The 108,434-nt window shown below is 45.0% G+C and overlaps 6 protein-coding genes, 1 long non-coding RNA gene and 1 pseudogene across 21 annotated transcripts; 5 read left to right on the top strand and 3 right to left on the bottom strand.

Annotated features, from left to right (window-relative positions):
• The first annotated feature begins 442 nt into the window (after nt 1–442).
• On the top strand, nt 443–39,630 carry Sema4b (semaphorin 4B). 2 transcript variants are annotated; one of them, XM_078051156.1, is made up of 15 exons: nt 443–458; nt 13,998–14,249; nt 27,364–27,527; nt 27,671–27,733; nt 29,409–29,507; nt 30,224–30,335; nt 30,636–30,749; nt 30,864–31,015; nt 33,430–33,611; nt 33,751–33,901; nt 35,221–35,431; nt 35,530–35,645; nt 35,920–36,086; nt 37,541–37,626; nt 37,892–39,630. In XM_078051156.1, exons 2-15 carry the CDS (start codon nt 14,135–14,137, stop codon nt 38,632–38,634), a joined length of 2,475 nt encoding a protein of 824 aa, XP_077907282.1. In that variant the 5' UTR covers nt 443–458; nt 13,998–14,134; the 3' UTR covers nt 38,635–39,630. The 2 variants fall into 2 exon arrangements, with proteins under 2 accessions (XP_077907282.1, XP_013211791.1); XM_013356337.4 differs by lacking the exon at nt 443–458 and adding an exon at nt 1,118–1,290.
• A 955-nt stretch (nt 39,631–40,585) lies between these two features.
• Nucleotides 40,586–44,267, bottom strand: Cib1 (calcium and integrin binding 1). Of its 2 annotated transcripts, none has more exons than XM_078051169.1 (7): nt 44,029–44,267; nt 43,864–43,898; nt 42,704–42,812; nt 41,561–41,711; nt 41,306–41,361; nt 41,129–41,217; nt 40,586–40,833 (listed from the first exon to the last, which is right to left on the bottom strand). In XM_078051169.1, exons 1-7 carry the CDS (start codon nt 44,077–44,079, stop codon nt 40,812–40,814), a joined length of 513 nt encoding a protein of 170 aa, XP_077907295.1. In that variant the 5' UTR covers nt 44,080–44,267; the 3' UTR covers nt 40,586–40,811. The 2 variants fall into 2 exon arrangements, with proteins under 2 accessions (XP_077907295.1, XP_005320205.1); XM_005320148.5 differs by having other exon boundaries at nt 41,306–41,424; nt 44,029–44,241.
• A 105-nt stretch (nt 44,268–44,372) lies between these two features.
• Nucleotides 44,373–60,970, top strand: Gdpgp1 (GDP-D-glucose phosphorylase 1). Of its 5 annotated transcripts, XR_005729739.2 has the most exons (5): nt 44,373–44,769; nt 45,651–45,731; nt 49,191–50,372; nt 57,003–57,043; nt 58,102–58,197. XR_005729739.2 is itself a non-coding variant. In XM_040275821.2 (4 exons), exon 3 carries the CDS (start codon nt 49,210–49,212, stop codon nt 50,359–50,361), a length of 1,152 nt encoding a protein of 383 aa, XP_040131755.1. In that variant the 5' UTR covers nt 44,373–44,769; nt 45,651–45,731; nt 49,191–49,209; the 3' UTR covers nt 50,362–50,372; nt 60,858–60,970. The 5 variants fall into 5 exon arrangements, 3 of the variants coding, with proteins under 3 accessions (XP_040131755.1, XP_040131753.1, XP_040131754.1); XR_013439415.1 differs by lacking the exon at nt 45,651–45,731; XM_040275821.2 differs by lacking the exons at nt 57,003–57,043; nt 58,102–58,197 and adding an exon at nt 60,858–60,970.
• Nucleotides 55,699–70,887, top strand: Ttll13 (tubulin tyrosine ligase like 13). Its single transcript, XM_078051171.1, has 14 exons — nt 55,699–56,451; nt 57,003–57,043; nt 58,102–58,220; nt 60,858–60,988; nt 61,253–61,409; nt 61,985–62,128; nt 62,467–62,552; nt 62,865–63,096; nt 63,596–63,780; nt 68,055–68,240; nt 68,528–68,708; nt 69,002–69,181; nt 69,754–70,072; nt 70,446–70,887. The coding sequence occupies exons 1-14, from the start codon at nt 56,192–56,194 to the stop codon at nt 70,673–70,675; spliced, it is 2,451 nt and encodes an 816-aa protein (XP_077907297.1). The 5' UTR covers nt 55,699–56,191; the 3' UTR covers nt 70,676–70,887.
• Nucleotides 70,888–71,326: 439 nt separating this feature from the next.
• Nucleotides 71,327–77,548, top strand: Ngrn (neugrin, neurite outgrowth associated). Of its 2 annotated transcripts, none has more exons than XM_005320149.4 (3): nt 71,327–71,560; nt 71,971–72,081; nt 76,540–77,548. In XM_005320149.4, exons 1-3 carry the CDS (start codon nt 71,397–71,399, stop codon nt 77,144–77,146), a joined length of 882 nt encoding a protein of 293 aa, XP_005320206.1. In that variant the 5' UTR covers nt 71,327–71,396; the 3' UTR covers nt 77,147–77,548. The 2 variants fall into 2 exon arrangements, 1 of the variants encoding a protein (XP_005320206.1); XR_013439416.1 differs by adding an exon at nt 75,519–75,712 and having other exon boundaries at nt 71,423–72,081; nt 76,540–76,693.
• Nucleotides 77,549–80,637: 3,089 nt separating this feature from the next.
• On the bottom strand, nt 80,638–83,916 carry LOC144378003 (uncharacterized). 2 transcript variants are annotated; one of them, XR_013439418.1, is made up of 3 exons: nt 83,780–83,915; nt 81,207–81,362; nt 80,638–81,125 (listed from the first exon to the last, which is right to left on the bottom strand). It is a non-coding gene; the product is annotated as an uncharacterized LOC144378003 (long non-coding RNA). The 2 variants fall into 2 exon arrangements; XR_013439417.1 differs by having other exon boundaries at nt 80,638–81,362; nt 83,780–83,916.
• A 259-nt stretch (nt 83,917–84,175) lies between these two features.
• On the top strand, nt 84,176–107,863 carry Vps33b (VPS33B late endosome and lysosome associated). 7 transcript variants are annotated; one of them, XM_005320152.5, is made up of 23 exons: nt 84,176–84,316; nt 89,465–89,545; nt 89,922–89,983; nt 91,240–91,289; nt 91,487–91,554; nt 97,952–97,997; nt 99,683–99,777; nt 100,070–100,174; nt 100,671–100,767; nt 101,125–101,202; nt 101,389–101,462; nt 102,031–102,117; nt 102,294–102,384; nt 102,613–102,687; nt 102,927–102,991; nt 103,115–103,169; nt 104,448–104,494; nt 105,064–105,196; nt 105,788–105,861; nt 106,340–106,441; nt 106,899–106,974; nt 107,081–107,197; nt 107,501–107,863. In XM_005320152.5, the coding sequence occupies exons 1-23, from the start codon at nt 84,221–84,223 to the stop codon at nt 107,578–107,580; spliced, it is 1,854 nt and encodes a 617-aa protein (XP_005320209.2). In that variant the 5' UTR covers nt 84,176–84,220; the 3' UTR covers nt 107,581–107,863. The 7 variants fall into 7 exon arrangements, with proteins under 7 accessions (XP_005320209.2, XP_077907286.1, XP_077907290.1 ...); XM_078051160.1 differs by lacking the exon at nt 101,125–101,202; XM_078051164.1 differs by lacking the exons at nt 91,240–91,289; nt 91,487–91,554 and having other exon boundaries at nt 97,952–98,013.
• LOC101970135 (non-histone chromosomal protein HMG-17 pseudogene) lies at nt 86,228–86,642 on the bottom strand (annotated as a pseudogene).
• Nucleotides 107,864–108,434: the final 571 nt, after the last annotated feature.

The raw sequence follows: 108,434 nt of genomic DNA, 5'->3' as shown, positions 1-108,434 counted from the left end.
AAACCCAGGGCCTCGGGCACGCTAAATAAGTGCTCTATCACTAAGTTATACTATCAACCAAAAAGTTTTTAAAAATATAATACTGGTGAGATGAAATTATGGGCAACAATATTTTTCATTATTATTCAATCTTCCTGTGGTAAATATGTGCTACCTTTTGTAGGCAGGTAATAAAATAACCACTTTGTTCCTTTTCTAATGGAGTCTAGCAGCTCTGCCTGAAAAGAGGGCATAGGGACAGTGTGCTCTTAGGCCTACTTTGGCCCAGGAAGAGGCTGGCACTTGGCCTCTTGTTTTCTCCAGCCTCTTGACCAGCCAGCTCTGGCCAGCTCAGCCATTTACACGCCCAGAACCGGTTGTTTCAGGAACCGCCCAGAAATCAGCTGTTGCTTTCCTGGAAGATAGGAGAACCAGGACATGAAGGTCTAAAGAGGGACCGGCAAGGTCACTTGATAAATGTGAGATATTTATAACCATATCTCTCCCCTCCTGCAGATCTCTTCCTTTACTCTCTCAGGGCGGTCTCCCATTGGACGCTAAGGAAGGCATTTATCATGGGTGGAGATCTGGGTGGATTCACAGAGGGTGGCTTGCTCCCCTCTCTCATTGCCTCCTACTATAAACAATACTACCATTATAGCGAATTGACCACGTGTCAGGTGTTTCTCCACCACTGCATTTCACACCACAACCCTGTGAGGTCCCTACTGGTCTGATGCCCACTTTATAGGTGAAGAACTCAAGGATCAGAGAGGTTAAGGAACTCGCCTAAGCTAACAGTAGTGAATTCCAACCCGGGCCAAGCCAGGGCTCCAGCTAGTGAGACCGCCCCGCTTAGGGACAGGACCAGCGAGCCTTCCAAGGTCAAGAAGGACGCAGCCCCGTGGACCCCGCGGCCTATTTGGGCATGCAGCCACGGTTGGGGACAAGACCCGACGCGGGGTGGGAAGACAGCCTGGAGTCCCGAGTAAATGCCCGGGGTCGGCCGGAGTAGTGGCCGGGCCGGGGCGGGTGGGGAGAGGGACCGCGCGGCTGCGGAGCCCAGAAGCCAGAAGTGCTGCTGGGGACCTTCCCGTAAACGCTGGCAGGGCGGGGCGGGGCGGGGCGGGGCGGAGCTTGGCCTCGGCCCAGCATTTCCGGGGACACCGCGCTGGACAGAGGGCGTTCGCTGGACCCTCCGGGCCCCCAGGGACTGCGTCGGGCAGTCCTGGCAGCGGGAGGGAGCCTGCAGAACCTCGGGCCGCGCTGTGGCTCAGAGGTGGCTACGCCGGGGGTGGTGACTCACTCCAGGTAGGCGCGCGTGGCGGGGGGGGTCGCCAGGCGGCATGGGACCTGCGGCCCCAGGGTAACAGACGAGGCCCAGGCAGCTGGACCTCGGTCCCCCACTCTCCGAACTACCACCTCCCGCCAAGCCCCTCTCCCAAGAGGGCGCCACCTGCACGCTCTGATGGGCACCCGCGCCCGCCACTGGGGGAGCCTGTTGCCATGGCAGCGCAGGAGGCTGGCCCACGTTCCCATGGCCACCGGGGGCCTCCGCTTCGAATCCTTTAACTGCGTCTTAAAACACTCTGCTTATGCCACCCCTTACTCCCAAACCGGGAATTCTGACCCGGGAGGGAAGAGTAGTCACTTGGAATTTGAAAAGGCTTGGGCCCTTCCTCATGGTGGTCTTTTTATACCCTCCAAATTAGGCCCTTTGTTACGGCTTTTTTTCTTCTCTACAGCAACCAGGTGGATTTAGGGGATAGGAGGGGAGGAACATGAGGGTCTTGGGAAAGAGATCCTGTTGTGGCCTCTCCAGAGCCATTATGATTTAGCACAAAAGTGCAGGAACCTAGGGTCATCTTGGGAAGGTCATCAAACTTCTGCTTATATTTCGTCACAGGGGTTGTAGCTCAGTGGTAAAGCGCTTGCCCCCCATGTGTGAGGGAGGCTCTGGGTTTGATTCTCAGCACTGCATATACGTAAAGAATCAAATAAAGCCCATCAACAATTAAAAATGCATATAAAAGTTTTCAAAAATCACAGGATTCTTGTGAGGGTTGAATGCCATAAGAGCATAGAAGCATATAATTAAAAAAAAATATTTCCCCATAGATGCTTTACAACTGGAAGAGATTTAGAAATCACTTAGTCCTGTGCTGCCTCATTTTCATGGGGGAAACTTGACTCGCAGATTCAATTACTTCCTAAATGATACAGTGAGTTGGTGGGAAGGCCAGAGTTTTAACTCAGTTGCCTGAGTCCCAGGCTGTGGCTGTTTTCCTTTGTGAATATTCTTTCCTCAGAGAAATAAGGTATATCACCCGCTATTGGCTGAAGATAATTTAAAGATGGAGATGGGAATGGGCATGGTGGCTCATGCCTGTAATCCCAGTGACTGGGGAGGCAAGGCAGGAGAATCTCAAATATGAGACCAGCTTCAGCAATTTAGTGAGACCCTAAGCACTTTAGGGAGGCCTATCTCAAAAAGAAATTTTTTTTTTTTTAAAGGGCTGGGGGAGGGACTGGGGTTGTGGCTCAGAGGTAGAGCGCTTCCCTAGCATGTGTGAGGCACTGGGTTCAAATCTTAGCACCACATATAAATAAATAAATCACCCCTGGATTCAATTCCCGGTATCAAAAAAAAAAAAAAAAAAAGAGAGAGAGAGAATGGGACTGGCAGTGTGGCTCCGTGGTACAACATGTGTTTAGCATGCTTTGAGGCCCTAGGCTCTATCCCCAGCTTCAAATAAATAAAATTAAAGACGGAGACATTGACAATAGGTAAACTAAAGATGGGAAATTGAGGCTTTTGCTTTAGGGAGAACTGAAAGATTCTCTCTCCCTGGCACATGGGTCTTATATGCCCAGAACTTTTACTTTAATGCTGTTATCTAATAGGAGCGAGAGAATTCAGCTACTCTCCAACATACTATCTCTTCTAAAGCCAACAAAGCTGAGACTAGAGATATATGAGTAAGAAAACCCTTTGCCCTAAAGCCAGGAAATGAGGCTCTAGCCCTTCCTGCATGGTGTGGTACCTTTTCCTTTGAACAGGATAGAGGAAGGTGGGAAAGAAAATCCAGGAGGAGCACTTGAATTAATCGTTTGGAAATGATTTGAGACAGGCAGCTAGAGCAGAAAACTCATTTATTCATTTAGTAAATATTTACTGTGTGCCTGCTATTTACAAGTTCTGCCCTGGGGCTGGAGATTTAAAAACCCGAGTTAGGCAGGTCTGGTTCTTGCACCAAGCAGCTTGTAGAAGAGAAGGGAAGAGAGGGATGGGATGTGCAAATGAGTGTTTTACTACAGCATAATGAGTGCCTTAATGGAAATCTGAGCTGAGTGCAGAGGGAACCCAGAGAAGCAACTCCGGAAATCGGCAAAAACAACAGGATTCTAGCCTCTACTGCCTGGGAGCACTGCTGGAGCTCTGCCAGGTTGGCCCTGGCCACTACCTTTTGGGAACAAAGAAATGAGTAATGGACATGTCTAAAGAAATGTGGGTGAGGATGGGTTTTCCCTGGAAAGAAGAGCTTAAAGGATCCTGATGAACTGTAAATGTAAGGCAGATACCATTTCCTTCACATTATCAACAATGCTTAGAAGGCAGCAAGTGCCCCAGAAACATTTGTGGGAAGAAGGAGTGAAGAAAGGAAGGATGGAGAAGGAAGGAAAAGAGGAAGAGATGAGAGAGAGAGGAATTGGAAGGCAGGAAGGACAACAGCCCATATTATCTGAAGAGGAGATGGCTTTAGAAACCTGGTTGAGATTCTGACTATAGGTAGAGTGCCCATGTGGGCCCTGGAGTAGAAGATCTGGGTCTGGTCCTAGACCTGACTTAGCACTTGTGTGACTTGAGCAAGTTCCCGAGCCTCTCTGTGCTCCAGTTTCTTGTCTGTGTAGTGGGAGTAAACTGTAACTTATGTCTCCCTCTGTTGTGAGGATTAAATAAATGATTAAATGTAAAAAGGTCAGCACAGTGTTAAATGTCAACTTTGATTTAGGTGAAAAGAGTTTGCCAAATATTTCACATCACAGTTATATAACTGTTCCAAAGTAAGGTATGATTTCTTTTTACCTGAAGAAGGCTAATTTTTTGTTTGTTTGTTTGGTACTGGGGATTGAACAGAAGAGTGCTCTGCCACTAAGTTACATCCCTAGACTTTGTATGTTTTATTTTGAGACAGAGCCTCATTAAGTTGCTGAGGGCTTTCTAAGTTTCTGAGACTGGACTTCAACTTGTGATCCTCCTGCCTCAGCCTCCAGAGTTTTGAGGATTATAGGCATATGTCAGAGTGCCTGGCTTGATCAAGGCTAATTTTGAAAGTTCCCTGTATCTGCAGATGAATGTAACTTAAAGAAATAGTTCCTCATTTTTTGGGGAGGGGAGTTTTTTTTTTTTAAATATTTATTTTTTTAGGTGTAGATGGACACAACACAATGCCTTTATTTTTATGTGGTGCTTGAGGATCGAACCCGGGTCCCGCCTGTGCTAGGCAAGCGCTCTACCACTGAGCCACAATGCGGGAGTTTTTTATTTTGTTTTGTTTTGTTAGTTACTGGGGATTAAACGTAGGGGTACTGTAACACTGAGCTACATCCTTAGTCCTTCCTATTTTTTATTTTGAGATAGGTCTTATTAAATTGTCAGGCTGGCCTCTGACTTTTGATCCTCTTGCTTCAGCCTCCTAAATCACTGGAATTACAGGCATGAGCCACCTAACTTATGTGTCCCTCTGTTGTGAGGGAGTTGACAAGGATCCTTTTGAAATCAGATGAAAGCTCTGATCCCCTTTCTCCAGAAATAGCATGTCATTCTTGGGGTTCACAATTTCCTGACGCCTACCCTGGGGTTAAGGGGCTCCCTGCTCTGCTCCACATCCCACAGGCTGCAGTGAAAAGGCCTAAGGCAGCATTCATTGAAGAGGCTCTAGGAGGTGCAAACAGGGTCTGCTCTTTCAAGGGGGTATGGAAACCACAAGATAGGAGATTTGGAACTAATCCCATGTCTGGGTGGGTCTGGCTCCTTAGAGCTCCCTCCCCTGTTGGGACCAGGCTAGGGCCACTCGGAACCTCAAGTGCTGCAGAGTTCCTGGTGTGGCAACCTCTAGCCTGATGCTCACTTTACATTTATAAATGGTGCTGTTAGCAAGTCCCAGGGAGTCATGGGCCTGGGTAGTTAGTGTATAAGCTCCCTCAGAAAAGTCTTTGTTGCCCTTTCTGCGAGTGTTGTCTCCTAATGCCATTGCTTTAGGGTGGCAAGTGGGCATACCACTATGGGTTGGGTATTTCTTAGAACCTTCATTCTGGCAAAGCAGGGTGGAAGTACCATCCTTGCAGCCACAGAAAAAATAGCAACCTATATGTCCATTCCCACCACCCTTGTAGGCATACCAACCTGCCTACCCTCTGGATTCAGCATCACAGTCAAGAGAAAGGCTCTATCTGGGAGCAAGAGTGGCAGCCACCAGGTAATCTAAAGTGATCGAGACCTACCAGGTGGCCTAAAATGCCCATCCTCTCTGGGACAAAAGAGGCTAAGTGGAGAACCTTGGGCCTGGGAAGGAAGTTTTATTCTCTTGGGTAATGGCAGGGCCCTGGCCTTCATAGAGCCTGGGGCTCAGAGTGGATTTACGTAGGAAAGAACTCAGTGGCAAATGGAGAGATAAGTTTCTTACTTCTTAAGATCTTGGGAACTGAGTCTTATAATAAGCTGAACTGGAACCCGAGACTCTTTCTCCCCCAGGCCTGAATCCTTCTTGCCCCATCCTTACCTGGCCTAGAACACTTACCTTCTACCTGTGAGAGGCTGCAGTGGTTTGAGAGCAGGGCAGAGTTGCTGGGCAGTCACTGTGCACCTTCAGGGTTATAGGTGCTAAGTAACTGTCAGGCCAATTACCCTATGCTCTCTAGTCCCCCCAGTGAGCAGGCCTAAAGGCACAATATCTCCTGAGCTAGTGTTGGGGGTGCAAAGGAGTGACAGTGGCAACTTCATGTTCTACCCTGCCTGCGCAGGGACAGGTTGAGCCCTGCAGGTTGCACAATACCCCTGTAGGGCGGGGAGAGGGGGGGATCCCCTCCCAGGGAGTGGCCAAATCAGGCCCCAACAGGCCCAGTGGGGGTGGTGCTGGGTGGAAGGCTGCTCACCATAGCGGGCACACCCAGGTTTGGGCTGGGTAGGCTGGTTTCTTCTCCCTGTGAGAGTTGCAACCTCAGCACTGGATTTGTAGAAGGCAGCCTAACCAAGAAAAGAGCCTAGAAGGGGTGGGGTGATCCTTAGCATGGGCATCTAACATGGTTAAAAGTTGTTGAGGCTTTGGACAACTTTTAGATGGAGTGATACCATAGCCTGGAACATGGAGCATTCACTACATTCCAGTGTTGCCAATTGCTTTATAGGTATTATCTCTTCATTTCTTTTAACTGCTCTAAAGTACTGTTAGTATTCCCATTGCAGATGAGAAAATGGAGGTCCAGAGGGATGCATGGCTTTCTTTCCCATTTTTTTTTTAAACAAGTACTTTACCATTGAGCTACACCCCCAATCTAAACGACTTTCTTAAAGCCCACAAAAATAACAGGTAATGTTGATTTCTTCTGATAGAAGAACCTATGTGCTCAGTCACTGGATTCTTGCACTTACAGGATCAAGAAAAAAACAAAGGACCAGTGGACAGGAACCTGGTTTGGGGAATAGAGATGAGGCCATTTATTTACATTCATTGCCAGACCTTGGTTGAAAGCTGCCTGAGATTTGAAGGTAGTATTAGTACTAACCCTGGGTGGATGCCCTCTTCTGCAGAGGGCACTGCCCCAAGGAAGCACCCAGCCCCCAGGACCTGGCAGCTATTGGCTGATTTAAAAGCACACACAGGATGTGCCAGCTGGTGTCACTTGCTCATCAAAATGTATCCATGCTGCAGCTGAGCTACTTACCGAGCCCTAGAGAAGAGACAGAAGCAGCGTGCCCAGCCAGGGCAGGGTGGGGAGCTGCAGCTGCAGTTTGGTATAAGAGAAGGACTTGGGGCTACGAGGGGATAGTGGCAGGGGGCCAGGACCTGAGGAGCTGGGCCACAGCCAGTTTGTGTCTGCAAGGCCTTGCTTGGGCAGGCTGCCAGTCAGCACCAAGAGCAGGGAGGAGTCTGGAGACTACCCTAGGAGGGAAAGTGGGACCTCTGGGTTCAAGCTCCACTGGACTTGGCAGGAGGCCCCTCCCCCAAGGGCAGCAAACAAAGCAATGACTCCCGAGTAGAATTGTGGGAGCCAGGGAGCCAGGCTCCCTGGGTGGGAATCAGAGCTGGCAGGCTTGGCTAGGGGCTGCCTGGCAGGGGTCATTCATGGGCAAGGATGTCTTGTTTGCACCTGAGCAGAAGTGGTACCTCAGGTGATTAATCAGTATTGATGGGTTTAGGAGACTGAATGTGGCCTGCTGAAGGTTCTATGGCTAATGCTTGCCTGGTGCCTATTCCCAGCCTTCCTGGAGAGAAGGAACAGGAGAGAGGCAGCAGATAGATGTGTTCATTTGATTCACATTTCTTCTTCTTCTTCTTCTTCTTTTTTTTTTTTCTTTCTTTTTTTTTTTTTACAGGGATTGAACCCAGGGGTGCTTAATCACTGAGCCACATCCTCAGATCTTTTTTATTTAGAGACAGGATCTTGCTGAGGGACTCAGCCTCTCTAGCCACTGGGATTATAGGCGTGTGCCTCCACACCTGGTTTACAGTTTTCTTCTTGTTTTTTTAATTTTCTCTTTCTCAGTAGCCTTTCTTATTTCTCATCATTCTCTTTCCTTCTTCTGTAGTTCCTCTCTTTTTTTAAAATTTTACCACCTTATCCCCTTTTTGTTCCCTCTCTCTCTCTCTCTCTCTCTCTCTCTTTTTGGTCCTAGAGATTGAATTTAGAGGTGTTCTTCCACTGAGCTACATTTCTAGCCGCCCCCCCACCCCATTTAACTTTGAGATAAGGTCTCACTAAGTTGCTGCAGCTACCCTAAAACTTTCCATCCTCCTGCCCCTCCTGCCCCAGCCTCCCAAGTAGCTAGGATTACAGGTGTGGCCACCATGCCCAGCCAGTCTCTCTTTTTTTCCCTATGATAATAGATAGAAAGTATAAGTTTACATACAGTAAAATGCATGGATCTTAAGTATACAGCTTGACATTTTAACATTTGTACACACTTGGAAAACCAATACCAGATCTAGATATAGAATGTTTCTATCATCCCTCAAGTTTCCTCCTCTCCTTCCTACAAGTCATGTACTCACTAGTCTGACATCTCTCACCGCAGAGAAGTTTTGTCTCAACTTTGTTATAATGTCTTCCAATGCACATTTTACCTCTTATTCTTTATTTTGTGTGTGTGCTACTGGGATTTGAACCCAGACACTTAACCATTGAGCCACATCCCCAGCCCTGTTTTATATTTTATCTAGAGACAGGGTCTCCACTGAGTTGCTTAGGAACTTGCTAAGTTGCTGAGGCTGGCTTTGAACTCGAAATCCTTATGCCTCAGCCTCCCAAGCCTCCTCAGTCTCCCAAGGGATTACAGGCATGCATGCGTGTGCCACCGAGCTTCCCCACATTACCTCTCATTCTTGTGCCTTTGTCCTTATGTGTGCATAAGACAGACCCTCAGAGAAGGCAGGAGGGTCAGAATGGAAGGATGAGTTAGGACCAGTGAGCACGGGTGGAGATGGAGATGGAGGGCCACACTTTATGATGACTTCATCCTGCTGGCTCCGGGCACAGAGGAAGTGTTGCTTTTCTCTCTGCCCCCCCCCCCCCCCCGCCCCACCACCACTCTGTACTCCCTTTCCAAGCTGCCCCCTGAGCTCTTTATAAACACTGACAATTCTAGCCAAGAAAGACTTGCCTCCATCCAAGAGAAGCAGAGGGGAAGAAGAGACATGTCATTGGCTTGGGAACCACTCTTCAGCCCATAGGAAGTCTGTTCAAAGGAGATTTTTCTCTGTCGGTTGTCCTTCTGTTTCTTCCAGTCTGGGGAGAACACATTAGCACACTCACAGAAGACGGTGGAGCCCATGAGGACTGAGGTTGCCAGGCTGGGGATGCGGGTTAGAGGGCTCTTCTCCAGGCCAACATTGGGCCCCTCCTATTGTCAGCCCTGTGGAGCTCGTACTGGAGTGCCATGAGAGGCAATGGGGGTTTAGAAGACTGAAGACCTGTCACTGCCCTCAAGGGGCTTGCTGCCCAGTTGGCACAAGACATACTTTTGAAGCATTTGAGCAGCCGTGAGCAGGATATAATTAACCACCAAGTGAGGCTGCAGCAGCCCCTGCCTCCTCTCCCCAGAGATGAGTATAGCCTTGTGTTGCCAAGACACGGGCAGACCAATCTTTCTGCCACCTTAGGAACTATCTGATGTTGAGATTCAGGTTCTCAACAAAGACTAATTGAGCAGGTGGCCACAGATCAAGTGCTGCTCTAAGTAAGGGCAATAAGCAGAAAACAAGAGAAGGAAATGCTGTAACCATTATCTTCATTTCGACAAAATTTCTTGAGGTTTTTCCCATAATAGTCTTGAGGATAATATGGAGAAATGTGGGCTGAATAGTGGAGTTAGGAGGGCACAGAGATAATTGCTCAACCTATTAGGGCTATTGGTCTATTTTACTATTGAGGGGATCCTATGACATGCCACGGGGCTCTGTTTTCGGTTGTCTTACTTATTTTTCCCAAATGAAGAGCTAAAGGATCGGTACAAAAATATCCATAACTTTACCTTTATTGACAAACTGTTTTTTTTTTTTTGAAAGTTTTTTTTTTTTAAAGAGAGAGGGAGAGAGAGAGAGAATTTTAATATTTTATTTTTTAGTTATCGGCGGACACAAATCTTTGTTTGTATGTGGGCCGCACGCATGCCAGGTGAGCGTGCTACTGCTGAGCCACATCCCCAGCCCGACAAATTGTTAAAGTTTTACCGTAGTCATGTTCTTACTCTTTCTTACACACACACACACACACACACACACACACACACACACACACAATTTTTTTTTTGCTGAGTATTTGAAAATAAGTTGTAGTATCATGACACCTCTAAAAACCTCAATAGGCATTTCCAAAAAACAAGGACTTTATCATACATAAGAAATACCATTATCATACCTAAGAAAATGAGCAATATTGAGCATGCCTGTAATCCCAGCTGAAGTAGAACTATTGTAAGTTCAGGGTAACTTAGTAAGACCCTATCTCAAAAAAATTGGGTTCAGTCCCCATACAAAAACAAAAAAACCTAGAAAATAAACAATAAAGTCAATAAATACCAGCTGGGCATGGTATTTATTACACACCTGTAATCCCAGTGATTTTGGAGCCTAAGGCAGGAGGATCACAAATTTGAAGTCAGCCTCAGTAACTTAGATCCTGTCTGAAAAAGGAAAATAAAAGGGCTGGGGATGTAGCTTAGTGGTAAAGCATTCCTAGGTTCAATCTCCAATACCAAAAAAATTTTTTTAAAACCCAGTAAATATCATCTTACACAGTCTATATTAAAATTTTCCCAATTGCTCCATGGCATTTTTTCTCTCCAAGATTCAATCAAGGTTCATTTATTACCTTTGGTCATTATGCCTTTTTAGTCTCTGAACCTAAAATGGTCCCATCTTTTTTGCCTGTTACTAGATTGACCTTTTGGAAGAATTCAGGCTAGTTGTTTTATAGAATGTTCCCACATACTGGATATGTCTGATTGCATCCTTGTTATTAGATCTGGATTAAACACTTTCGGCAAGAATGCCACAAGATTGTTGTATACTTCTTTTTTTAAAAAAAATATTTTTTAGTTGTAGATGGACACAATATCTTTATTTCTTTTTATGTGGTGCTGAGGATCAAACCCAGTGCCCCATACGTGCAAGGCAGGCACTCTACTACTGAGCTACAGCCCCAGCCCTGTTGTATACTTCTTATTGCATCAATTTCAGGAGGTAAATTATGTCACACAGTTCTATAACCAGTGATGATACTTTTGGCCTTTTGGTTAAGATGGTAGCTACCAGATCTCTCTCTCAAAGATAATTCTTCCCTTTGGTAATTAGTAAAGTCATTTGTGGGACAGACTTTAAGACCTTGCTAATCATACTTTCCTAATAATTTGCCATCCAATTGTTTCACATTCATTGATGATTCTTGTTTGAGTCTACATTTTTAGTCAGCATTTTTCTGTAAAGAAAATCTTCCTTTACAGAAGATTTTCTTTACAGAAATTAATGGATTATATTTTAATTTCATGCATTAGAAGCCATTATGCTATTTGATGCAAAAAGTGGTCATCAAGCTGGCTCCTAAGTCCCTTCCCGCCCTGCAAAATTTGCTCAGTAACAGAATAAGGCACCTCCTAGGTCTCCTTTTGACATGACCCCATAAGTCTTTGATTACTCTTTGCTTTCTGGGCCAACAAACTGTCCTGTGTTTACTTCGTACTTTTCCTTTCATTTTCCAAGGAGTCTTTATTCCTTTTATAGGAAACTGGTTTATAGAAACCAAGATCTGGGTGTTAGGTCTGCTCATCCATTATCTTTATCAATGACTTGTATAAAGGCATAGGAATACTTAGCTAAATTTACAGATTACTCAAAAGTGGGAGGGGAATATTGCAGCAATATTCAAAATGACTTCAGGAGGATGAAACCTGGGCCAGAATCAATAGATTTACAAGAGATACAAAGTCCTGTGTTGAACTGAAAAAGCTAATTGCCTAATTTCAGATTTGGGGGAGGTCTTTACTGGATCAAAGCGTATAAAAACCTAGTTCTATAGCTGGCCATGGTAGCGCATGCCTGTAATCCCAGCGGCTTGGGAGGCTGAGGCAGGAGGATCACAATTTAAAGCCAGTCTCAGCAATTTAGTGAGTCCCTAAGCAACTTGACAAGACCCTGTCTCAAAAAAAAAAAAAAAAAAAAAAAAAGAAAAAAGAAAGAAAGAAAAGAAAAAATAAATGGTGTCTGTGTGGGAGTAGTGGGGACATGGCTCAGTGGGTAAGCACCCTGTGTTTAATCCCTCGTACCAAAAAAAAAAAAGTTCTATTGTTAGTTAAAATGAGCCTGTAGTATTTTGTGACTCTTAGGTTACACTCATTCATTCATTCAACCAATATTTATTGGGGCCTGCCACCATATATCAGTACTGTTCTAAATGCTTAGGACAGGTTAACAAACCAACCAAACACAATTCTTGCCCTTTGATTTTCACCATTGAGCAGAGGAGAGGGGTGACTTGATTTTCTTTGATACTGGGGATAGAACCCAGGGGCACTTTACCATTGAGCTCTATCCCCAGATCTTTTTATTTTTATTTTGAGATAAGGTCTCACTAAAATTGTTGAGGCTGGACTGCCTAAGGATCCAGGGATTATAGGTATGGGCCACTGTGCCCAGCCTGATTTTCATTTTTCTTTCTTTTTTGATCATAGTCTTTTTATTTTTTTATTTTAGAGACAGGGTCTTGCTGAGTTGTTTAGGGCTTCACTAAGTTGCTGAAGCTGGCTTTGAACTTGGGACCCTCCTGCCTCGGACTCCCCAGTCACTAGGACTACAGGCAAATGACACCACCAGCCCCTGTGGAATTCTGTATCCAATGCTAGGAGCCCCTTTAAAAGGGATGCCTAGCTTGCACCATGTGCACACAAGGATGTCAGGATGGTGGAGGTGCAGATATCATGTAACAAGAATAAATTTGGCTTGAAGAGAGGAGACCTGGGCCACTTGGAGTGCTGTGCTCACCCTCTGCCTGCTGTGGGAGAGGATATGGCAGCAGGGAGGCAGGGCAAAAGGATGTGACTCTGAGGACACTGATTTTGGCTGCGGGGTGAAAAAGAGTTGTCTTGCAATTGCAGCAAATTCCTGGAGACTTGGTTCCCAGGGCACGGAACTGAATAGCAGAGGCTTTCAAATTCCTTTGTTATTGTAGTTAAATAAGGACTTACATTTTACTGTAATCCTGTGCACACTTAGGAAAAACTGAAACAGGTTTCCCAAAACATCCATTCTGTGATCAATGAACTCTGCTTTTTCTAGGTTGGTTTTTCACCAAATTGATTTCAGAATTCAATAAGGGGTTCAGGCTACTACTGAAAACCCCTGGTCTCAGCATTGCTGAACTCCACCCATAGGGATGTTGGGAGAATTGTGGAATACCACTCCAGCATTAGTGGGTCCTTTCCTCTGCCAGGTCAAGTGCATATTGTGAAGAAGATCTCATTTTCTTGGCAGTGTAGTGCATTAAATTCTCTTAGCCCACTTAAGCTAATTTTGCCCCGCCTCCCGGGCTTAGGGTGGACAGAATTCTAAGCATGGTCAAACCCCCCGCAGGGTACCTAGACTAAGTGCTGAGCATGTAGTGAACGGCCAGCTAAGACCTGCAGTGGATTGACTCGTGCGGAAATTAGATTCGCAAGCAACCAGCCCCCCTGTCTGCATGAGCTCTGCGGAGTTCATTTGTTCACAGACAAGTGGGTGCCAGGAAGGGGGGATAGGGGGAGCCGCACATAAAGGAAAGAGACCGAGGCCTGACCTTCCCAAGGCGCACAATTCTCAATTTGAGGTCTCGGAGGAGCCAGAAGGGGGCCCTACCCCGCGCTGGTGGGCGGGTCTGAGAGGTAGGGCGGGGATCTGGGGGTCTTCTGTGGTTCGTGGTCCAGGGCTCCAGCTGCGTCGGTGGCTACTTGATTTCGCGGCTTGGCCGCTCCTAGCGAGCCCAGAGGGGGTGCACTAAGCCTGCGCCCCTTATGCTTCCAGCACCCAGGAAAAAGGAAGAGGGAAGGGGAGGGTTGGACAGGAGCGGAGCCCAGAGAGGCAGGACTAACCGCCCAACTTCCTCCTTGCCCTCCTCTCCCTCCCTCCCTTCGAGCGACACTCGCTGGGGAGCTTGGTCTGAACCCACTGGCAGGACGTGCGCCCGGCGGGAGGATCGCGGTGCCGGGGGCTCCTGGCCAGCGTTGCGGCTACCCACGTGACTCGTTCCCCGTCCGCGTCCCCTACCCCCAGGTCTGCAAGGGGAGGCCGGAGGAGTGACTCGGGGGCCGGACTGCGGGGCGGGGCTGCTGCCTGCGATTCCAGTTAGCAACCTGAGCCCGAGCTCGAGGACGCCGTCTCTCGCCGCGGTCCGAAGTCGAAGCGCCGCGATGGGCCGGGCAAGCTGGCCAGCCACCCCGCTGCTGCCGCTGCTGCTCCTCTCTCTGCTCCTGTTGCCGCCGCCTCCGACGCGAGCTCTCAGCCCCAGGATCAGCCTGCCGCTGGGTGAGTGCTGCTGCGACCCGCGGGGTGCAAGGAGGGGAGGGCTGCTTGGAGAGGTGCCTTGTGCAGAAGTGACCGTGACAAAGGAGGGAGGAGGGGGCCTATGGGAGGTTTGGGATCCGTTAGGATACCTCTTTCGAAAGTGCTGAGGGGAGGGAGGGAAAGGAGAGGGGAGCTGTGGGGCCGAGGGCCTCTTTCTTCCGTTTTCTTTCTGGGCATGGAGGGGGTTTCACTCACTGTCGCCGCCGCTCATCCCCTAAGAGGATACATTTTCCGTTGTGTCTGGGGGCCTCCGGGTGCTGACCACCTGGCCTACACTCGGTGGCCACCCTGTCCATCTCCTTGTCTTTGATGCTGGCCAGAACCGGCAGCGGTGCCGCCCCTGGTGCCGCCCCCGAGCACGGCTCTGGGTGGAGGGAGTCTGGTGCTTGCTGTACTGTAAACACTGGGGTTCTGGTATTCCTAGCAAGTTACTGCAACTCCAGGAGAGGTGGCTGGCTGGCGAGCGCCTGATCTTTCTTCCCTGCCCCTCTGTCCTTGACTGGAGGGAACCCCCATCTCCACCGCCCCACGTCCTGAGAGCTAGCCCTCTTTAGAGTGACCTGGAATGCCATCCTTTTGGGCCACCTTCCTCTGGTCGCCTCCCTTTCCAGTTTCTGCTCTTGCCTCTTTACTCCCAGCTCCTCTTGGCCATTCAGGCTTTGGAATCAGAGGGACCTGAGTCCCCAGCCCAGTAAGTACCTTCTGCTCCCCAGTTTCCTTATTTGGGAAGAGGACTCAGTCCTAGGTATCTTGTAGAGCTATCTTGGGGATTTGATAAAACTAGGTGCAGTATATGGGCATAGGCTTATAGGTGCTCAACAAATGTTTCTCCAAGCCCTTTAACTGGTTGTCACCTTGTATAAATTAGAATAAAGCAAATTAGAGGTTACAGACTGAAACAGTCCAGGCTTCCTCTCCTCACAGCATCCCCACCCCTAAAAACATCCTATTTACAAAAGGAAAGAGCAGAATCAGCACTTAAATTAAGGCAGGGCTCCAGTGACCTGAGTAGCCCTATGTTAACATCTATCTGAAGCATTGCAGACGGCCTGGGTTCAGATCCTACCTCAGCCACTTAGTATTTAGTATCCCTGTGACCTGGAGCAAGCTAATTCTGTGGACCTTGGTTTCCTTATTTATAAAATGGGGATAATAATTGCACCTAACTCAAGTTTCTCAGTATTAAATCATCACATGTTTGAAAAGTCCTTAAGGCAGGGCTCAATAGGTGTTAGCTATCATTCTTGATATACATTGACCTTGGACCACTCTTACACATCCTGCACAGAGCTAGGGCAGTTTTTCCTGAGGAGGGGATGGTGCTGGGGGTGACTGCAGCCCCTTGGATGCTCCAGCTTGTGAAGTGAGGATGAACAGGTGTGTTTAGCCTCAGGCTGACTGCCTTGCTATTTCTGCCGTGACCTTGACTTATTTTTGGCCTTCAGACCCTCTTAGTTTGGGAAGTGAGGTGAAGTGGAGACAGATCCTCTGATGGACTTCACTTATACCTTGGGGAAACTGGACTGGCTCACAGGGCCATGATAGATGCAATAAGTGTCCCACTCAGAAAATGCAGTAAGTGTTGTGTCCAACTCAGAAAAGGGTGACTGGAAAGCAGAATTGGGGAACTGTGAAGGGGGAAAATAAGAGGACCTGCTTCCTGAAAACAGCTGAACTCTTAGTTATTAACTGCACAGTCCTAGCACCTGGCTCATTTCCACAGTTAGGCTCTAGTGGGGACTTTTGTCACACACCAAACCCCCTGTACAGGTCACACCAGTTTATTTGTCAGGACTGTCACAGATTGTACAAGGGTGTCTAGGTGAGAGATTCAGAGGGCCTGAAATACAGTCCATAGTATTCATCAGACTGGAAGTCCTAAAGAAAAGACCCCTTCCACTGTGCTCTTGGGGCCAGGTCTTCCCAGATGGAACCCCTTTTCCAGTCCTACCAAATCCCTAGAATAGTTCAGCAATACCCCCACCTACTGAACTATGGAACACATATCCACACTTGATTGAGCTACCACACCTGGCATACTTCCCCTCCCTGAGCTTCTGCCTGGCCCTTGATACCTGTCTCTACCTCCTATCTATACACAGATCCTTTGCCTGTCTGGGAGTTCCAAAGGGGAATGCTCAATAGTAACTGAACAGGCTCATCCTCAGTGTGGCTTGAGGCAGTTTCCTCCCTCATCCCTGGGGGCTCGTTAGATGTTCCTGGCAGCCTGCCCATCTTGGGCAGGCTTATGGTGACCAAGGGATGCTTGGCCCAGGGCCTTTGGGTCCTTCCTTCACATGCCTCTCAGGAAGAGAAGCATGGGACCGGAGACCACACCCCCTCTTCCTGCCACCTACCTTCCCCTACTGAATTCTCACCTAAACCTCCCAAGGGCCAGGATGCCTAAGACAGTGGGCTATGTCCACAGCTTAAAACAAATCCATTGAAATGGATGGAGCATCTAGTTGCTCTGCATCTGGGGTCCCTCATGGAAAACCCCCACCATCAGTGTTGATGAATAGCACATTCTTGGGGCCTTTAGGTGGTGAGGGCATTTGTGGCCTTACCCAGTATCCAGCAGGAAAAGGACGACTAGGGGTAGGCAATGGGGACTCCAGAGTTATCTGGAAGTCTCTGTGAAAGGAATATATGAGAGAAGAGTATGGAACTTGAGTTCTTTTGCACTGAAAACTGAAAAGTTCTAGGACCAGAGCATTGTCAGTGGCAGGAGTGATATTGACTATAGGGTCCAGTGCCTCCCAGCCTGGCCATGTGAGAAGAAATAAAACAAATCTGTTCCCTGTTTCACCAAAATCTTATGTAATTCCCTTATTTAGGCAATTTAAGGGAGTTATAATGTCCCCCTGCCCAAGAAGTGCATTTCTGGAAAGCTTGGACACAGTGTGTCTGAACTAGATTGAAAATAAATCTATAGGCCTGCAAACTTCAGTCAAGAAAACCCCACTGAGCAGAGAGCAGGGACCTTGGCATGAATCAGATGCTAATCCTCTGATCCTGGGTCAGGCACCCAGGGTGAAGACTGCCTTGAGAGGTCCCCTGTGCTGCTTGCTTGTTTAGTCTTATCCCACCCTCCTTGTTGCGGCCTCAGCTCGGAATGAGTCTTTGTCTTCAGCTCTGTCCCATCCGCTGGCCTTTTCATGGTTCTTCAGGGCCAAATGGACAGGGCTGTAACTGAATGCTAAGAACCTAGTTGGGAAAACTAGCTGTCCTCCCTCACTAACTACATATCCCAGAGCAAGCTTCCGGCCTTCTCCAAGCCTGCTCTCATGTTGGAAAGACTGGAATAATAATAGCAGGACCTGTCGCCCAGACTCCTGAGAGGATTACATTAAATAATGCAAGTAAAGTGTTTGGCATGATGCCTGGCACGTGCTGCGAGTGTCCCCAGTAAAAGATAGTAGCTTCTGCTCTGCTGTGCTAGAAAGTCCCTCCAGCCTCACTGTGTGAGTCTTTTTGCACCAACATGGTGGACATCGTGTGAGTGCTGGCTGTATACAGCCCTCTGTAGAGGATAGGGAAGATCAGAGTTGGAGAGGGACAGGGAGGGAGAAGATGTCCAGTCCCAAGCAGATGAGATTCTTGGGGCAAAGGGGAACTTTGATTTTTTTTTTTTTTTTTTTGAGGGGAAAGTACTGGAAATTAAACCCAGGGGTACTTCACCACTGAGCTATATCGCCAGTCCTTTTTAGTTTTTATTTTGAGACAAGTTCTCACCAAGTTACTCTGGGCCTCACTAAGTTGCTGAGGTTTTTAGGTGATATAGTTGGTGTTCTAGCATTTGGAGCTTAGAAGAAGGTAGAAGGTGAGGTAATGGGGATAGAGCTATTGTGAGCACCAGGCTTTCATGGTCTGGACTTATAGGTAAGATTGCTCAGGATCACAGGGGGAAGGATTTTGTCCAGGTCATAGAGTTCTGCCTCCGAAGCCTGTGATCTGACCTATTCTCCATTGGGACCCCTGAGCTCTGCACTCATGGGTCCATCTCGAAGCCCATCTTCTATATTAGAGGGCTCTAGCGGGGTGGGGCCTTCAGTGAGGGACTTTCAGTGGGGATGTAAATGGGAGACAGAAGCTCTCATTCCACCCTACTCTTCAAGAGGGTCCAAATTAACCAACTTCCCTCCCCATTTTTGGCCTCTTGTTGTACATCCTTCAGAAGAGGCCCTTCCTCTGGAACAGGAAGGAAAACTGCCGTTGTGGAGTGCCCACTGTGCCAGGTGTGTTGTCTTATCTTGTGCAAAAGAGAAAGTCAAGCTTAAAGACTCCAACTCATGTTGTCAGGGTTGTGCAGCTAGAAAGATAAGGGTCCAAGACTGGACCACAGTCCTCTGACTCAGGAACCACATTTCCTCATGAGAACAACTGCTTCTTGCTTCACCTGTGAGTTGGACAAAAGCAGCAAAATGACCCCAGCTCACCTTTTGGGTAATTGATAAGTTATGTGATTCCATCTGTAAAGAAATCTATTGAGGCCACTCTTGGATAGGACAAGGAAGCCAGCTGAAGCACCTGAGGACATAGCCCCGTTTGGAAATGTGGCAGAGCCCAGCTGACCTGACCAGGATTGCAGAGCACAGGAGACAGGGGACAGATGTCTTAGAGGTTTGCAAATTCTGGGGTAGTAAGCAAGAGCCAACCTGAAGATATATTTGGTTTGGCCCCCAGGTAATGGTAAAATTTTAACTAGTGGCTGATATTCAAAACTAAGGAAATTTTATATAAAAATCCTCATTTCTGACTTTTTAGATGACCTGGCAAGGCTGCACCCCCTTTCCATTTGGCAGTAAGCATCCAGGACAGTGGAGCTGCCACTGCTTCAGAGGGCACTCCTGCCTCCGGGTGGCTGCACCCCTCTTCCTTCCCTGCTGGAGTGAGCAAGCATCAGAGGTGGAGGTGACCAGCGTGCTGCATGTTGCCCAGGGAAAGCATGTTACCCATATGACACATGAGAGAGGCGTAGAGCAAGGTTGGGAGGAAGGAAGGCAGTCAGAGGAGCAGCAGAAGTCCTGATTGCTGGTGACCCCTGGTCTTTGCAGAGCCTGGTGTGCCACATGGGCCGGGTTGTTGCCTTTCGTTGCAATCCCTTAAGGCCTCTCAAGAGTCAGGTGATTTGTTCAGGGTTGTAAAACTGGTCAGTGATGAAGTCAGGATTCACATGCGGCTCTTGTGACCTCCTACTCAGTGCCCCTTCTTTTGGTACTGGGGATTGAACTGGGGCACTCAACCACTGAGCCACATCCCCAGCCCTATTTGTATTTTATTTAGACAGGGTCTCACTGAGTTGCATAGCACCTTACTACTGCTGAGGCTGGCTTTGAACTCGTGATCTGCCTGCCTCAGCCTCCCAAGCCAGTGGGAGTATAGGCGTGCACCACTGTACCCGGCACTCAGTGCCCTTTCTGGTCCTTGTGGCTTGTGTCCTGTCTCCCTCAGCCCTTTAGCTTCTATCTGTGGACCCTGGGATTGCAGGGCTGAGTATGCAGTGCTCCAAGAAGGGGACAGGGTGGAAGAAATTGCTTCTCAAACACACTCTTGTGAGTCTTGTGAAGTTCAGGACCTCCATGCTGCCTTTGAATCTAGGACCCTCCCAGGGCCAGAGCACCCCAAATTGGATGACTCTGTCACTCATTTATCCAGTCAACAAACATTTATGGTAAAACTCCGTAGTACTCACATAACCACATACAAATACAGAATACAAACATGACCAAAATGTGGTACTGTTGGCTTGATGGAAAAGACAGGTACAGAAAAGTACAGAAAGCTTATCATAATCATTAGACAAGGTCACCACTGCACTGTGAGAAGTGTGGACAGAAAATGATGGGCACACAAAGAAGGGCCTCAGCCCAGCTGGAGATTCAGGAAGGTCTCCTGGAGGAGGTAAAACCAAGCTGGGTCTCAAAGGATGAATGTAAGTCAAAGGAATGAAGGACCTTTTAGGCAGAGGGGACCACCTGAGCAGAGATAAGAGATGAGAAATGGGCCCTTGAGTTGCAGTTCTGTGTCACTTAATTGAAACGGGAGGGAGGTGGTGGGTTAAAGCTTGGATGATGGGGCACCACTGGAGGTTTTAATCAGGAAAGAAGTTCCCAGAGAACCTTCTTGTTGCAGCATAGGGAGGCTCTTGGGAGGCTGCTGTAGTGGCCCATGTGAGCAGATGGTGACTGGCCCTGGGCTGGGCAGTGGACATAGTGAGAGGAATGGATCTGGAAAATACTAAGGAGGATAAATTAGCAGGACTTGATGATAGATTAGATGTGTGTGGGTAAGGGAGAAGAAGGAGCACAGGGCAGTGGGGCCATACAGAGACACCAGATTCCAAGCCCATAGGTGGTAGTGGTGGTGCCCATTGAGGGTTTCCTTGTGTGAACAGATTTGGGGGTCATTAGCATCCACATTATTGAAGTGATGGGTATGCATGTGTGACTCAGGGGCTTTCCCAGAGTGAGAAGAGCAGGGTCAAGAGCAAATCCCAGAGAACAAGAACATTTGCGATTAGAGCCTTGAGAGGCTCTGGGGTAGATTAGTAACACATACTCCAAAGCCAGGCAGCCCAGGTTCAAATCCCAGCCCCACCACTTTTCTACTTGGTGATTCTCATCTGAAGAATGGAGATGACAAATCCTACCTGACAACCACCTTGGGAGGATTATGGCCCTTAATCTACATAAGGTGCTAGAATATGACATCTTTTTGAGGGATGGAGGCCCAGAAGGAGTGGAGAGAGATTGGAAATAATCTTTGAGACTGTTGGAGCATACACACCTGGCATACCTGCAGGACAGGTGGATAGTAGTCCACAGGCAATCCCTGGGCCCTTGGAGTGCTGACCCACTGAATGTGGAGCTGCTTGAGGTCTAATTCCCTCTTGGAGTAAGTGGAAGGTGAGGAATGGAGACAGCATGGGCTGCTGTCTTCTTTGGAGTTTGCCTAAGGGATGGGGAGAGTTATAAACTTAAGAATGGACTTAAAGGGCTGGGGATGTGGCTCAAGCGGTAGCGCGCTTGCCTGGCAAGCGTGCGGCCCAGGTTCGATCCTCAGCACCACATACCAACAAAGATGTTGTGTCCGCCAAGAACTAAAAAAAAAAATATATATATATATATATATATATTTAAAAAAAAAAAGAATGGACTTAAAGAAAAAAAACTGCTTTCTGAAAGTTCAAGTCTCTAAGGAGATTGGGGCTGGGATTGATGTTGACTATGCCGAGGGCCCCAGTATCCTCAGAAAAAATAGAAGCAGTTGAGGAGGAAGGTGAACTCTAAGGCAGAGCCCTCAGCACATGGGGGTGTTGAAATGGCCTGCCCCTGAGCAGAAGGCAGAGAAGCTGACCATGGTCCCAGGTGGGCCCTGGACCCGTAGATGGAGGTCAGGGCCCTAAATTGGAGGTGGCAGCTTGAGTAATTGTGTACAGGCTCCACAGCCTGGGGATTCTGACAGAAGCTCTTGGACAATTCACTGAGGGTCATGGCAAAGGGCGGCAGGCTGTCAAGAGTGTGCCCACTCTAGAACACAAATCTTTTGACTATTTTAGCCCGGGGGTGGGGGGGGAGCTTCTGCTACAGTTCTCCTGTAATCCCCCCCTACACACACACACACACACACACACACACACACACACACACACAATGGGAATGACCCTCTGATCGTGGACTGTGCTCTGGCGTGGTGACATCAGAGGTTGGTCTGCTGTTCCACACTCATGTAGCCTGGGGAAGAGGTGGCTGCTGGCTGCTCCCTGCCCCACACTGGGTGGTGTGCAGGAAGTACATCCAGGTCAACCTGCCATACCCTAGTTTATACTGACTGTAGTCCAGTCAGCCTGCCTGTCTCAGGGGTGGTGCCCCTACTGTTACATGTAGGCTCAAGGTTCTGGTGACTTGGCATGATGCCCCTGGGACACATCCTCTCAGGGCTGTCCAGGGACTTGTCCTGGCTCATTCCCCTCTCTCTGGGGCCAGAGGAGCCACTGGTTGCCTCCCCCACTGGAGGTGTTTTCTGGCCTCATCCTGCTGGGGCCTGTGGAGGACAGGATGTTAGGGCTAGGTCAGCATCTTGCTGCGATGCCAGGAGCCATGGAGGAGAGAAAGGTGGGGTGGAGCTCTGAGTCATGGCACTGCTACAACTCACTGGCAGGCCAGGGGTGGGGACTGCCCAGGGTGGGGATGGTACTGAGCTCTTTTCCCGTCTTAACTCAGAGAGCACCAAGCTTCCGGCTGAGTCACAGGGAAGGGGAGAGACTCTAGAAGGGGCTGGGGTCTGAGTTGTTCCCACATCACTTCCTGCTGAAAACCCACACCTCCAGGGTGGGGAGTGAGCCCACAGGTGACCCTGATGTGCCTAACGCAGCGCTCCCTCTTTAGGAAGGTTGGTGCTGGGGCAGCTCCGGGCCAGTCTCCATCCTGCCTTCTGGGAGGATATTCTGCCTAGCTTGCACTGGTCTTGGAGAAGCCATGGTTTTGGCCAGCCCAGGGCAGAAGGTGGGCTTTCATCCTGCCTGGGAAAACTAGCCACAGCCTCAGACAGGCCCAGCTTTCTTTATAGTGGACAGCCTACTGGGTAGATGGATTTGGAGGATGTCTAAGCAGCACATGCAGCCCAGTAGACAAGGTGAGACGTGTTCATTAGCACTGGAGCCACAACAGAGAACAACATAAAAGTAAAACTGACCCAAGATTTACCAACCCTTGCAGGAAGCAAGATGCAGAAACACCTGTCCAGTCACCTCTGCACAAAGAGCACCCAGGAGTGAGCACACAAGCATGGGCAGGCCCTGTGGTTAGGTGCACATAGACACAGACAGAGGCAGAGCACCACACAGGCATCTACAGTCACATCTACACTGGAGGTGACCCCAGGCACCTGTGAGCTTAGGCATTAACACCACTCACACAGGCACAGTCCAGCTCAGTATACAACACATACCTGCAACCCATACACATTTCTATTTTTGAGCTGTTTTGGCCATGAGACCCTTGAGTGACCAAATTCAGGCCTAGTTAGAATCATCTAGACTAAGTGCTTTAACCACACAGGTGAGGGAGGCCCCACTCCTCCAGTGGCCCTGCCCCTCTGGCCACTCTCGCCTGGCTGGATTTTCCTGCAGGGCTTTTGAATTTTGTTTTTGAGCCACTTGAGAATTGATCGTGTGCCAGACACCATGCCAGCACAGAGTAACGTGTGCAAAGTTGTTTTGAGTAAAGCTCTCAGTAAATGTGGGTTATTATGTATATTATTATTTACCTACATAATCTCATTTCTTCTCCTAACAACCCTATGAGGCAGAGTGCTATGATTGTCCCCATTTTACAGATAAGGAAAGTGAGGCTGTAAGAAGTTAAATGGCTTGTCCTGGTGGCACACAGCTAGTGAGTGCCAGAGGCTGGGTGTGAATCCAGGTCTCTGACTCCAGTTTGTACTCTCAATCTCTGGCTTGTTGAGATGTCCAGTGGGGAAGCCAGATCCACCAACCAGTCCTGGCCAAGCCCACAGTGTCAGGGGCCAAGGTCATCCATAAACTATGGGTTTAATTCTGAGGCTCAGGCAGAGGGATGTGGGCAAGCTTGGAAAGCAGTCCCCAGTGGAGATGTTTGGAGCCAAGGGACCCTTACCTACCTCAAGGTACATTCCACTTTCTGTCCCTTTGCATTTTGAAAAGTGTACTCCCAAGATGACTGGAGGGATGTGGGGGTTCTGGAGCAACTGGATTGTTTGGAGGACAAGGGACCCACTGATGACCAGGCTTCCCCTCCAGCCTGGCTGTGCTCTATCTGCAAGACCCTGGGCAGCTTGCCATCCTCCTCCCAGGCCTGAAAGGGGTTGAGCTGCCACCTGGGACTTCAGCTTATCTCCAACTCTTGGCATTTCTGTGTTTGGACATGTTCCAAGGGTGGCCTCCTGCTCAGAATTACAGGATCCACCCAGTTGGAAATGCCCCTCCAGTGCAGGCAGATAAGCATTGGCAAATTGGAGGCCGTCCTTGCTTTCAGAAAGTATTGTGGAGAGATGTGAAAGATGTAGCTATTTGCCTTAATCTCACTGATTCTTCACGAGAATCTTGTGAATTTCTTTTTTCATTATCCCTATAATTTGAATGAAGAAACTATAACTTTGTGAGTTGACGTCTACCCTGCCATACAGAAGGGCCCACTTGATGCTTCTCAGAATCACCCATGGTCTGGTAAAATGGCCCATTTTCAGGCCCTATCCTAGATCAGCAGCATCAGAATTTCTAGGGGTAGGCCTGGGATTTTCCCATATTTTGTGGACCATGGATTCAGGAAGGAAGCCTCATGGGCCAGCCTCCTGCTCTGGCTTCCTTTGGCTTAAAGCTCTTTGAAGGTTGATGATCTCATTCATAAACTGGTGATGACAATTGTACCTGGCTGTCCCATACAGTTGTGGGGATGCAGAGTTAGCATCTGCAATGTGTTTGGCATAGCAGGGAAGGGTCTCCTAGGGTGGTGGTTCTTCCAGGGGCAAAGCACAAGATGAGATTGCTTGTTCCAACATGCTTATTGGCTCGTGGCGTAAAATACAAGCAATGTGATTGGATCCCAATATGTTGGGGAAATTTCTGATCTAGGAGAAGTTGGGGGTGGGGGGTTGTGCTGGGGACTTTCCAGTGTGTAAAAATGGTGAGGAACTGGGACTCTAAGGCAGAAGTCCTAGAGTCTGATGTGATTCTGGACTTCGTGGTTGAAATATAGCCTCTTACTCATTTAAAGAGAGATTCTCTTCAGCTGAGCATGTTGGCACATGCCTGTAATCCCAGCGACTTGAGAAGCTGAGGCAGGAGGATCATAAATTTGAGGTCAGCCTCAGCAACTTAGTGAGACCCTGTCTCAAAAAGTAAAAAGGCTGGGGATGTGCCGCGACATGACTGAATCAGTCAGGGTCACTCCAGGTGAATTAGGTTGGCATTGAATAATCATACAGAAACAGAGAAAATACCTTTTTCTTGGGGTTCTTTGCCCCAGCTCCCACAAAGGAAGCAAGAGAGGCAGACAAAAGAGAGAGCGAGAGAGAGCACCCCTAAAGCCCTATTTCTTGAGGGGAAGACACTCTACCCAAATGAGGTAAGAGATTGGGCTTCAGCAGGGTGTAGCCCAGTCTCATTGGGTGATGTCCACTTCCAGAGCTTCATTCCCTGCCTAGTAAAGGTGAGGTCCACCTGCTTCGAGCTCGCTGTGAGTGGAAGCCAGTCCCATACCTACATGGCACAAGGCTAAGGTCAAGGGTCCGAGCTCACTCCTATGTGGCAGCTCCTGATAGGGATGTAGCTCAGTGGTAGATTACCCCTGGGTTCAATCCTCATACCAAAAAAGAGAGAGAGATCCTCTTCAGACTACAGCTGCCCTCTGTGGTTTCAGTAGAAAGTTTGGGCTCTAGTCTTCAGGCAGGACTGAAGAATTCCCCATGAATTCTAGCTCTGGTTCCAGAGTGTGACAAGACTTCCAGCTGCAGAGCCTACACACGTTCCCTATAAACTCCTATGACTAGTCTCCTTGTGTCACCACTTCCTCTCACCAGGAGTGGGATTGGACCTGCTGTCATCCTGTCAAGATAGCATTCTGTCAAGATGCTATCCATGTCATGTCTGGGCACGTACACTGGGAAGACCCACCTGAGAGCTCCCTGAGCATTAACTTCCAGGGGCCGAAAAACTGAGTTTTCCAGAAAAGGCTCATGTGCATTCTTTCTCTTAAACAGTGAAAACAAAGTAACTTCATTTCCCTTTTCTCTTTGGCCACCAGGAGGAGGCTCTACATTAAATGTGCAATCCATTTCTAGTAGCTGTGTGGAGACCTCATGACCTGCTTATGTGACTCTTTTCTTTCTTTCTGGTTTAAGTCTTCAGATATTTCCCCCCCTCTGCCCTTGATTTTCATGTTTATATTTCACTACTTTCTTTTCTTTTATGTTTCTTGCCTATTGTGGAGCCAGTCTGAGGGTATGTAAAAGAAACTTACATACAAACACACATGAAGTCATTTTCATAACTGCTCTGTTGGCATGGCCTTTTTGCTCCCTCAGCTTCATGAGACTGTGTTTGTTTGTGTGGTCATAATCCACTGGTCAGTTAGGACTTGCTTGAGGTTGCTGGGGGAGGAGGCTGCATTTTACTTGTTTTTCTGTTCTCATCAGCTGCTTAGAACAAAAGTATTTTTCAAATAATTACTCTCCAAACCTATTAGGTACTCCTAGCATAAACAGTACCCTGGCGAATCAGTGGGTGCGTTTACTTCGTTTTTCTTCTTTCTCTCTGATTTGTATCTTTCACAGTATACAAGTATAACCTGCTTATTGTAGAATCCAAAAGTGTTAAGTGAAAATTTAAAAAAAAAAAATGACCTGCAATCCTACTAGAAATTCTGCTTTTCAGCATTTTTTTACATCCTTCTGGATTTATTTTAGTTGATTTTTTAAAGTTTTATTTATTTTGTGTGATGCTGAGGATCAAACCCAGTGCCTCGCACTTGCTAGGCAAGTGCTCTACCATGAGCCACAACCACAGTCCCTAGATTTTTTGTTTGTTTGTTTGTATTTTTCCCACAAAATAAAAGAATCTGACCATATGTACTACTCTACAACCTTGATTTTCACTTTGTGGTAGGTAATTAGTATTATTACTTCATATTCTGCAATAATGAATGATACTTAAAATTTATATCAAGGGTACCTATACTTTTTAATTTTTTGTTACTGGGAATGGGAACCCAGGGGTATTCTACCACTGAGCTACATTCCCAGCTTTTTCTTTTTCTTTTCTTTTTGAGACAGGGTCTGGGTACTTAGGCTGGCCTTGAACTTGAAATCCTTCTGCCTTAGCCTCCCAAGTCCCTGGGATTATAGGCGTGCACCACTGTATCCAGCCTGTTATATAATTTTTTGTTTGTTTCTTATATAATTTTTAAACCTGTCCCTCCTGCTCCCAACCCCTTGCCACCCAGTGCCTTCAATTAAACTGGCCCATTCAAGAGGTTGGTGTAAGAGGTTTGTCATGGAATGAAAGGTGGTCCCTAGGTAATGTCAATCTTCTCCCCAGGCTCCAAAGATCGGCCGATCCTCAAATTTGAAGGTGAAAACATCTCTAACTACACAGCTCTTCTGCTGAGCACAGATGGCAAGACTCTGTACGTTGGTGCCCGGGAGGCCCTCTTTGCACTCAACACCAGCCTCAGTTTCTGGCCAGGCGGGAAATATCAGGAGGTGAGAGATATTGTCCAGGACTGGTTAGGGAACGACAAGAAGCCTGACCTTCTGGGTTTGAGGATGATGCAGACGGGAGAGGAAATTGGCTCAGTGAATCCTCCATAACTCTTGTACACTTTCCTTCTCCTCTCATTCCCCAGCTGCTGTGGAGTGCAGATGCAGAGAGGAAGCAACAGTGCAGCTTCAAGGGCAAAGACCCAAAGGTAAGTCAGGACCTGGGGATGACTTGGGCTGAAGGAGGTTTGGAAGGTAATGGATCTGGGTCCAGGGCAGAGACTACAGAGGGGAGCAGACATATCCAGGTATGTCAGAAAGGGCATGGACTTCTGAGATAGCAGCACCTGGGTTTGAATCTCAGCCCTGTACTTATTATCTCTATGACCTTGGACAAGTAGATACACCTGGCCAAGCTATAATGCATACACCTGTAAAATGGTAGTAATGATACCTATCTCACTGGGCTTACTGTGAGGATCTAACGAGCTGGTAGCACCTGGCACATAATAAGTGCCATCAGCATCCAATATAGATGGGGTGGGAGCTGTATCCTTCTGCACATGGTCCCTGATGGCAGCTAGTCAGACAAATTCTGATTTGATTTTGGTCAAACCATTAGTAGGGTCTGGCCCAACCCAGGGTTTTCTGAAGGACTCCACACTGTCCCAGAGGCTCCTCATCCTGAACACAGCAGGTGCAGCCAAGGCAAAGGCAAAAGAGCACCAGACTTGAGGGGCGAGGTAAAGGTTCAAGCCGTGTGCAGTTGGTGAAAGCCAGTAATCCTAGTGTCTCAGGAGGCTGAGGCAGAAGGATTTCAAGTTTGAGTCCAGCCTCAGCAATTTAGCAATGTTTTGTCTCAAAATAAAAAATAAAAAGCCTGGGGATGTAGCTCAGTTGTAAAGCACACCTAGGTTCAATCCTCAGTTATCCCTACTCGAAAGAAAGACAGAGTGAAGAATTGAGAAGGTGGTCAGGAAAATTTTAAAATGAAGTCATACTATGTAAAAAGTGACATTTGAGCAAAGATTTAGAAGGAGGTAAGGGAATTGACTGTAAGATATGTGGGAAAGAAACAGGATTTTGGATTTCACTCAGAGAAACATTTGGGGAACAAATGGAGAGCTAAGCAGAGAAGTGACATGGTCTCCCCTGGTGTTGGGCGACTCTGAGCTCTGGGGTAAAGGAGCCTCCATGCACAGGACAGAGGTGGTGGGCCACAGTGAAGAGCAAGAGACGATGGTGGCTCTTTCTAGAGTGACATTGATAAAAGGAGTAAAAATGGTGGATTCCAGATGTATTTTGAAGCTGGAGATACCAGAATTTCCTAATGGAAAATTGTGGGGTTTGAGAGTCCAAGGCTAGGCCTTCAGCCACTGAAAAGACTGCATTGCAGTTAATAAGGATGGAGCAAGTTTTGGGAATGATGAGCGGGGTTGGAGCGGTCTAGTAGATACCTCATGGAGTGACATGCACCTGGGTTCCGGACTGAGAGTATCCTGCTCTGAGCTGTAACTTTCCCACAGGGTTGGTTGGGAGAGCTTTTGGTTTTCACTGAGCCTATAGAGGGTCAGACAGCAAACAGTTTGAGATTCCCCTGCATCAGGGTACCCTTCATTCACCAGACAGACAGAACCTTTGCTAGACAAAACTAGCTAAATCCCAATGCCCCTGTGGTGCATACACATGCTGTGATCTTCTGTCTGCTTGACTCCTGGAAGCTCCTGGATTCTCATTTGTACCAAAACTTGAGTGCCCACCTCCAGATCCTCTGAGCAGAGGCCCCGCCCCCTGGCCTGGCCTTGGATCTGTGGAGGAAGGATCATCATTGGTGCCCCTTGGAGGCTGGGCTGGAACTGACATCCTCCTCCTCTTCCCCTCTAGCGTGACTGTCAAAATTACATCAAGATCCTCCTGCCACTCAACAGCAGCCACCTGTTCACCTGTGGCACAGCAGCCTTCAGCCCTCTGTGCACCTACATTGTGAGTACCCTCCTCAGCCCTGGGGTACCCCATGCCAGCCCAACAGGAGGAGCTGCCTCTCCTCCAGCTCCAGGGAGCTGTTTCTTAACACACACCCTTGGTAAAGAATAGGGCTGAGGTGGGGCGGGGCTTCTAAGTAGCAGTGGACTCTGAGAGCCCTGAGCCCCATCACCCTGGCACCTAGCCCAGCCCTGATAGCCAGAGTCTCCTGTAGGGGGAAGAGGATGCATGCCATCACCCTTGAACAAAGATCCTGTTCATCCCTGACTGGCTGTCCTTTCGTTTTCTCCAGCTTCTCTCCCTTGCTTTTACTTGAACCTCTTGAGTCATCTTGTTATGCGCCCCTCCACCCCCCACCACCACATCGTTTCATTCCTGTCCTACACACTAGCCGAGGCTGACATTTGAGGTCATGGATTGAAGCCCCAGCTTTAGAATCAGAAATACCTGGGTTTGCATCATGTTGCTATCTCTTCCCAGCTTAAATCATTTTCTAGGCCTTATCTCTCTGCTAAGTGGGACTGATAGTTTCCCCCTTCATCATCTCACAGACAGGGCAGGTGCCAGAGTGAGAAGGATGGCCTCCCTGACATCTGAACCCTCTCTCCCGCTCACCTGCCTGCAGTCACCCTGTCTCTCTGCCTTTTCTCCTTTTCTGCTGAGCATATTCTTCATTCCTGGGCATGCTCCAGAACCCACCTATCTGCCCCCTACAGAATGTGGAAAACTTCACTCTGGCACGGGATGAGATGGGAAATGTCCTCCAGGAAGATGGCAAGGGCCGTTGTCCTTTTGACCCCAATTTCAAGTCCACTGCCCTGATGGTTGGTGAGTATTGGAGTCAGAATGGGCTCATGAAGCCTTCATGTGGAGGCAGGCAGATGCACAGGGCTGGAGAGTTGGCTATGGGCAGGGTGGGTCCAAGGCCTGAGCTGTAGGTCTGTGCTGTGCTAATTCCCAGGGGCACAGAGTGACCATGGGCTGCCCTTGAGTTTAGTTTTTCCAAGTTCCTGCTTCCGTCTCTGCCCACTGCAGGCAGATGGATGATGCTGGGGTCACTCAGGGCCCCGAGCTGGGAGAAGGAGCCGTGCCCAGGGAGCCATTCCCATGGGAATGTTTTTTTGGCAGATGGTGAGCTCTACACTGGAACAGTCAGCAGCTTCCAGGGTAATGACCCGGCCATTTCCCGGAGCCAAAGCCTCCGCCCCACCAAGACCGAGAGCTCCCTCAACTGGCTACAAGGTGAAGTTATTCTGCCACTCCTCCAGTCATCGGTTCTGAGGGGGCATTCTCCCCCATCTGGGCCTGTCTCCAGGGTTCCTGGGCTGACTCTGTGCTTCCCACTGGCCCCCACAGACCCTGCATTTGTGGCTTCAGCCTACATTCCAGAGAGGCTGGGCAGCTTGCAAGGTGATGATGATAAGATCTACTTCTTCTTCAGTGAGACTGGGCAGGAGTTTGAGTTCTTTGAGAACACCATCGTGTCCCGCGTCGCCCGCATCTGCAAGGTGAGTGGGTTGGGCTGGTGCCTTGGCTGCAGGATAACCCATATCTGTGGTCTTCTTGTCTTCCTGGGAGCAGCAGCTTAGCCAACTGTCTGTCTTTCCATCTTCTGTTTTTGTTTTTATGTGGAACTGAGATGGAACCCTGTGTCTCATGAATGCTAGGCTGGTGATCGATCTACCACTGAGCTACATCTCCAACCCGTCTCTCCTTTAAATTAAAAGATTTCTTATTGGTTTTGCTTACTTGAAAAATGTGAAAATGTAGAAAAAGTACACAGGAAAATCACTTACAATATAAAGATTAAGGTCTTTAATCTTGCCAGGTACAGTGGCACAGGCCTATAATGTAATCACAGTGATTCAGGAGGCTCAGGCAGGAAGAATGCAAGTTTGAGGCCAGCTTTGGTGACTTAATGAGACCGTGTATCAAAGTTAAAAAAGGTAGGGGGATGTAACTCATTGGTAAAGAGACCCTGGTCTCAATTCCAAGTACCAAAGAGAAAAAAAAATCTTGATTTTAATTTAATCTTAATTTAAAGATTAAGAGCATAGCTGGGCACAGTGACACGTGTTGGTAATCCCAGCAAACTGGGAGGCTGAGACAGGAGGATTGCAAGTTCAAGGCCAGCCTCAGAAATTTAGCAAGACCATGCCTCAAAATGAAATATTAAAAGGGCTTAAAATTAGAGCTGGGGTTGTGACTTAGCGTTAGAGCGCTCGCCTAGCACTTGCGAGGCCCTGGGTTGAGATCAGCACTAAATAAAATAAAGGTATTGTGTCCAACTACAACTAAAAAATAAATATTTAAAAAATTAAAAACTAAAAGGGCTAGAAATATAGCACAGTGGTAGAGTACCCCTGGGTTTAATTCCTAGTATCAAAAAAAAAAAAAAGATTAAGAGCACAGACTCTGAAATCAGACTGGTGGGTTCAAATCCTGTTCTTCAGGCTCTTATATAAATCCTCACACTCTGGGTTAACAGATTCCTCATCTGTTGAATGGGAATAAAAACAACACTAACCTCAGAGTGTGGATTAAATTCACTCACGGAAAGTTCTTAGGAGTGTGGGAGTCACTGACCAAACGGAAGCTGTTAGTGTTTTAACCCCCAACCCCCACAAGAAGGGGCCGCTGTTAACACTTCAGAATGTTCGTTGCTGGGCTTTTAAAATTATATGTGAATTTACATTATTAACTTATTTACAAACATAAATTATGCTGCATCAGGGTGCTTTGCTTTCCCTGTCTATCCAGAATTCTGTCATAGACACCTTTCCCTATTTGATTGATTGATTTGAGACTGAGTCTCACTGTGTTTCTCAGGTTGGCTGAGGACTCCTAGGCTCAAGTAATCCTCCTGTTTCAGCCTCCTGCTCAGGATGCATGCATGTAGCAAAATGGCTGGTAATGCTTGTATGGTGGGCAAGCACACTTCCACCAGCTACATCCCCAGCCCTTTCCCTGTTTATATGGGCTCCTGTTGGTCCTTGTCTTTTGTGGCCCACAGTAAGGAATGTACTCTCATGATGACATATGCACACTGCCTCCATATTTTCTTTTTGGTGGTTTGTTTGCCCATTTTATTTGTTTATTTATTTTATTTGTTCCAATTTGGTATGCATGACAACACAATGCATTTCGACTCATTGTACACAAATGGAGCACAACATTTTGTTTCTCTGGTTGTACATGACGCAGAGTCACACCATTCGTACAATAATACATGCACATAGGGTAATAATTACCATCTCATTCCACCATCCTTCCCACCCACATACCCCTTACTCTCCCTTCCCTCTCCTCTGCCCAATCCAAAGTTCCTCCAATCTTCCCTTATCCCCGGCACCATTATGGATTAGTATCCACATATCAGAGAAAATATTTGGCCTTTAGTTTTTAGGATTGGCTTATTTTGCTTAGCAAAATATACTCCAACTCCATCCATTTACCTGCAAATACTATAATTTCATTCTTCTTTGAGGTTGAGTAATATTTTATTGTGTATATGTACCTTAGTTTCTTTATCCATTCATCTATTGAGGGCATCTAGGTTGGTTCCATAGTTTAGCTATTTAGCTGCTATAAACTTTGATGGGCTGTGACATTATAGTATGCTGATTTTAAGTCCTCCTGAGGAATGGGATAGCTGGGTCGAATGTTGGTTTCATTTCAAGTTTTCTAAGGAATCTCCATACTGCTTTCCAGAGTGGTTGCACCAATTTGCAGTCCCACCAGCAGTGTATGAGTGTGCCCTTTCCTCCCACATCCTCAACTCCAAGTTTTCTCAATTGTAGATGGAACTTTGTCCCAGCTCTCATTTGTTCTTCATTCCACTAGGAAGGGGCAGTGAGAAGGCACCCTGCCTCCTGCTTGCCCTGCTCCTGCCTCAGCTAGCCTGTGCCTCCTTTTCTTCTAGGGCGATGAGGGTGGTGAGCGAGTGCTGCAGCAGCGCTGGACATCCTTCCTTAAAGCACAGCTGCTATGCTCCCGGCCTGATGACGGCTTCCCATTCAATGTGCTGCAGGACGTCTTCACGCTGAGCCCCAGTCCCCAGGACTGGCGTGACACTCTTTTCTATGGGGTCTTTACTTCCCAGTGGTAGGGCTCCCGGGAACTAGCAGGGGATAGGAAGGTGAAGGGTGGCTGGGACTGGGACCCAGGAGCCAATCTTTGGGCCCTATAGGTCTCATCCTGAGCCCCTGGAGTTCCTGGGTTAATCTGGCTGTTTGCTTTGCAGGAACAGGGGGGCCACAGAAGGCTCTGCCCTCTGTGTCTTCACCATGAACGATGTGCAGAAGGCCTTCAATGGCCTCTACAAGGAGGTGAATCGTGAAACCCAGCAGTGGTACACTGTGACCCACCCGGTGCCCACACCCCGGCCTGGAGCGGTGGGTACTGGCTTTGCACTCAGGGCCTGTATTGGGAAGATGTGGATCCCCATGTCATGCTGGGACCAAGGCTGTCCAGCCTCAAACAAACCATATAGTTTCTCGGAATCTGATTTCTCATCTTTAAAACTGAGGGTTTCTCTATGTAAGTCACTCTCAACCAGTAAGTGAGGCAGCAGTTGGTGATAACAACTCCAAATGAACTGTTCTGAGATGGGCTCCACACCACCTCGCAGGCCCCACTGAGCCTAAGCTGCAGTCACCCACAGCAGTAAGGGCTCACTGATACACCATTATGGCTTTCTTCTCCCACCTTCACCTGCCTGTGGTAACGGGCTTGGGTCATGGCTCAGCGGTAGAGTGTTTGACAGTATATGTGAGGCACTGGTTCAATTCTCATGCACCACATGTAAAATAAATTAAAAAAGCAAAACACTGGGGACACAGCTCAGGCCTGCTTGACTCACTAAATAAGATATAAATATGTGTGTTGATATGCCTTTGGTCCTGTCCTATCTCAGGCTGGGCAAGTGTGTCCCCATTACTACTTACTATTGTAATCATCCCTTCACTTGGTCCTCTCTCCTACTCAATTGCAAGCTCTTTATTTAACAAGTGACCAGATGAACAGGCTTTAAGGCAATAGACCTTTGTATTTTCATTCTAGCCTAATGGGCTCCCCCAAAAGCAGACCTTGAAACAAGGCTATGAGTGCCATTAGCTTATTTGGGAGGTGACCCCAGGAAGTAGCCTGAGGGAACAGGCAGGTGAAGGTGGGAGAAGAAAGCCATAATTGTGTATCAGTGAGCCCTTACTGCTGTGGGTGACTGCAGCTTAGGCTCAGTGGGGCCTGCGAGGTGGTGTGGAGCCCATCTCAGAACAGTCCATTTGGAGTTGTTATCACCAACTGCTGCCTCACTGGTTGAGAGTGACTTACATAGAGAAACCCTCAGGAAGAGAGAATCAGGCAGCTCTGGAAGGTGCAGGAACTGACTGTAGCCATTGCTGCCAGGATACTGCCCAGCCAGGGCTTCCTGAGCACTCTAGTGGGAAAGATGATAGAAGTACAGGGAGAGTAGGCATGGTTCTTGAGGCCAGTGTGTGAATGGAGTAAGGAGGCCCAGCAAGGATACTCAAGTCAGCCCTTTGAGTCTACACCTTGGGCTTTCCCTTGGGCCTTCTGACTGGCACTCTGCAGAAGGCCAGGCAATGTGCCATGGCTTCTGGGGCAGGGGCAGAAGGCACTCCTGTCCACTGGGCCCCCATACTGCCTGCTGCCCTGCAGTGTTGCTGGCTCATGCTGCTACCTTCTCCTTCAGTGTATCACCAATAGTGCCCGGGAACGGAGGATCAGCTCGTCCTTGCAGCTTCCAGACCGTGTGCTCAACTTCCTCAAGGACCACTTTCTGATGGATGGGCAGGTCCGCAGTCGCCTGCTGCTGCTGCAGCCACAAGCCCGCTACCAGCGTGTGGCTGTGCACCGGGTCCCTGGCCTGCACCGCACCTATGATGTCCTCTTCTTAGGCACTGGTGAGTGCCTGCAGCCCACAGGCTCAGGGTAAGGGGCGTGGCTGGCGGGGCATGGGTGGTGGACTGTACCCAGGGCCTGAGTGCTGTCCATTTTCCAGGTGATGGATGGCTGCACAAGGCAGTAGATGTGGGCTCAAGGGTGCACATCATCGAGGAGCTCCAGATCTTCTCATCAGGACAGCCTGTGCAGAACCTGCTCCTGGATAGCCACAGAGTGAGTGGGCATGGGAGGAGTCCAGGCAGCGTGCTTGGGAGTGGCCCTCCATAATTACCAGGTAGTCCCTACCCAGTTTTTCCTCCCCTGCACCAGTGAATGAAAAGTTATGAAATCCAGGCTCATGGCACAGGTGACCAGAAAGTGTAGGGTGCCACTTTCTGACAGAGGCCTCTTGGGTGGAGCGCTAGTAGGCATGTGAACCAAGTGTGGTCATGGGTGGTGGCCCTGGCTGTCCATGCCTGCCTCTCATCCCCAGTGTCTGGCTGTGCAGGGGCTTCTGTATGCTGCCTCCCACTCGGGTGTAGTCCAGGTGCCTGTGGCCAATTGCAGCCTATACCGGAGCTGTGGGGACTGCCTCCTTGCCCGAGACCCCTACTGTGCTTGGAGTGGCTCCAGCTGCAGACATATCAGCCTCTACAATCCCGAGTTGGACTTCAGGTAAGAGCTCCTTGGGGCCTCCCACCCTCCCATCCCTGCCTGTGTACCCAGCCTCAGAGCTCTTCCTCAGGTCTCTCTAGGATCATCACCTGGTCTCATTTGCAATGTCTTAATCCTGCTTAATTATCCTGAGCTCCCCTGCTTCCTCTCAGCTGTTTTGTAGTTCAGATAGTGTTTTTACCCTGCCTGCCTGGAAAGGAGTGACACAATTTGGTAGAGTATGCAATGTCACAGCTATGAAAAACCTTGCAGGAGAATATGGATTGGCATGTGAATACGTTTTAGGAACAGTAAGGGCTACAAAACAGTCTATTAAAGAGTGGTTCAGAATAACATTTGGATTATAAAATGTTCCTGTAGAAAACAGGGATAAGCACAAACAAAATAAAAACTACCCCTAACCCTACCACCTAAAGAGAATTCGAGTAGGATTCTGATTTACTATTCTTCCAGATGTTTTTACATATGTAGTAAATAAACAATATAAATGTTAAATAACCATGGAATCTGTCCTATTTGTAGTGTTCTTTTTGTTTGGACCCAGGAAAAAGAATATACAAATTTATTACACACTTAAGGCATGGGAGTATCAGATTCCCCATTTATAGCATTCTTTCTTCTCAAGCATATATCTGGTGACAGTTTTTTTTTAAAAATATTTTTTTAGTTTTTATGTGGACACAATATTTTTATTTTTATGTGGTGCTGAGGATCGAACTCAGTGCATTACGTGTGCTAAGCAAACACTCTACCACTTGAGCCACAACCCCAGCCCTGGTGACAGTTTTTATTTCAAAAAACCAAATAGGCTGGGTGCAGTGGTGCACACCTGTAATCCCAGCAACTTGGGAGGCTAAGGCAGGAGGATCACAAGTCCAAAGCAGCCTCAGCAACTTAGTGAGACTGCCTCAAAATAAAAAAGAAAAAGGGCAGGGGATGTGGCTCAGTGGTTAAGTGCCCCTGGGTTCAATCCCTAGTACCAAAAAAATAGTTTATGAACGTACACCTGGAAGGACATGCTGTCATGATCAATGGATGGCAGATTCCATGAGATTTTTGTTTTATTTTTATCTTTTTGCTTGGTTGAGCTTTCCCTTTTGAGTGCAGAATTATTTTTCTTTTTATTATTCTTTATGAAGTAAATCAATGCATGTGGATTATTCAGAGACATATTTACATATAGGTCCAGCTGTCCTTTCAGACTGTTTTTGAGAGCACATTCTGCTTTTATAACTAAGGGAAACAGTATGTCACTTTTATCTGCAATGTGTGTAAATAGGAGGTGCTCATTCAAGCCATGTAGGGTTGGGGAATGAGCTCAGGGAAGTCTCTTACCCTCTGCTTTGGGCTTGGTGTTCCCTGAGAACCAGGTCCCCTGGCCAGGCTCAGGTATGCATTGAGGGGTGAGGGAACACAGGCTCATGGGGCTATCCTAGACTTTTTCTGGTCCTCAGGCCATGGATCCAGGACATCGAGGGGGCCAATGCCAAGGAGCTCTGCAACACTTCCTCAGCTAGGCCCCGGTCTTTTGTACCACCAGGTAAGGTACACCCTCAGAGGCTGGAGGAGCGGGGTGGGACCAAGGCTGCTTAGAAGACCTGTCTGAACATTGATGGGTGTAAATGCCTTTCCTCACATCCTCATCTTTTCAACTGGCAAGTGAGACCCTAGAAAATGAGACTCAGTCTCAGGAGTTCCTAGAGTTGCCCATCCTGGCACCAGGAGTATAGCTGGGAAGGAGGGTGTGAAGCTGGAGCGACTGTGGACACCAGCCCCCAAGTACCTGATGCCTCTTCTGTCCACAGCCAAGAAGCCCTGTGAAAAAGTTCAGTTCCAGCCCAACACAGTGAACACCTTGGCCTGCCCACTCCTCTCCAACCTGGCCACACGGCTCTGGCTGCACAACGGAGCCACTGTCAATGCCTCTGCCTCCTGCCGTGTGTTGCCCACTGGGGACTTGCTCTTGGTGGGCAGCCAGCAGGAGCTGGGGGTGTTCCAGTGCTGGTCACTGGAGGAAGGCTTCCAGCAGCTAGTGGCCAGCTACTGCCCAGAGGTGGTAGAGAATGGGTTGGTGGAACGAACAGACCGGGGCGGCAGTGTGCCTGTCGTTATCAACACATCGAGAGTGAGTGCGCCAGCTGGTGACAAGTCCACCTGGGGTGCAGACAAGTCCTACTGGAATGAGTTCCTGGTGATGTGCGCACTGTTTGGGCTCGCCGTGGTACTTCTGTTTTTATTCTTCCTCTACCGGCACCGGGATGGCATGAAAGTTTTCCTGAAACAGGGGGAGCGTGCCAGTGTGCACCCCAAGACTCGACCTGTGGTGCTGCCACCTGAGAACCGACCACTCAATGGCGTAGGTCCTCCTAGCACTCCACTGGACCACCGAGGGTACCAGGCCTTGTCAGATAGCTCCCCAGGGCCTCGGGTCTTCACTGAGTCAGAGAAGAGACCACTCAGCATTCAGGACAGCTTCGTGGAGGTGTCCCCTGTGTGCCCTCGGCCCCGGGTCCGCCTGGGCTCTGAGATCCGGGACTCTGTGGTATGACGGCTAACTTCTAGATGAGGCTTCCCTGGCTTCAGAGGCTGTGAATGCTCAGAAGAGGGTCACTAGGCCTCCATTTCTCATGGAACCCAACCAGGGTTCCTTGCACTTGGGAGCCTTGGAGTTAGCTGGCCTGCTGCTCTTCAACCAAGTCTTACAGCCCGGCAAGCTATAAGAGGGCTGCCCTCCAGGGCCCAGTGGGGCCTGCCTAGGTGGGCAGAACAGTGCTCCTAAGTAAACTGAGCCTTTGGTTTAAAAAGACAACTGAAAATGTGAATCCAGATGGGAAAGAGAGAGAACATGGACATGCCATGTCACAGACACACGGTTCCTACCTTCACGGCCTCCCAGATTCTTGGGACTTTTATTCAAAGTGGTTGTGTGAGACAGAGTTGGAAATCCCTGCCCAGTTGGTATACTCTACCTTCTGCCTTATCCTCCTGCCACAGGCTTCCCTTCTCCCTGCAGAGCTAGGGGCTAGCTTGGGCTCTGAGGGTCCTTGAATTGCCTGGTTGAGGATATAGCTGTGCCGCCATCACCCCACCACTCAGGGACCAGAGGGCCAGGCTGGCTCTGCAGCCCTCCTTAGGCCCTGGGCTCAGACCCAGCTCCTGGGCCTTCTTGCCCATGTCAGGCTGTGGCCACGTGAGAGAAGGAGCATGAGCCTGGGAGAGATTGTGACAATGTATACATTTCCATTGGAATTCAAGGAAGGAAGAAACCTTTGCCTGCCTTCATCCCAGTCAGAGAGACAACTCTTGTGTCTCTTTCACCATCTCAGCCCCATTTATGAACTTAAGCACAGGGTGGAATTGACTGTATCCCAGCTTCTTCCCATCCCAGTTGACCTTCACACCCTGCCTGAATCCACACTAAGGGATACCCATACTGACACTGCCCAGCACAGGGCCTTGAATTTACATGGGTTTTATATATATATTTTTTAATAAGATGCACTTTACTTTTTTTTGTAATAAAATTTGAAAAATAATTGTTTAATCATGGTTCTCTTAAAGGACTTTTGCTTTTTGAAATTGGTCTGTTTCTGGGGGTTCTGAGCTTTTTTTTCCCCAAGGATTAGTGAACCACAGCCAGCCTGGAGTAGAGTATGGCACTTACCTAAGGGATTTTAGTCTGCAGGAGTCACTCTGTCCATCAGTTCAGTGTAGCTAGGGATGGGCCTACTTTCCTTAAATGCCTTACAATTTTGGCAGGGTTGGGGGGTACCAGAGATTGAACTCAGGGGTGCTAGGTATTGAACCCAGGGACTGAAACCAGGGATTGGCCACTGAACCACATCCCTAATCCTATTTTGTATTTTATTTAGAGACAGGGTCTCACTGAGTTGCTTAGGGCCTTGCTAAATTGCTGAGGCTGGCTTTGAACTCACAATCCTCCTCTCTCAGCCTCCTGAGTTGCTGGGATTATAAGAATGCACCATCATGCCCAGCCTCTTACAATTTTTAATTTCACAAATGATAATATGGTAAAACTAACTTTTCTTTTAGTATACAATTCTTCAAATTTTAACACATTCCAAAATTCATGTAACTACCACCACAGCCAAAATTCTAGAGAGTTCCACCCCTTACTGCTATCTCCTTATACTCATACCTTCTTTCAGGGGTGGGAGGGATTTGATTTCTCACTGATCCAACCTTTCTTTTTCTATATCTCTTTCTTTCTTACTGTACTGGGGATTGAATCCAGGGATGCTTTACCACTCCTAGCCCTTTTAATTTTTTATTTTGAGGCAGGGTGTAAGTAAGTTGCTCAGAACCTTGCTAAATTGCTGAGGCTGTGATCCTCCTGTCTCAGCCTCCCAAGACTCTGGGATTAGAGGCATGTGCCACATGCCTTGCTGGTCCCATTTTTAGATGTGACTTATTACTAGTATGATCAAAAGTTTCTAAAAGTTCCGTCCTTCCTTATACCAGTATTTCTAGTGCCACACTTAGGATCAAAACCTCTAAACCTTTATTATTGATTAGTAGAAACAGAGTGATGACAATGGCAGGGAAAAGCAGGTGGGGTCCTCTCCTGCCTGGGATCAGACTGCGCGGTGCCGGCTCCAGGCTGGGCCTGCTTGGCCGGCCCTGACAACGCAGGCGTAACCTTGGCCACAGCTCAGCAGTGGAAAGGTGTTGGACAGGATGCTGGGATACATGCTGGGGCTGCTGTCACAGGACAATCTTAAAGGAACTGCACAGAAAAGAGTGAGTTGGGTTTTCTTTTTCTTTTTTTCCCCAGTGCTGAGGTTGGAACCCAGAGCCTCATGTATGCTAGGAATATGCTCTGCCACTGAGCTATACCTCCAGCCCAAGTGGGGTTTTCTGATGGAAGAGGAGTGTAGGGACTGAATCCAAACCTAGCCGCCCCTCCCCCTAAGACCTTCTTTGGAATGGTTTGTGTCCCATGTGAGTCTGTCCCTTCTCCTTTGGAAGAAGAGTGACCTGAGACCTGGTCCCCAGAATGCAGAGCAACCATTACCAAATACCTGGCAAAGTCAGGTGAACGGGAGATGACATGCTGGAACTCAGAGAGATTGATGGTCCCATCCCTATCAATGTCTGACTCTTCCAGGATCTGAGAAAGGGAGAGCTTTAAGCCAGAGCCCCAACTCTTGCCTCCTGCTCCCAAGCCCAGCTAGATCAGGCCTGATCTGGCTACTCACATTATCAATGAGCTGCTTCATCTCTGAGGCACTGAGTCGAGTGTCCTCGCCCTCTCCTGTAAGACAGTTCACAAGCTGACTCAGGTCTTCTCTGTCCAGAGTTCCATCATCATCAAAGTCTAGAGAGCAGGCATAGGAGGGCATGGTCAGGAGGAGCACCACAAAATGCACAAATGCCACTCACTTCCCAAACAGCCCCACCATGAAGCCCATGTTGGAATAGGTAGTGTTCTACCAGTTCTTTCTGGTCCTTACCGAAAATGCGAAAGGCATAGTGGGACTTGATGTCTGGAGTTGCTGTGTCACTAAATACACTCAGGAGGTCCAGGAAGTCCTCAAAGCTTAGGCTATCCCTGGTGGGGGATGTAGAGAAGACCCTGCAGATTCGTTCCTTGAAGGGATTGGCCTAAGTAAGAGAGCCTTTGGTGAGTGCTTTGGGAAGTAGCCCCAGGTCACATGCTCATTAGACCCTATCAGAAACTTGATGGAGTGGGTCACAGTGCCAGCACCATGGAGCTCAGATTTATGGGGAAGAAGCTCTGGGGCCAGGATAGAAGGCCCTGGTAGGGGAGCGAAGGGGGCACTAAATGAGCCAGCTGGAGAAGGAGCAGGAATGGCTTCCTGGCAGTCTGTTTAACTCAAAGTGAGAACAGAGTGGGAAGAGGAAGGAAAAAAGATGAACTGGTTATTTTGGAATATAAGTATTTAACTGAACAACTATTATGTTACAGGAATTGGGTTAGTCTCTTTGTATAAAAAATTTCACAGCAGCCCTACTGAGTTACAACCAACCTGTGCAATAGGGTTTCTCAAACTTTAATAAGATTTTGTCCTCTTAAAGGACAAAACTTGTCTGAACTTCCAAGAATATGTCCTGGAATCCCAGTTTAAAAAGCACCATTCTAATCCAGGCATAGTGGTACCCGCCTATAATTCCAGTGATTTGGGAGGCTGAGGTGGGAGGGCCAGTCTCAGCAACTTTGTGAGACCCTTTATAAAAAACAGAAAAAGACTTGAGATGCAGCTCAGTGGCAAAGTGCCTCTGGGTTCAATTTCTAGTACCAATAAATAAATAAATAAATAGCAACATTCTAGATAATTTTGCTGGGTGATTTTTCTTAAATATTTTTTTAGTTGAACACTTACTTTTATGTGGTGCTGAGAATTGAACCAAGTGCCCTGCACATGCTAGACGAGCACTCTATCCCTGAACCACAGCCCCAGCCCTTGCTGGATGAATTTGATAAATCCTTGCCCTCAGAAAGTTAAAGCTAAGCAGGAAAAAAAAAACAAAAAACTGGAATACAGACCAGTGACACCATTTTCTCTATCTGAGTGGCAGGAAGAATTATGGGGTCTAGCAGAGTAAAGGTGGGTAGAGGGGGTGGGGAGCCTTACCTTGAGCTCTGGAATGCTGAGAATCAGCTCAAAGGATACCCGTGCCTGCAGTGATTCATCCACACTTCGTTGCTCCTGGGGAAGGAGCTCACAAAACCGCCTGTGGGCTCTGACAACGAGAGTGGAACTGGTCTCTCTCAAGCAATTGGTCTCCCTGTATGTACTTGCATTCCCATTCCTTGCCTTGCCACCTGACCCTTTATAAATCAGGTGAGGAGCTAAGCCACACACAGGGCTTCTGAGTCACTGGGCAATGGTCAGTCAAAAGGATATAAGTCACAAGACAGTACAGGCTGGGAGTCCATTCTTGCAATAGGTATTTACTGAGAGCCTATTGTGTGTTATCTGGCACTGTGCTGGGCACTGATTCTAGATCACTGATGGATGGAGAGACTAGAGAAAGAGCCAAAAGGTCCTTAAGAACAGAAAGAAAAGATCAAAACCACAATCTCATTCTCTTTCACTCCAGGGACTCCTCCAGACCTCCCTGAACTATCTTCCTTCTCAGCCCCATCTCCTTCCCAATGGAATGATCTTTGCCAAGGTTAGTCCAGGAATCTTCTCATTCAAGGGTTCTAACCCACATCAAATCCACTTCCTCCCAAGGAAGTCTTAGGCAAGTTACCAAACCCCTCTGTACCTGTTTCATTGCCCTATACCTCCCTAAGTTAGATGATACAGGCAACCACTTAGCACAGTTCCTGGCCTAGGTAAATGCTCAAGAAGTGTTAACAGTTACTATATTATTCAAGTTAAGTTGGAAGGAAACGCCAGGCTCTCCAAGGCTTCTCTGGTTTTGTTAGTGGGCAAAGTCAGCCGCGAGAGCCACAGCAACCCTTGCAGGACAGGGACAGGATGTTCGATAGTGCAGAAGCTAGTGGAGCGCAGGGTCAAACAGCTCCCAACTTTTCCCAGATCCTGAGAGGTGGTTCTGCGGTGCAACGCTGGGGCCCCAGGCGCGACCCGAGAGGGTGTACCAGGAAAGGGGTGCAGCCTTGGGCTTGGACTCCTCGCTTCCAGTAACATCTCCGCTGCTTAACTCCAGCAAGCCCTGCCCCTCCCTCCAACAGGGGATCAGTTTGCCCATCTATAAGACAGTGATCCCCAAAGCCGCCTCTAGAGGATCCCAAGTCGGAAGTGGGGTTCAGGGCAGCACTCACAGGAGAATCTCCTGCTTAGTCAGGAACGTCAAGTCCTGGAAGGCAAACCAGAAGGGAGGTCAGCCGACCGTCCGGAGGCCGCAGCCGCTGGGCCGCCCACCCTGGGACACCGCTTCCGGGCGCAGGCCGGCACGCGAGCTCCCCGAGAACCCGCGTCCCGCGCACCTGGTACTCGGCCAGCAGCTCTTTGGATAGGCGACTGCCCGAACCCCCCATTGCCGCGCCGCGCGCACAGCTCCGCCAACTCTTCTAGGGACACCGACAACTTTCTCACTTCCGCCCTCGGCTGCGTCACCGACCAGTCCCGGCGGCAACAGCTGCTGAGGCCACCAACCCGGGCACCCCCTCCTCGCCACGCCCAGGCCTCCCAGAGCTGCTCCGCCCGCCAGCTGCCGGCCCCCGCGGTACTAGGCGAGCCGGAGGCGGGGCCCGGGGCGGGGCCGGACACTCCGGGGCAGGGCCCAGGCCCCGCGGCCCCGCCCCCTGGCGGGAGGTGCGGCCGCGCGCGTAGTGCAGACTGCGCCTGCGCTAAAGGCTTCCTGACCCGCTTTCCGCGTGGTAGCGGCTGCAGGGAAAGTCTCGTGGTGTTGCAGCCCCACCTACAATAGGTGCTGGCGGCAACACCCCTGGGCGGGACCCGTAAGGAACATCTAGGAAATCCCTTCAGCCGGAGTATCCGGGAAACCTCGGGACTCGCCGGGTGACTGGAAGCGGTGGCTCCCCATCTGCCCTGAGAGCACTTTTCCAGTCTGTATCAGCGGGCGCCTGTTACAACACTCGGTACACCGAGCCCCTTCTTCCAGAAGTAACCACAACCTTGCTGCCTGTTAAGCCTGTTTACTGAGAACCCACTGGATGTCAAGCACTGTGCACAGTTATCTTCCATTCTTGAAACAGCTGGACCAGGTAGGCTCCCATTTTACAGACATGAAAATTCACGTCCAGAGGGTTTCAGTGACTCTTCTGGCTCGGACATTTAGACATTTAGGACATGTAGGTTGACCCCCTCCGAGGCTCCCACCCTACTCTATTATTCCAGCTGAGGTGCTTCCTTGAACTCCACCCCAGCGCCAGATTACAAACTCCCAGCTGTTAAAACCGAGCTCTTGATCTTGTCCTCTCTCAACTCCCAGGTCATTGCTTGGCACATAGATTTTCAATAAATATATATCGGATGCGTGCTTGAATAAATGAACCTATACTACTAACTCTTCTAGTTACTCTAGAAGGTGAGGATTCCAAGTTGCTGGGAGGAGGAGGTGGAGGTAGGATTAATTTTTGATTCTTCCAACTCATTATTCCTCCTGATCTTTGTAGAGTCTAGACCTGAGTATGTCATTCTCAGTTTAAAAACCATTAAATGGAGCCGGGCAAGAGAGCATATGCCTTGTAATCCCAGAGACTGGGAAGGCTGAGGCAGGCTGATAGAAAGTTGGAGACCAGCCTCAGCAATTTAGCAAGATACTCAGCAACTTAGTGAGACCTTGTCTCAAAATTAAAAAAGGACTGGGGTTATAGCTCAGTGGTAAAGTGCCCCTGGGTTCAATCCCCAGCAAACCCCAATCCAGGGGGGAAAAAAATGAAATGTTTAAAAATCCAAAGCCTGATCTTCTGGAACCCAGACTTCCTCTTTCCTTTTGGCCCTCTCCTCCTGTGTTTCAGCCACTGTGGCTTTTGTTCCTTTTTTTTTTTTTTTTTTTTTTTTTTTTTTTGGTATTGGGGACTGAACCCAGGGGCACTTTACCACTGAGCCACATCCCTAACCCTTTTTTATATTTTATTTACAGACAGGATCTTGCTGAGTTGCTGAGACTGGCTTCGAACTCCCCATCCTTGTGCCTCAGCCTACTGAGCTGCTGGGATTATAGGCAAGTGCCACCACTCTTGGCTTTTGTTCCTCTTCATTTTATCTTCAGGGAAGTCTTTCCTGACTCCCTAGATTAGATTAGGATTCTACACTTAGAGAGGTTCTAATGCTTCTTCCATGACAGTGCATATATATCTTGTTTGCAATGTAGGTTTATTTGAGTGATGATTGCGTAAGTGTCTGTTTCCCTTTGTAGAATGCAAGCCCCATAAGCACAGCTAAGGACCTGGCAGTTGTTCAGTGTTTAATGAGTGACTCTAGTTTTCCCAGCACTTCATAATAAGGGGATCATTTGAGAGTGATTTTGTTAAGAAAGATTCACTATATCAATGTATGAGTACCACGTTTGTGGAAATGTTACACTCCATGCAGTGGAAACTACAGTGCTATGAAAACACCAAAACCAGTCAAAGTGATTGGAGTGTAGCCTTATCCCAACCTGATTATTTTTCTCTTGAGAGTAGGCCCTTTCTATCCAAGATAGGGTTGATCTTCTGTATTCAAACAATAGATAAGGGCTGGGATTGTAGTTCAGTGGTAGAGCACTTGCCTAGCATGTGTGAGGCAGTGGGTTTGATTCTCAGCACCACATATAAATGAGTAAAATAAAGGTCCATTGATAAATAGAAAATAATTTTAAAAACTAAACAGAAACAATAGACAAGCAAGAATCTGTCACTGTGGCTCCTATGTAAGACAGACCAGGAAAAGCTAACCAGCCAGGGATACCTTGACTGCATGGTGATCAGAGATTTACATGAAGATGTGGCAATTGACCTTGTGACATGATGACCAGCTGTCATCTAGATCTCCCAGCCGCCTCATTTGGTTCTGAATCTTCCTTCCTGAATAACCTTCTGATGGTCACTTTGCTTCCTGGTAGATATTATGCCATTTGGCACATTTGTCATAGTATTAAATAGTTATTCTGAATCATGTGGTATCTGGTTAGCATATTGTCCTGTTTTGTTTTGTTTTTTTTTTTTGCCTAATCATTGATAAAATTGAGTTCCTAACGCCCACTGTGTGTGTGTGTGTGTGTGTGTGTGTGTGTGTGTGTGTGTGGTGTATGTGTGTGTGTGGTGTGTGTGTGTTGTGCTGGGGATCAAATCCAAGGGCACTCAACCGATAAACTATATCCCCAGCCTGTTTTATTTTTTTATTTTGAGGTAGGGTCTCACTAAGTTGCCAAGAATGACTTTGAACTTGCAATCCTGCCTCAACCTCCCAAGTCATGGAGATTACAGGCATGAGCCATTGCTCCTGGCTCTGATATACATGAAAAGGAGTTTATCAAGAACTGGAGGATAGCTCAGTTGTAGAGCACTTGCCAAACATTCATGAGTCCCTGGGGTTGATCCTTAGCACCACCATTAAAACAAAACTAAACAAAAACCATCTTCTCATTCTTATTATAATTTTATTTCTTGGTTTGAGTCTCAAAGGTTAAATTTGTGTGTGTGTGACTGGAGATTAGACCAGGGCCTTGCACATGATGCCAGGCAAGTTGTCTCCCGCTGAGCTCCTTTCGTACCCCTTTTTAAGTTTATTTGAGACAGTGTTTGGCCAGGTTTCTCAGAATTGCCATCCTCCTGCCTCATCCTCCCAAGTAATTTGGATTACAGGCATATTGGTTATGATTTTGTCAAGAGTATCAACTCTTGGATTTATGGATTTGTTCTACTTTTTTCAGTTTTTTTAGTATTTATTTTTTAGTTATAGGTGGACACAGTACCTTTATTTTATTTTTATATGGTGCTGAGGATTGAACCCAATGTCTCATGCATGCTAGGCAAGCACTTCACCTCTGAGCCACAACCCCAGCCCCCTTTTTTCATGTTTAACAAGACTTTTTTTTTTTTTTTTTCTTTTTTGGTGCTGGGAATAGAATCCAGAGCCTTGTGCATGCAAGACAAGCAATCTGCCAACTGAGCTATAGCCCCAGCCCAACAAGACATTTTTTTTTCCTGCTTGTAAGATTATTCCTTTCTTCTTGTTTTCTTTGGGACCTTCAATAGGATGGCCATACAGATTTCACCAACACAGTGATTTATGATCCGAGACCCAAAGGAGCCAACCATGTGAAGAAACTTTGGGAAAAAGATATGTTATTTTGCATTAAAGGAACAGAAAGTACTGACACCATGAGTAAGAACAAACTTAGGAAGAGTAAGGAGTAGAGTGGCAGTGGGGAGAGGGGTCTGAGATGAATTGAAAAGCATACAGAATAGGTATCCCCAGAATATCAGGAGTGCACATTATGTAGGTCTTTATCCTGAATGAATGAATGAATGAATACTGTCTTTGATATAGCTCGGGTAAATAGGAAATAATTGAATTTCTTAAATTCATTTTGAGATACTTTTTTTAAAAAGTTTTTAATTGTGCTAACAGATGCATAACATAAATTTTATGTTATCTTAATCTCTCTACAAAAAGTTTTTTTTTTTTATACTGAGGATTGAACTTAGGGGTGCTCCACCAATTCCAGCTCTTTTTTATTGAAACTGGGTCTCACTAAGTTGCTGATTTTCCTGCCTCAAGTCTCCCAACTTGCTAGGATTAAGGACATGCATCACTATGCCCTGCTAAAATTTTTTAATTGCTTGGGATGTAGTTTAATGGTAGAACACTTGGCTAGCAAATGCCAGGCATTGGGCTCAATCTGTAGCACCATACACACAAAAAATATATATAAAACACAAACAATATATTATATTGCCAGGCTTGATGGCACACACCTACAACCCCAATGACTTGAGAGGCTGAGGCAGGAAGACCAAAAGTTTGAGGCTGGCCTTGGCAACTTGGCAAGACCCTGTCTCAACATAAAATTTGAGGACTGGGGATATAGCTTAGTTGGTAGAGTGCTTGTCTCACACAAGACTATGGGTTCAAACCCCAGCACCACAAAAATTAAAAAATAAAATAAAATAAAATTTGAAAAGAGGTGAAGATACAGCTCAGTGGTAAAGTGCCCCTGATTTTAACCCCCAGTATCAAACAAAATAAAATAAATTAATTGGGGAACTGCTATACTTTTTCCTCCAATGGCTGTATTACTTCACTCTCCACCAACAGTGTACAAGGGTTCCAGTTTCTCCACATCTTTGCCAACATCATAGAATAAGTCTTTTATCTTTTTTTCTCCCATTCCTCTCCTCTGTGTATACATATACAGAGAATACATGTGTGTATGTATGTATGTATATATAAATATATATGGATGTTTGTATATAAAACTGTCAACAAAAAAATAGTCAATATATATTTTTGATTTAGTAAAAACATGCTCATCTGCAAGTGATGAAAAGATGAGCAATTTCTATTTTTTCTAGGTATTTTACCAAAGGCATGGGTTATATATTGTTTTTGACTATAATCTAAACAAAATGTCAAGATTTTTTGAAAATAAAAATCTCTGAAAATGGACTACTCTCATGTATTTTTCATCTCTTAGGATTGTTTCAGGTAGTTCCATGGCTCTTTCGCATTATTCAAAGGAAACTTCATATTTGCTACCTCCAAACAATGAGGACTGGGAAGAGAAAGGCATCCCTGATTTTGTCTATGGGCAGAAGGAACTTATAGTGGAAGGCATTCAGTGGCCAAGGAATGCACCCAGCGCCCTGGACACACCAACGAGATTTGACTCTGCCCTCTGTTCTGCCTGGAGGCAGAGGGTGGAGCTAGGGCTCTTTCGCTACCGCCTAGGGGAATTGCAAACTCAAACCCTCCCTGGTGCTGTGGGTTTTGTGGCTCAGCTGAATGTGGAGCGAGGTGTACAGAGGAGACGTCCTCAGAACATCAAGAGTGTAAGGCAGGCATTTGACCCTGAACAATTTAACTTCAACAAGATCCGGCCAGGAGAAGTTCTCTTCCGTCTGCACCGGAAGCCCAATGACTGTAGTGCTGTCCAGCAAGAGGACATCCTGGTGATAATCAATGTCAGTCCCCTGGAGTGGGGCCATGTGCTGCTGGTTCCTGAGCCTACTCTGGGGCTACCCCAGCGCCTGCTACCAGGTGTGCTGCGGGCAGGGCTTGAGACTGTGTTGCTGAGCTCTCACCCAGGCTTCAGGGTTGGCTTCAACAGCCTGGGGGGATTGGCTTCAGTGAACCACCTCCACCTGCACGGCTACTACCTGGCCCACAGATTGCCTGTGGAGGGGGCACCAAGTGAGGCTCTAGACCCAGGGGGCCATTTGTATTTGCTCCAGTCCGTCCCAGCTCCTGGTTTCCTCTTTTATACTAGTGGGCCAGGACCTGACTTAGAAGCCTTGATTAGCAGGGTATGTCGGGCCACTGACTACCTCACTGATCATGAAATTGCACATAACTTGTTTGTAACTCGGGGAGCTCCACCTGGAAAGGCATCAGCATCCACAATGCTCACAGGGGTCCGAGTAATTCTGTGGGCCCGGAAGTCCAACTTTGGAATAAAGGAAGGTGAAGCTTTCAATGTTGCCCTCTGTGAACTGGCTGGCCACCTCCCTGTCAAAACATACCAGGACTTCAGCAGCCTGACAGAGGAGGCTGCCCTGGCCCTCATTCAGGACTGTCTGCTGCCCCCAGCCCAAGCAGATGAGATACAGGAAGCACTGGTAGCCTTGATGGCCCAGGAAGAGCTGTGATCCTTCTGGAGGTATTTATTTGCTAACTGACTGAATCCCTTTCCATTCATAGTCATTCATTGTCATGGTCATCTGGTCATTTATTTTTATGATTACTTTCCTACTTCTCTCAGCCTAAGGGGAAGAATAAAGAAAGAACTGATGACTGGTCTTGGTGAAGGAGAGAAACCTTGGAATAAATTGAATCAGCATGCTCTCCTGGTTATATCTGCTGTTTCTCACCTTTTTCTTCCTGTTCTCACCTTCTCTGTTTGTTCCTCCTTTGCCCTCTGTTTTGTTGTTGTTGCTGTATGGTTTTTTTTGTTTTGAGACTGGCTCTCCCTATGTTATTCAGGCTGTCCTCAAATTCCTGAACTGCTGAGCTCAAGTGATTTTCCTGCCTCAGCCTCCCAAATAGCTGGGATTACAGATGAATGCCACCATACCTGACTGCAGCTCAGGCAGTCAGATGCCAGAATCTGAGCTGGGACAATGTGCATTTGTGATTCTCTCTACCATTTCTTTTCTTTCCCTCCCTCCCTCCCTCCCTCCCTTTTTCTATTCTATCACTTATTTTTTTCTTCATCCTTCTCTTGAATTTGTTCCTGCTGCTCCATCAAGATGTCCTACTTCTTCATCTCCCTAAAAATTCATCTTGAATTTTCCTCCAGTACCCAACATAGAGTTGAATGGTCTTTCACATTATCTCTTGTGAAAACGGGGTGTACTCATAACATTAAAGATGCAGGTCCTCTTACTATTTCCATTTAATAAATGAAGAAAGGGAAGTTGACAGATTGTCACTTATCCAAGGTCAGCCAGATAACACATGGGATTTGAACTGCAGCGCAGGCAGTCAGATGCCAGAATCTGAGCTGGGACAATGTGCATTTGTGATTCTCTCTCCAGTCAGCAATGCCCATAAAGTCATAAAGTGTAGGTAATGCTGCCCTTAAAATTTTATGGCCTTCTGGAGTCTTTCTCTGGCATTTCACAAGCTCCACATGATGTAGGCTTCTTGAAAAATCCAGAGCTAAGTCTTTACTTCTCTATCTATATCTGAGTCAGTGTAAAATTTTGTATTTGTTTGTGATACTGGTGATTGAACCCAGGGCCTTGTACATGCTAGGCAAGTACTCTACCCTATAGCTAAGCTATATCCCCAGCGCTTTTTAAATTTTATTTTGAGACAGGATCTCAGTATACTGTCCAGGCTGACCTCAAACTTGTGATCCTCCTGCCTTAGCCTCCCAAGTAGCTGGGATTACAGGCATGTACCACCATGCAAAGCTGTGGAAATTTTTGAAAAATGAATGCGTTGTCCTGTTCTGTTACTCCAGTGATCTCCACACTGATTCCAGAGGAACCAGTCAAAAGGTACTATTGTAGGGCTAGAGTTGGAGCTCAGTGGTAGAGCACTTGCCTGACATGTGTGAGACACTGGGTTCAATTCTTAGCACTACAAATAAATAAATAAATAAATAAATAAAATAAAGGTCTATCAACAACTAAAACATATGTATACATACAAAAAAATTTTTAAAGGGTATAGTTGTTAGAGAGTTATATATAAAAAGCCATTTTTCCTTGTGCTTCCTTGATTCTTGTATAGCAAAAGTAACCCCAAAAAGGAAGAAAGAAAAGAAAAAAATCCTGAGTTTAGTTTTCAATAGGGATGATCACTGCCACTACTGTTTTCAATAGGGATGATCACTGCCACTTATTTATTTTGTGGGGATTGAATCCAAGGGTGCTTTACCATTGAGCTCCATCCTCAGCCCTTTTTATTTTTTGAGTCAGGATCTCACTAAATTGCTGGGGCTGGCCTGCAATCCTCCTGCCTCAGCCCCAGCCACCGGGATTTCAGATGTGCACAACCATGCCCAGTCCACTGCCACTACTCTTACCCCAAACCTCCTGAAAGAATGGGAGTTCCTACTCACAGTGTAGGAGTCAGGGGGGCCTTCAGAGTAAGGTGCCACCCGCTAGCTGGAAGAGTTCTTCCAGCAAAGGTTTGGGCTCCTCTGTCTTCTATTGTGTTGGCACAGCTTTGGCTGTGGCTTAGGCCCATAGGTACTTGGCTCCCTATGCCCAGGCCTGTATAAAGCTTTATCATAGAATTTTTTTTTAAAGAGAGAATTTTTTAATGTTTATTTTTTAGTTTTTCAGTGGACACAATATCTTTGTATGTGGTGCTGAGGAGTGAACCCGGACCGCACTCATGCCAGGCGAGTGGGCTACCGGTTGAGCCACATCCCCAGCCCTATCATAGAATTTTAATTGGAAATTTTATATCACAAAAGAAGTTAGTCTCATTGAGATAAAGCAGACTATGCACCCATAACCTATGTTATAAGAAAAACAATTAAGCATTTTTACATTCTCTCAAATTTTTGACTACCCTCATGTTTTTGGCAAATGGCAGTAATTTTAACCTTTTTCTGAGAGCTTTTGCATATACAAGCTCAATATGCTTGCTTTTCCTTGCTTGATCCCCAAAGGGAATGCATGAGATGATATTACAGCTAAGTAGATTTTGTGTCCAAGGTGATGAGCCAAATATCTGGATTTCTCCAGTTTGTCCCTAGGACTTCCCTGACCCAAATGAGTTTTTCTATAAAGCGGGGAAGGGTAAAGTCAAATAGGTTTTCTTTATGATAGTGTTTCTCAGCTGTTTATGCTTTAGGAATTGTTTAAAGTTTTGTTGTTGTTGCTTTAGGAATCTTTAAGAAGGTGGGCCAGAGATATGGCTCAGTAGTAGAGCACTTGCCTAGCATGCATGAGGCACTGGCTTTGATCCCTGGCATCACATAAAAATAAATAAAATAAAGGTACATCTACAATTAAAAAAATTTTTTTTAAAAGAAGGGAATTTTATCTGAAGCTTTATCTCAGCCAGAATATGGAATATATAGGCTCTTTGTACTCAGAGCCATGATAGAAAGTGCTGATCCAAACAGAGCCTCTCCACCTTTTTGCCTCTTGATTCAGGACCTCAAATGCTAAGGGCCTATGGATTTGATCTAATGGGAAACCTTGAAGAGTACCAAATGGTGTAGTAACAGATTTGCATTTTAGGAAAAATACTCAAGCTGCAGATGTAAAGTGGTGGGAATATAAGGTTAGGGGGCTAATTCTATAAACTAGGTCCACTGTGCTGACCCCCACATGCTTTCTTTTAAAAAGCAATTTACCTGGCTTAAGTCAGGATATGTTACACCTCAGCAAACAACCTATTATCTGAAGAAGAAATGCAGGGTAACAGAAGTTAACCCTGAAGTTGGGGGACTTCTGTGACTTATATAGGCCAGATCCCAGAATTCAAGAAGATAAGGACAATTCCCCCTAACTCTAAAACCTGTAAGAACAAGTTCTAGTTAGAACCAGTCAGCATGGGCCAAATGCCCTGGACCTTTACTATACACAGTTGGGACTTGGAAGTTTGATGTGATTGTGCTGTCAGTCAAATGTCAAGAGGTGTCAGGCGCAGTGGCACACGTCTGTAATCCCAGTGGCTTGGGAGGCTGAGGCAGGAGGATTGCAAGTTCAAAGTCAGCCTCAGCAACTCATTGAGGCACTAAGCAACTCAGTGAGACCCTGTCTGTAAATAAAAATTTAAAAAAGCACCCCTGGTTCAATCCCCATTACCCCCCCAAAAAAAAAATCAAGATGTGTTGGGCTGGGGTTGTGGCTCACTGGTAGAGTGCTTGCCTAGATGTGTGAGGCACTGGGTTCAATTCTTAGCACCACATATAAATTAACAAATAAAGGTCCATCAATAACTAAAAAAAATATTTAAAAGAAGTCAAGAGGTGTACCTGGGGTGGGACTCTCCAGAAAACTCCCTGGGAGGGCAAGAGAGGGGTACCATCCTTCTCCCCTCTGAGAGGACCCCCTCTCACGCTTGAGAATGTTCCCTTTTCCTATGAACTCAAGTCTGCCTCACTGAGTGACACGTCTGAAATCTTTCTGATCACAAGAACTGCTAATAGAGGACTGTTGTAGCTATCTCAGCTCTGAGTAGGCAGTGCTCTGTAACAAGGAGGATAAATGAAGAATAGTCAAAGAATTCAATGAAGAGTTTGCTGAATGACAGTGATTCAGGCAACAAATGAAGATGGACCAGATCCTAGGACAGTGCTTGTAACGCTGAATATTTGTTGACAAAATGAGAAAAACTAGAAACAAGGGATTTCAGAATACTTCAAGGAGATCTTATATAAAGTCAAGCCCCACCTCTTGACTTTTTAAAAAAAATATATTTTTAGTTGTAGATGGTCACAATGCCTTTGTTAAGTTTTTTAATGTGGTGCTGGGGAGATATATATATATATATATATATATATATTATATATATATATATATAATCATGTTGAAGAAAGATCAAGAAATCTATGAATTTTTAAAATGTCCATGTAGAGCTGGGGGTATAGCTCAGTGGTAGAGTACTGGCCTAGCATATGCAAGGTCCGGGGTTCCATCCACAGCACCAAAAATGACACAAAAACAAACAGAAAAACAGAAGTCCAATCCTCCTAAAGGATGGAAAATTTTAAAGTGTCTTCTGGATTTAGCCCACAGGATAATCTGAGTGACAAGTTGGGTTAAGTTTGGTGGAGATGGCTAGCAGAAGTCAAAGTGGGAGGGTGTCGGGGAAAAGAGGCCACAGTGACAGAACAATGTCATGAAGCGGTTCCGTTATTCCTTAATGGAGCTGTCTTAGCCCACCAGGCTGAAAGCGCTGGAAGACATGTGTCTTAATCAGAGCTTTCCTAGAGGGCAAAGACTGTTCACTGCATGGTTTCGGAAAAACCGAAGAGAAGAGAGCAGCTATTCGTCCCCAACGCAGACTTGATTTGTGCGTTCAAGAAAAGATGGGAGTGGGGAGGTGCGAAGTTGTGCCAAATCAGGAGAACTACAAGTCCCATGAAGCACGGGCGGGGCGGGTCCTCTTGTGCTGCGACCCGCCGCTCTTCCACTTCCAGCTGTAAGCAAACGTTGCCCCGGCCAAGATGGCCTCAGCCGGCGCCTGGGTGGGTGTGGTCCGCGGAAGGACCCGCCCCCAAAACGCTTGTGCAATGGGAACCGCCCTCGTATCCATGGCGACGGCGGCGGCGGCGGCCGTCGGCTAGCTAAAAAAGGCGCCGCCGCCGCCGGGATCTTGGAGTCAGCAGTTTACCCCCAGGGGGAGCGGGCTCCCTTTCGCGACAGCCGGGACAGACGGTCCTGTGGAACTAATAGGCGGTCCCCGACACCAGCAACGCCCAGGAAGAGCCGAAACGGGCGGAGGGCGGCCATGAGCGAGCAGCTGGGTTCTACCCCAGGCCGCTAGGGGCAGCCTCAGCAACCCCTCAGCTCTTCTCGGAACCTCGGGTGGGCAGTGTCCGCCGTAGGCTCCCCTTCTGTGGTCAGAGCCCAAGGGTTGCCTGGTTCCAGTGTGTTTACATGGAGAAACTGAATCCTGAGGCAGAGAAAGGGCCGACCTATTGTACATTTGATCTTCAGTTGTATTACAAAGCAAATTATCTCCCCAGTTCACCCAGCCATCCCCCATTCCATTCAGGAACAAAAGAGCCATGGTTATGGTTCTTACCATCTCTGCTCATTACTGCACGCACCACAGTGTGTTATATGATCCAGTGTGATCTTGGGTGCTAGTCAGGGAATCCATATCTCCTGGCATCCCACACACCCTCACCCCAACTTGGAAACATCCTGTTATTCAGTGGGATTGTTCTGTTCTGAAGGAGCTGCAACATTTTCTTAAAACACCACGAAGGGCCTTTGGGTGGATCCCTGCAAGCCATCCTGGGCCTTAATTCCTACCCTCTTCCCCTTAGAATCTAAGAGAATGGAACCGAGTACCTGTAAGACCAGTGAATCTGAGGAAGACTCTGTTGAGGAAGAGGAATCTGAGGAGGAGTGTGTTAAAGAGGAAGAGACCACCCCTTCTAACTCTTCACAGCAGGCACTCTCAAAGGCAGACTATAAGGCATTTGAGAATGGGGATCCCTTAGCCATTGTAGCCAAAAAAATTCCAAAGAAAATCATAGCCCCAACTGACACAGATGACTTAGAAGTTGGGAGGAGAAAGAGAAGGCGGAAACGCAGGTAACCTTCCCTGGACCTCCTCACCTGCCTGGCTCCAGAGTCACCCCCTGACCTCCCTTCAGCATTTGGGAGACTGGGACCTAAGCTCTTCCCTTCAGTCTTTGGAAGAGGAAAGGCTGGAGCATGATTTATCTTTTGATACAACAGAAACAAAAATCAGAAACATTTGGGCTAGTTCATTTTGGAATTTCAGTATATTTTTTTTCCATGCTGGGGATTGAACCCAGGGGTGCTTTACCACTGAGCTACATCCCAGTCCTTTTTATTTTGAGACTAGGTTTTGCTAAATTGCTTAGGGCCTCATTAAGTTGCTGAGGCTAGCCTCAGACTGTGATCCTCCTGTCTCAGCCTCCAGAGTCCCTAGGATTACAGGCATGCTCACCATGCCTGGCAGAATTTCAGCATGTTTTTATCACCCTTGTCTTTCCTTTAAGTGGCTTCTAGAAAAAATGAATTGTGTTTGTTGGATATCTCTGCATCTGAGAGCCTGGCAGCCCAGGGTCTGTCCTTCCCTTCCACTCTGCCTGATTTCTGCTATTCCTCCATTCCAGACCCTTGGCCATCAACCTGACCAACTGCAAGTATGAAAGTGGTAAGCGCCCGACTCACACCCTTTTACACAAGAGGGCTGTCTTACTAGGGAGAAGGAGCTCCAATCAAGCTTCCAGCCTTGGATCTTGCCAGGCTGGCCTAGAGCCCATGTTGGGCCTTATGAGGTTCCCCTGGCTCAGCTACTGGCAGTTGAGATATTGCTATTCTAATTAGTCTCAATGGTAGGGACAATATCTTCAGTTAACTAACAAAAACAACGAATAAAAGTTCTGGGTATGGTGGCTTATGTCTGTAATCCTAGAGACTTGGGAGGCTGAGGCAGGGAAATAAGTTTGAATCCAGCCTCAGCACTTGGCGAGACCCTATCTCAAAATTTTAAAAAGATTTTTAAAAGGCTAGGGGGCGTATAGCTCAGTGATAGAGCACTACCATGTTCAATCCCCAGTACTGCTAGAAATAAAATACATGAGAGTCACCATTGCCCTACCCTCTCCAGATTTGTGCAGAGATGAGACAAGCTTAAAACAGTTTGGGTAGGTGGCTAGGGATGTAGTTCAGCACGTGCCTAGCATGTGCGAGGTCCTGGGTTCGATCCCTAGCACCTAAAAAACAAAACAAACAACAATAACAAAAAAAAAAAAAAACAAAAAAAACACCACCAAAACCCCACAGTTCTTAAAGAGAACTTTGGAGGGACTTCACCTACTTAAAAAAAAAAAAAATCCCCAATTAGGTCAGTGTTTTCCTTCTTCCCCTCTTTTTCCCACTGCCACCTGTGCAAGAGGCCACCCAGAGTGTTAGGCACCAGTGTGGTTCCTACCTATGGTCAGCTCTGCAGAAACAATCCTGATTGAGAGAGAGGACTGGCAGAATCATAAGGCCAGGCTCTCGTTTTCTCTGCTGCATATTTTGGAAGGGCCTGACAGCCTCATGAACTTGGAATTGCCACCTGATAACTAAGATGCAGAACTGAAGTAAGAGTCACCTCCCTCTTCAACCTGGCCTCTGGTCAGGTCTGTTCCTTTCCTGACCCATCTAGAGTTCCAGGGCCTGTTGCTGGTGCTCAGGCTGGCAACACTGACCCCCCTATCTCTGCAGTGCGGCGGGCAGCCCAAATGTGTGGCCTGAAAGAAGTGGGGGAGGACGAAGAATGGACTGTGTATTGGACAGATTGCTCCGTCTCACTGGAACGAGTCATGGACATGAAGAGGTTTCAGGTACCAATATCCTGAGCTAAGATTCAGAATGACTATTCCTAACCCCTGCCCAGGCATGAGGCTGCCATTCTTTTTTGGCTGTACCCTGTTTAGACAGGAAAGGCTATACTAAGGGTCTTCTGTTCCAATGGAAATATTCTCCTCTTGGCTCTCTGGAGCTTCTGTTATCTGAAGGAAGTTTCTGGTGGGTATATAATTGGCCATTATTTGCTCTGCCTGGTGACATCTATGTCTAGCCTGCCTGCTCCAAGGCAGGACTGAGAGGCAGCCTCAGAGCTAACAACAACAGGGCCATCTCAGCATCTTAGAACCCATCGGTGTGGTGGTGCATGCCTGTAATCCCAGCGATTTGGAAGGCTGGGGCAAGAGGATCACAAGTTCAAAGCTAGCCTCAGCAACTTAGCAAGGACCTAAGCAATTTACTGAGACCCTCTCTCAAAATAAAAACAATAAGGACTAGAGATGTGGCTCAGTGGTAAAGCACCTCTGGTTTCAATTCCCAGTACAAAGAAGTGGGGGGAGGAAGAGAAGAGAGTGTGTCAATTTGGGGTCCTGCCTGGCAGCAAGAAAATCAGGGAAGATGGACCCTAAGAAGAATGTTCCTGCCAGGCTAGGGATGTAGCTTAGTGATCAAACACTAGTACATGCAAGGCCCTGTGTTCAATCTTCAGTATCTCACATACACAAAAATATACCTGCTTCAAGGTATTTTTATTACCCTTTAACAGATTCCTTGTGGTGAATATCAATAAAATAAGTCATGTGTCACTTAATGACAGAGATACATTTCTGAGGAATGCATTGGTAGGTGATTTCATCATTGTTTGATTTTTGTAAATGTATTTTACGAAATGGATGGATATGACATCACCAGATGACATAATCTTATAGAACCTTATATGTAGCTATTGAGTAAAATGCCCTTGTACAATGCATGATTGTAATTAAAAAGGGTCTGGTGGGGCTCCATAGGAAGCTGAGTGATAGGTTTTCAAGTTCGAGGACAGCCCAGGCAACTTGGCAAGACCTTGTCTTAAATTTTTAAAAAGGCGATGGGGGGGTGCAGCTCAGTTGTAGAGTACTTGTCTAGCAGGCTTGAGGAGCTGGGTTAGATCCTTAGGACACAATAAAAAAGGGAGTTGGGTGTGTATAGGCTTATTTTGAGGGGAAGCCAGTAAGGGATTGAAGAAACTATAACCTGTATCAAGATAGACAGCAAGTCTACAAGTATTCAAGAAGCTTTGAAAAGAAATGCAGAAAGCTACTGTCAGATAAGGATGGCAATAATAACAGCTGTTATTGAGGACTTACTATGCATCTAACAGATACCATGTTAAGTGCTTTTATGGTTTTTTTATTATTAGATCCTTAACAATGTTGGTTGTGATGGAGCAAACCTATAATCCCAGCAATTGGGTGGCAGGGGTGACTGAAACAGGAGGATTACAAATTGAAGGACAGCCTGGGCAACTTAATGAAACTCTATCCCAAAATAAAATTAAAAAGGGCTGGGGATGTAGCTCAGTGGTAGAGCATCCCTGAGTTCAATCCCCAGTACCAGGGAAAAAAATCCTTAAAAGCATTCCTGATGGCTGGGATATATCTCAGTTGATAGAAGGCTTGCCTCACATGCAGAAGGCCCTGGGTTCAATCCCTAACATCACACACACACACACACACCAAAAAAAAAAAAAATCCTGAGCAGCAGGTATCCTTTTGTTAAAAAAGGAAGCTGAAGCTCAGAAATACTAAGTTTATACAGCTAGTGACTGAGAAAGTCATGAAGGACAGAGCAGCCAGAGGTTTCCTGGCAGGCACCATGTCATCTCTAGGTGTCATGGAGTGCATTTCCTTCAGCTGGTCTTCAGTTTCCTTTTCTATTTCCTATCTTTTAGAGAATGTTTTTCATGATTTCTTTGTACTGCCATACATTGTTACTTTATAAGACAAGTACTGGTGGTCTGAGGGATGTTAGAAGATGGCTAGAAGGCCCAGAGGTCTGGCCTAGTACACATTCTTCTCTCTTGTCCTCCTCCTTTTTTTGAATGGGAGGGTAGGGGGTACCAGGGATTGAACTCAGTGTCACTTAACCACTGAGCTACATCCCCAGCCCTATTTTGTATTTTATTAGAGACAGAGTCTCACTAAGTTGCTTAGCACCTCACTAAATTGGTGAGGCTGGCTTTGAATTCAGGATCCTTGGGCCTCCACCTCTCAAGCCGCTGGGATTATAGGCATGGGCCACTGGGCCAGCCTCTGTCCTTCATTTTTTTTATATTTATTTTTTAGTTGTATTGGACACGATACCTTTATTTTTTTTATATGTGGTGCTGAGGATCAAACCCAGGGCCCTGCACATGCTAGGCAAGTGCTCTACCACTGAGCCACAACTCCAGCCCCATGTCCTTTATTTTTGAATGAAGGATGTGCACACTGGGTGTAGAAGCCCTGGGAGGGTTTCTCACCTGCCTTAGGGAATCTTCCTGTTTCTACCTTTGGGGTAGTAAGGACAGTGCTCACCTCCACTATGACTCCTCCCTTCTTCCTCATCCTCTTCCATGATTTTTTTGGGATGCCCAGGCCCCAGGAGCTATCATTTACTCTAGGAGACAGTATAACTAACTGGCTCTGTTTCAGAAAATCAATCACTTTCCCGGCATGACAGAAATCTGCCGCAAAGATCTGCTGGCTCGGAATCTCAACCGCATGCAGAAACTCTATCCTACCGAGTACAACATCTTCCCCCGTACCTGGTGCCTCCCTGCAGAGTAAGTGAACCTAGCTTCCCAGGCTGAGATCCTAGGGGCAGGAATGGGTTGCCTTCCTTTGTCCCCTCCAGATTCTGGTCTGGTATGTCTGAGGGGGATGAAAGTGGACCAAGAAAGTTTTAGCTGATCAAAGAAAAGTTGTCTGAGAACAGTGTTCCAGGAAGAGTGTGGATTAGATAGCCTAGATAGCAAGAATATAGCCATGGGCCCCTAGGTCAGCCACGATTTGCAGAAACCTTTTGACCTGCTCCTCTCTGTACATAGCTACGGGGACTTCCAGTCCTATGGTCGGCAGCGAAAAACCCGCACTTATATCTGCAAGCCAGACAGTGGCTGTCAGGGACGTGGCATCTTCATCACCCGGAACCCCCGTGAGATCAAGCCTGGAGAGCACATGATCTGCCAGCAGTACATCTCCAAGGTGAAAGATACCTCAGTACCATTAGGCTCCTCCCTGGCCCTGAGGTTCCTTGTCTCTTTCAAAGCCAGGGAGGAAGCCAGTTTTGGGCTCCTACCCTTTCTGCTATCCCCATTATCCTGGAGGCAGTATGGAACCATGGTTTAGTCAGCCTGCCTAGGTTTGAATCTCATCTTTTCTACTTCCTAGATATGTGACCTCAGGTAGGTGAATGACCTTTTGTTTTTTTTTCTTGCCTCCATTTCCTATTGTTTCATGGGAAGAGTAACAGTAAATACTTTATATGATTGTTGTGAAAATTAAATGAGTTGTGTATTTGAAGCACTTACAACAGTGTGTGGCACATAGTAAGCACTTCAAAAATTAATTACAGGGCTGGGGCTGTAGCTCAGTGGCAGAGAGCTTTCCTCTCATATGGGAGGCACTGGGCTCCATCCTCAGCACCACATAAAAATAAAGGTTATTGTGTCACCTACAACTAAAACAAATATTTTAAAAAATAAAGGCATGCTATCCATCTACAACTACAAAAAAAATTTTAAGTTAATTATATTCCTTCTGGGTTTGTGTGCTCTTAGCCTTTCCTTATTGATGGCTTCAAGTTTGATATGCGAATCTACGTCCTGATCACATCCTGTGACCCTCTTCGGATCTTCATGTATGAGGAGGGCCTGGCCCGCTTTGCCACCATGCCATATGTGGAGCCCAGCCACAACAACCTGGTGAGGGGGCAGAATGACACCCGTTCTCTTCCATTGCATAAGTGCTGATGTTCTAGGGAGAAATGAGGTAGAGATTTTTCATTATCACACAAGAAAAAGGAAGGAAGTCAGTGAAAGCCATGACACCAAGCTATGAGAACAGAACTTGGTGGGTGGTGACTGAGAAAAGGTGCCCATCACACCCCACCCTCTTCCCCAGAATCTTATAAAAGGATAGTCCCCTTTTGCAAAGGGCCAGGAGACCAGCAGTACTAGGGAGGGGTAGAGAAGGCCACAAGACACTGGAGAGGTGGGCTGCGTGGAAGCAGTCTGAGCCCATGGGGCTACTTGCTTCACAGGAAGATGTCTGCATGCACCTGACTAACTATGCTATCAACAAACACAATGAGAATTTTGTCCGGGATGATGCTGTGGGCAGTAAGAGGTACTTGCTACTCTGTTTTTTCCTCCTTCCTCTATCCTTTAGCCCTACAATTTTAGGAGCCCATGAAACCCAACTGACTTTTGGGAGGCTGACTGCTAAGGAAAAACTGTCTTTCTAGACCCTGGATCTGTGCCTGAGTCTATCAGCCCCAAGTCCCACCCTAATAACTAATCCCTGTTCCGAGCTGCTCGCAGCTCTTTGACACACAGGGGCCCAGGCCTGGAATTAGGGTTAGCATCAGGGAACCAGCTGCCTGTAGCCAGGCCCTGGTGGCATAGAAATCTGTATTCCTCTGAGCACTGGGCCTCACAGGAAGCTGTCAACTCTCAACGCCTGGCTGCGAGAACACAGCTACAACCCCCGAGAGCTGTGGGGCAACATCGAGGACATCATCATCAAAACTGTCATCTCAGCCCACTCTATTCTTCGCCACAACTACCGAACTTGTTTTCCTCAATATCTGAGTAGTGGTACATGTGCCTGTTTTGAGATCCTTGGTTTTGATGTTTTGCTGGACCAAAAGCTGAAGCCCTGGCTGCTGGAGGTAAGGTTTCTCTCCTCATCTTTGCAAAAGCAAGATTCAAAGGCTTCTCTGAACAGGACACCTGGGATAGGAGGCACTCAGGTGGGGACAGAAAAGGGGAGATGATAGGGAAACTTCAGGGTAGGTGGCAACCAGCAGAAGGCAAAAGACATCTATCTACCCTACCCTTTTGGCTGGCTGAGTCAAACTTTGGTGATCTCTGGCTTCTACCACAGCAATCCAGGTTTGCGATCCCCAGCGCTTCTGGTATAAACCTTGACTTTCAGGACACTTTATCTGTAGACTTAGGCTATCTGATTTACTCTCCCCAAGATGCCTGTGAATTGGAGGGATCACTATGCAGAGTCCTATGGCCTTGAAAGCTAGAGCTTACAGCCAACTTGGTTGTAGTCATAGGAGGGGATGTTTCTCCTAGACCCTCATTCAGGTCTTCAAGAGACCACCATCTGTTCAGGTGGTGTAGATACAGCAAGGGGGCAATAACTACTTCTCCTGGCAGGTAAATCACTCTCCAAGCTTCACTACAGACTCCCGCCTTGATCGAGAGGTGAAGGATGCACTTCTTTGTGATGCCATGACCCTTGTTAACCTCCGGGGTTGTGACAAAAAAAAAGTGTTAGAGGAGGACAAGCGGAGAGTCAAGGAAAGGCTTTTGCAGAGTCACCAACAGCCACGAGAAGCCAGGTATGTCATCTCAGCCCACTCTGTTCTTTGCCACAACTACCGAACCTGTTTCCCTCAATATCTAATATGTTTATTAGCATAACTGGTCTTGCTTTTATACTTTCCTGAGAGTGAAAGTCCACTAGAAGAAAGCCACTAAGAGCGAATTAACTATTGAAAAACATTTTGGGGCTGGGGTTGTAGCTCAGAAGTAGTGCTCACCTGGCATGTGCAAGGCCGTGGGTTCAATCCTCGGCACCACATAAAAATAAATAAGTAAAATAAAGGTTTTGTGTCTAACTACAACTAAAAAATAAATATTAAAAAAATATTTTGGGGGCTGGGGTTGTGGCTCAGTGGTAGAGCACTTTCCTTGCACAAGTGAAGCACTGGGTTCGATCCTCAGCACCACATAAAAATAATTAAATAAAGATATTGTGTCCATCTACAACTAAAAAAAATTTAAAAAAAAACAACATTATTTTGGGGGACTTGGGACATAGCTCCATTGTTTAACATTTGCCTAGCATGCATGAGACCCTGGGTTTGACCCCCGGCCCTGTGAAAAAAAAATTTTTTTGCATAGATAGTACATCATATTGTATAGATAATACATCACATAATATAGACAATATATTCAAAATTCAAATGATACAGTTCACAGTTTTTCCCCCTGCCCTTCTCATACAGCTACCCAGTTTTCCTCCCTGGAGTCAGTCAACATTCCTAGTGTAGTGTCATACTTTCACAAGCACTTAAAAGCACAAATATATATGTATTTATACAAAGTATTTTCTCCCTTGTTTACTCAGACAGTTGCATAACTTATACATACTCGGCACCCTACTTAGCAATGTATTTTAGAGCTATTTTCATATTAACATATAAGGTGCTTAAGGTAGTTTGATTAGTTTTTTATCCTCATTTTTAATAGTTTTTTATCCTCATTTTTTATTGGTATAATTGTATATTGTTAAAATTTTTTTGTATTATAATGGACAGAATGCCATTATTTACTTTTATGTGGTGCTAAGCATCAAACCCAATGCCTCACACATACTAGGCAAGTGCTCTGCCACTGAGCCACAGTCCTAATTATACATACATATATATATATATATATATATTTGTAGTTGGACATAATACCTTTATTTTACTTATTTATTTTTATGTGGTGCTGAGGATCGAACCCAGTGCCTTGCATGTGCACTTGCATGTGGGATTTGTTGTTACATATTTATATTTGTACATGCACACAATATAATAATGTAATTTGACCAAAATCACTTCCCAGCTTTCCCCTTTCCCTCTTTACTTTCCACCCCTTGATCCCTGTCCTAATCTCCCTTTGGTTTCGTAGATCCACCCTCACTTTTGTTTTCCTTTTTTTCCTCTAGCTTATGCATATGAGAGAAAACATAGGACCTTCTGAATTTGACTTATTTTGCTTAACATGATTGTCTCTGGTTCCATCCGGTTTCCTGCAAATGCCATAATTTCATTTTTTTATGGCTGAATGAAACTCTATTGTGTATATATACTATATTTTCTTTATCCATTTATCCACTGATAAACACCTAGTCTGGTTCCATAGTTTGGCTATTGTGAACTATAAACATGGTTATGCATATGTATCACTGTAGTAAAGGTAAATACCAAGAAGTAGTATAGTAGGGTTCCATGCCTAGTCTTTTGAGGAAACTCCATCCTGATTTCCATAGTAATTATACTAATTTACAGTCCCACAAACAATATAGAAGTGTTCCTTTTTCTCCACATCCTTTCCAGCATTTATTATTATTTGTATTCTTTTATTTTTTGGTACCAGGGATTGAACCCAGGGGCACTTAACCACTGAGCCACATCCTTAGCCCTTTTTATAGTTTGTTTAGAGACAGGGTCTCACTAAGTTGCTGAGGGTCTCACGGAGTTGCTTAGGGCCTTGCTAAGTTGCTAAAGCTGGCTTTGAACTTACAATCCTCCTTCCTCAGCCTCCCTACCCCCTGGGATTACTGGTATGTGCCGTGGCATCCAGTTCTTATTTGTATATGTATTTTTTTAATTATTTGTATTTATATATATATTTGGTGCTGGGGATTGAACCCAGGGACTTGTGCATGCGAGGTAAGCACTCTACCAACTGAACTATATTCCCAGCCCTATTATTTATATTATTGATGACTGCCATTCTGACTGGTGTGAGATATAATCTCACTGTAGTTTTGATTCGCATTTTCCTAATTGCTAATGATGTTGAGCTTTTTTTCCATGTATTGTTGGCCATTTGTATTTTGTCTTTTTTTTGAAAATTATAAATATTTATTTTCTTTAAAAAATTTATTTATTGGGGCTGGGGTTGTGGCTCAGCAGTAGAGCACTAGCCTCTCATATGTGAGACCCTGGGTTCAATCCTCATCACCACATAAAAATAAATTAAAAAAAAATAAAGATATTGTGCCCATGTATAACTAAAAAATTTTTGTAAAAAAATTATTTATTTTGGGGGCTGGGATGTGGCTCAAGCGGTAGCGCGCTCGCCTGGCATGTGTGCGGCCTGGGTTCGATCCTCAGCACCACATACAAAGATGTTGTGTCCGCCAAAAAATAAATAAATATTTTTTTAAAAAATTATTTATTTTAATTTGTATTTTTTATTTTTTTTCTTTTTTTTTAAAGAGAGAGTGAGGGGGGGGGACAGAGAGAGAGAGAATTTTTTTAACATTTATTTATTTTTTCTTAGTTCTTGGTGGACACAACATCTTCGTTTGTACGTGGTGCCCGGGCCGCACGCACGCTAGGCGAGCCCGCTACCGCTTGAGCCACATCCCCAGCCCATGTATTTTTTCTTTTGAGGAGTGTCTGTTTAGTTTATTTGCCCATTTATTAATTGGGTCATTTGATTTTTTGGTGTAAAGATTTTTGAGCTCTTTATATGCTTTATATACTAATCATCTGTCAGAAGAGTAGCTAATAAAGATTTTCTCCCATTCTGTGTTTTCTCTTCACATCCTAATTGTATACTTTGCTGTGCTTTTTTTTTTTTTTTTTCCCCTTCAGTACTGGAGATTGAACCTAGGGGAGCTCTATGACTGAGCTATATTCCCAGCTCTTTTTATTTTTTAAAGACAGGGTCTCACTAAATTCCTGAGGCTGGCCTTAAACTTGTTATTCCCCTGTTTCAGCTTCCTACATAGCTGGGATTATAGGTGTGCATCACGATGCCCAACTGCTGGTTTGTTTTTTTTTTTAACACAGCTCTCTAGAAATCAGTTCCTGAGGAACTTTATAAAAATGAAACACAGAAAACAGTTTAGTTGTTAATAGGGAATTGTTTAAATCAGTATTGATCACTCATTGTTGTTTTTCGTATAAAATGGGTTACAAACATGGTGATTGGTTACTGATATTAAAATTATATGTTAATGATACATAAAATTGAATTTGAGTAGGCTTTGGATATTCCTGTAGTAACATTGCTTTTCTCTACTGGTATTCCAATATGAGGGGTAGTTTGTATTTGATTCCTCATGATAGCCTTAGGGCCTGGTGAATAACAGCTACTCAAATGTTTGTGTGATGAATGGGAGTGAAGGATAAATTAAACACCCTGAGTGTTCCCATGAGACTGAACAGGGGACCTGAGTGAATCATGTTCAGTGGGGAAAAATGGCTGACAACTACTTTATTTCTGAGCTACATCTCGCACACTTTTATTTGTAGGGTCTCACTCTAAGTTGCCCAGCCTGGCCTTGAACTTGTGATCCTCCAGCCTCAGCCTCTCAAGTAGATGGGATTACAGGCATGTGCTACTATGTCGGACACTCATTTTAAAATATTGATATATGATCCCAATTTGGAAGGAAGGAAGGAAAAAAAGGAAGTGAGGGAGGAAAGGCAAACTAGGGAGTAGCAAAGACAGGATTCAAACTCAGGAGGTCCTGCCCTGGAGTCCTTGCTCTGTACTAATTACTAATATGTTAATTTCATAGTAAGATCATGGGGAGTTTTAATTTTTTTGCTCTTCTAAGTTTTCTGTAGTGAACTTATATTAGTCTCAAAATTAGACTCCTATAATTTGGAGTGCCAGTTTATAAGTAAACCCCTCTAAACTTAGAACAAAAATCAAATTTCTGGAAGCAAAGCCTATTCTTCTGCCTACACACATGGTAGTGCTGACCAGAGATGGCCTTGACAGCCTTCCCCACAGTCAAGGGCTTGGGAGGCCAAGCGGCCAGCCTTCCTTTCTTCAGGGAACATTCTCAAACCTCTGACTCTGCTGAGCTCTGTTTCCACAGGCGAGAACAGATCGAGTCGTCCCATGCAGCCATGCAGGACCAGGAACGATATGAGGATTCCCACTTGGGGGGCTATCGGCGGATCTATCCTGGGCCTGACACAGGGAAGTATGAACCCTTCTTCAAGCACAATGGCTCCCTCTTCCAGGAGACTGCTGCCTCCAAAGCCAGAGAAGAGTGTGCCAGGTACTTTGCCACTTTGTCCTGCATTTCCTTTATGCAGATGGATGAGGGCAGATCCTGAACCTGAATTACTCCCCAGCAGCGGGGAGGAAGCCAGACACTTGAGGAAAGAGAAATAGAGCTATATATTCTGTCAGCCTCTTAGTGACTCTTCATTCTGCAGGTTCCTCCCTAATTCCTGTCCCATCAGTCCCAAGAACAGATCATGATTCCTGCTTATCCCGTTTTCCCTCTATTTCCTTTTCCCCAACACAATTCCTCCAGTATCTGAAGCTTTTATGTTTTATCAGGCAGCAACTAGAAGAGATCCGCCTGAAGCAGGAACAGCAGGAGAATTCAGGCACTAAGAGGCGAAAGGAAAACAAGGACCAGAACCAGGGTGAATCAGCTGGGGAGAAGAGCCGATCCAGGGCAGGGCCCCAGGGCCTTTTCACCTACTTGGCTTACAGGAATCGGAAGCGGGAGAAAGAGGTGTCAGGGGTTGTGTGACTCTTATCTTTCTGCAGGAAAATGGGTTGGGACTACTAGAAAAGGGAATCTCTGCTGTCCTCTCCTTCCCTTGCACAAGAGAGATGAGTTCCTTATCAGTAAATTGAAACTGACTTTTTGGAACAGAAGGTGAGAGAATGGACAGCAAAGGGAACTCTACAGGAGGGTCAGGGCAGGGATGAAGGTAGAGTGGGCTAGAGTCCTACAGCCATCTTTGCTGATGGTTTGGGACTTGTCCTTGGAGATCCTGCATTTATCTCTCATGTACCTTGCAGCCCAAATCAATACATCTGGATATTATGCAACCTCAAGATATTGTGGAAGAGGAGGAGCTAGAGCGGATGAAGGCCCTGATACAAAGGGAGAATCTCATTCGAAGCCTGGGTATTGTAGAGCAGCTGACCCGCATGCTACACCCCAGTCACAGGGGCCAGAAAAAACTTCATGAGTATCAGGTGAGGGTCCTTATGAAGCCTTTGGCAAAAGAAGGGATAAAACGGTTGTGATATCAGCAGATGGTGGTGTCACACCAAAAGATGCTTATGTGATGGTATCTGTTAATGGAGCTTGGGAAAGTTGAATAGGCTGGGCCTTGGGAGAGGGTCTGGTCTGTTGGTTCTTTTTGCATCTATTCCCCATCTCCCTTATTTTCAGAATTGACATCCAGCAAAGTGCAGGCCCCAACTTTCTCAATTACAAGAGACCTACCCTCTATATTCTTATCTCATAGTAGCCCAAAAATTATGACTGACAAATAACAAGGTTGCCATCATGCTGTGGCTTCTGTGTAATCTCTCTAGCACTGAGAGGGTCCTCTAACAGGGAATAAGTAAATAGTCTCAGGCCAGTAAAACAGTTGCTGGGTTAGTAACAAATCTATTGGGCCCTCTGTTTTTGTTGAACCCTAAAAGAATAACTGGTTAAATAGTGGCTACGGCCTAGAAGAGATTTTTTAAGTTACTTATTTCTTCCAACACTCCATCCAGCCTCACAAGAAATGTGGTAAGGGACTGCTCTTCTCCTCTAGCCTAGATTTCACCAGGACGGGCTGGGCAGTCAAGAAGTGCAATCTGTGAGTCTGGTCCCATTGGTGCTCCTAAGAGGGGCTACCTCAGAGCAGGGCCAGCCTCATTTCCTGCAACCACTTCGGCCCCATGAATTGATCCCCAGGATCTTAGGGCCACTGCCAAGCACGAATGCTGCAATTCCACAACATTCCCGGTGCCATCTGCAGCCCAAGACCTTCAACTGGATAGGAGATCCAGCAGCCATCGGTCCCTGTTCATTGTCAATGAGGAAAGCTGGGAGGCACTATTTTTCCAGCGCTAGATTCAGGGTCACTAGCCGTAAGTATACAAAACTAGCTTTGGTCACTTTGACCTGTGTAAATTTCTAATAGCAGATATTACAGCTGGGATGCTCCTAAACTATAACATGCAGTGGTACAGGAATGGGGAGGTGGTGGACCCATTTATTTAACTTCTCCTATGTGTTAGACTCTGATGATAATAATGGCAGAATTACAGTCCTAGCCCTCAACAAAGGTAACAAGAAAGTGGGCAAGTAAACGTACCAAGTATAATACAGTGTGGTAAAGATGCTGGAGGAAAGCATGGGATACCATTCCTCTGTGGTAGTAACTGGATTACAGCTGAGAAAGAGGTGGGCAAATCTTTTCTGTGAGTACCAACTCAGGAGGGGTCCATGTTTTCACTGCAGAAGGCCAAGCCAGCAGAAGGCTAGAAGCCATAAACCAAGCCCTGGCAGTATCAGTGCCATCCACTTTAACCCCAAAGCATGGCTATCTTCTGCAGACTGAACGCACATTGCCTTCCATGGTAAAGTCTGAACACAGAACAGCCAAGGCGGGGGATCTCACCCTCTGCCCTGCCTCTGCACCTGTTCTGCAGCATTCCAGTACAGTTCTTAACGTTAGCCAGCACAGGTAAAGGCAAGAAGGAAGTCAGCACTCAACCTCTCCTGGAGAACCTCCTGAGGTTCCAAAAGGAGCACTGGGCCTTCAATCTTTGCTAAATGAAAGTCGGCCACCAAGTTCCAGTTTGAAAACCCCAGTCAGGAATCCTGTTTGAAAAAGGAAAAACAAAGACACCAAGAATTCCTCAACACCCTAAGATTCTTTTGGGATTGGTAAAGACTAAAAGATGAAGAGCCAAGGCTGGCCAAATACTCATTTCCACTTGTCAAGCCTGAAGCTGGGCTTACTGTTGAGGGATGTCTGAACCTTGGGAGCGGTCACCCCAGCGACGTGTCCCTTTTACCCTTGGAGTCAAGTGCCCAAGGCACGGGTCTGTTGCCGTCAGCCGACTGCCAAGGGTGGACGCCCTTCCTGCCATGGTGGCGGAGACAGGCAGGCCTGGGCAGCTTGAGACAGAGGGGCGGCTCTCGGTAATTGAATCCGTCTTTTTATTAAAGTTTATGTCGTTTTCCAGGAGTGTCCTGAACCTCATTTAGACCCTCGCGTTTCAAGGCAGCCAAACAGTTACAGCTGGGAAGAACGAGCCGCTAAACAGCTCAGGCCTGGACTGTCCTTACAGCCCTGGAAAGGGCAACGCCTAGCATCTGCCCTATTTCCCGCCCCGCCCCTTCCGCTTCCGGGACTGCTTCCGGTGCTGTAGGGTAGTGGGCTGCTGGAGGCTGGTTTACTTCGCCATGGCGGTTACCCTCAGCCTGTTGCTGGGCGGCCGAGTCCGTACTGCTGTTGCTCGCTATGGGTTCGCGACCCGGGGGCTGGCGGGCTCAGGCCCTATGGGCCGTGAGCCGGACCCGGATTCCGACTGGGAGCCAGAGGAGAGGGAGTTGCAGGAGGTCGAGAGGTACTAGCTCCTTTCCCGGCCCTCAGCCTGAAGCTGGCCTTGGGCCTCGGCGCTTCAAGCCGCGCCCCCTTAGCGCCGAGCGTCCTCCAGCCGCCTCCACTTCTTACCTGTTGTTAGCGGCGTAGGGACAGATGTTCAGCTTCCTTGCGACCACAGGTTCCTTCGCTAGTGACGTATATTTCGTTACACTTTTAGATAGTTCAGCATGCTTACGGGCAGTTATTGGCAGTTATTGTTGTAGGTGTTAGATTTTTTGGGTCGGTGTACCGAGCGGCGTTAAGCTGGCAAACATGGCCCGGTGGCCTTTACTGACACAAATGAGGGCTGGGCTCTTGGTGATTTAGCCCAAGACTTTTCAAACACCTATCTTGCTTCCACGCATGGCTTCTGCCATTGGTTCTCTCCCCCAGCACCCTGAAACGACAGAAAAAAGCAATTCGATTCCAGAAAATTCGGAGGCAAATGGAGGCGCCAGGTGCCCCACCCAGAACTCTGACATGGGAAGCCATGGAGCAGATACGGTAAGACTCGGGGTACTTTGTTAGCATCCGCTATGATAAGAGATGAAAGATTCTGGGGCTAAAACACGGGTTTGGCCATTTGAGTTTTGTTTTTGTATTTTGTCTTTCTGTTATAGGAAAATTTATACAGAAAATACAGTAACATGACCTTAATTTATCATCTAGATTTTATTTATTTATTTTATGGTATCGGGGATTGAATCCAGGGGCGCTTAAGCACTGAGCCACATCTCCTGCCCCCTCTCCCCCATATATATTGTTAGTTAATTAGTTGTAGGTGGACACAATTCTTTTATTTTTATTTATTTTTATGTGATGCTGAGGATTGAGCCCAGTGCCTCACCCCTGCTTGGCAAGCGCTCTACCGCTGAGCCACAACCCCAGCCCCCCTTTTCTATATTTTAATTAGAGACAGTGTGTTGGTGAGTTGCTTAGGCTAGCTTTCAATTTGCGATCCTCCTGTCGCAGTCTCCTGAGCTACCAGCTGCTGGGATTACAGGCAAGTACTACACCTTACCCAGCTGTTATCTAGATTTAGCATATAACAGTTGGTTCGTTTTTGCTGAACATTTTTATATAATTTTGTGGTTATTAATATTTTCATATTTTTATTGGTGCATTACAATTATATGTAACATTGGAATTTCTTATTACATGTTTATACGTACATGATATAAAATTATAATTGTCAATATTGCAGAAAATGTAAAATAACACATTGCAACCCTAGGTTCAGAAACAGGACTCACATGGTTATGTGAATTTTCTTTCCTGTTTGTTTTTTTTCACTTTGCTGGGGATGGAACCCAGGATCTTGCACCTGCAAGTGCTCTACCACTGAGCTACATCCCCAGCCCAGTTATATGCATTTCCTGAAAAGAGAATCCATTCCTTCAAAAATCTTAAAAAGGTGCCTTCTCAAAAAATGTTAAATGCTTTTAAGTTGCTTTTCCTTTTAAAATTTTTTTCTCTTTTTTTTTTATCTTGAATAGGTAATGTGTTATGGATGGTTCAAAATTATAACTATAACCTAGTGTACACATTGAGAATGAATCGTCCAGTTGCCTATTGGTACTATTTTTAATAGGTTTTGTGTTTTTTTTCTCCAGATTTTCTTATGTAAATACAGCAAGTATGAGTACAAATTTTATTTTCACCACCTGAATCACAAAAAGTAGCATACTATAAATTCTGTTCTACATTTTCCTTTGTAACTTGATGTGTCTTATAGATCTTTCCATTTCAGAAGACAAGGCTACTTGATTCTTGCCAGACGTATTTGTTGTATACATTCCCAGAAGTAGAGTTTAAGGACCAAAAGATAAAGTATTTATATTTTGTTAATATTGCTGAATAGATCTATGTTGGTTATGTACGCTGAATGATTCCAGTTGGGAGTAAAAGATTTTGTAGAAACCGGTTTAAGATTTTGTGAGTCCAGCTGGATATAGGGCACATGTGACTCTGGAGTCTGAGGTAGGCAATTGCAAGTTTGAGACCAGCCTCAGCAACTCAGTGAGGCCCTAAGCAATTTTTCAAGACCCTATCTCAAAAAATAAAAAAAAAGGGCTGGGGATGTGGTTCAGTGGTTAAGTGCCCCTGGGTTCAATCCCTGGTTGGGGGGAAGGGGGAAGATTTTGTTGACCTGTACCATCTCCCTTCTAGGGTCCCATGAACTATATCTCCAGTCCTTTTTTTTTTTAATTCTGAGATTTTGAGACAGGGTCTTGCTAAGTTGCCTAGGCTGGTCCTAGAACTTAAGATCCTCCTGCCTCAGCCTCCCAGCTTTTTTCTTTTTTTCTCCTGGTGCTGGAAATTGAATCCAGGGACTTAACACATGCTAGGCAATCAGTTCTCTATTATCTTAAATTAACTTTTTCAAACCTTCCAGCTTTCTACCTATCAAATCCCCTTTTGTAGTCAATAAATGTCCTTCTAAAAATTTAAAACAGGCCATTAAATAAAAACCCTGTCAGCTTCCTAGTCTTGCTCTTTTATTCTCATTTTGAGAGAAGTGTTTAGGACAGTTCTCTTTGTGCTTTAGGTTGTCCCCATGTATTTTCTTAGGAACCTGTTTGTTTATTTGTACTGGGGATTGAACTTAGAGGTGCTTTACCACTGAGCTACATCCCCAATGCTTTATTTTTTGAGACAGGGTTTTGCTAAATTGCTTTAGGGCCTAAGTTGCTGAGGCTGGCCTTGAACTTGCAATTCTTCTGCCTCAGCTTCTCAAGTCTGGCATGGGCTACTTACCCAGTGGAACCTGTCATCTTAGAACCCTCCCTTGGGGCTGGGATTGTGGCTCAAGGGTAGAGCTCTTACCTAGCATGGGCGGGACCCAGGTTCTATCCTCAGCACCAGATAAAAATAAAGGCATTGTGTTGTATCCATCTACACTTAAAAAAAAAAAAAACAAAAAAAAACCCCTCCCTTACCAGGTGTTGTGGCACACCTGGATAGACTGGGGATGTGGCTTAGTGGTTAAGTACCCCTGAGTTCAATCCCTCAGTACTCCCCCATCAAAAAAAAAAAACAAAAAAAACCCGATAAAGTAAAAACCCTACCTCTTTTTGTTTCCAACTTGCTTCTACCCATATTAGTTTTTTTTTGTAGAGGAACAACATGCCTTTATTTTATTTGTTTAATTTTTACATGGTGCTGCGGATCTGACCCAGTGTCTCACACATGCTAGGCAAGTGCTCTGCCTCCTGAGGTACAGCCCCAGCCCATTTTTTTTTCTTTGCATGTGATTTTTTAACCACTACAATAAGACTGTTCTCTTTAAATCCATCAGTGACTTCCTTATTATTAGATTCAGCTGACACAGTGTGATCTTTAGCCTCCTTAAAATTCCTGGAGCATCTGACAGGGCCTGTGTGTGCAAGGCAAGCACTCTACCACCTGAGTTATATCCCCTGCCCCCTAGCCTTGGCCTTGATACTACCATCCCCATATTTAGTTCCTTAACAAATTCTACATTTGACCTTCCTAAATATTCTTCAGCTCTCTTCTGTCCTGTGCATACCTTGCCATTGTTTCTGTTCTGACTGCCTGAATTACAATAATAGCCTTTTGCCTAATCTTTCCACTTAGACCACCCCCCCACACCCCGCCCCTATGATGCTGAAGATTGAACCCAGGCCCTGGGTCGTGCTGAGCAAGTACACTCTGCCACTGAGTGCACCTCCAATCCCTCCACCTGCACTTTTTAAAAAATATATTTATTTATGTATTTTTTTTAGTTGTAGGTGGACACATTATTTTGTTATTACGTGGTGCTGAGGATCAAACCCAGTGCCTCATGCATGCTAGGCGAGCACTCTACCACTGAGCCACAACCCCAGCCCCACTTTTTTTTTTTTAATATTTAGTTTTTAGTTGTAGTTGGACATAATATCTTTCTTTGTTTTTATGTGGTGTTGGGGATCGAACCCAAGACCAGCGCCCACCCCCTACCCTCCACTTTTGTCACTGAACAACAATCACTGGATTGAGCTTCAGAATGAATACTTACTCATGGCATTCTACTGCTTAAAGTCCTTCCTTGGCTCCCGGTTGCCTTGGGATAAATTTCAGACTCCTAGACGCCATGTGACCTTACTTCTGCTCTGTTGAACTCTTCCCAGTGAAGGTGATGTGCTTCCTTGTATTTCAAATGTTGCTCACTCAACTATCAATGTCTTTGATCTGTCCTGCCCTCCTCTTTTTTTTTTTTTTTTGTAGTTGTAGATGGATAGAATGCCTTTACTTTGTTTTATTTTTTAGTTGTAATTGGACATAACTTGTTTGTTTACTTATTTATTTATGTATTTATGTATGTGGTGCTAGGAGGATCAAATCCAGTGCCTTGCATGTGCTAGGTGAGCACTCTAGCCCCTTATTTATTTATCTTATGTGGTTCTGAGAATCGAACCCAGTGCCTCACATATGCTAGGCAAGTGCTGTGCCACTGAGCTGCAGCCCCAGCCCCCCTTGCCCCCTCTCTACTAGCTTATTACTGCTTTTTATCCTTTCTGATGGGCTCTAGCTTGGATTTTCTGGAACATTTCCTGGGCCAGCCCTTTTGGATGTTCTCATTACATCATCTGCTGTCATTTAGCATAGTGCCATTGTGTACTTTTGGGAGTGAAGTTCAGTCTTCCTTCACCCCAGGAAGTAACTTCCAATGGGAAGTGTTCAGTTGAGGTGAAATGAAGTGACCGACTGAAAGTGGTCAGGTGTTACTGTGAGTATGCCAGTTACTTAATTGGCACAATAAAAGGACTGCATTTATAATTTTTCCAAAGTCCTTTTCTTTTTACTTAGTTATGACTGGTATATATATATATATATATATATATATATATATATATATATATATATATATATATATATATATATATATATATTATATATTATATTAGCTGTTCTGGTAGAAGACTTCTTCACAACTTGAAAACCTGCTCCTTTTTCCCATAGGTATTTACATAAGGAATTTGCTGAGTCCTGGTCAGTTCCCAGGTTGGCTGAAGGTTTTGATGTCAGCACCGATGTTATCCGAAGGGTTTTAAGAAGTAAATTTGTACCCACTTTGGAACAGAAACTGAAGCAGGATCAAAAAGTTCTTAAGAAAGCTGAGTTTGCCCACTCACTCCGGCAGCTCCAGGGCTCTAGAGATACCGTGAAGCCACTTCCTGCAGGCCACTCTGTATCAAACTCTTTTCTGATGCCAGGGGATGAAGCCTCATCTGAAGGTCAGCATCACAGCACAGCTTTGACAGTGATAGAGTCAAAAACTCACAGTACAAATGCACTGAGACAAAAGGGAAGAAATAAAGGAATCCAGGGCTTGAAGAAGGAAAGCTTTGAGCCTATCACTGCAGCCTTAGGTCATCAGAGAGAGCTGCAAAAATACTCCAATGATTGTGTAGGCACCAGAAGAAATGACAGTAATGAATTGCCAAGTGATGAGAAACTGGAAATGTTGAAGACGGGGGAGCTACGGAACCAGAACTTCAGCAGCAAAGTAGTGCAGAGGGGACGGGAGTTCTTTGACAGCAATGGGAACTTCCTGTACAGAATTTGAGTTGGGGCCCGGCTTGTGGAGATGCCATGTGAAACAGCTAGACTAATATATTTGGAGCTGCCAAGATTTCTGCATGTGGATGTCTACTTTGAAATAGGAGAAATTTGATGAGCCTGGAATATGGACAGAAAGAGCTGCTTGGTTATTCAAGCTTTTTGGATCACTGCTCCCAGTCTGACCTGTATATCTTCAGTATTCTCCTTTTTGCTTAACTTCTGTATGTTGAAAATCAGTATTGTTTCTGTGATACTTGCAATAATATGTTTGGGAGGAAGTGAAAAGTTTGCTTTCTGACCTCATTTCCTTCTTGATCATTGAACACTAACAGTTTTTGAGCTGCTTAGTAAATTGGTTCTTTTATTTTCCTTTGGTGCAAAAATAAAATGTAGCAGTTCGTGTTGCTTTGTGTCTGTGGAGTGACTCTTGGAGAGTGCTGGAATGGAAAATGCACTGGGAGATGAGGAATCCCCATCTGAGGGTTCTCTGCAAAGCACCCTGCTTGTTGATAAGATTTGGGGAGCCGGGTACCCAGGGACAATTTACCACTGAGCTACATCCCCAGATTTTATTTTGAGATAGTATCTCACTAAGTCACTTAGGACCTCACTAAATTGCTGAAGTTGGCCTTGAACTTTTTTTTTTTTTTTTTAAGAGAGAGTGAGAGAGAGGGGGGGACAGAGAGAGAGAGAGAGAGAATTTTAACATTTATTTATTTTTTCTTAGTTCTCGGCGGACACAACATCTTTATTGGTATGTGGTGCTGCTGAGGATCGAACCCGGGTCGCACGCATGCTAGGCGAGCGCGATACCACTTGAGCCACATCCCCAGCCCCTGGCCTTGAACTTTTGATCCTTCTGTGTCAGCCTCCTGAGCCACTAGGATTATAGGTGTGTGCCACTGCACCAGGCTCAGTGATAGATTTTGATAACCCCAAACTGTACATCTTTCAGTTGCTGGAGTTTTGAGAGAGATTGGGAGTGGAAATTTGACAAAAAAAAAAAAAATGGAAAGCATGCAAAGGCTTAAGAGTCCCCAACATCAGCCAAGCAGGCTGTAATCCCAATACATCTATAGTCCCAACTCCTGGTGAGGCTGAAGTAGGGAAAAGCAAGTTTGAGACCAGCCTGGCGAGTTAACCTTGTCTCAAAAATAAGAAAAGAGGGCTGGGGTTGTGGCTAAGTGGTAGAGTGCTTGCCTAGCACATGTGAGGCACTGGTTTGATTTTCAGCACCACATAAAAATAAATGTGTCCATCTACAACTAAAAATAATATATTTTAAAAGAAAAGGGTTTGGGATATAGTTCAGAGTGAAGCTCTTGCCTAGCATGTGCAAGGCCCTGGGTCTAGTCCCCAATACTGAAGAATGAAGTCCCCATTGTAATTTTTTTTTAATATTTATTTTTTAGTTGGACACAACACCTTTGTTTTATTTATTTATTTTTATATGGTGCTGAGGATTGAACCCAGGGCCTCGCATGCGCTAGGCAAGCGGTTTACCGCTGAGCCACAATCCCAGCCCCCCTCATCGTAATTTCTAGCCACATTTTAAAGCTTACCTAGATTAAAGTGCCATGCAGTAGGCAAGAACAGATAATAGGCCTTTCTTACAAATAATGAAATGGATATGATGGTTGCTGTTAAGTGGTGGTGTTGGGACATGAACCCAGGTCACCATTAAGGTTTTCTGAAACAGGAATATTCTAGGATGTGGCATAGTTTCTACTAATTTACTGATTTTTTTTTTTTTTTTTTTTTTTTTACTTTTGAGACAAGATCATTAAATTGCCAAGACAAACTTGGAATCCTGCTTCAACCTCCCAAGTAGCTGAGATTACAAATGTGTGCCACTGTCCCTAGCCCATGAAAATCTTTTGCTCTAGAGGCATTAGATGCTGTTTGAATATTGCAGTATGCATATCTTTAACACTAAGCCATGCTTATAGCAACCCTGCCGCCCGCCCCCCCCCCCATTTTTTTTGTTACCAGGGATTAAACCCAGGGGCACTTAACCACTGAGCTATGTTTCTAGCCCTCTTTTTTTTTTTTTTTTTGAGGCAGGGTCTTGCTAGGTTGCTTACAGCCTTGCTAAGTGGCTGAAGGCTGACTTTGAACTTGTGATCCTCTTACTTGAACGTCCTGAGTCTCTGGGATTATAGGCATGGGCCACTGTGCCCAGGTAGCCTTTTTTATTTTTGAGACAGGGTCTTTCCACACATAAGGCTTACAGTTTGCATACCTTGCAAATCACCTCACCATTCACTTTCCCAGTGGACTGTGGAAATCTACAAGTTCAAACTTGGATGTGTTTTTCATATACTTTACCCCTTCACTCCCTTGTACGCCAATTCGAAATCTTTTTTCCCATTCTTTTTTTTTTTTTTTAAGAGAGAGAGGAGAGAGAGGATTTTTAAATTTATTTTTTAGTTTTCAGTGGACACAACATCTTTGTTTGTATGCTGAGGATCGAACACGGGCCACACGCATGCCAGGTGAGCACGCTACCGCTTGAGCCACATCCCCAGCCCCTTTTTTCCCATTCTTGAAGCATGCCAGTTTAGGCTTTTGCTCTTATTCATTCTTTGCCCCCAGATTCATGTGATTGACTTCTTGTCATTTAAGTCTCAAATCAGTTATCACTTTCTTAGAGGGGTCTCCTCTGATCATCCAATTTAAAGCAGGTTCTTTAATACTCATTATTACTACCTCATTTAATTTTCTTCAGTATCTGAAATCTGTTACCACTTATCTTCTCCCCAGCATTTTACCTCATGAAGGTAAGAGACTTGTGTGTTCATTACTGTAGTTCCAGCCCCTAACATCTCAATATTGGTTGAGTGAATGAAGAAATGATTGAGGGACTTCTGAACAGTCAATGTTTGATGGTCAAAAAGCCTTGCTTTTTACTGTTGCCAGTTTACCCAGGAGCTCAGCCAGGGTAGGCCTCCTGCTCTAGCCTGTCACTGTGTCTCAGATCCTAACTCATTGGTTTTAGGACACTCCAGTTTCTTTTTTTGAGGAAGGGGAGTAACTAAGGATTTAACCTAGGGGCAGTTAACTATTGAGCCACATTCTCAGCCCCTTTTTTAACAAATTTTGAGACAGGGTCTCTCTAAGTTGCTTAGGGCCTCAGCCTCTGTAGTCACTGAGATTACAGGCATGTGCCACCATGCCTGCTTTAGGAAATTCCAGTTTTAGTGTTTCAGGAAATAGTCTCTGAGCCCAAGCTATGATGTGGGATGGGGTATAATTCCAGTTCTGTGTTTATTGGTCACGCTCTCCAGAGACCCCTGTTCTTAGTCCCTTTACATGACAAGAACATTAAGGCCACACCGGATGAGATAGAACTGCACTGTGGAGCACAGGTTCAATGTGTCCAATAGAGAAAGCAACAGGTAACAAGGTTCTACCTGAGCTAGAGAGAAAGCAGCTACTGGTAGGTGTTTTTGTTAGCTATTTTGCCACTGTGACTTAAAGACCTGACCAGCACAATTGTAGAGAAGGAAAAGTTTATTTGGGGGCTTACAGTCTCAGAGGTCTCAATCTACAGACAGCAGGCTCCATATCTCGGGGCTCAAGATGAGACAGAATATCATGGCAGAAGAGTATGGCGGTGGAAAGCAGCTCACATGGTGATCAGGAAGCAGAGAGAATCTACTGGACAGATACAAAATATATACCACAAAGCCATGTCCCCAGTGCCCACCTCTTTCAGCCACCCCTTACCAACCTTCAGTTACCAAGCAGTTAATTAATCTCCTAACAGGGGATTAATTCACTGATAATGGGTTCAGACTCTCAACCCAATCATTTCTTCTCTGAACCTTCTTGCATTTTCTTGCACATGAGCTTTTGGGGGACATCTCACATCCTAACCATAGTAGTGAAATAGTTACCTTCCAGCAGCCTTTGGTCCAAGCTCAAGAGGATGGCAAACCACAACAAAAGAACTTTTTGTGTCTCAGTGGTAGAGTGCTTACCTGGAATGTACAAGGTCCTGGGTTCAATTTCTAGCACCTCACAAATAACTTGTCCCTTTACTGTAGAGGATATACACTTACCTGCTTTAAGGGACAATAGAAGTGAAATTCACCATCTTTGGGCAGCCTCCAGTTCAGTGCACAGCTGAGAATCAAGCTAATGGTAATGTGGGGGGAGGAAGCTCAGCATAAAATATTACATGAGCTCCTAAAGTCCAGTATGAGCACAGCACTCTTCTAACAACAACAACAAAAAGATGAAAATTAAAATGCAATGAACCACTGTTTACCGACCACTTTTTTTTCTTTTGATGTGTGAGATTGAATCCAGGGTTTCATTCTACTAATACACTACATCACCAGCTCTTAATAAATCGCCTAATATTCTGACAGTGGTGTCTCTCTTAGCAGTCCTACAATTAACTCAGGACCATTTTACCACTGTGTCCCATCCCTTTTTATTTTTCACTTTTGAGACTGGGCTGTTCTAAGTTGCTGAGGCCTCAAATTTGAGTTCCTCCTGCCTCAGCCTGAGTAGCTGGAATTACAGGCATGGGCCATCTTGCCCAGCTGATGTAGTTTCTTTATTTTTCCTAAATGACTTTTGCAGTTAGTTTATTTGAATTAGTATCCAAACAAGGTTCACACATTGTAACATTACATTTTATTGATAGGTCCCTTAAGTCCTGTATTTTATTTATTTTTTAATATTTATTTTTTAGTTGTAGTTGGACACAAAACTTTATTTTTATGTGGTGCTGAGGATTGAACCCAGAGCCTCACACATGCTAGTGAGCCCTCTTCCGCTGAGCCACAAACCCAACCCTAAGTCCTGTATTTTAAATATGGTTGCTTTGACCCCTATGTCTTAACATGTTCCTATTAATCTGTATGTTCTACAAACAAGTTGATATTAAAGTTTGATCAGGGGCTGGGGATGTGGCTCAAGTGGTAGCGCGCTCGCCTGGCATGCATGCGGTCTGGGTTCGATCCTCAGCACCACATACAAACAAAGATGTTGTGTCCGCCAAGAACTAAAAAATAAATATTAAAAAAAAATTCTCTCTCTCTTTAAAAAAAATAAAAATTAAAAATAAAGTTTGATCAGGTTCAAATTTTGGCAGGATGTGATGCTCTGTACTTTGTATGTATCTCACCAGGGAATGATATGATGGAATGATTATTCAGAGTTTCAGATGGGTGCGGTGGCACCCACCTATAATCCCTCCCTACTTGGGAGGCTGAGACAGGAGGATCTCCAGCTAGACTATTTACCAAGACCTATCAAAAAGAAAAAAATAGGGGCTGGGATTGTGGCTCACTGGGAGAGCACTCGCCTAGCACATGTGAGGCCCTGGGTTCAATCTTCAGCACCACATAAAAATAAATAAAAGGATTGTGTCTAACTACAACTAAAAAATTTAAAAAAGAAGAAATAACCTAAAACAAATAACAAAAACAAAAACTGGGGATGTAGCTCAATGGTAGAGTGCCCCTAGGTTCAATATCTAGTATTCCCCAACCCACTTTTTTTTTTTTTAAGAGCTTCAGGTATTGTCATCCTCATGTCTCTTTGTCACGTGTGTGCATGTGTGTGTGTGTGTGTGTGTGTGTGTGTGTGTGTGTGTGTGTAATTCCTGCGGTGCTGGGGATGGAACCCAGAGCCTTGTGCCTGCTAGACAATTGGCTCTACCACTGGATTGGGTATAATTCGAGCCCCTTATGTCTCATAAACCTTTTTTTTTAAAAAAATAGATATAGATTATTACCATCATTACCCTTCATAGTTTCCTCTTATCTTTCCAGCCAACTTCTATTCTCAAAGGCAATCACTTTTCTGAAAACATTTTCACCATACATTAGTTTTTCCTGATTTAGAACCTCATGTAAATATCACCATAGAACTGTACGCTTGTCTTTTATCTTCTTTTACTTATTCAGTTGTTTTAAATATATGAATATATCAGTTTATGTATCCATTTTTCAAAAAAAGTCATTAACAAATCAAAGTCTGAAGGCCAGAGCTGGCCGAGGTTGGCTTCCATTGGACTGTAAAGTGTTCCTCTTTCTCTCCACGGATAGGCATTTCCACGCATTTAGCCTCCTGCAGCCCTAAGCCACAGATGCCTATCTGGCTACTAAATTTGTCAAGTAGATTTGATTGACAGCTGAGACTCAAGCGATCCAGTGCTCTGCGGACCGAGTTGGTTTAACTGAGCAGGTACCAGTACGGTGCACGCTGGAAACCCCTGTTACTTGGAAGGCTGAGGCAGGCGGATCGCAAATTCGAGGCCAGCCTGGGCAACTTAGTGAGAATATCTCAAAATAAAAAGTGCTGGGGGTAGATAGGCTGGGAATATAGCTCAGTTGGTAGAGTGAGTACCTCGCATGCACAAGGCCCTGCGTTCAATCCCCAACACCACACACACGAAAAAAGGCTGGGGATGTAGCCTTTTTAAACCTCAGGGTAAATTTAACTTGAGTTCAGTCTTCTGTACCAAAAAGAAAAGGAAATTGAGGACGTGCCCAACTCCTACTTGAATGAGCCAGAAGAATTGGCTGTATCCTTTAAAATTAGTTAAATATATCATTTTATCCTAGGAACACATTCCTCTGGCCAGAAAATGAAACTAGAAAGTTGACTTGTCGCTTACGGTATCCACTTGTTCCTTCCCGGTCGCCGTTCCCTTCCCGGTATGCTAAGCGCTAGGCGAGCAAACAGGACTTCCGGGAGGTCTAGGAAGTAGCTTCTTTTTCAGGGCGGAGTTACGTTTCTTTGGCGCCGGTGGAGTTTGTGCTGGTGTAGAGCGGAATCCTGCTGACAAACGGAGTAGGTTGGGAAGGAACGGAACGCTACACACTGACTGCAGGTCTGAGGCGAGTCGCCCTCCAAGCCTGCGGCCGTCTGGCTGGGAAGCGGCTATTTATTTTTCTAGTGTGGCCGAGGGGCGAGGGCCCCTCCGGGGGTTCTGCTCTGGTACTACAGTCCCAGGCGAGCAGGATAGCCGTCCTGTGCTCACCCTGGGTGGCTGCCGGCCTTCTCAGAACGGAAGGCGCCCGCCTCCTTCTACACCTAGGCACAAGTGTCCGCTGCCATGGCTTTTCCACTTCGGCCGGACGCTCCTGAGCTTCCTGACTTTTCCATGCTCAAGAGGCTGGCTCGAGACCAACTCATCTATCTGCTGGAGCAGGTCAGTGCCCGTCACCCTCAGCATCCATGGTTTAGCACTCACATGACGCGTACTTCTTTGTTTCTGAGTCCGTTCGATCTTCTTGTTGTCCTTGAAGCTTCTGCGTCAGGTCCAAAATGAAGCAGACAGCAAAGAAAACCCAGGGTAGAATGAGCTGCTTGAGACCTGGCCAAAGAATTAATGGATTTTTTTTTTTTAACAGTTAAGGGAGATAACGCTTGTCCAGGCATCATTGGGGATGGAAAGACATCTTTGTCAATAAAAGATCTTAAGCACCAGGAGACAGATAAAACACAAAGTACTACACGCAGGGTATCAGGTGGTAAACCGGTGATAGACTGCTTGAAGTTCAGAATAAGCACTCATCTAGGTTGGATGATCTAGGAGTTTTGCGGAGCTAGGGTGTAAAGAATAAACATATTTTCTTTAGAGACTGAAGATTATTCTCCAGGCAGATGGACTGGTAGGAGCAAAGCTGAGGAACCAGGGAAGGGCAAAGCATGTCAAGAAAATGGAGATATCAGATGGTAGACTGAACCCTTCCCCATCCTATTTGTGGCATGAACAATACTTGATAATGATTCTAATAGCAATGTGTGGGATGGGGTAAATGGGCAACAGAATGCCAGTTAAGTGACCATAGATCAGATTGACCCACATGAAGTAATAAAGACCCACTTGAAGTTGGAGGCAATGGAATGAGGGAGAAATGATGGATTTGTAAGTCATGATGAAAGAAGACTGTTACTGATGATTAGTTGTAAATAATGATGGAGAAGTAAAGTTGACTGAGATTTTTAACCTGGATTATTAGGGAAATAATGCTGCTACTATAATTAAATTACTTGTTTAATTATTTAGTTATTTGGGTTTTTGCCCCAAACTGTATCCAGCTTTTTTAAAGATATTTTTCATAAACAATCATAGTACTTCAAGCAAGATATGGACAGACAATAGTTAACAGTATATAACAGCTTTAAAATTCCCTTCTTGGTTGGACTACCAAAATCAGAAAACCACTATAAAACCCAATGAAATCTTCATACGATGCTCTAATAGAGAAAGTTTAGAGTGAGGGTTGACATTCCACATTTATTAACAACTTTTCATGAGCCAGCCCTGAATTTCAGGAAATAAAATGAAAATGGTAAAAATTATTGATTTGAAGATCCACAATGTAGAAAAGGAACTGCTGCTCTTCTGAGGGACACTGTTCTCAATGATGTCACTGAAAAGACCCGATTGCCCCATACACTGGTAAAACCAAGTGTTGGGAATCAGGTCCAACAGATCTGAGTTTAGGGGAGTTAAGTCTATGCAGGTGGCAGAAAGGGAGAGAAGGACATAAAGATGAATTTAAGTTTTTCCATACCATGAGGCATTTGTGCCAAGGTGACTAAGTGTGCCAACATCAGGGAGTCCCTCCTCTTGGGACTCTCAAAACTAGCAGGGAAAGGTGTTTTCCCCCACAGCAATCCAGCTTTGGAGACATTCTGCTAGTAATGTTTGCTCCTTCCCTCCAAAACAATAATGAGGGGCTGGGGATGTGGCTCAAGTGGTAGCGCGCTTGCCTGGCGTGCGTGCAGCCCGGGTTCGATCCTCAGCACCATGTACAAACAAAGATGTTGTGTCTGCCGAAAAACTAAAAAAAATAAATAAATATTAAAAATTCTCTCTCTTTCTCTCTCTCTCTCTCTCTCTCTCTCACTTTAAAAAAAAAATAATGAAGTGTTCTGTGTGCTAACAACATAGCTTTAACAACAACAAAAAAAAAAGTAGGGCTGGGATTGTGTCTCAGCGGTAGAGCGCTCGTCCAGCATTTGCAAGGTCCTGGGTTCGATTCTCAGTCCCACATGAAAATAAATAAACAAAATAAAGGTATTGTGTCCAACTACTTCTAAAAAATAAGTATTTTTTAAAAAAAATTTAAAAATCTGCATTTTTATAAAATTTGAAAAAAAATAGTATTTCAAACTGTACAGTACACAGTTATCAAAAATGCACACACTTCACTTGGCATAGTCAGCACCTTCAGCTTTCTGTGCCTTGTCTGTTTTGGCGTCTCCATTTTCTGCATTATTCCCATCCTTGGTGGTGTCAGCTTTTCCCTTTTTCCCTTTGGGTACCTTCTCTCCCTTCTTTGCAGAGGCCTTTATATAATTGGGCTCTGGCTTTGGAGAAGTAGGTTCAGCAGACAACCTTGCAGATCTTCTGTGACTTTATCTCCTTTAGCATCCCCTTCAGCCTTTCTCTTGGGCACGGTGGCAGCTGCAAAGGGACGAAGGCGCTGGATGCAAGGGTGCAGCGGTGTGAGGCTTTGATTGGTTCAGGGGTTGTTCTTGCCTCTTCTTCACACTGCTCTGTGTTTTTTTGTTTGTTTGTTTGTTTTTTTGGTTTGTTTATTTATTTATTTTGGTGGAGCTGAGGATTGAATCCAGGGCCTTGTGCATGTGAGGCAAGCACTCTACCAATTGAGCTATATCCCCCAGCCCTAGTTATTTGTTTAATATCTTGTTTGCCACTAGATTGGAAGGTCCTCAAGGACCTAGCTTAGAGTCAAGCATATAGCATGTGCTTAATGAATATTCATTTTATGAACATTGAATGGAAATTTAAAAACACATAGAAAGAAGAACGAGTTTGGTGATCAAAGCTGATTCTTTTAGATTTGGATGGGGTGAAGTTATGGAGTTTAGTGTGTAACATTTGGCAGATAGAAATGTAGAGCTGCATTTCCATCATGAGGGCTGGGAGACAGGAGAAAACCTCAAGACATCTGGGACTTAATTTTATTTTGCTTTTGTATGCCCCATAGTGCTAGCACAGTGATTTGCCTTCACTCATTGTTGAGTAAAAGATTCAACAAATGTCTGAGGAATTGAAAAGAGGTGCTAGTTAAAGCCATTAGTTCAGGTGAGATCAACATGAAAGAATAGAGACCAAGGATAGAGACTTGTAAGTGGGGGGAGTCCACATAGTGACTCAACATGGCCAGAGTGGATCTTCATGAGCTAATGCCCTCCTCAAACTAACTTCTGATTCACTTCTTGTTAATGGGCACTGCTGTTTGGCTGGATCATAATCATCTTTGACTATCCTTCCCACTAACACTTAAGTGAATTGATTGCTGAATCCTATGGCTGTTTCCTTGCACATAACCTTGTAGTGCAGGGCTTTTCACTTGCTAGGCAAACACTCTACCATTGAGCTATAATTCCAGCACTTCTTATTTTATCGTGACATAGGATCTTGCCAAATTGTCCAACTAGCCTCAATGTTGCGATCCTTCTGCCTAATCCTCCCAAGTAGCTGGGATTACAGACATGTGCCACCAAATCCAACTACATATTTTTTAAAAATAATGATCATAAAATAGTTTGCACATTATAGAAAATGTGGAAGATAAAGAAAAATATTTTTAAAAACACTTATAATCCCACCACCAGATATAAGCAGTGTTAATAATGCTAATTTCTTTCAGGTATATTAAAAACCTAAATTACATATTCCATGTAGCTCTTAACGTATTTTTATTCATAGCACTACCAGCTTAAAGCAAGTCTTCATTTGTTGTCACATGTTTGGCTGCTTAGTCTGGCATTAACTTCCTAAAAGGACTCACCTGCTTTTCTCACATCTCAATCCATTTTATCCATAGTTACTAGATTCTTTTTTTTTTTTAAGAGAGATTATTTTTAATATTTATTATTTTTTAGTTTTCGGCTGACACGACATCTTTGTTTGTATGTGGTGCTGAGGATCGAACCCCGGGCCGCACGCATGCCAGGCAAGCGGGCTACCGCTTGAGTCACATCCCCAGCCCAATTACTAGGTTCTTATGATTAAAATTTCTAACCAATTGGTATGCTTCAGTGCAAAAAAGTTTCCTGTTATCACTGATCCATAAAGGATTGTGTCATAACCTGATATTGGAAGCCCTTTATGTTCCATTCTAGGCAACTGTTTCAGTATTATTCCTTACCATTATTCTACATAATGATTTCTGAAAGCTTGGTTCTGTTGACATTCTGGGCTGGATAGTTCTGTGTTGTAGGACTTGTCCTATTCATTGTAGAATGCTTAGCAGCACCTCTGTTCTTACCTGTATGATGCCAATAACACCCTCTACTTGAAGGCAGGCAACCAAAACTGTCTCTGGACATTGTCAAATGTCTCTTTGGTGGGGCAGAATCATCCCTGATTGAGAACTTATACCTTCCATGTACTTTATCAGCCCAATTGAATTGTTTTGTTCTTCCCTTAACATTCAGTTTATTCTCTGTTCCTGGCCTTTGCTGGATTGCCTTTTTGTTTTTGTTGTTTGTTTACTTTTTGTTTTTTGGTACTGGGGATAGGATCCAGGGGTGTTTTACCACTGAGCCACATCCCTAGCATTTTTAATTTTTCATTTTGAGACAAGGTCTCACTAAGTTGCTGAGGCAGGCCTCGAACTTGCAATTCTTCTGCTTAAGGCTCCCAAGTTGCTGGGATTATAGGTGTGCACCATTGCACCTGGCTGGATTGCCCTCTTAGGACAACTTCCAAACCATTTGTCAAGACCTAGTTGAGAGGAAACTTCCAGTGACTTCCTCCTCCCTGTCACTGACCGAGACTTCTTCCTCTTCATCAGGAGTACAGGAGTCAGATGACAGAAATTGTGGGTGGGTGAGTGAGAAGGTGATAGGACAAACACTGTCCTCATTTTCTAAGTTCTGTGTTGAACATGTGTTATTTTTGTAATTAGAAGAAAAATTCTACTTGAAAAGGTAGTTAGTAATTAGTTGAGGGGATTGCAGAAAGCAGGGTGGAGTTTTGTTGTATTTGGCTTTGTTCAGCAGGACACCAACCTTGTTGGGAGACAGAGTGGAGGAGGCAATGATGCAGATCAAAACCAATAGGCAGCAGGATGGTTGAGTGACAAGGAGGTTGATCTTAGAAAGAAAATGGAATATCTTTTCAGAATAGTTGAATATACAGAAAAATATTACCTGGATATAAATAACAAATGAGATGTTTAGCTAGATGATACCTACTGCCCTTCCAACTCAGAGACCATCTGTGTTTCTGTTAAATGGGTGGCTGGATGAATTCTCAACTGAAGGGGCTTGTGTGACCTATGAGTAACCTGACATACTGTGTTTCCTTCAGCTTCCTGGAAAAAAGGATTTGTTCATTGAGGCAGATCTTATGAGCCCTTTGGATCGAATTGCCAATGTGTCCATACTGAAGGTACTGTCCCTTTTCCAAGGAGGCTCTTTCCCCTCTTTGCTGTCTTTCCTCTTTAAGCAGTTTTTCTTTCGATGAACAATACAAATTCGTGAAGAGTGACTGCTCTTACAGGGTGAAAATAGGGTAAGCTGATTTGGGGTAGTTGAATTAGGCTGACACAAGAATTGATATGTTGGTTGTGTTGTTTTATATGTTCTATTTTCGTTTTTTCTGTTGACAGTTTGAGGAAAGTTTAGGGGGACAGTTGTCAGGGGAGTATTTTGATTCCAAGAATTAACATAAATAGGAAGCCCTTAATAAGTCCCCTGTCTTTCTATCATGCTTTGTGCTTTTCAAGCACTTTTATGTTCATTGTCTTGTTGGATTCTTCCTGTAGCAACATGAAGTAGACAAGCTGTACAAGGTGGAGAACAAGCCAGCTCTCAGCTCCAACGAACAGTGAGTGTCTGCAAGTGTGTCTCACTTCCAAGTTAGGAGATCCCACCATACACAGTGGTACATGCCTATAATCCCAATGACTCTGGAAGCTGAGGCAGGAGTATCACAAGCTGGAGACCAGTCTTAGCAACTTAATGAGACCCTGTCTCAAAATTAAAAAAAGGATTGAGAATATTGTTAGCACATTTGCCTTTGACCTGTCCTTGCCCTTGGTCTGGCACCATGGTATCTATGATATGATTCACTTTCCTGAATTTTTATAATTTCATGCTTAGATTATTGTTTAGCCTCTTAATGAGTCTTCCTTTCTGCAGTTTTTCCCACTCTTGTTCTTTTCCCTCTCTAATACATATCACTATTTTATAACTAGACTGATTCCTCTCCCAAAAATAATTTTTTTTTATTTTTTTATTTTTTTTAAAGAGAGAGTGAGAGAGAGGGGGGGACAGAGAGAGAGAGAATTTTAACATTTATTTATTTATTTATTTTAGTTCTTGGCGGACACAACATCTTCGTTTGTATGTGGTGCTGAGGATCGAACCCGGGCCACACGCATGCTAGGCGAGCGTGCTACCGCTTGAGCCATATCCCCAGCCCCCAAAAATAATTTTAAAAAAAGTTTTTTAGTTGTAGATGGACACAACACCTTTATTTTATTTATTTTATGCTGGGGATCAAACCCAGTGCTTTATGCATGCTAGGCAAGCACTCTACCACTGAGCCTCAATCTCAGCACTTCCCCAAAATAATTTTTACTGTGCTCTTTCAAGAACCTTCCAGACTTCCCATTATTTACATTATAGTCCAAATTGTACATCACAGATTCTAAGGCTGTCATTAGTGTGGACTTACATGCTGTCTGTCCAGCCTTTTTTCTCATGTGTCCCCTTTAAGCTTCTGTTGACACATGCTTCCACACACACCATGCTCTCTGCATGTGCCTTCATCTTTTTAACCACTCCATTTGTTTGCCTGAAATTTTTTTTTTCTTTCTTTTTTAGTACTGGATAACAAATCCAGGGGCACTCAGCCACTGAGCGACATCCAATGCTCTTTTTAAAAATTTTTTATTTTGAGACATCCTGGTAAATTTCTCAGATTGACCTGGAACTTGCAATCCTCCTGCCTCAGCCTTCCGAGTAGCTGAAATTATAGATTTGCATCATTGTGTCCGGCTTACTCAGATTCTTCTAAACCGCTGTCACCAACCTCATGATTTATCTTCACCATTTTTTTTTTCATCTTTTCTCTTATAGATTGTGCTTCTTGGTCAGACCTCGCATCAAGAATATGCGCTATATTGCCAGTGAGTGAGCCAATGTACTATGTGTAACCAAGACATAGGAAAGAGTGGGCAAGATTGAAGGGCCTGTCAGTGAGGACCCTTTAATAGGAAGAGACTCTTATGAGTTGGCCCCAGCACTTGTAGAGAATATCTCCTTCCTTGTTTTTGGTCTAATACATGGCCCATGGCTTTCTGGGCTGGATTCTTTTTCTTTGTAGATCTTGTCAATGCTGACAAATTGGCTGGCCGAACTCGAAAATACAAAGTGATCTTCAGCCCTCAGAAGGTGAGTGTAGATCCTAGTAAGAGTGGGATGTGATATCAAACAAGGTGACAACTGGGTGAGTAAGGGGCTAGTGCTGCTGTCTCCCCCAAATCAAATTATGTGTGATTGAACCAATTAACTGCCACTGTCCTGAATGTATCCATGATTGTTAGGCAGAGGGTCTATCATCAAACTGCCCCAAATAGAATATTGTGGAGTGTGAGAGGTGGCCTCTATTATATAGATTTCTTACATTTTTGAAACAGAACCTGCTATATACCTCTGCTAACAGAATCCTGTATCATAATGTTTCTAATGTTATGGCTTCTCTCTATTATGGTTCAAAATATTGTGACCTTCTTCTTATATCCCTTTAATGATAACTATAATAAATCACCAATCCCCCCACTCCCATATGTTGATCCAACCCAAGGTATGTGGCCTTGGTTACTAGAACCACACCACCATTTTTTTTGGCAGTGCTGTGGATTGAACCCAGGGCCTCACATGCTAGGCAGGCACTGAGCTAATTCATCCCTTTCTATTTTTATATTTTTATTTTGAGACAGGGCTTTGCCTAGTTTCTTGTGATTATCCTGCCTTGGCCTTCTGAGTAGATGGTATTACAGTTGTATAGGTATACACCACCATGTCCAGCTCATCTTTTTTTTGATACTGAGGACTGAATGCAGCAGCAGTTGACTCTGAGCTATACCCCAGTCTTGTTAATTGCTGAGGCTTGCCATGAACTTTCTATCCTCCTGTCTCCTAAATTGCTGGGATTACAGGTATGTTCCACTGCACTCAGGTTCCCTTTTCTTTAAAAAAAAAAAAATTTATAATAATTGTCCATATTAACCAGGTGCACTGGTGCATGCTGGTAGTCCCAGCTATTAGCTGATGCCAGGAAATCACTTGAGCCTAGGAGTTTGAAGTCAGCTTGAGCAATATAGTGAGATTCTGTCTCAAAATAAAACAACAGCAAAAGTGGTAACAAGAAAGAAACAATTGTACACTGGAGGGAGAAAGCCTTCTCTTACATACGGAAGGACCCTAAAATACCATCTTATTTTACCCTAACTTTGAGCAACTGAGAGAACCTTGCCCCATGCTCACATGGTGAGTTACTATAGCCAAACTGGTTTCCTTCAATAATTGTAGTGTTTGAAGGTCCATCATAATATTTATTTTCTTTTTTTTTAAATTTATTTATTTATTTGTTTTTTGGGAGAGAGAGAGAGAGAGAGAAAGAATACATCTTTTGTTTTGTATGTGGTGCTGAGGATCGAACCCGGGCCGCACGCATTTCAGGCAAGCGCACTAACGCTTGAGCCACATCCCCAGCCCCCATCATAATATTTCTATTTCTTGATTCCATTGAATTCCCGTCCCACTGCACATCAGCTAGGTGCCTTGTAGATGTGTCCCCAATCTCAGTGTTTGGCAGGAATGATATTCCAGGCCTTTACATTGTCAGCTATAGGCCTAAGAAGCTCTACCAAGTAGTGCATGCCACACTTAGAGCAGGTTGAAACTCAAGTTGAAAGGACAGGGATTTATTTCTTCTTAGTTTTTCTAAGAGAGTTCTAGAGAAAATTGAAGCTGCTAAGACTGAAGATTGTGAAGCCAGGCTATCTGGGTGTGAATCTCTATTTTAGCATTTGTTACCTGCATGATCTTGGATAAGGTACTTAATTCCTTTGTGTTCAGTTTCTTTATCTTTCAAATGGAATTGATAATGTTACCCCATCTCCCACCCCCATTAACCAAGGGGCACTTTACCGCTGAGCCACATCCTCAGCCCTTTTTATTTTTTATTTTGAGACAGGATCTTGCTAAGTTGCTTAGGACCTTGCTAAATTGCTGAGGCTGGCCTTGAACTTGGAATCCTCCCACCTCAGCCTCTGACTTCGTTGGATTACTATGTCATAGTGCACACCTGACTAGTACTTCTTTTAATTTAAGTGAGATGATTTTCAGAAAATAAATGAAAAATCCTGTGGAATTATATTTCTGTATGGTTTTCTCATCACATAAGAGGAATAAGAAGAAAGAGCCAAGGATGTTCCTTGAAGGTTCTTTGAAAATGGATCGAGCAGTCTGACAAATAATTAGTCTGCCTATGAATATAAGTGTATATAGTAACACTATTATCAGGGCAGGAAATTATTAAATAAGACGACAACCTATAAGAATCATAAATTTGGGCTGGGATTGTGGCTCAGCGGTAGAGCGCTCGCCTAGTACGGGTGCGATCCAGGTTTGATTCTCAGCACCACATAAAAATAAAGGCATTGTGTTGTGTCCATCTACAAAAAAAAAAAAAAAAAGGATTCATTTTCTCTCTCTCTCTCTCTAAAAAAAAAAAAAAAGAATCATAGGTTAATTAATTTTGAATGTTATTAAAGGAGCCATGGTCAATAATTTTTAGTGTTTGGGGTCTTATAAAACTCCCTCTACTTTTTTTTCTCCAAATTATACTTTTATTTGTATTAACATGGAATAGAACAAGTTGGTAATAGTTTCAAATAAGTCTTCAAGCAGGCATGAAGCATATACCTGTAATTCAAGAGGCTGAGATAGGAGGATTGCAGATTTGAGGCTAGACTTGGCACTTAGTTCTTGCCTATGTCCTGTGCAGGTGAGGGAAAGGGTTCCTCTATGAGGGATGGGCTGGCTGAGAAATAAAAGCTAGAAAGGTAGTACTATGAAATAACCACAGGACACAGAAATATAGGTTCAGAATGGGGGCAGTGATGGGCCATGACAAGACGGGTATAGCTTCTGACAAAAAACAGAGCCCATTGCCTGATTTATTTATATCTGAACAGATCAAAGAGATTTGATAGAAAGTTCTTCGCCAGGGCTGGGGTTTTAGCTCAGTGGTAGAGTGCATGCCTTGCATGTGTGAGTCACTGGGTTCAATCCTCAGCAATACATAAAAATAAATAAATTAAATAAAGGTATTGTGTCCATCTGCAACTAAAAAAAAAAAAATTAAAAGAAAAAATAAAGAAAGAAAGTTCTTTGCCAAAAACAGGATAGAGGAGGGGCAGAAAGGTTTTGCTCAGTTCCTAATGGGTCATGTTTATCTCTGGTGCTGTATGGGACCTCTTGGCAGAGCTGAGGGGGAGTTCACATGTAATGGGGTGGTCTTAATGGTGGGATTGCCACTATAAGTTCCCAATTACCAAGTCTACTCCCTCAGTGGCTTCAATGCTGGAAATCCTCATGCATTTTACGGGTGGCTTCACGCACTTAGTGAAATCCTGTCTCAAAAATAAAATAAAAAGTGCTGGGAGTGTCATTGATAGAGCACCCTTGGGTTCAGTCCCTAGTATTATCAGCAATTTTAAAAAAAAGTCTCCAAATTACACAGAAAAACAAAATTGGTATTTTTGTGAATATTCTTCATTTAACACCCTATCAAAACTTTTAGGCCAGACTCGGTGGCACATGCCTGTAATCCCAGTGGCTGGGGAGGCTGAGGCAGGAGGATTGCGAGTTCAAAGCTAGCCTAAGCAACTTAGGCCTTAAGCAACTCAGTGAGACCCTGTCTCTAAATAAAATACAAAAAAGGCCTGAGGATGTGGTTCAGTGGTTAAGTGTCCCTGAGTTCAATCCTTGGTACAATAAAAATTAAAAAAAATAAAAAGTTTTATATTTCTTCCTCAGTAGTTGTTAGGAAATGGGGCATCTCTGTCTCTTTTTGAGTCTGCCTTTGTTAGTGACTAGGATAGGCAGATTTCAGACTGGGCTCTGAAGTTCAGTAGTTAGCGCTAAAAGTTAAAAGCAAGACTGGATTTAGCTTACTGGCAGAAATGTGTTAGAGATGAATAAGGTTCTTTTGTGTAACAGTGAAATAAGGAGCACGTAGCATGAATCTTTACCTCATAGAGCTATCATGAGGTTCAAGACAGAAGGTCCTTGTAAAATACAAAGAACAAGACCTAGTACGTGTTAAGTGCTTAATCTCAATCAGCTATTATTAGTGTCATCATCGTCTGATGTGAATACCCTCTGTATTCTTCTCTTTTATCTCCAAGTTTTTACCCTTTACCCACTTGTCTCAAAGGAGGAAGAGATGCTGACCCTTTCTGAGATCAGCTGAGCTGTTTCAGCTAAGTGCTGGCCACATTCATGCCTGCCTTTTCCATTATCTTACTTCATCAGCTAGATTCTCTTCTTTCTTCCCTGTCAACCCTTTCTAAACACCCACCCCACTCTGCCTCTTCTGCCAAGCCTGGGATTGCCTTTTTTTTATGGCTAGACTTCTGTGCAGAATGATCTGCTGTCAGGCTTCTGCTTCTTCACCTCCATCTTTACCCACTTGTCTTAGTGGTCAAATGCAGTTCATTCTCTCCCTCCCTCCCTCCCCCCCCTCCCTCCCTCCCCCCCCCCCCCTCTCTCTCTCTCTCTCTCTCTCTCTCTCTCTCTCTCTCTCTCTCTCTCTCTCTCTCTCTCTCTCTCTCTCGTACTAGGGTTTGAATCCAGGAAAGCTTTACCACTGAGCTACATCCCCAACATTTTTCTTTTTTTTTTTTTTTTAATTTTGAGACAGCAAAGCTAAGTTGTGATCCTCCTGTCTCAGCCACCCAAGTGATTGGGGTTACAGGTGTGTGCCACTGTATCCTGCAGTGGTGTCTCTTTGATGCTCATCCTCCAGCATTTGACACCCTATCTTCCTTGAAGTGTTAGCTGTCCTGCTGTTAGTGGTGCTCCTGCCAAAATGTTTTTGTTTGTTTGTTTGTTTGTTTTGTTTGTTTTTGTTTTTTGGTAGTACTGGGGTTTGCCTTGTACACAAGAGGCAAGTGCTCTATCACTGAGTTTTTTCAATTTTTATTTTGAGATAGGTTCTCACTGAGTTGGCAAGGCTGACCTGGGATTTGTGATCCTCCTGCCTCAGCCTCCTGAGAAAGCCAGGAGCCAGATTTCATTAGAACGCCAGATTCCTGAGCTGGAATTATAGGTGTGTACCACTATGCCAGGCATCAGCACCTCCATGATTTTTAGAGCAATTTTATGCCAATATTCCCAGCTCTGTCTGTACAGCTCGCCCCTCAAATACAACTGAAATACCTTCTTCTTTTTTTTTTTTTTTTTTTTTTTTAAAGAGAGAGTGAGAGAGGAGAGAGAGAGATAGAGAGAGAGAGAGAATTTTTAATATTTATTTTTTAGTTCTCGGTGGACACAACATCTTTGTTGGTATGTGGTGCTGAGGATCGAACCCGGGCTGCACGCATGCCAGGCGAGCGCGCTACCGCTGAGCCACATCCCCAGCCCAATACCTTCTTCTTTGTAAAACATTTCTAGTCTCTCAGGGAGGTAAAACAACAAGAAGCAAAACCCAAATTGCTTAATATATAAATAAAATGGATGCGAAAGAAAGAAATGAAGTGTTGGCTGGATGATTCCAGTGGTCCTTTCTAGAGAAGTATCTGAATTCTTTTGTATTTTTTTTACCTCATTAATGACTGTCTTAGTCTATTTTCTGTTATTATAGTGAAATACCTGAGGCTGCGTAACTTATAAAGACAGAGATGTATTTGGGCTTAGGGTTCTGGAGGTCTGAGACTGATAGGCTTCTTCTAGTGATGGCTTTCTTCCTGATAGAATCCTGAGACAATATAAGTCATCACATGTTAAGAGCCAGGGGCTAACCACTGAGCTACATCCCAGCCTTTTTATTTTGAGACCTCGTCTTGCCAAATTGCGTAGGGTCTTGCTAAGTTGCTGAGGCTTTCTTTGAACTTGCAATCTGCCTCAGCCTCCAGAGTCACTGGGATTATAAGTGTCTCTCTCTCTTCTTATAAAGCCACCAGAAATCAATCATGAGAGCTCCACTCTGATGATTTTATCTAATTCTTGCTGCATCCCAAAGATCCAATTCTAAACACCATAGTTGGATTAAGTTTTCATACTCTTAATACCATACAGTGGGGATTAAATATCAATCCAGAGGTCTGGGAGTATAGCTCAGCAGTAGAGTGTTTGCCTAGCATACATATGGCTCAGAGTTTAATCCTCAGTCTCTCTCTCTCTCTCTCTCTCTCTCTCTCTCTCTCTCTCTCTCTCTCTCTCTCTCTGTCTTACTCACACTCACACACACACACACACACATAAATCTACCTACCTACATACCTATGAACTCTTAGGGGTATAATCAGACTCTCCCAAAACTATAGCAGTGTTTATAGAGGAACTCCAGAGAAATGGAAGGAACAGGGCTGGGGATGTGGCTCAAGCTGTAGCGCGCTCGCCTGGCATGCATGCGGCCCGGGTTCAATCCTCAGCACCACATTCAAACAAAGATGTTGTGTCCATCGAAAACTAAAAACAATAAATAAATATTAAAGTTAAAAAAAAAAGAAATGGAAGGAAGAAAATTGTTACTAATTAATGTCCTTTTTTCTTTCAGTTTTATGCATGTGAGATGGTGCTTGAGGAAGAGGGAATCTATGGAGGTGAGAGGAGATGAATGTGAGTGGAAGGGGAGAGAGAACATGTAGAAGAAAGAAATCAGATTGTCATCCCTCTCCCAGCTGCTCCTTCAACTGGTGTTATTCCTGTTGGTTTAGTGGGAAGAGAGGCTCCGAGGATGGGAGTGGGAATAGGACCCCAACCAAGAACACTAGAGGCATGCCAATGCTTAGGGTTGGAAATGACCAGTTGCTGTATTCTCATCTTCCAAGACCTCCACCTCTGTGTAGTCTTCATTTCATTCTTTATGCAGCCTAGACCTGACCACATGCCTCCCTGCTGAAAATCCTGCAGTGTTCATTGAAAGCAAGATTCCTCAACAGTGTCTCCTCTGCTCTTATAGTAAACCTCTTCCTGTCCTTTCAGCTGCATCATGTGCTGCTCTTTTTCCCTGTCTTCTTTCCAGCCATGGGGACTTTACAAATGCTTTTCTTGTTGCCTAGTCTCTTCTCCACCCTTCAAATTTTTGCCCACACAAATTTATTTATTTGTTTGTTTGTTTATTTGAGACAGGGTTTCACTGAGTTGCCCAGGCTGGCCTTGAACTTGCAATCTTCCTACCTTGGCCTCCTGAGTAGTGCCTACACGAATCTTACTCAAATTCTAAGTTTGAATATTGCCAATTCGAGGCCAGCCTCAGCAATTTAGTGAGAGCCTGCCTTAAAAAAAAAAGAAAGAAAGAAAGAAACGCAAAAAGGGCTTGGGATGTAGCTCCATGGTTAAACACCCCTGGGTTCAATCTCCAGTACCAAAAAAAAAAAAAAAAGGTTTACAAAATTCTAAGCTTGATTTTCTTTTCTTTTTTTTCTTTTTTTTTTTAAATCAGGATTGAACCGAGGGGCACTTTTATCACTGAGCTACATTCCCAGCTCTTTTAATTTTTAATTTTGAGACTGGGTCTTGCTAGTTTGCTAAGGACCTCATTAAGTTCTCAAGGCTGGTCTCAACTTGAAATCCTTCTGCCTTCGCCTCTCCAATTACTGGGGTTATAGCATGTACCTCTGTGCCTGGGTCTGATTGTCACTTTTATTTTGTAGGCAAGTCTTTTATTTACCCTTAGTTGTATTTAGATCCCTGAAATATTTATGGTCAAGGCTTGTTGTTTTGTGCTGGAAATTAAACCCAGAGCTTCTTGTATACTGATATGCACTGTACTACTGAGCTATCTCTAACTCAAGGCTTGGGGTTTTATATCTCTGCAGCACAAAAATGTGTAATTAAGTAGCTTGTGTCATAGTTTGCTGAATTTCTCCTCAACCACATCGTAAACCACATCATAAGCTCTAGAAGACTGGGAGTGGGTCCATTTTGCTTCTGCTCTGTTTGGTGCTTAGCATTTTCCTATACATATGTGGATTTCAGTAAATAACTTGCTGAATAGTGAATAAGTGAATCAGTGTTTTCTTAGCACTTGTGGTCAGCTCTCTAATAAAAGTCCACCACTTACAGTATTGTATTGTAGGCTGCAGTGTACATGTCTCCTCTCATTACCAGTCTGTGGCTCTTTAAAAGGGAGGAACTATTTCTTATTCCGTGATTCTCTAGTGCTACATGTAGTCTTGGCATGTGGCAGGCACTCAAATATTTGTTGCATGACTATGATAAATCATCATTTTAACATGGAGCTAAGTACCTTTTGCAGAAAGGCTGATGTCCTCTGTCCTCATAGATGTAAGCTGCGATGAATGGGCCTTCTCTTTGCTGCCTCTCGATGTGGATCTGCTGAGCATGGAACTGCCAGAATTTTTCAGGGACTATTTCTTGGTAAATGCCAGGCCCTTGATTCTTGGCACCAAGGAATTGGGACAAATATTGGGTCCAGTGAGCTAGAAATGCTGATTTAACTTTTGTCTAACTCATTATTTATCAAAATGATAGTGATTTGGTGATTCATGGCTATCTATAGGTTGATCTGGATGGGACTTCCTTTGGGGTAAACAAAATGAACTCTTCCAAGCATTATCCAGACCCTGCCATCCTGCTTGGGGGCTTCTAGGATTAGCAGTTCTAAAGATGGGCCTGTTAGGTTGATTTGTGGTCCATACCAACCCTGTAGGAAGGAGATCAGCGTTGGACCAACACTGTGGCTCAGGCGTTGCACCTTCTCAGCACTCTCTATGGATCTTTTCCAAACTGCTATGGAGTTGGCAGATGTGCCAGGGTAAGAGCCCTAGTAGTACTTTTTCCCTATAGTCCCTTTTTTCCCTTGTTCTCTATCCTATACCCAAAAAGGATTATCCATAGGCATGTGTGATATGAGGTATATTCTTACCTTGTTTTTATGTTCCAGAATAGTTTCCCAAAGAGGAGAATTTGTGTGGCTAACCGAAAGGCAAAAGGCAGGGCCTGAGTGTTGTATTCCTAAATCTTTTTTTGAATCTCAAGGGCAGGTTGACATTTGTTCTTCACTGGTATGGGGAAGGGCAGGGAAGGATAGGAACAGCTGAGAGTAGAATAGGTTCACATTGTTCATTATTAGCTCCTTTCTTGGGTGCAAGATGAAGTATCACATAGAAAAGGTTGGCTTTTATAGGTTTGGGGCTACAAAACTTAATAAAAAAAATTGCAGTTCAGGGATAGTGCTGTAGCTCAGTGGTAGAGATTTTTTGTAGGTAGGGATTTAAACACAAAATTGAGAATGTCTTGGTTTCTCACAGATGTCATATGAACTATGGAGGAAACTGGAGGAGGAGGAGGATAGTGAAACCAAAGGCCGAAGGCCAGAAATTGGTCATATCTTTCTCCTGGACAGAGGTAAATTATGCTCAGCACTTCTTATATCTTTGGCCCCTTTAAGACACAGTAATAGGGGCTGGGGATGTGGCTCAAGTGGTAGCGTGCTCGCCAGGCATGCGTGCGGCCCGGGTTCGATCCTCAGCACCACATACAAAGATGTTGTGTCCGCCGAAAACTAAAAAATAAATACTAAAAATTTTCTAAAAAAAAAAAAAAGACACAGTAATATATGGAAACTGTGGTGACATAGTTAGGATCCTAGAGTTAGGACTGTGAATTCCTGTGTTGAATGGGAATTCCACTTGGGCCCTATGGTACTTGAGCTAATATTGAGCTGGATCAGAGGGGCCTACATGGTCAGGATCTTGGTTTCAGACATGGACTTTGTGACGGCACTTTGCTCCCAAGTGGTTTACGAGGGCCTGGTAGACGACACCTTCCGCATCAAATGTGGTAAGTGCCATCCATAGTCACAGTGGAAGTGGTCATCAACCTGTGGTGCCTCCCATAGTGGGGTAGGGATTATGGGAGAGACCTTCATTCTGTGTGCATTGCTGGGGTATCTTTACCAGCAGTTCAGGAAAGGGTAAGAGAAGGCCTCAGTGGGGATCCTAATAGCCCTTCCTTCTGTTCTCAAAGGAAGTGTGGACTTTGGCCCAGAAGTCACATCCTCTGACAAAAGCCTGAAGGTGCTACTCAATGCTGAGGACAAGGTGAGGGTGTGGGTACTAATAGTGGATTTACTCAGGGCCACTGCTTACACAAGGCTCAGGACTACCTCTGAGCCTTAGGTGGCTAAGGTCACAGGAGAGGGTTTCCCATTAGCTAAGAAGCATACTCAGAGCACAGGGTAGGTACTTGGCATCCACTTACTGATTCCAGCTCAGTAATTCTGAGCGTTCTTCCTGAACTATCATTTTCTTTCTTTCTTTCTTTTTTAAGTATTTATTTTTTAGTTTTAGGTGGGCACAATATCTTTATTTTATTTTTATGTGGTGCTGAGGATCAAACCAGTGCCTCAAGTATGCTAGGCGAACACTTAACCACTAAGCCACAACTCCAACCCTGAACTGCCATTTTTTTTTTTTTAATGGACAGAATGCCTTTATTTTATTTATTTATTTTCATGTGGTGCTGAGGATCGAACCCAGTGCCTCATGAGAACTAGGTAAGCGCTCTGCCACTGAGCTACAGTGCTAGCCCTGAACTGAAATTTTTTTGGTAAAGTAGGAAGATACTATGTTCTGACAAAGTAAATTATTCATTTTGTTCCCTTCACAGGTATTTAATGAGATTCGTAACGAGCACTTCTCCAATGTCTTTGGCTTCTTGAGCCAGAAGGCCCGGAACTTGCAGGCCCAGTATGATGTGAGGCTCTAAGCCCTGCTTCTCTGTTTTGTTTCCTTAGTGTCTCCTAAGGCTGCTGTCCTCTGGCTCTCTTTCTTCTGACAGAACCCCATTTCTTCTGGATGGGTAGCAACTGAGGGAGGGTGGTGGTTTCTCCTGAAATCAGAGGTATTGACCTTATGGGGATGTTCCCACAGCGCCGGAGAGGCATGGACATTAAGCAGATGAAGAACTTTGTGTCTCAGGAGCTCAAAGGACTGAAACAGGAGCATCGCCTGCTGAGCCTCCGTAGGTACCAGCATGGAGGTGCTAGGGGAAGTGACTCGATATTCCCCAGGGGAATGCTGTGGAGGGGCCATTGCTACCCAGGAGGAGATCCCTGTGTGGCAAATAGTGGTCTCATTGGTATACAATGGGAAGAAGTACTTTGCCTGCAGAGGTTTTTATCATTTTGTATAATAAAGGCACTTCCATCTAGAACCAGGAATATGTCAGTTCCCTTTTTGTCCTCTGCAGATATTGGGGCCTGTGAATCTATCATGAAGAAGAAAACTAAGCAGGATTTCCAGGAGCTAATCAAGACTGAGCATGGTAACTACAACAGCCTGTTTTTATGCTACTTTTTGTGCCCCAGCTCCCTATGAAAGATGATTTCTGGCTCCTTCCAGCTGATGCTGGCTGTGTGGAATGCTGATTCCTGCTAGAAGTCCTGGGGGTCCCTTAACCCACCCCAAGGATGGAGAAAGAGATGAGGAGACAGATGCCTGTTAGCATTGATGGCAACAGGTGAGCTGATCCCCAGTAATGGGCTTTCCTCTTATTACTCATAGCACTGCTAGAGGGGTTCAACATTCGGGAGAGCACCAACTACATTGAAGAACACATTGACCAGCAGGTGAGCAGCAAAGAGCTGGGGAGGCTGGCAATGGTGTTTAGAAGTGGGGTTACTTAAGCAGAAGGAACTATTAGTATGCATTAAGAAACTTCAGTTCTTACCAGCTCTTTTTTTCTTGTGCAGGTGTCACCTATAGAAAGCCTTCGCCTCATGTGCCTTTTGTCCATCACTGAGAATGGTGAGCCCAAAAGATCAAAGATGAGAAGACAAGGCTGAGAAATATGCTTCAGGAAGAGAAGAAATAATTTTGAAAGACAAAGGCTAGGCTAGGTGGTGTATACCTGTAATCCCAGTTACATGGAAGGCTTGAGGCAGGAGGATCACCAGTTCAAGGCTAGCCTGGGCAACTTAGGAATGCCCTGACTCAAAGTTAAAAATAAATTTAAAAACCCGGACGTCGTGGTGCACTCCTATAATCCTAGTGTCTTGGGAGGCTGAGGCAGGAGGATTGCAAGTTCAAAGCCAGCCTCAGCACAAGTGAGGTGATAAGTAACTCAGCAAGACCCTGTTTCTAAATAAAATACAAAATAGGGCTGGGGATATGGCTCAGTGGTTGAGTACCTCTGAGTTCAATCCCCAATACCCCTGGAAATAAATAAATAAATAGGGCTAGGCCTGTAACTCGGTGGTCAAGTCCCCCTGGGTTGAATCCCCAGTGCCCCCCCAAAAGTTTTTGTTTTGGTTGAATTATCTCCAGGTTAAGGGCAATTTATTGTCCAGCCCTAACCAGGACCATCACAGAACAATGCCCTTCAGATCTTAGAATTGCAGGGGCGCAGAGCCAAGTGGCCTTTCTCATCATTCTATCTGACCATCTGTCTTTAATAAAGTTTCTATGATAAAAATATGTTCTAGAAAAAAGGGACAGTCAACTAATTTCATGAACATTTTCAAAAACCCAGATTATGCAACTTTTCATGACAACTGTTTTTACTGTTGAAGTGTTCCAGTTGATCAATATTTTTTAAGGTTTTTCTTTCTACCCAGGAAGGTACTTGCTTATTCTAAATTTCCTTTGTTGTAGTTGGAAGTCCATTTCTTATGTCTATTTAGAAAAGCATTTGAGACCATATTTTTGGAACTCATTTTTATGTACTGTCTGTTTCTTAGTAGCTATAAAGCAGTTCAAGGAGAACTGGCTCTTAGCTGTGAAGAAATGTGTGAAAAAAGTCTCATCTCCTTTCTGCCACATTCTCTCACCACCAGCTACCATTAACATTAGTTCCAGTGTTTCCTCAGCACCGTTGTGGTTCAGAGCTCTTCCTAGAATGCCTGGAACCCAGACTTAATGTTTCAATAAGTAAGCTTAAATTTAGCAGTAATTTTACAGTTATATCCTGTGTAAGGTTAACATGATTTACTGCATCGTTTTTCCGATTAAAGTATTGGTTTGTTGGTGTGGCTCCACATCTCCAGAGTACCTCAGCTGACCTATTCTTATTTTCCTCTCCCTTAGGTTTGATCCCCAAGGATTACCGATCTCTGAAAACACAGTATCTGCAAGTAAGACCTGGAGAATGTATTCTATTTTTTTTTTTTTTTTTAATGTTTGGAGAATGTATTCTTAAGGGAAACTGGTATAAGGCAGTTGTCAGGCATTTTTGAAGGAGGCACAAGGAAAATATGGCCCCTTCCTTATTCCTATGCATTTGCATTCTAGCCTCCCTCTTAAAGGTATTGGGAGAGTACCTTTTCAGCATACCCACACCCATCTTTGGTGGGCAGCCAGTGCAAAGAGAATTTATAAACAATTTAGCATTTGAACCCAGTGAGGAATTCTGTCTCCTGGAAATGTCCCTCACTTTAGCACCTTGTGAAGCATTGATTCACCTTGCTTTCCTGATCTTTTTCATGTGTGAAGCCTTTTCAACCATTTTTACCTCCATAATTCCATGCTACTTCCTATTCCTCTTCTTTTGGTGTTGAGTTATTTCTGGTGTGAAAATCCTATACACAACAAAATGTGAGTTCTTTCAGGACAGACTTCAGGGTGTGGCCGTGGAGTCCTCCCCTCATTTCTCTATTATTAGCAGGGACAGATTCAGTAAATAACTGATTTGAATTTTCTTCAGAGCTATGGCCCTGAGCATCTGCTCACCTTCTCTAATCTGCGGCGAGCTGGGCTCCTAACAGAGCAGGCCCCAGGGGACACTCTCACAGCAGTGGAGAGTAAAGTAAGCAAGCTGGTGACTGACAAGGCTGCAGGTGAGTAGGGAGCACAGGTGACCCCTATCCCCTACCCCACCCTTGCTGATGTTCCCTCTTCTCTTCAACAGGTAGAGCACCCTGGGAGGGAACAAGGAGGGGGGAAGGAAGATGTGATTCTTTATTGCTATTGTCATTACTACTGCTACTTCTGCTAGTAAGAGCAGTTTCGATGCATTGAACACTTAGCATGTGGTAACCTCCTATGTATAATTTTCCATTTAATCCTCACAAAGATTCTGTGAGGTACATTTCCTTTTCCCCATTTTTACTGATGAGGAAACTGAGACTTAAAGAGATTTTATTGACTTGTTCAAGGTCAGTCAGGTTGGTTTAAATCCAAAGCCCAGACAACTTATCTAATAAACTAGGGTCTCCCTATAGTCTGCATTTATAGGTGGCTGGTACCCTGTAGGAGGAGAAAACAGTGGATGGGGAGAGGTGTTCTGAGTGTCATGATCAGTTCCAGGGAACTGTAGATGAATGGCTTCAAGGGAAGTCTTCAGATGTATCCTGAATGGTGTCACCTACAGCAGTGTCATGAATCTATAGACCTTATATGGACCCTAGCACAGATTTTTTTTTTCCCAGGAAAGATTACTGATGCCTTCAGTTCTCTGGCCAAGAGGAGCAATTTTCGGGCCATCAGCAAAAAGCTGAATTTGGTATGTGAAACAGGACTGCATGGCTGGTTATGGGGCGGGTTATGATTTAATTCCTTTGTGGAGTATATAGTCCATAAAAACCTTTTTGGTGTTTCATTTTTACGAAGATCTTTTAGTATTAAGCATGAGCTTAATTTAATGAGACAGGAGACAAGATTCACTTACTTAATAAGTATTTAACAAGCATCTGTCAGTGCTATAGGATAGTGGAAAGTATAGGTTCCTATGCTTCCTATGAAGGGGTTGAAGAGAAGAACTGGAGAGGAGAACCCTTCCCTTCAGAAATTCATTGCAGAGAGTTAGTGGATACTGAACATAAGTGTCATCTTGGTTATGGATTCCTTTTGGGGGGCCTGCTGCTGGTTCTCCCTTTAGTTGAAACAGGAATTATTGTTTGGGATTTGTTACTTTTATCTGATCCTTTAAAGGACTAGAGAACTGGGCTTCCACTTGCCTAATCAGTATCATTGCCTTCTAGATTCCACGCGTGGACGGAGAGTATGATCTGAAAGTGCCCCGAGACATGGCTTATGTCTTCAGTGGTGCTTATGTGCCCCTGAGCTGCCGAATCATTGAGCAGGTGGGAACAAGCCACTCATATTTCACTCTCTGCTTTCTCTTATCCCTCGCCCATCCCAGCTTTTATTACTGAAGTAACTAGCAAGACACATGACAGTGGTACTATTTATTTGTGGACTTGAAACCAGTTTTTTTTTTTTAATATTTATTTTTTAGTTGTAGTTGGACACAACTCCTTTATTTCACTTGTTTATTTTTGTATGTGGTGCTGAGGATCAAATCCAGGGTCTCGCATGTGCGAGGCGAGCGCTCTACCTCTGAGTCACAGCCCCAGCCCCAAACCATTTTTTTTAATATTTATTTTTTTATTTGTTTTTAGTTATAGGTGGACACAATGTCTTTATGTTTTACTTTATGTGGTGTTGAGGATAGAACCCAGTACCTCATGCATGTTAGGTGAGCGCTCTACTGCTGAGCCACAATCCCAGCCCTTGAAACCAGTTCTTATACCTTCCCAGGTGTTAGAGCGGCGAAGCTGGCAGGGTCTTGATGAGGTGGTACGGCTACTCAATTGCAGTGAGTTTGCATTCACAGGTGTGTGGCATTGCCAGGTGGGGCAGGGTGTCAGTAAGAGGTGGGCTCACACATCATGCAGTACTAGCATGTCAGTGAAGAGCTAAGTCTGGTCTGATCCTCACAGACATGACCAAGGAAGACAAGACTTCCAGTGAATCCCTGCGCCTTATCTTGGTGGTATTCCTGGGTGGCTGCACATTCTCTGAGATCTCAGCCCTTCGGTTCTTGGGCAAAGAGAAAGGTAAAAGAACAGAAAGTTGAGAACAGGCTAGCATGGGTCCTGAGGGAAAAAAGTGCCTTGCACAGGAAGCCTTTTCTCCTGGCCATGGTACCACTTGTTATAACCTTGCTGCAGGCTGCTATAACCATGAGCCCAATCCCGATAGGTTTGCAAGTTGTGGTATCCACCAGCCTGGTATTGATGTCTTTGTGTTTATAAACTGGTACACTGATTCATTGGGGATTGTGGAACTGGATGGGTCAATGTGGTTCCTGCTGGGAACCTGAGATCTCTTTGTCACTTCTGCTGCTTTTAATTCCTTAGGGTACAGGTTCATTTTTCTGACAACAGCCATAACAAATAGTGCTCGCCTTATGGAGGCCATGAGTGAGGTGAAAGCCTGAAGCTTTTGAGGCCAGCATTGAAGTCTTCCTTGGATGTAGGTGTTTGGTACCCAGCTGCTAACAAAGTACTCCCATTGGCCCTGCTGAGAGCTGGGGAATTTGGAATTTATTTGGGACCTACAGAACATATTTGACGACAATGTTCATATCCTGTGCCTGGGATATTCCTCTTTTTTGCTTATGAAGTAGAGTACATGCTGGTAAGATACAAGGGAGAAGAGGTAACCTTTGCTAAATCCTGTTTGAATATCATTGTAAATAAAGCCACTGCTCTCATACATAACATCCTGTTGTTCTGTATATTCACTTCTGTGTATATTAGTGAAAGCACAAGAAGAGCTGTCCTTGGGGTTTCATATGTTTTGTGGACAGAACTCTGTGATAGCTCTAGTCCTATTGCATTTTTCTTGGAAAAAAAAAATTACCTGTTCTGTACCAGAGTTTCCTCAACTGTAAAATAAGGAAGATGGATTAGGTGGTCAGCAAAAATTCTAAAACCTTTCTAATTCTAAAATTTTGTGATTCCTTACATTTTCAAGAAAACAAATTTATTATTGTTTTAACTTAAAAAGACACTTTAAGCTTTCTGTTTCTTATTGTAGAATGAAAGATTGTTACCCATTATAAAAGCTATTTCTGGCAACAGTAAATAGTACTCCTGTAAATGTCGCCAGTGCCCTTCTCACTGCTTTGACCTTTCTCTCTTTACCTTTTGAAAATTATAAACTATAACCACATATATTAGTGATCTCTTTTTTAAAAAATATTTATTTTATAGGTGTAGTTGGACACAATACCTTTATTTAATTTATTCATTTTTATGTGGTGCTGAGGATCAAACCCAAGGCCTTGCA

The sequence above is a fragment of the Ictidomys tridecemlineatus genome, chromosome 5 (assembly GCF_052094955.1).
Source record: "Ictidomys tridecemlineatus isolate mIctTri1 chromosome 5, mIctTri1.hap1, whole genome shotgun sequence".
NCBI lineage: Eukaryota > Metazoa > Chordata > Mammalia > Rodentia > Sciuridae > Ictidomys > Ictidomys tridecemlineatus.
This window is presented reverse-complemented; position numbering and strand designations above follow the sequence as displayed.

What these genes read in the sequence shown, in the direction of transcription:
- Sema4b (XM_078051156.1), top strand. Translation starts at nt 14,135, where the DNA reads ATGGGCCGGGCAAGCTGGCCAGCCACCCCGCTGCTGCCGCTGCTGCTC. An exon ending in GTCCACTGCCCTGATGGTTG is followed by an intron (nt 30,336 to 30,635) that starts GTGAGTATTGGA and finishes TTTTTTTGGCAG; the next exon opens with ATGGTGAGCTCTACACTGGA. An exon ending in CCGGTCTTTTGTACCACCAG is followed by an intron (nt 37,627 to 37,891) that starts GTAAGGTACACC and finishes TTCTGTCCACAG; the next exon opens with CCAAGAAGCCCTGTGAAAAA.
- Cib1 (XM_005320148.5), bottom strand. Translation starts at nt 44,079, where the DNA reads ATGGGGGGTTCGGGCAGTCGCCTATCCAAAGAGCTGCTGGCCGAGTAC. An exon ending in CTATGCCTTTCGCATTTTCG is followed by an intron (nt 41,425 to 41,560) that starts GTAAGGACCAGA and finishes CCTGCTCTCTAG; the next exon opens with ACTTTGATGATGATGGAACT. An exon ending in TGAAGCAGCTCATTGATAAT is followed by an intron (nt 41,218 to 41,305) that starts GTGAGTAGCCAG and finishes TCCCTTTCTCAG; the next exon opens with ATCCTGGAAGAGTCAGACAT.
- Gdpgp1 (XM_040275821.2), top strand. Translation starts at nt 49,210, where the DNA reads ATGGCTCTTTCGCATTATTCAAAGGAAACTTCATATTTGCTACCTCCA.
- Ttll13 (XM_078051171.1), top strand. Translation starts at nt 56,192, where the DNA reads ATGGAACCGAGTACCTGTAAGACCAGTGAATCTGAGGAAGACTCTGTT. An exon ending in CAACTGCAAGTATGAAAGTG is followed by an intron (nt 57,044 to 58,101) that starts GTAAGCGCCCGA and finishes CTATCTCTGCAG; the next exon opens with TGCGGCGGGCAGCCCAAATG. An exon ending in GATGCTGTGGGCAGTAAGAG is followed by an intron (nt 62,553 to 62,864) that starts GTACTTGCTACT and finishes TGGGCCTCACAG; the next exon opens with GAAGCTGTCAACTCTCAACG.
- Ngrn (XM_005320149.4), top strand. Translation starts at nt 71,397, where the DNA reads ATGGCGGTTACCCTCAGCCTGTTGCTGGGCGGCCGAGTCCGTACTGCT. An exon ending in GAGTTGCAGGAGGTCGAGAG is followed by an intron (nt 71,561 to 71,970) that starts GTACTAGCTCCT and finishes TCTCTCCCCCAG; the next exon opens with CACCCTGAAACGACAGAAAA. An exon ending in GAAGCCATGGAGCAGATACG is followed by an intron (nt 72,082 to 76,539) that starts GTAAGACTCGGG and finishes TTTTTCCCATAG; the next exon opens with GTATTTACATAAGGAATTTG.
- Vps33b (XM_005320152.5), top strand. Translation starts at nt 84,221, where the DNA reads ATGGCTTTTCCACTTCGGCCGGACGCTCCTGAGCTTCCTGACTTTTCC. An exon ending in TGATCTTCAGCCCTCAGAAG is followed by an intron (nt 91,555 to 97,951) that starts GTGAGTGTAGAT and finishes TTTTTCTTTCAG; the next exon opens with TTTTATGCATGTGAGATGGT. An exon ending in GGAAGAGGGAATCTATGGAG is followed by an intron (nt 97,998 to 99,682) that starts GTGAGAGGAGAT and finishes CTGTCCTCATAG; the next exon opens with ATGTAAGCTGCGATGAATGG.